Source organism: Rutidosis leptorrhynchoides, chromosome 5 (assembly GCF_046630445.1).
Source record: "Rutidosis leptorrhynchoides isolate AG116_Rl617_1_P2 chromosome 5, CSIRO_AGI_Rlap_v1, whole genome shotgun sequence".
NCBI classification, from domain to species: domain Eukaryota; kingdom Viridiplantae; phylum Streptophyta; class Magnoliopsida; order Asterales; family Asteraceae; genus Rutidosis; species Rutidosis leptorrhynchoides.
Window position 1 is genome coordinate 42707227 of NC_092337.1, and position 138405 is coordinate 42845631.

At 33.4% G+C, this 138405-nt stretch overlaps 1 protein-coding gene and 1 pseudogene across 1 annotated transcript; one reads left to right on the forward strand and one right to left on the reverse strand.

The window, feature by feature from the left end:
* Nucleotides 1-4529: 4529 nt before the first annotated feature.
* Nucleotides 4530-82198, forward strand: LOC139850455 (stemmadenine O-acetyltransferase-like; annotated as a pseudogene).
* LOC139850456 (small ribosomal subunit protein bS21c-like) lies at nt 82109-83565 on the reverse strand. The gene is made up of 2 exons (XM_071840029.1): nt 83132-83565; nt 82109-82440 (listed from the first exon to the last, which is right to left on the reverse strand). Exons 1-2 carry the CDS (start codon nt 83563-83565, stop codon nt 82332-82334), a joined length of 543 nt encoding a protein of 180 aa, XP_071696130.1. The 3' UTR covers nt 82109-82331.
* Between the last annotated feature and the right edge of the window lie 54840 nt (nt 83566-138405).

The following is a 138405-nucleotide window of genomic DNA, read 5'->3' on the forward strand; positions in this document are numbered from 1 at the left end:
GACCACAATCCTAGGAGTAAAGTAACACATCTGCAGGTCTGAGGGCCCTGTCGTTTCCTCCAGACAACCCAATGTCAACCTCCTTTCTCGCTGAAATCCCAGATCGATAACAAACATCAACAAGGGAATCCCGGACAATATTATGTCGATGCTTAATGCCCACCATACCAGCACAAGACACCGCGTGATCCCCGAAAATATCCCCAGTAAAAACCCGTGAACAGGCAGAGCATGCCGTCGAGATAGAGAACAATGGAACACCTAACCGGTAGCACAACACACATCGGTAAGTCTTTGCGTTCATCGTCTGACCCAACCCCAAAATAGGGACTGCCCTTAGCCAAGCAGAGGTGTGATCACTCTGCTGTGATTTCCATAAGGCCGATTGTCGGGGAGATAACGAAAAAGTGGATTCTGCAGAAGCGGTAACCTTTGTGAAATAAACATCTGCCAATTTCTTCATGAGTATTGGGGCAGCGACCTCACTCGGATTACCTAAAATATCAAACCCAACCGTTTCATTAAACAGACCCAATGCATCTTCAAAAGCACGACCAAGACCAACAATACCCGCATGACGTAGGAGCTTGGTCTGCAATCCAGCAGACTGTAATCGAGAAGCCAGAAAAGCATAATGACGAACATCTCCCGCAGAATAAACACCAAGCCCTCCAAATGCAAATGGCAAGGTGGCAAGCCGCCACTGCCAATCACCAAACCCAGGCCCTGAAGCAGTAACAATACGCTCCAAGGAAGATCGAAGGGCTCCATCGAAAGCGCGTTGAGCCGCCTCAAATATACTAGGAGGACAAGTACGCAAGGAAAAGTAGAGTTTAGAAACTCCCGTACATGCCCTAAGCAACAACAACTCACACTGAGGATCATCAAGCTTAGCAACCTTATCCATAAGCGCAATGGACTTGGTCACCCTTTGCATCACCAGTTCACTACTAAAACCAGGATCGGAACTTGCGGGGGCCCCAAGCAACTTAACACCATTTAAAGGCCGAGCAATATTAGGAGGAAAGACACCTACTTGCCTGCTGCGAGGGTCCTCCGTAGGCCAGAAAATTTCTGTTTTTTCAACGTTGAGATGCAGCCCAAAACGAGGCCCATCCTCCATAATCAAATGCAAAACCTTTCCCACCACCAAAGTGTCCCCAATAATAGTACCATCATCCAAATACCACGCCTGAAGACAAACCTCAAAATTATCTCTGATTTTAGAAACCAAGGGTTGTAGGACCAAAGCAAAAAGCAGCGGACCAAGGGGATCACCCTGTTGCACCCCCTGAGAAGACCATAATGTGTGGTTCCCATAATACAATCTGGCTGGATTAGAGTAGCAAAATTCAACCCACCGAGAAATGCTCGGACAAATGCGGCGAACTTCACGTAACATGACCGTACGATCAACTAGATTGAAGGCATTTTGAAAATCAACTAATAACATAGAGAGGCCAACATCAGAGCCACAATCCTCAATCAGCCGATTCACAGCATGAAGAATAGCCTCACCACCTGAAGAAACACCAACACCAAACTGAAGACCATCGAAGTAACTTCCCAAAGACTGGCCAACCATAGCAGCGCCAACCTTCGAAACAAGACGTCGCCAAACAGTACCCACAGCTATAGGACGAAGACCACCGCCGGGCTTGACAAGCGGTGTGAGGGGAGCACTAGCATTATTATTATTATTATTATTATTATTATTATTATTATTATTATTATTATTATTATTATTATTATTATTATTATTCTTAATTTGATCACTCAAAATATGAATTTGCATTTTAGATCTCTTATCATGCTTGGCTATCCAATAATTCCAATAATTATTAAATAAATTATGGATATAAGTATTATAACATGCATTCATGTGCAAAACAACGGCTAAATCTTAACTCGATTAAATATTTGTTATTTAATACGTACAATGTTATTCTTCCAATCCAAATGAAAAGGTTGGTAAACATGCATCAATTATTATATAACGTTTTGAGATCCAAAAATTCTGTAGCAGAACTATTATTTCTTTGGAATAGAGATTAAATTAAAGGGTTTAGATGGTGTTGCCTAAATAAAAGGAGCACATATATGACAGTTCCTCATTATATATATAAATCCTAAAATCTCCTTCTATCAACTCTAAAACACACACACAAAACCACATCTTCTCTCTTTTTTTCTTCAAGGAATCTGAAAAAATGGTTTCGAAAGTGGTGGAATCAATGAAGATGAAGAAGAATAAACATCGATCGATTATACAATGTAACAAAGAGAATTCGACCAAGTTCAAGAGAAGCACTTCTCGTCTTCTAGATGATGGTGTTTCGTCCGCTATTCTGTTATTAGCATGCATCGCCTGTTCCCCCAAGGTTCAACCGCTTATAGGACAATCTTAATTTCATGAGTAAATGTATCGATATCATACTCATTTAATATGTAACTTTAAATTAAATGTATGTTTAAGTAAATTATATGTTATAATAAAGACACCGGCCCTCTTCGTCACTCTGTCCTTGAAATAGCTAAAGAATCATTAAGTTTAATGTATACAAGATTACGAACTTATATGTTTCTCTCAACGTATATAAATTGTACGGAGTAATATGAAAAGATGACAGTACAACAGTTTATTTAGGAATTAACTTGGAAGTAAAGGTTTTAAAGTGAAGTGAATTAACTTGGAAGTAAATATAGAATGACTTTTACTCATTGATGAATTAGATGACTGTTATTATTTATTAACTTATTATTCGTTCCTGCTCCGGCAGGAGTAGTACTCGTGACTTCATGGACGTGATAATGAATTTGATACTTTGCTTGCAATAGAAGCCGTTATTATGTTTTTTAGCGGTATCACACACCCAACACAAATTTATTCACGAATATGCACATGACAAGACTTGAACTCTTAATCTCTTTGGTTCATAGGTTTCTCAAATACCGCTAAGCTATAAGACATTTGGTAGTTGTTATGATATTTTGACTCGTAACCAATTTGACGTCGGATACATTAATAACATGCAAGATGCTGAGTCCACTACCTTTGGAAATGCTAATTACAAATTGCAAATTAAAAAGTTATTTCATTTTGACTTTAACAATAAATATTCAAAACGCAGCCTTCAATAAATGAAACGACCAAAATGTTTGCAACATTTAGTAGATATAATAAATGAAACGACCAAAATGTTTGCAACATTTAGTAGATATGGAATATAAAATGTTGTATACAATACAATAATATAGACCATCAGATTATAAATTGCATTTTAATAGAATATATTTTTATTGATTGCTCATGTAATAACATTGGTTCAACACATCAATCAATTACAGTATATAATATTATTCAGATCGAAACCCATGGAAATTTTGATTCTACCATTTTCATGGCGTCTATTATTATTTTTATTTTGTATTTTTAATTTATTTTTTTTAAAAAATACTTTTTCCTACTTAAAGGCCGAAGGTCCTCTCGAAAGCAATCTCTTTATCCGTCGAATAAAGAGAGGGATGACTTTCTCTACTCTTGAGAGTGTTTCACTGGGTAGATAAATGTCTTGTCTTTATTCTCGGATAGGGAAAAGATTGTCTACATCTCACCTCCCCCATACACCACTCATGTGGTATTGGGTTTTGTTGTTGTTGTTGTTGTTGTAATATTATTCAGATTGAAGGTTTGTAGCTCAGCCCAATTGTATGTCTTCTGACCCAAACCTATTTTCCGATTAATGCCTTAGTTTAGTTTGGGTGAATGAAAAAGGCTCAAGTAAACAAACAAGAATAATGACCGAATAAGCATTTCATCCCATTAATCTCAAAAAGTCGTAAGTAAACAGGCCCTATGTCTATTATGTTCTTGTAATAGAAGCCATTATGAGATTGGGTTAATACTGCTAATTTTGTAATGAAAATTCTGTAGTTGTTACGGATTCAAGAAAGGATGATGGTAATGAAGCATGGGTTTTCATGAATGAACATAATATGCAAAAGTTTAAGCAGTATACAGAGCTTCAAGATCTTCATCTTATATCTTACAAGGCTTATCGACAAATCTCTGTTTCATCTTATATCTTCGTCGATAGATCTGTTCTTCACGATCACAGTTCTTTGTAAAGGGAAAGCTTAAGCTTTTAAGGGTAAAACAATTATAGCCCAGAACATTATCAGTTCTTGGTTGTTAATTATAAATCTCTTAATTCATAAAACCAGAAATTTACGCCTTTTCATCATGTTACCAGATTTGATCATATATATCAATTTTTTATGTTTCTTTTTCAAGAAAATAGAGTAGTAATTTAAGAAAGTCAATCACAAAGCAGCAAGTATAGACCACATATATAAATTTTAAACCGCAAACAAAATATATTATAATCATGTGGCCATCATCTACCATTAATAGCCTAGTTGATAAAGCATCTAAGCTTTGCTTCTTTGTTTATCCCCCAACTCTTTGCTTCATAATATTTTCATGTGTGTGGTTGGTGTGTATCACTTTTTCATTTCAAAACCTTAAAATGAAGTTGACTTTAGTGTCAAAAGAGGTTATTGTACCATCTTCTCCAACCCCTTTTGAACTAAAGACCTACAAACTCTCATACATAGATCAACAAATTCGTCCTCATTATATATCAAGCATTTATTACTATTTATACGATGAATCTAGCACCATATCACAATCCCAAATGACCATCAACCTGAAACGCTCTCTAAAACCTTGACTCATTTTTACCCTTCGGCTGGAAGGCTGTCCAATGACCAAAACACCGTTAACTGCAACGATCAAGGGGTTCGGTGCTTGGTAGCCCAAGTCCACTCCAACCTTTTAGACATAATAAAAAATCCAATAATCAAAGAATTGGATCAACTTATGATGGTCGAATCATCATACGTTGATGAACAGTTAGCCATTCAAGTTAACTTGTTTCATTGTGGTGGCATAGCGGTTGGTGTATCCATGTCTCATTGAATAATGGACGCTTACTGAAAGGACCCGTTCATATACATTATAAACGATTCTCAATAGTTGCTTACATCGCGAGGTATTTGACCTCTATATGATACATTTTTCAGACATTGCATTCGTTTTTAAAAAAATAAACTTTCTTTACATCGAAAATTGACAGACATGCATACCATTTCATAATATCCAACTATAAATGACCTAATCTGTCATTTACTTAATAATAATCTCTATTGAACTCAACGACTTGAATCAACGTCTTTTGAAATATGCCATGAATGACTCCAAGTAATATCCTTAAAATGAGCAAATGCACAGCGGAAGATTTCTTTAACACCTGAGAATAAACATGCTTTAAAGTGTCAACTAAAAGGTTGGTGAGTTCATTAGTTTATCATAATCATTCATTTTCATCATTTTAATAGACCACAAGAATTTCATTTCCAGTTCTCATAAATATACGTCCCATGCATAGAGACAAAAATCATTCATATGGTGAACACCTGGTAACCGACATTAACAAGATGCATAAAAGAATATCCCCTATCATTCTGGAAAATCCTTCGGACATGATAAAAACTACATCGAAGTACTAAAGCATCCGGTACTTTGGATGTGGTTCGTTAGGCCCAATAGATCTATCTTTAGAATTCGCGTTAATTAGTAGATCGGTTTACTAATTCTTAGGTTACCAAGCAAAAGGGGCATATTCGGCTTCGATCATTCACTCATATAATGTAGTTTCAATTACTTGTGTCTATTTCGTAAAACATTTATAAAAATTGCGCATGTATTCTCAGCCCAAAAATATAAAGGATAAAAAGGCAAATGAAACTCACCATACTGTATTTCATAGTAAAAATACATATAACATCATTGAACGAGTGCAAGGTTGGCCTCGGATTCACGAACCTAAATTAATTATATATATTTATATGTTGGTCAAAATTTGTCTTAACAAATTAGGTCAAGTCATAGTGTACCACAATCCTAATGCTCGAGACTAATATGCAAAAGTCAACAAAAGCCAAATTGACTCAAAATGATTTCCAAAATTTATACATAATTATAGTATATTTTAAATATCGTCGTTTTATATTTTTAAATATAATTCATTTATTAATAAATAAAATTTCATATTAAAATTTATATAATAAAATATACTTTTATATATATCAAGTAATAAAATTTATAGAGTTCATTTAATATCATAAAAATAATATGATAGGTATTATTAAAGTAATTTATTACACGTAGTAAAATATGTTTATATCACATATTTATTTGATAAAATAATATCTATAATAATAGTAAGTAAAAGTTGTATTATTTTGTAATAATGATTATTATTATAAAAATACCAATATTTATAATTACTACGATGACATTATGAATAAACGATAATTCTAATTATGATAACATTAATATTTACGATACTTTTTAATATTATCTTTAAAAAAATAATTCTATTTAAAATGGTAATAATAATGATATTTTATAGTAACCATGATATTTCTATTAGAATGATAATTTTTGTTAAAATGATAGTTTTAACACCAACGATACTTTTAATAATAATAGTAATGACAAAAATAATAAGAACGATAACTTTATCTAAATCAATATCTTATAATATTTTAATTTCCTTATGATGCTCTTACACATTATTTCCTAATCGATTTGTTAGTAACTTTTAAATCGTCTTTCATATCGCGTTCATTTTGATGATAAAAATAGTAGTTATAATAATTAAGTGTTACTTAATATTATAATACTAATAATAATAAATGCTATGCTAATGATATTACTAATAACTATTTTAATGATTAATAATAATAATAATAATACTAATTATAACTTTAAAAATAGTAATAATAATAAAAATATCAATTTTTAATGATAATACTTTTTATTGATAATAATAATAATAATAATAATAATAATAATAATAATAATAATAATAATAATAATAATAATAATAATAATAATAATAATAATAATAATAATAATAATAATAATGATGATGATGATGATGATGATAATAATTTGATAAAATCTAGAATGATGTTAATAACGACGATGAAAATAATCATTTTTAATAATAATATCAAAAATTCAATTGACTATAACTTCTAATCCGTTCATCGAATCTATTCGACATCTAAATGAAAAGTTCTTAATTTTTTGCTAGCTTTCCAACTACATGCATATCTTATACCTTATCTCAATCGCAGGTGTAACTAATTCGAGATTCAACATAACCTAACTAAGGGCAATATCAAAAGTTCAAGCATGCATAATCCTATATTCTCGAGCACTAGTCAGGGATACATTATTAGTATGTAAAAATTAATTTACGAGTACTCACGTATCAATATTGAGATTCTATATTGCAGGAAAAATACGTAGACGCAACGGAGACGATAACTACCAAATTGACCTCACGAGCATACCCATGAACCATACACATCACCTCCATAGCCATAACTCATAATTTCCTTAGCTCTATCCCACTCATAAAATTCGTTTTGAAATTAATGCACTCATGACCTCGTCGTAGTATTTTATGTATATACTAATAATATCACTCTTAATAATACTAATACTAATACTAATAATAGTGTTTACTGTAGCAAATAGTGTTTACTGTAGCAAATCACTGTATCAAAATACGGTTTTAATGTAGCAAATAGTGTTTTACTGTAGCAAATAGTGTTTACTGTAGCAAATAGTGTTTTACTGTAGCAAAGTCATTTTTACAGTAGCAATTAGTGTTTTACTTGTACATCTTATAATATATATATATATATATATATATATATATATATATATATATATATATATATATATATATATATATATATATATGTGTGTGTGTGTGTGTGTATGTGTGTGTGTGTGTGTATGTGTGTATGTGTGTGCATGTGTGTATATTTATATAATATTAAATCATATAGAGAATTGGTTTAAATTAGTCGAAATTTTCCGGGTCATCACATAACCTCCCCGTTAAAGAAAATTTCGTCCCGAAATTTTGAGTAGTACCTGTTTTATGAACGATATCAGTGAACAAATGTGGATACTTTTGCTTTATTTGATCCTCACGTTCCTAAGTAAACTCAGGTCCTCGTCTAGCGTTCCAACGAACCCTAACTATCGGTATTTTGATTTGTTTTAATTGTTTGACCTCACGGTCCATGATTTCAACAGGTTCTTCGATAAAATGGAGTTTATCATTGATTCGTATTTCGTCAAGAGGAATTACGACATCCTCTTCAGCTAAACATTTTGTAACAACCCGGAAATTTTTGACCAAATTTAAACTTTATCTTTAAATAATTTAACGTTTCCGACACGATAAGCAAAGTCTGTAAAACTGAATCTCAAAATTTTTGAACTATTCAAGTACCCTTCGGTTGTTCTCAACGATTCGCGAACCATTATATGTAAATAGATATATATATATATATATACTATAACTTGAAAACGTAACAAAGTTTTAATTGTTTAATACCATACATTAAACTTATTGGTTTAAATATTTATTTGAATATATATGATAAGTTGGAATATTAATTGTATGAATAACTTGCGACGTATATTTAAAACGTTATTATGATGTTGAAAATATATATTAACTTGGTCATAAAACAATTTGCTATTATATATATATCAACAAATAGCGAGGCAATGATTTATAGAAGTAAATGACCAAAATACTCGAAAGTTTATGATATACTTTGAGTGGTATAGTTTAGGGATAATTTAAGGCTATATTTTGACAAAGGTACGAGTCACAAAACGTAAAATACAAGTTTTCTCAGCGTACGAAAGGACATTTGAAAAACCGGAACCGGGACATAAGTCGAGTGATGACGTACGACTTATCGGAACAAAAATTACAAGTCAACTAAGCATGTGAATTTAATATAATATATAATTAATTATATAAATTAAATATATTATATATATAATATAAAATTATGTCGACAAACAAGAAGTTAAAAATTTGTGAGCTGTCCCAGGGTGCTATGCGATCGCATGGCCTTGAAGCACAAATCCCATGCGATCGCATGGGGTACTTTTTTTGAAAAGGTTCTATAAATTGCGCGATTTTTGGCTTAGCTGAATCTATCTCTCTTTCTCTAGTATTATTACTCCGTAATATTTATTTAATTTATTTTATTATTATTATTATTATTATTATTATTATTATTATTATTATTATTATTATTATTATTATTATTATTATTATTATTATTAAGATTAATATTATTATTAATCTTATTATTATTAGTATTATTAATGATGTATTATACATAAAATACTACGATGAGGTCATGAGTGGGTTACTTTCAAAATGGGTTTTCAAGCGGGATAGAGCTAAGGAAATTATGGGTAATGTTCGGTGGTATATTTATGAATCAAACCTAGTGTTTATCATCTCCGTTACGTCTACGTACTTTTCTTAAATATTGAATCACAATATTGATACGTAAGCATTTATATTTTATCTTTTATATACTAATAGTGTATCCATGTCTAGTGCTCGAGTATATATATTTATACAAGCTTGTATGCTAAATTTCGACGTTAAACAGTTTATGATGAATCACAAATTAAATACATATATTACTGGTAAAAGGTATATGATATACATGTTTTTGAAAAGCTGGCGAAAAATTAATAATTTTTCATTTAGACACCGAATAGTTTCGATGAACGGATTAAAAGATATGATCAACTGAATTATGATTGACGTTAATTGAAATTGCTTTTGAATCTGCAATTAAGATTTAAACAACTTGTTTACGAGATTGATAAAATGGATTTTTTGAATATTACCAACCGAGTAAATGAATCTTTATATAAGGTACATCTAGCTTTGTTGAACTTTTGTCAAAATTGACTTTTTGAAATGACTTTTGATAACTTTTGTATGTCGATCTCGAGCATTAGGATTATGATACACTATAACCAGACCTAGCTTGATAAACATTTATTGACCAACATATGTTCTCTAGGTTGAGATCTACGATTAATTGGTAATCCGAGTTTCGGTCACATTTTGGTGAACAACTTTATATGCTGCTAAGGTGAGTTTCATTTGCTCCCTTTTTAATTGCTTTTGCAATCTATATTTTTGGGCTGAGAATACATGCAATTTATTTTAAACGCAATGGATACAAGTACATAATAAATTCTACACTGAGTTTAAACCGAAAATCCCTTAGCTTTGGTAACTAGTAACTGCCAGTTATAAGAACTGGTGAGCGCGAGTAGTAGTATATGGATCCATAGGGCTTGATATCCCCGTCCGAGCTAGATCGCTAGCCTTTTAACGGACGAATGCTATTTGAGAAGCGTACACGTTGGTTTGCGTGTATTATTAAGATGATTATACAAAGGGTACAGATTATATATACGTTAAGTTTAGTTACCAGGGTGCTCAATCTTGTAGAATATTTTGATAAACGTTTCTAGATGAAACAACTGAAATCTTGTGATCCACTTTTATATACAGATTATGCGAAACACTAAAACTATGAACTCACCAACCTTTGTGTTGACACTTGTTAGCATGTTTATTCTCAGGTTCCCTAGAAGTCTTCCGCTGTTTGCTTATATGTTAGACAAGCTATGTGCATGGAGTCTTACATGGCATATTTTTCAAGGAAACGTTGCATTCACCAAATCATCACCATGTATATTATTTTGACTGCATTGTCAACGGAAGTACTGTTGTAAACTATTATTTATGGTGATTGTCTATATGTAGAAATCATCAGATGTCGAAAACCTTTGATTTAAATATTCATTTATGGTGTGCCTTTTCAAAAGAATGCAATGTTTACAAAACGTATCATATAGAGGTCAAATACCTCGCAATGAAATCGATGAATGATGTGTTCGTCCATATGGATTTGGAGCGATCGTCACAGTTGGTATCAGAGCGTTGGTCCTAGTGAACCAGGTCTTGCATTAGTGTGTCTAACTGATAGTTGTTAGGATGCATTAGTAAGTCTGGACTTCGACCGTGTCTGCATGTCAAAAGTTTTGCTTATCATTTTTTGTCGGAAATTACCTGCTTATCATTCCTAGTCTAGACACGTTTTACTGCATTGATTGCATGAATAGTGTAAAGACAAAATTCATATCTTAGCATACCTGTTACTGTAAACTTTTCCTGACATCTTCCGAAAATTTCTCCGTGATTTATGGAATTTGGTATTATATATACATATGTAAATTATGTATTGAAGAATACCAAACTAAATTCTATAATCTAATTCATATCAAAAATCATCTCCCTAATTATACAAGATGGATCCCGTATCTAGTTCAAATTCCTTAAACTCTGACAGCTATTCCGATATGGATATTCTCCTGAATTCCGAAGACAGTGTAACCGGAATGGAGCAACCAATTAGCTATCATCTATTTTGGATGAATTGGGGATGGGTTTGTAATCTACTTAATTAGTGGAGACAGGAAGAAGGTGAAATGTCCCGTTCTTATTGATTAAAAACGTTCCATATTAATTGATTTCGTTGCGAGGTTTTGACCTCTATATGAGACGTTTTTCAAAGACTGCATTCATTTTAAAACAAACCATAACCTTTATTTCATCAATAAAGGTTTAAAAAGCTTTACGTAGATTATCAAATAATGATAATCTAAAATATCCTGTTTACACACGACCATTACATAATGGTTTACTCTACAAATATGTTACAACAAAATAAGTTTCTTGAATGCAGTTTTTACACAATATCATACAAGCATGGACTCCAAATCTCGTCCTTATTTAAGTATGCGACAGCGGAAGCTCTTAGTATTCACCTGAGAATAAACATGCTTTAAACGTCAACAAAAATGTTGGTGAGTTATAGGTTTAACCTATATATATCAAATCGTAACAATAGACCACAAGATTTCATATTTCAATACACATCCCATACATAGAGATAAAAATCATTCATATGGTGAACACCTGGTAACCGACATTAACAAAATGCATATATAAGAATATCCCCATCATTCCGGGACACCCTTCGGATATGATATAAATTTCGAAGTACTAAAGCATCCGGTACTTTGGATGGGGCTTGTTGGGCCCGATAGATCTATCTTTAGGATTCGCGTCAATTAGGGTGTCTGTTCCCTAATTCTTAGATTACCAGACTTAATAAAAAGGGGCATATTCGATTTCGATAATTCAACCATAGAATGTAGTTTCACGTACTTGTGTCTATTTTGTAAATCATTTATAAAACCTGCATGTATTCTCATCCCAAAAATATTAGATTTTAAAAGTGGGACTATAACTCACTTTCACAGATTTTTACTTCGTCGGGAAGTAAGACTTGGCCACTGGTTGATTCACGAACCTATAACAATATATACATATATATCAAAGTATGTTCAAAATATATTTACAACACTTTTAATATATTTTGATGTTTTAAGTTTATTAAGTCAGCTGTCCTCGTTAGTAACCTACAACTAGTTGTCCACAGTTAGATGTACAGAAATAAATCGATAAATATTATCTTGAATCAATCCACGACCCAGTGTATACGTATCTCAGTATTGATCACAACTCAAACTATATATATTTTGGAATCAACCTCAACCCTGTATAGCTAACTCCAACATTCACATATAGAGTGTCTATGGTTGTTCCGAAATATATATAGATGTGTCGACATGATAGGTCGAAACATTGTATACGTGTCTATGGTATCTCAAGATTACATAATATACAATACAAGTTGATTAAGTTATGGTTGGAATAGATTTGTTACCAATTTTCACGTAGCTAAAATGAGAAAAATTATCCAATCTTGTTTTACCCATAACTTCTTCATTTTAAATCCGTTTTGAGTGAATCAAATTGCTATGGTTTCATATTGAACTCTATTTTATGAATCTAAACAGAAAAAGTATAGGTTTATAGTCAGAAAAATAAGTTACAAGTCGTTTTTGTAAAGGTAGTCATTTCAGTCGAAAGAACGACGTCTAGATGACCATTTTAGAAAACATACTTCCACTTTGAGTTTAACCATAATTTTTTGGATATAGTTTCATGTTCATAATAAAAATCATTTTCTCAGAATAACAACTTTTAAATCAAAGTTTATCATAGTTTTTAATTAACTAACCCAAAACAGCCCGCGGTGTTACTACGACGGCGTAAATCCGGTTTTACGGTGTTTTTCGTGTTTCCAGGTTTTAAATCATTAAGTTAGCATATCATATAGATATAGAACATGTGTTTAGTTGATTTTAAAAGTCAAGTTAGAAGGATTAACTTTTGTTTGCGAACAAGTTTAGAATTAACTAAACTATGTTCTAGTGATTACAAGTTTAAACCTTCGAATAAGATAGCTTTATATGTATGAATCGAATGATGTTATGAACATCATTACTACCTTAAGTTCCTTGGATGAACCTACTGGAAAAGAGAAAAATGGATTTAGCTTCAACGGATCCTTGGATGGCTCGAAGTTCTTGAAGCAGAATCATGACACGAAAACAAGTTCAAGTAAGATCATCACTTGAAATAAGATTGTTATAGTTATAGAAATTGAACCAAAGTTTGAATATGATTATTACCTTGTATTAGAATGATAACCTACTGTAAGAAACAAAGATTTCTTGAGGTTGGATGATCACCTTACAAGATTGGAAGTGAGCTAGCAAACTTGAAAGTATTCTTGATTTTATGTAACTAGAACTTGTAAAATATATGAAGAACACTTAGAACTTGAAGATAGAACTTGAGAGAGATCAATTAGATGAAGAAAATTGAAGAATGAAAGTGTTTGTAGGTGTTTTTGGTCGTTGGTGTATGGATTAGATATAAAGGATATGTAATTTTGTTTTCATGTAAATAAGTCATGAATAATTACTCATATTTTTGTAATTTTATGAGATATTTCATGCTAGTTGCAAAATGATGGTTCCCACATGTGTTAGGTGACTCAAATGGGCTGCTAAGAGCTGATAATTGGAGTGTATATACCAATAGTACATACATCTAAAAGCTGTGTATTGTACGAGTACGAATACGGGTGCATACGAGTAGAATTGTTGATGAAACTGAACGAGGATGTAATTGTAAGCATTTTTGTTAAGTAGAAGTATTTTGATAAGTGTCTTGAAGTCTTTCAAAAGTGTATGAATACATATTAAAACACTACATGTATATACATTTTAACTGAGTCGTTAAGTCATCGTTAGTCGTTACATGTAAATGTTGTTTTGAAACCTTTAGGTTAACGATCTTGTTAAATGTTGTTAACCCAATGTTTATAATATCAAAAGAGATTTTAAATTATTATATTATCATGATATTATGATGTACGAATATCTCTTAATATGATATATATACATTAAATGTCGTTACAACGATAATCGTTACATATATGTCTCGTTTCAAAATCATTAAGTTAGTAGTCTTGTTTTTACATATGTAGTTCATTGTTAATATACTTAATGATATGTTTACATATCATAATATCATGTTAACTATATATATAATCATATATATGCCATCATATAGTTTTTACAAGTTTTAACGTTCGTGAATCACCGGTCAACTTGGGTGGTCAATTGTCTATATGAAACCTATTTCAATTAATCAAGTCTTAACAAGTTTGATTGCTTAACATGTTGTAAACATTTAATCATGTAAATATCAATCTCAATTAATATATATAAACATGGAAAAGTTCGGGTCACTATAGTACCTACCCGTTAAATAAATTTCGTCCCGAAATTTTAAGCTGTTGAAGGTGTTGACGAATCTTCTGGAAATAGATGCGGGTATTTCTTCTTCATCTGATCTTCACGCTCCCAGGTGAACTCGGGTCCTCTACGAGCATTCCATCGAACCTTAACAATTGGTATCTTGTTTTGCTTAAGTCTTTTAACCTCACGATCCATTATTTCGACGGGTTCTTCGATGAATTGAAGTTTTTCGTTGATTTGGATTTCATCTAACGGAATAGTGAGATCTTCTTTAGTAAAACATTTCTTTAAATTCGAGACGTGGAAAGTGTTATGTACAGCCGCGAGTTGTTGAGGTAACTCAAGTCGGTAAGCTACTGGTCCGACACGATCAATAATCTTGAATGGTCCAATATACCTTGGATTTAATTTCCCTCGTTTATCAAATCGAACAACGCCTTTCCAAGGTGCAACTTTAAGCATGACCATCTCTCCAATTTCAAATTCTATATCTTTTCTTTTAATGTCAGCGTAGCTCTTTTGTCGACTTTGGGCGGTTTTCAACCGTTGTTGAATTTGGATGATCTTCTCGGTAGTTTCTTGTATAATCTCCGGACCCGTAATCTGTCTATCCCCCACTTCACTCCAACAAATCGGAGACCTGCACTTTCTACCATAAAGTGCTTCAAACGGCGCCATCTCAATGCTTGAATGGTAGCTGTTGTTGTAGGAAAATTCTGCTAATGGTAGATGTCGATCCCAACTGTTTCCGAAATCAATAACACATGCTTGTAGCATGTCTTCAAGCATTTGTATCGTCCTTTCGCTCTGCCCATCAGTTTGTGGATGATAGGCAGTACTCATGTCTAGACGAGTTCCTAATGCTTGCTGTAATGTCTGCCAGAATCTTGAAATAAATCTGCCATCCCTATCAGAGATAATAGAGATTGGTATTCCATGTCTGGAGACGACTTCCTTCAAATACAGTCGTGCTAACTTCTCCATCTTGTCATCTTCTCTTATTGGCAGGAAGTGTGCTGATTTGGTGAGACGATCAACTATTACCCAAATAGTATCAAAACCACTTGCAGTCCTTGGCAATTTAGTGATGAAATCCATGGTAATGTTTTCCCATTTCCATTCTGGGATTTCGGGTTGTTGAAGTAGACCTGATGGTTTCTGATGCTCAGCTTTGACCTTAGAACACGTCAAACATTCTCCTACGTATTTAGCAACATCGGCTTTCATACCCGGCCACCAAAAATGTTTCTTGAGATCCTTGTACATCTTCCCCGTTCCAGGATGTATTGAGTATCTGGTTTTATGAGCTTCTCTAAGTACCATTTCTCTCATATCTCCAAATTTTGGTACCCAAATCCTTTCAGCCCTATACCGGGTTCCGTCTTCCCGAATATTAAGATGCTTCTCCGATCCTTTGGGTATTTCATCCTTTAAATTTCCCTCTTTTAAAACTTCTTGTTGCGCCTCCTTTATTTGAGTAGTAAGGTTATTATGAATCATTATATTCATAGATTTTACTCGAATGGGTTCTCTGTCCTTCCTGCTCAAGGCATCGGCTACCACATTTGCCTTCCCCGGGTGGTAACGAATCTCAAAGTCGTAATCATTCAATAATTCAATCCACCTACGCTGCCTCATATTCAGTTGTTTCTGATTAAATATGTGTTGAAGACTTTTGTGGTCGGTATATATAATACTTTTGACCCCATATAAGTAGTGCCTCCAAGTCTTTAATGTAAAAACAACCGCGCCTAATTCCAAATCATGCGTCGTATAATTTTGTTCGTGAATCTTCAATTGTCTAGACGCATAAGCAATCACCTTCATTCGTTGCATTAATACACAACCGAGACCTTGCTTTGATGCGTCACAATAAATCACAAAATCATCATTCCCTTCAGGCAATGACAATATAGGTGCCGTAGTTAGCTTTTTCTTCAATAACTGAAACGCTTTCTCTTGTTCATCATTCCATTCAAATTTCTTCCCTTTATGCGTTAATGCAGTCAAGGGTTTTGCTATTCTGGAAAAGTCTTGGATGAACCTTCTGTAGTAACCAGCTAGTCCTAAAAACTGGCGTATGTGTTTCGGAGTTTTCGGGGTTTCCCACTTTTCAACAGTTTCTATCTTTGCCGGATCCACCTTAATACCTTCTTTGTTCACTATGTGACCGAGGAATTGAACTTCTTCCAACCAAAATGCACACTTTGAAAACTTAGCGTACAATTCTTCCTTCCTCAATACTTCTAACACCTTTCTCAAATGTTCACCGTGTTCTTGGTCATTCTTTGAGTAAATAAGTATGTCATCAATGAAAACAATGACAAACTTGTCAAGGTATGGTCCACACACTCGGTTCATAAGGTCCATGAACACAGCTGGTGCATTAGTTAAACCAAACGGCATGACCATAAACTTATAATGACCGTAACGTGTTCTGAAAGCAGTCTTTGGAATATCATCTTCTTTCACCCGCATTTGATGATACCCGGAACGTAAGTCAATCTTTGAATAAACAGACGAGCCTTGTAGTTGATCAAATAAGTCGTCGATTCTCGGTAGTGGGTAGCGGTTCTTGATGGTAAGTTTGTTCAACTCTCGGTAGTCGATACACAACCTGAATGTACCATCTTTCTTCTTGACAAACAAAACAGGAGCTCCCCACGGTGATGTGCTTGGTCGAATGAAACCACGCTCTAAAAGTTCTTGTAATTGGCTTTGCAGTTCTTTCATCTCACTGGGTGCGAGTCTGTAAGGAGCACGAGCTATTGGTGCAGCTCCTGGTACAAGATCTATTTGAAATTCAACGGATCGATGTGGGGGTAGTCCCGGTAATTCTTTCGGAAATACATCGGGAAATTCTTTTGCGACGGGAACATCATTGATGCTCTTTTCTTCAGTTTGTACTTTCTCGACGTGTGCTAGAACAGCATAGCAACCTTTTCTTATTAGTTTTTGTGCCTTCAAATTACTAATAAGATGTAGCTTCGTGTTGCCCCTTTCTCCGTACACCATTAAGGGTTTTCCTTTTTCTCGTATAATGCAAATTGCATTTTTGTAACAAACGATCTCTGCTTTCACTTCTTTCAACCAGTCCATACCGATTATCACATCAAAACTCCCTAACTCTACTGGTATCAAGTCAATCTTAAATGTTTCGCTAACCAGTTTAATTTCTCGATTCCGACATATATTATCTGCTGAAATTAATTTACCATTTGCTAATTCGAGTAAAAATTTACTATCCAAAGGCGTCAATGGACAACTTAATTTAGCACAAAAATCTCTACTCATATAGCTTCTATCCGCACCCGAATCAAATAAAACGTAAGCAGATTTATTGTCAATAAGAAACGTACCCGTAACAAGCTCCGGGTCTTCTTGTACCTCTGCCGCATTAATATTGAAAACTCTTCCGCGGCCTTGTCCATTCGTGTTCTCCTGGTTCGGGCAATTTCTAATAATGTGGCCCGGTTTTCCACATTTATAACAAACTACATTGGCATAACTTGCTCCGACACTACTTGCTCCGCCATTACTCATTCCGACACCATTTGTTCCTTTCGTTCTATTAACCCCTGGTCCGTAGACCTCACACTTCGCCGTGCTATGACCATTTCTTTTACACTTGTTGCAAAATTTGGTGCAGAACCCCGAGTGATTCTTTTCACACCTTTGGCATAGCTGCTTCTGATTGTTGTTGTTGTTGCGGTTATTATTGTTGTTGGGATGATTGTTGTAGTTGCTGTTGTTGTTGTTGTTGTTGTTGTTGGGCCGTTTGTTGTAGTTGCGATTGATGTTGCGATTGTTGGGATAATTGTTGCGATTATTGTTGTAATTGCTGTTGTTGTTGTATTGGTGATTCTTATCACCGTTTTCCTCCCACTTTCTTTTGACTTGCTTCACATTGGCCTCTTCAGCAGTCTGTTCTTTAATTCTTTCTTCAATCTGGTTCACTAGTTTGTGAGCCATTCTACATGCCTGTTGTATGGAGGCTGGCTCGTGTGAACTTATATCTTCTTGGATTCTTTCCGGTAATCCTTTCACAAACGCATCGATCTTCTCTTCCTCATCTTCGAACGCTCCCGGACACAATAGGCACAATTCTGTGAATCGTCTTTCATACGTGGTAATATCAAATCCTTGGGTTCGTAACCCTCTAAGTTCTGTCTTGAGCTTATTGACCTCGGTTCTGGGACGGTACTTCTCGTTCATCAAGTGCTTGAATGCTGACCACGGTAGTGCGTACGCATCGTCTTGTCCCACCTGCTCTAGATAGGTATTCCACCATGTTAACGCAGAACCTGTGAAGGTATGCGTAGCATACTTCACTTTGTCCTCTTCAGTACACTTACTTATGGCAAACACCGATTCGACCTTCTCGGTCCACCGTTTCAATCCGATCGGTCCTTCGGTTCCATCAAATTCCAAAGGTTTGCAGGCAGTGAATTCTTTGTAGGTGCATCCTACACGATTTCCTGTACTGCTAGATCCAAGGTTATTGTTGGTATGTAGCGCAGCCTGTACTGCGGCTATGTTTGAAGCTAGAAAAGTACGGAATTCCTCTTCATTCATATTCACGGTGTGTCGAGTAGTCGGTGCCATTTCCTTCAAAATAGTCAAATGGAACAAGTTAATCATACAGAATATTAAGAGTAGTTAATAGTATTTCGTAGCATAATATGAACTCATTTATAAAAGCTTTTTCTTCATATTAGCGTTTTATAAGTTTAAATTCGGGTAGTACCTACCCGTTAAGTTCATACTTAGTAGCTAATATACAATTCAACTACTACAATTCTATATGAAAAACTGATTATAATAATATTTCGCGTTCAAACTTTTATACAATATTTTACAAACTTACAATACAGCTTATTTTACATAAAGCATGAAATATAGCACACAATAACTTTGATACAAGATAGTTGTGAAGATAATTCTAGCTAGTACACAAGTCGTTCAGCAAAGGCAATAAAGACACGTAATTCATACGTCCAGAAACAAGTCATGCATTCTGGTTTTACTAGGACTACTTCCCATCCTTGGTCTTGTGCAACATAACCGTTATGGCCGTTTATAAGACAGCGTGTTGTAACGTCGTCAAAGGGACGAGGGTTACGTAATGTCCAACAGTCCCGTAATAATCTAAAAACCTCATTTCTTACCCCAATTACCGACTCCGTCACTTGTGGAAACGTTTTGTTTAATAGTTGTAGCCCGATGTTCTTGTTCTCACTTTGGTGAGAAGCGAACATTACTAATCCGTAAGCATAACATGCTTCTTTATGTTGCATGTTAGCCGCTTTTTCTAAATCACGAAGTCCAATATTCGGATATATTGAGTCAAAATAATTTCTTAACCCGTTGCGTAAAATAGCATTTGGGTTCCCCGCAATATATGCGTCAAAGTAAACACATCGTAACTTATGGGTTTCCCAATGTGATATCCCCCATCTTTCAAACGAAAGTCTCTTATAAACCAATACATTCTTGGAACGTTCTTCGATTGTCTTACAAACTGATCTCGCCTTAAATAGTTGTGCCGAGGAATTCTGGCCGACTCTAGACAAGATTTCATCAATCATGTCTCCGGGTAGGTCTCTTAAAATATTGGGTTGTCTATCCATTTTGTGTTTTTAAACTGTAAAATAGACAAGAGTTAGATTCATAAAAAAAATACTTATTAATACAAGCAATTTTTACATATATCATAAAGCATAAGAACACTATATTACATATATTACACCACACGAATACAACTATCTTATTCCGACTCGCTCGTTTCTTCTTCTTCGGTTTTGGTTCGTTTTGCCAAGTTTCTAGGGATATATGATGTTCCCCTAATACGAGCCGTCGTTGTCCACATTGGTTTAGAAAAACCTGGTGGTTTAGAGGTTCCCGGGTCATTGTTACAACTTAAGGACTTCGGGCGTTGACAATACATATAAAGTTCATCGGGGTTGGAATTAGATTTCTCTATTTTTATGCCCTTTCCCTTATTATTTTCTTTTGCCTTTTTAAATTCAGTTGGGGTAATTTCTATAACATCATCGGAATTCTCGTCGGAATCCGATTCATCGGAGAATTGGTAATCCTCCCAATATTTTGCTTCCTTGGCGGAAACACCATTGACCATAATTAACCTTGGTCGGTTGGTTGAGGATTTTCTTTTACTTAACCATTTTATTATTTCTCCCACCGGTTCTATTTCTTCATCCGGTTCCGATTCTTCTTCCGGTTCCGATTCTTCTTCCGGTTCCGACTCTTCTTCCGGTTCCTCTTCGGGAACTTGTGAATCAGTCCACGAATCATTCCAATTTACATTTGACTCTTCATTATTATTAGGTGAGTCAATGGGACTTGTTCTAGAGGTAGACATCTATCACATAATATCAAACGCGTTAAGAGATTAATATATCACATAATATTCACATGTTAAAAATATATAGTTTCCAACAAAATTTGTTAAGCAATCATTTTTCAACTAAACACGGTCGAAGTCCAGACTCACTAATGCATCCTAACAAACTCGATAAGACACACTAATGCAAAATTCTGGTTCTCTAAGACCAACGCTCGGATACCAACTGAAATGTCCCGTTCTTATTGATTAAAAACGTTCCATATTAATTGATTTCGTTGCGAGGTTTTGACCTCTATATGAGACGTTTTTCAAAGACTGCATTCATTTTAAAACAAACCATAACCTTTATTTCATCAATAAAGGTTTAAAAAGCTTTACGTAGATTATCAAATAATGATAATCTAAAATATCCTGTTTACACACGACCATTACATAATGGTTTACAATACAAATATGTTACAACAAAATAAGTTTCTTGAATGCAGTTTTTACACAATATCATACAAGCATGGACTCCAAATCTCGTCCTTATTTAAGTATGCGACAGCGGAAGCTCTTAGTATTCACCTGAGAATAAACATGCTTTAAACATCAACAAAAATGTTGGTGAGTTATAGGTTTAACTTATATATATCAAATCGTAACAATAGACCACAAGATTTCATATTTCAATACACATCCCATACATAGAGATAAAAATCATTCATATGGTGAACACCTGGTAACCGACATTAACAAAATGCATATATAAGAATATCCCCATCATTCCGGGACACCCTTCGGATATGATATAAATTTCGAAGTACTAAAGCATCCGGTACTTTGGATGGGGCTTGTTGGGCCCGATAGATCTATCTTTAGGATTCGCGTCAATTAGGGTGTCTGTTCCCTAATTCTTAGATTACCAGACTTAATAAAAAGGGGCATATTCGATTTTGATAATTCAACCATAGAATGTAGTTTCACGTACTTGTGTCTATTTTGTAAATCATTTATAAAACCTGCATGTATTCTCATCCCAAAAATATTAGATTTTAAAAGTGGGACTATAACTCACTTTCACAGATTTTTACTTCGTCGGGAAGTAAGACTTGGCCACTGGTTGATTCACGAACCTATAACAATATATACATATATATCAAAGTATGTTCAAAATATATTTACAACACTTTTAATATATTTTGATGTTTTAAGTTTATTAAGTCAGCTGTCCTCGTTAGTAACCTACAACTAGTTGTCCACAGTTAGATGTACAGAAATAAATCGATAAATATTATCTTGAATCAATCCACGACCCAGTGTATACGTATCTCAGTATTGATCACAACTCAAACTATATATATTTTGGAATCAACCTCAACCCTGTATAGCTAACTCCAACATTCACATATAGAGTGTCTATGGTTGTTCCGAAATATATATAGATGTGTCGACATGATAGGTCGAAACATTGTATACGTGTCTATGGTATCTCAAGATTACATAATATACAATACAAGTTGATTAAGTTATGGTTGGAATAGATTTGTTACCAATTTTCACGTAGCTAAAATGAGAAAAATTATCCAATCTTGTTTTACCCATAACTTCTTCATTTTAAATCCGTTTTGAGTGAATCAAATTGCTATGGTTTCATATTGAACTCTATTTTATGAATCTAAACAGAAAAAGTATAGGTTTATAGTCGGAAAAATAAGTTACAAGTCGTTTTTGTAAAGGTAGTCATTTCAGTCGAAAGAACGACGTCTAGATGACCATTTTAGAAAACATACTTCCACTTTGAGTTTAACCATAATTTTTTGGATATAGTTTCATGTTCATAATAAAAATCATTTTCTCAGAATAACAACTTTTAAATCAAAGTTTATCATAGTTTTTAATTAACTAACCCAAAACAGCCCGCGGTGTTACTACGACGGCGTAAATCCGGTTTTACGGTGTTTTTCGTGTTTCCAGGTTTTAAATCATTAAGTTAGCATATCATATAGATATAGAACATGTGTTTAGTTGATTTTAAAAGTCAAGTTAGAAGGATTAACTTTTGTTTGCGAACAAGTTTAGAATTAACTAAACTATGTTCTAGTGATTACAAGTTTAAACCTTCGAATAAGATAGCTTTATATGTATGAATCGAATGATGTTATGAACATCATTACTACCTTAAGTTCCTTGGATGAACCTACTGGAAAAGAGAAAAATGGATTTAGCTTCAACGGATCCTTGGATGGCTCGAAGTTCTTGAAGCAGAATCATGACACGAAAACAAGTTCAAGTAAGATCATCACTTGAAATAAGATTGTTATAGTTATAGAAATTGAACCAAAGTTTGAATATGATTATTACCTTGTATTAGAATGATAACCTACTGTAAGAAACAAAGATTTCTTGAGGTTGGATGATCACCTTACAAGATTGGAAGTGAGCTAGCAAACTTGAAAGTATTCTTGATTTTATGTAACTAGAACTTGTAAAATATATGAAGAACACTTAGAACTTGAAGATAGAACTTGAGAGAGATCAATTAGATGAAGAAAATTGAAGAATGAAAGTGTTTGTAGGTGTTTTTGGTCGTTGGTGTATGGATTAGATATAAAGGATATGTAATTTTGTTTTCATGTAAATAAGTCATGAATGATTACTCATATTTTTGTAATTTTATGAGATATTTCATGCTAGTTGCCAAATGATGGTTCCCACTTGTGTTAGGTGACTCACATGGGCTGCTAAGAGCTGATAATTGGAGTGTATATACCAATAGTACATACATCTAAAAGCTGTGTATTGTACGAGTACGAATACGGGTGCATACGAGTAGAATTGTTGATGAAACTGAACGAGGATGTAATTGTAAGCATTTTTGTTAAGTAGAAGTATTTTGATAAGTGTCTTGAAGTCTTTCAAAAGTGTATGAATACATATTAAAACACTACATGTATATACATTTTAACTGAGTCGTTAAGTCATCGTTAGTCGTTACATGTAAATGTTGTTTTGAAACCTTTAGGTTAACGATCTTGTTAAATGTTGTTAACCCAATGTTTATAATATCAAAAGAGATTTTAAATTATTATATTATCATGATATTATGATGTACGAATATCTCTTAATATGATATATATACATTAAATGTCGTTACAACGATAATCGTTACATATATGTCTCGTTTCAAAATCATTAAGTTAGTAGTCTTGTTTTTACATATGTAGTTCATTGTTAATATACTTAATGATATGTTTACATATCATAATATCATGTTAACTATATATATAATCATATATATGTCATCATATAGTTTTTACAAGTTTTAACGTTCGTGAATCACCGGTCAACTTGGGTGGTCAATTGTCTATATGAAACCTATTTCAATTAATCAAGTCTTAACAAGTTTGATTGCTTAACATGTTGGAAATATTTAATCATGTAAATATCAATCTCAATTAATATATATAAACATGGAAAAGTTCGGGTCACTACAGAAGGCGATCCCTTCCATCCACCACATTGCCCTCTTGGCGAAGAACCTGAAGCACTTACCGGCGAACCTATTTGAGACACCATTTTCTCTCTCATTTTCAGAGTATCTCGTCACGATAATATACTATCTCAAATTCTGGATCTTATTCATCCGCTCGTCTGAACCGCCAATCATCCCGGTGTAGTAGAAGAAGTCAACGAGCTTCGCGCTCGGGTAGTGGCTTTGGAGAATGTGGTGCTGATGTTTTAGCAGAGTAGTATATAAAATAGCTTATATTTTTACAGGAAATACTATTAAATACGATACAATTTTACACAAGATATTTATTTATTTAGAGAATGGATATACTTAAACCTTGCTACAACACTTATAGGCAGTGTACCTAATCGTACAGTAGTGTAGTTTTTAGTAAGTCCGGTTCATTCCACAGGGAATCTTTTTAAACAAAGCTTAACGCTATATTTGTTTACTTTTATAAAAATACAAATATATATATAAGTAATATTATTATTATAAAGAGGGGTTTTTACCGTTTAATGACCGGTTTGTCGATTTTAAAACTTTAGTCGCAGTTAAAACCAAATGTAAAATAATAAATACAAGACTTAATTTAAAGCGTAAAGTAAATAACGATAATGAAATTGCGAATAATAAAAGTGCGATAAAATAAACTTGCGATAATTAAAAAGTACAATAATTAAAAGTGCAATTAAATACAATAACAATAAAAATGCGATAATTAGAAGTGCAATTAAATATAAAATAAAGGAAATTAAATATGAAATAAAAGAATTATGCTTATTTAAACTTCCGTAATCATGATGTTTGACGTGTTGATTTTAGTTTTATGCCCATGGGTTAATTGTCCTTTGTCCTGGATTATTTAATATGTCCATACGGATTTGTCCATAATAGTCCATCAGTCATAAATATAAAGAGCGAAAGCCTTCGTCAAATTATTCTTATTCCCGAAGTCAAATATTCCAACTAATTGGGGATTCGAATTGTAACAAGGTTTTAATACTTTGTTTAATGAATACACCAGGTTATCGACTGCGTGTAAACCAAGGTTTTACTACTTTGTTAACAATTACACCAATTACCCTTGAATGTAATTCACCCCTATTTCAACAAGTCTATTAACTATTAATCCAGTTCCGTGTCCGGTAAAATGAATAATTATTGGTATTTATAGATATCCCGCCCACCGTACCCAGTCAAGCGTATGTGGTTATATATAAATACGTCGAATTATAAGTTTGTATATTAAATTAACAAGGTATTGTTTAGTTAATATAAAACCCATTAATAGCCCATAGTCTAATTTCTACAAGTGTCGTTCTTTTGTCCAAACCCCAATTATGGTACAAAGCCCAATTACCCAATTTAGGTAATTAGCCCAACATCATGATTATTTCGGATTAAATAAGCATAATAATAACTTAGCTACGAGACATTAAATTAAAAAGGTTGAACATAACTTACAATGATTAAAAATAGCGTAGCGTTACACGGACAGAATTTCGACTTACACCCTTACAACATTCGCTAACATACCCTTATTATTAGAATTAAAATTAAAATTAAAATTAAAATTATAATATATATATATAATACGTTTTATGAGAGAAGAAGAAAAAGGATGTTTTTTTACGATCAGAATGCGCGAGCTTTATAGGGACTTTCAGAATTTGGGCCTCCACAACTCGCGGCCCATTTTGCCTTCAAACTCCGCGAGTCGCGGAGTTTGCTTTTACAGCTCACACAAGTTTGGCTCTTTGTTTACCGACGGTTTTATAAATAAATATAATATATTAAATAATTATAAGAATTATTTAAATATTATATTATATTTATGTGCATAGTTGACTTGTAATTTTTAGTCCGTTGCGTCGAGCGTTGAGAGTTGACTCTGGTCCCGGTTCCGGATTTTCGAACGTCCTTGCGTACAATTTTATATTTTGTACTTTGCGTTTTGAATCTTGTACTCTTGTAATTTCGAGACGTTTCTTATCAATAATTGGAACCTCTTTGATTGTATTTTGTACTTTTGAGCTTTTTGGTCGTTTGCGTCTTCAATTCGTCGAATCTGTCTTTTGTCTTCACCTTTTATTATTTAAACGAATATCACTTTTAAATAGAACAATTGCAACTAAAAGCTTGTTGTAACGACCCGCACTTTTTCGATCGTTCTATACTTATAAGATTAATATTTACATAAATTAAACCTTACCAACATGATAAGCAATCCAAATTGTCGAGACTTATGTTTTTCGAAAAGAGTTTTACACAACGTTTGACCGTCTAGTTTGACCGATGATATCACGAACTATACAATATATGATAATTATACGTTTGTGTATATATATGTATATATACATATTTAACATGACCTAAGAATGTTTTAATATCTCATTTTGTATTAATAACAATAAGTTATAAGTATATTTTGAAACTACTAACTTAAGTTTTCAAAACGATAACCATACGTAACGTTATTTGACTTAAATACTTATGACCTATAATGTTTATACATATATCGTATAAGTAATGTATTTAATCACTTTTAAAGACTTAAATACATAAAACAATATAAGTATATTTACAAAAGATAACTATATTTGAATCCTCGTTCCGTTTTCTCAAAGATTTCTATACGTATACCTAGGGTATATGTACCCGTATCATACGCAGCTTCTAGATGTATTTACTATTGGTATATACCAATAAAAATCTGCTCCTTAGCAGCCTTAAATGATTAAGAAACATGTGGAACCAACCATTTGTCAAGTAGCATGAATTATTTAGCAAGAAAACAAAGTTAGGTATCTTTTTTTTCCTTTATAACCTAAAAACGTTTTTATGCATGCACACCATTTCTTCACCCCATTTTCTCATACTTACACTTCCATTTCTCTCTCAAAATACTCTTAACTTCATACTTGATCATCTCCAAGCATTTTCCCCATCATTTAGCTTCAAAAACAACACTTAAACCTCATAAGAAAACCTTACAAAAACACTTCAAGAAATCCTTCCAAGAACACCAACTTACTTCCAATCTTTCATCCACTTCCATCACCCTTTTGGTTCTAGGTTCTTACTCCTCTTTTACAACAACCTTGTCCAAGGAACTTGAGGTAGAATCTATGTTCATAACCTTATTCGATTCATATATATATAGCTATCTTATTTTGTGGTATAAAATTTTAACAACAAGAACATAGTTTGAATGTTTTCAAACTTGTTTGCAAACTAAATAGATCCTTCTAACTTAAATTTTAAAATACTCCAAGACCTGTAATATAACTTAAATATATGCTAATTTAACAAGGTATAACTTGGTTTTTCAAAGATTATCTTAAAAACTGTTTTTACGACGTCGGAGTGCCACCGGGGGCTGTTTTGGGTTGGATAATTAAAAACCATCTTAAACTTTGAATTGGAGGTTTATTTTCTGGAAAAATGATTTTTACTATGAATATGATAACACATAAAAATTTCATGATTTAACTCAAAGTATAAGTATTTTTAGAAAAATAATCATTTAAGGTTGTTTACATGATGGAAAATGATTAACTTCATAAGTTTCACTAAAGTTTGACCTATGCCGTGTGATTTTGAATACAAACTAAGGTATTTACAGTTCATACTTTTAAAGAGGGACTCGATCCAAGGAGATGTCAAGTTGAATCAATGAAAACGGAGTTGTAACGAAGAAACTATGACCGAAACAAAATCGGATATCCAAGACTAGTTTAGCCACGAAAATAATTGGGAAAAATTAAATAAATCACATCTTTTTAAGTTAACATGATATTTTATATATATGTACTTATAATTCAATTTTATATGGTTCAGGATCACCCGTAAACAACACGAGAAGATTAATCATAAGATCCCATGATTGTACGCAACACGTCATTTGACAACACCGGTACTTTATGTACGCAACACGTCATTTGACAACACCGGTACCGTGGGTCAAGATTAATCTCGACCAATACATATACGATGGGGTTTTATTTATTTCGTTGGGGGTTTTATTTATTTCATTGCGGGTATATTAAACATCTAAAAATGAACCATTAAAATTGAATTACTAACAACGAACTGCTAACTACGGACTAAGGAATTATTCAAAGTATTAAAAGTATAACAAGTATATATATGTGACGTTTGTTTAAAAAGAAAAGGTATTGATATATTATATATGGATAGGTTCGTGATATCAACCGGAGACCAAGTCAAATTATATATATATCTTCATGACGAAAGTGAGTATATAGTCCCACTTTTAAACTCTAAATATTTCGGGATGAGAATACATGTATTTTATATTTTACGTTATGGACACAAGTAACTGAAAAATATATTCTACGTTGAGTTGTACCACTGGCATACTTCCCTGTAGCTTGGTAACTGTTATTTACAGCGGTATTGTAAACGCGAATCCTGTTGATAGATCTATCGGGCCTGACAACCCCAACCGGACTGGACGACCAGTATTCAACGGTTGCACAGTACTTCGTTTCGTGACTACACTTGGTACGGTGTAGTAAGATTTCATAATAAAGGGAATATGCGACGTGATTAAATGTTAAGTATGGTTACCAAGTGCTCAACCACTTAGAATATTTTTATTAAACTGTTTATATACGAAATCTTGTGGTCTATATATATATATATTGCTGCCGGCATTAAACCTATATCTCACCAACTTTATGTTGACCTTTTAAAACATGTCTATTCTCAGGTGATTACTAAAGCTTCCGCTGCATTATGTTGAATTTGAGCAGGATCTTGCGTACGCATATTTGTGTCAAAAATAAAACTGCATACCCAAGGATTTGTGTTGTAAAATATGCTCGAAATCGTGTTGTTATCATTATATATAAAGTTTGTAAGTCGAAGATTATCGCTAAACGATAATCATCTTTTTATTGTCTAAAGCTTGTAACAAAAATAATGGTTATGGTTTGTAATGTATAATATATGCAGTTTCTCTTTTAAAAATGTCGCATATAGAGGTCAATACCTCGCAATGAAATCATATGTTATCTAACACGTTCTTATGGTTAAGGACGGGTTATGACATGTGGTATCAGAGCGGTGGTCTTAGCGAACCAGGTTTGCATTAGTGTGTCTAACTGATAAGTCGTTAGGATACATTAGTAAGTCTGGACTTTGACCGGGTCTGATTTAAAAACCATTGCTTATCATTGTTGGTTAAAATTTATATGTAAATATTATGTAGTACTAATGGGTTAGTTGTTGTGTGATAGATGTCGGGCTCAAAACTTGTCATCACGTTCAGCGACTCCGAACCAGAATCTTCAGATGGTGTTCCAGTCATTAACCTATCCGATGACGAAAATAATATCTTTGGGGAAGACTCACAAATTCCGGATGAACCGACTATAGAGAACCCGGAAAGTGAACCCGAGGAGGAAAGTGAACCCGAGGAGGAAAGTGAACCCGAGGAGGAAAGTGAACCCGAGGAAGAAATACAGGAAATTACAAAAGACGAGTTCGAACTAGGAAAGAAACGAAAGGCTAATGAATTAGAAAATTCAAATCCCGAGTTTAGTAAGGATGATGTGGCACCAACTCCACTAGACACTACCACCCCTATTCCCGCTATTCCTATTCGTTCTATCCCGGCATCCAGTTCTTCAGTCCCACAGCCAAAATATAGGCAGACAGCCAGGATAAGCGTTAAGCGATTCTTTGAACCTAAACGTCCTAGAAAATAGACCAAACGATGCGCTGCCGTATTAAACCATGGGATCATATAATGTTTTGTATAATATTATTAGTGTGGTTTGCTTAATGTTCGATGTAAGATAAGCATATGTAAAATAGTGAAGTGTGAAATGCAATAATTTTCCATGGTTAAGTATTATTTAGATGGTAGTAATTGATTCTGTACTAAGCTATTAAGTATGGACATTAACGGGTAGGTACTACCCTAGATATAATTATAAAATGCTAATAAGAAGAAAAGGCTTTTATAATAATACCTGGTTCATATTATTAACAAGCTATAATGTACTATAAATACACACTACATCTATAATAATCCATGTGAATAATTATTTTCTTTCATTAGGAAATGGCGCGATTGAATCGAATGACGGAACAAGAAATCCAGGAACTCATCAATCAGCGAGTGAACGACAGAATGTTATGGGTCGAGGCTGCAAGAGGTGCTGCAGTTAACCCAAATCCTCGTGTGGGGTGCACTTACAAAACTTTTCAAGCTTGCAAGCCCTCATCATTCAGTGGAACAGAAGGACCAATCGGTTTAACCCGGTGAATAGAAAAGATGGAGACTGTGTTTAAAATCAGTGGTTGTGTTGAAAAGGACATGACCAAGTATGCATCGTGCACTTTACAAGATAGTGCACTCACGTGGTGGAAAAATTATGTGAAGGCTGTAGGAGGAGATGTAGCTTATGATACTCCGTGGGAAGAATTCAAAACAATGTTAATCAACGAATATTGTCCAAGGAACGAGGTTAGGAAGTTGGAAGATGAGTTACGAAGTCTGAAGGTTATTGGTACTGAAATCACCAACTACAATCAGCGATTCATGGAATTAGTTTTGCTATGTCCTGAATTGGTTCCAACCGAAGAACGGAAGATTGAAATGTACAAAGATGGTTTGCCCAAAAAGGTCAAGGCAAATGTTACAGCATCGAAACCTAAGACAATTCATGAAGCTATAACCATGGCAAACGAGCTAATGGATCAGGTCATCATGGATAAGAAAGTATCCAATACTGATGTGAAGGTATCAGGTAACAAAAGAAAGTGGAATGGAAATTATGATCGAGGTAACCAACAACAATCTTTTAAGAAACAAGAAAACACGCAAGGTGCGGGTAGTGGTTTAAGCTTTGGTTATAAAGGACAAAATCCTTTATGTAACCGATGCCACAAACATCACTCTGGTTACTGTAATGTGGTATGCAACAAATGTAATCGAAAGGGTCATCTTGCTGAAGATTGTAGGGCTCTCGTTACAAATACAAATGGTACCAAGACTCTTGCCACCAATGCAAATAGAACTACTTTGGCTACCATTACTTGTTTTGGGTGTGGAAAACAAGGTCACTATAAGAGCCAGTGCCCGAATCCAGAGAAGAATATCGGACCTGCACGTGGGAGAGCATTTGTTATTAATGCTAGAGAGGCATGTGAAGACCCGGAGCTTGTTACGGGTACGTTTACCATTAATAACTTATCCGCATCTATTATATTTGATACTGGTGCTGATAGAAGTTACGTGTGTAGAGACTTTCACGCTAAATTGAATTGTTCATCATTACCTCTAGATGCTAAGTACATGATTGAGTTAGCTAATGGTAAACTAATTAAAGCCGATAAAATTTGCCGTGATTGTAAAATAAATTTAGCCGGAGAAACATTTAAGATTGATTTGATACCCGTAGAATTAGGAAGTTTTGATGTAATAGTCGGCATGGACTGGATGTCCAAAATAGGAGCTGAAGTTGTGTGCGCCAAGAAGGCAATTCGCATTCCTCGTAAGAATAAAACGCCAGTAATGATTTATGGAGAGAAGGGTAACTCAAAGCTAAAACTCATTAGTTATTTGAAAGCTCAAAAGTGCTTGAAGAAAGGGTGCTATGCTATCTTAGCACATGTTAATAAAGTCGAAAAGAAAGAAAAAGAGAAGTGCATCAATGACGTGCCTGTGGCAAGAGATTTTCCTGAAGTATTTCCGGAAGAGTTGCCGGGATTACCTCCATTTAGATCTGTAGAATTTCAAATAGATCTTGTACCAGGAGCTGCACCGGTTGCCCGTGCTCCATATAGACTTGCACCGTCCGAGTTAAAAGAACTTCAGAGTCAGTTAAAAGAATTACTGGATCGTGGATTCATACGACCAAGTACTTCACCGTGGGGAGCTCCAATTTTATTCGTCAAGAAGAAAGACGGATCTTTCCGAATGTGTATAGATTATCGTGAATTAAATAAGTTAACTATCAAGAATCGGTATCCACTACCGAGAATTGACGACTTATTTGATCAACTCCAAGGATCATGTGTGTACTCGAAAATTGACCTAAGATCGGGCTATCATCAATTACGTGTCAAAGAAGAAGATATACCGAAAACTGCTTTTCGGACACGTTATGGTCATTACGAATTTTTGGTCATGCCGTTTGGGTTGACAAATGCGCCAGCTGTATTCATGGACCTCATGAATCGAGTTTGTAGTCCATATTTAGATAAGTTTGTTATCGTTTTCATTGATGATATTCTTATCTATTCCAAGAGTGAGCAAGAGCATGAGCAGCATTTAAGGTTGATATTAGAGTTGTTAAGAAAAGAACAGCTATATGCTAAATTTTCTAAATGTGCTTTCTGGTTGAAAGAAGTGCAATTTCTTGGCCACGTTGTTAGTAGCAAAGGAATTCAGGTTGATCCAGCAAAAATTGAAGCCATTGAAAAATGGGAGACTCCTAAGACACCAACGCAGATACGCCAATTTTTGGGTTTAGCCGGTTATTATAGAAGGTTTATTCAAGATTTTTCCCGAATAGCTAAGCCGTTGACAGCGTTAACGCAAAAAGGGAAGAAATATGAATGGACCTCTGAGTAGGAGAATGCATTTCAAATACTAAAGAAGGAGTTAACTACGGCGCCTATTTTATCGTTACCAGAAGGGAACGATGATTTTGAAATATATTGTGACGCTTCACGACAAGGTTTTGGTTGCGTTCTTATGCAACGGAAGAGAGTTATTGCATACGCATCCCGACAATTGAAGATTCACGAGCGGAATTATACGACGCATGATCTAGAATTGGGAGCAGTTGTGTTTGAATTGAAGATGTGGAGACACTACTTGTATGGGGTTAAATTCACTGTGTTTACTGATCATAAAAGCCTTCAACATATTTTTGATCAGAAACAATTGAACATGAGGCAACGTAGGTGGGTCGAGTTAATAAACGACTATGATTGTGAAATTCGCTATCATCCCGGGAAAGCAAACGTAGTGGCCGATGCTCTAAGCAGAAAGGAACGAGAACCAATCCGAGTTCGAGCAATGAACATAAAAATTCGCATGAATCTCAACTCACAAATCAAAGAGGTTCAACAAGAAGCACTCAATAAAGAAAACATAAGAAATGAAATAATGAAGAAGTATGAGAAGCAACTCGTTATACGGGAAGACGGAATTCGATATTTTGCAAATCGTATTTGGGTACCGAAGTTGGGTGGATTAAGGAAGTTGATATTGAACGAGGCACATAAGACAAGATACTCGATACATCCTGGAGTTGGAAAGATGTATCAAGATCTTAAGACACGTTATTGGTGGCCTAATTTAAAGACAGACGTAGCAACATATGTTGGGGAGTGTTTAACTTGTTCCAAGGTCAAAGCAGAACACCAGAAGCCGTCAGGGTTACTTCAAAAACCAGAAATCCCAGAATGGAAATGGGATGGTATTACCATGGATTTCATCACGAAGTTACCAAAGACTGCCTGGGGTTACGACACCATTTGGGTGATTGTTGATCGTCTCACCAAGTCTGCACATTTCTTGCCTATAAAGGAAACGGATAGAATGGAGAAACTATTACGATTGTATATAAAGGAAGTTGTTTCAAGGCATGGAATACCTATTTCCATTATATCTTATCGTGATAGTAGATTTACCTCAAAGTTCTGGCAATCACTACAGGAGGCACTAGGAACTCGTCTGGATATGAGTACCGCATATCATCCGCAAACCGACGGGCAGAGTGAAAGAACAATTCAGACTCTTGAAGACATGCTCAGGGCATGTGTGATCGATTTTGGAAACGGATGGGATAAGTATTTACCGTTAGCAGAATTCTCGTATAATAATAGTTATCATGCGAGCATTAAAGCTGCACCATTCGAAGCATTGTATGGAAGGAAGTGTAGATCTCCTATCTGTTGGAATGAAGTAGGAGATCGACATTTAACTGGTCCCGAGATCATACACGAAATGACTGAGAAGATAGTACAAATCAAGGAGAGATTGAAAACAGCCCGTAGTCGCCAAAAGAGCTACGCCGATGTCCGAAGGAAACCATTAGAGTTTCAGATCGGTGACATGGTTATGCTAAAGGTGTCACCTTGGAAAGGTGTGATACGTTTTGGAAAAAGGGGTAAACTGAACCCAAGATATGTAGGCCCGTTCAAGATCATCGAACGCATTGGACCGGTAGCTTATCGACTCGAGTTACCGCAACAACTCGCCGGAGTACATAATACCTTTCATGTCTTGAACCTTAAGAAGTGTCTTGCAAAGGAAGACCTCACCATTCCTCTTGAAGAAATCCATGTCGACGAGAAACTACAATTCGTCGAAGAACCAATCGAAATCATGGACCGTGAAGTTAAACAGCTCAAGCAGAGCAACATACCGATCGTTAAGGTTCGTTGGAATGCTCGAAGAGGTCCCGAGTTTATGTGGGAACGGGAGGATCAGATGAAACAAAAGTATCCACACTTGTTTCTCGATGACGCAAAATAGGTACAATTTTAAAATTTCGGGACGAAATTTATTTAACGGGGAGGTAATGTAACGACCCGCACTTTTTCGATCGTTCTATACTTATAAGATTAATATTTACATAAATTAAACCTTACCAACATGATAAGCAATCCAAATTGTCGAGACTTATGTTTTTCGAAAAGAGTTTTACACAACGTTTGACCGTCTAGTTTGACCGATGATATCACGAACTATACAATATATGATAATTATACGTTTGTGTATATATATGTATATATACATATTTAACATGACCTAAGAATGTTTTAATATCTCATTTTGTAATAATAACAATAAGTTATAAGTATATTTTGAAACTACTAACTTAAGTTTTCAAAACGATAACCATACGTAACGTTATTTGACTTAAATACTTATGACCTATAATGTTTATACATATATCGTATAAGTAATGTATTTAATCACTTTTAAAGACTTAAATACATAAAACAATATAAGTATATTTACAAAAGATAACTATATTTGAATCCTCGTTCCGTTTTCTCAAAGATTTCTATACGTATACCTAGGGTATATGTACCCGTATCATACGCAGCTTCTAGATGTATTTACTATTGGTATATACCAATAAAAATCTGCTCCTTAGCAGCCTTAAATGATTAAGAAACATGTGGAACCAACCATTTGTCAAGTAGCATGAATTATTTAGCAAGAAAACAAAGTTAGGTATCTTTTTTTCCTTTATAACCTAAAAACGTTTTTATGCATGCACACCATTTCTTCACCCCATTTTCTCATACTTACACTTCCATTTCTCTCTCAAAATACTCTTAACTTCATACTTGATCATCTCCAAGCATTTTCCCCATCATTTAGCTTCAAAAACAACACTTAAACCTCATAAGAAAACCTTACAAAAACACTTCAAGAAATCCTTCCAAGAACACCAACTTACTTCCAATCTTTCATCCACTTCCATCACCCTTTTGGTTCTAGGTTCTTACTCCTCTTTTACAACAACCTTGTCCAAGGAACTTGAGGTAGAATCTATGTTCATAACCTTATTCGATTCATATATATATAGCTATCTTATTTTGTGGTATAAAATTTTAACAACAAGAACATAGTTTGAATGTTTTCAAACTTGTTTGCAAACTAAATAGATCCTTCTAACTTAACTTTTAAAATACTCCAAGACCTGTAATATAACTTAAATATATGCTAATTTAACAAGGTATAACTTGGTTTTTCAAAGATTATCTTAAAAACTGTTTTTACGACGTCGGAGTGCCACCGGGGGCTGTTTTGGGTTGGATAATTAAAAACCATCTTAAACTTTGAATTGGAGGTTTATTTTCTGGAAAAATGATTTTTACTATGAGTATGATAACACATAAAAATTTCATGATTTAACTCAAAGTATAAGTATTTTTAGAAAAATAATCATTTAAGGTTGTTTACATGATGGAAAATGATTAGCTTCATAAGTTTCACTAAAGTTTGACCTATGCCGTGTGATTTTGAATACAAACTAAGGTATTTACAGTTCATAGTCTTAAAGAGGGACTCGGTCCAAGGAGATGGCAAGTTGAATCAACGAAAACGGAGTTGTAACGAAGAAACTATGACCGAAACAAAATCGGATATCCAAGACTAGTTTAGCCACGAAAATAATTGGGAAAAATTAAATAAATCACATCTTTTTAAGTTAACATGATATTTTATATATATGTACTTATAATTCAATTTTATATGGTTCAGGATCACCCGTAAACAACACGAGAAGATTAATCATAAGATCCCATGATTGTACGCAACACGTCATTTGACAACACCGGTACTTTATGTACGCAACACGTCATTTGACAACACCGGTACCGTGGGTCAAGATTAATCTCGACCAATACATATACGATGGGGTTTTATTTATTTCGTTGGGGGTTTTATTTATTTCATTGCGGGTATATTAAACATCTAAAAATGAACCATTAAAATTGAATTACTAACAACGAACTGCTAACTACGGACTAAGGAATTATTCAAAGTATTAAAAGTATAACAAGTATATATATGTGACGTTTGTTTAAAAAGAAAAGGTATTGATATATTATATATGGATAGGTTCGTGATATCAACCGGAGACCAAGTCAAATTATATATATATCTTCAAGACGAAAGTGAGTATATAGTCCCACTTTTAAACTCTAAATATTTCGGGATGAGAATACATGTATTTTATGTTTTACGTTATGGACACAAGTAACTGAAAAATATATTCTACGTTGAGTTGTACCACTGGCATACTTCCCTGTAGCTTGGTAACTGTTATTTACAGCGGTATTGTAAACGCGAATCCTGTTGATAGATCTATCGGGCCTGACAACCCCAACCGGACTGGACGACCAGTATTCAACGGTTGCACAGTACTTCGTTTCGTGACTACACTTGGTACGGTGTAGTAAGATTTCATAATAAAGGGAATATGCGACGTGATTAAATGTTAAGTATGGTTACCAAGTGCTCAACCACTTAGAATATTTTTATTAAACTGTTTATATACGAAATCTTGTGGTCTATATATATATATTGCTGCCGGCATTAAACCTATATCTCACCAACTTTATGTTGACCTTTTAAAACATGTCTATTCTCAGGTGATTACTAAAGCTTCCGCTGCATTATGTTGAATTTGAGCAGGATCTTGCGTACGCATATTTGTGTCAAAAATAAAACTGCATACCCAAGGATTTGTGTTGTAAAATATGCTCGAAATCGTGTTGTTATCATTATATGTAAAGTTTGTAAGTCGAAGATTATCGCTAAACGATAATCATCTTTTTATTGTCTAAAGCTTGTAACAAAAATAATGGTTATGGTTTGTAATGTATAATATATGCAGTTTCTCTTTTAAAAATGTCGCATATAGAGGTCAATACCTCGCAATGAAATCATACGTTATCTAACACGTTCTTATGGTTAAGGACGGGTTATGACACTTGTCTTTCTTGAGGAATAATGCTATGAAATATATGTTCGTTTTTAGCATTATCAAATATTCCCACACTTGAACGTTGCTTGTCCTCAAGCAATATCGTCTTGAAATACTAGAATCACTTCTTTATTCTTCACACTTTGTACATCAGTGATTTCTATACGGCGGTATAAACAATGGTAGTAACGATATGGTTTACAGTCCCACATGACTATAAAAATTTAGATCCATTAAGGAAATTGGATCTTTATGAAAATATTTGATCTTTTGAAAATTAAATCTAGTTTTTACCCTAGATAAGTTTTCCGGAATAACCCTTTACCGGTGTTTGCAAAATATTTTTGTGGGTTTGGTGGGTTTCAGATTTGAAAATTTTAGCTCAAAACTTGCGGTTTTGTGTCACCCACTTGCTAACCTTGTATTTGGAAAGCAACACGTCCAGTTTACTTGTCCTGTATATTACCTTTCGATAAACTACCGTCCGGTTGTAAAGGAAAGCGTTGAACAAGCAACTGTTAAGGCAATGTCCCCTGACATGCTTTTAATTATGGTCTATAACGTGTCGGACGCAATTACTATCCTTGGTAGGAGCAATAGTAAAGCTCACCCTTATAATTTTTCGGTCTGGCACAAGGTCCTGTCTTTGACCACTATGCAACCACCGTTCTTACGGTTGACACCCGATTTAGTTCAGGTGACCTAATGTAACAGACTGAAACCGGGATTAGAAGTAAGATTTCTTAATTGCCTTAGGTTTATATTTGAGTTTAAAATATGCTTTTATTTTAATTATTTTATTAGTATTTTATTATAATTGTGTTGTGACCAGTTTGTGACAAGGGTCCCAGAACAGGTTGGTTTATTTAATTTGGACTCCGTTAGGACCGCCTAAGGAGATATGAAAGGTTATCAGATAAGATAACTGGTAAATACCTGTGTGATATGGGGTATGAGTTTATAACTCATTTAAGTGTATGTATCTGGATAGTTCTATCCATTTCTCATTTCATCAATAAAACACACACGAACCATACACAAACACATACTTAAACCCTAATTTTATTTGGTGAGCCTTTGGATTAATTGAAGCTAGAGATATATTCCTTGTGATTTCGTGATCAATATAAGGTATGCATATCATAGATTCATGCTTTGATTCTTGCTCTAATTGGGTTTTTGTATTAAATGAGTTTTTGATAGAAATTAGCTCAAATTTAGTTGTTTGATGTTTGTTATGCTCAATTGATGTTAGAAATAGGTTGTATATATGTTTAGTAGCTTCCATGTGCTTAAAATTTGATCAAAATCGCTCAAAAATCGAGTTTTGGGCGAAAAATGTTCGAAATCAGCGTAAGTGTTCGAACCAGTTGCTACAGTGTTTGCTACAGTATTTTGCTACAGTATCACTATTTGCTACAGTATCACTATTTGCTACAGTGTTCGGGATTGCTATAGTACCACTATTGCTACAGTCCCCCGAGTTGCTACATTACCGTGTTGCTACAGTACCGAGTTGCTACAGTGTTCGGAAATCACTATTTGCTACAGTACCTTTTATGAAATTGAAACGGGCGTAACTTTCAAACCGTAACTCCGTTTTTGATGAATCAAATATCGTTGGAATCGTATTGAAGAGTACTTTTCAATGATAAACTTTTAAGAAACTAGATCAAACTGTTTTTAGGTCGAAAAAGAAGTTTTAGTGTGTATGTCGTGTTTTGCACGCACCTGTATGCCATTATTGAATGGAGTCATAATGTAGACTCATAAAATTATGAATATATGGTGTTATGACCTATTTAATCATATGAAATGATTATATTATTTATTGGATATGTATATTAACTTTGTTTGTGTTGTTCTCAGGTTATAAGGACAAGGAGGAAGCTCAGAAATAATAACTGAGCAGTTGCTGGTAATTGGTGAGTGGGTCTATCTCCGGATAGAGTTTAAGTAGCATATCATGCTACTGTGGTTGACTCTTTTACCATGCATAGTGTAGAAATTGCCATGTTAGAATGATATAGTATGCCTGATGTTGTATGTGATTTATGTGTACACTGTGTGAATGACACCAGTCGGGCCTAGGGAGACTGGGGACTCGAAACCGTGCCTAGGAGAGGTTAGAGTCCGTATGAGGTCAACCGTTCCTAGGGGAGGTTGGGTCCATAGGCTACTGATTGTAGAGTATAGTGTGAACGATGCATCCCCTGCATCTGGATAACTATACTGTGAATTGAGTAGCAGGGACTATCGGTAGACTCAAGTCCGATCAGCTAGGAGTCGTGTGCTCGTACAAGCCGCCGATCCTCGTATTGTCTTATTGTATGCTAGTTGGTAGTTAGCATGTGTTGTTGTTAGTATATAGCTTGTGTGTGACTTAAGCTATATCTGTTAGATAGATTTCATTCACTTAGCGGTGCGCTAATCCCCCACATGTTTCCCCCTTTTGCAGGTTTAGGTACTGCTAGTCGGGATGGGTATTGATGCAGATGACATGTTTGACAACCCAACTCTGATGTGAACTTTTGTATAAATAATGTTTTGTGATAACGTAACACTGTGGTGTAAACTTAAACTTAATTACTCAGATTAATGTAATGACATGACTAATAGTGTGTTTGTTAATAAAGTCTTCCGCTGTGTTTAAAAAAAAAATTGCCGGTGTTACAAGTTGGTATCAGAGCATGGTTTGGCAGCAAATACGTGCGCGTATTTTGTTCTCAAACCCTGAGGCAAGTCAAACATGTCTGTGGGAGTGGGGGCTAAGTGAAATTAGGATATACGTGTGTTAGTTGTGATTGAACTAACTGTTATCCACTAAGCTTTTGTGTGAGCTGTTTTGTAGCACAGGTATGGCTGATAGAAACGCAACTGGCCCATCTAACCCCGGAACATTCAGAGCACCAGAAGAAGGTGTTGAGTCAGATGATGATCAGAGTAGTTACATCCTTCAGTTAGAAAGCAAGCTAAAAGAGGCCGAGGACAAAATTAATGAGCTTAAATTGGCGAGGCATTCTGGAAATGATGATACACCACCTGGATTCCCAACCGCGCAATCCCAAACGATACCTAATGTGCCCCAGAACCAGTTTCAGAATCAAATACCTAACCAATATTATATGCCACCACAAAACACCTTTACTTACCAAAATCCCATGATGATGAATCCATACCAAATGCAAATGTTCCATCAACCTTACATGCAACCACCCAAAAGATGTACGTATAAGAACTTCCGTGATTGCAAACCCTCCGAGTTCTCTGGAAGTACTTATCCGACTGTAACTCTCAATTGGTTGCGAGAAGTTGAAAGGGTATTTGAAGCGTGTCAGTGTGAACCCGAGCTGAAGGTAACATATGCTAGTAGACTGTTGAAAGGTAGGGCTATGATTTGGTGGGATTCTTTGATTTCTAGTATACCAAAAGAGCAAGTGAGTATGATCACATGGGAGCAGTTTCATGGGAAGGTGTGTGAACAATATTGTAATCCATTTTATATGAACCGAATCAAGACTGAGTTTCTTGAAATGAAGATGACACCTCAAATGACGATCGATGAGGTAGTAGAGAAGTTTATGGATAAACTGAGGTTTGTACAACAATGGGTGCCAGACGAAGCGTCTCATATCCAGCATTTTGTTAATATCATTCTGCCTGAGTACAGAACTTTTGTTAGAACATCTACATCATTGTCTCAAGCTGTTGTGATGGCTAAGATGGTAGAAAGTGATGTTCAGGCTGCCAGAAACAGAATGTTTGGTAATGTGCTACAACAAGGTGGACAAGTATCTGGTCAATCAAGATCTAAATTTAAGAAGTCTAGTGGGTTTAAATCGAAGGGTAAAAGTGGTCAGAGTAGTACTGGATCTGGATTAGGTAAAGGGAATTGGTGTCACACGTGTCGATCTTCTCACAGTGGTCAGTGTTCTGAGGCTACAAGAAGATGCTTAAATTGTGGTGTTGTTGGGCATGAGTCTTCAGCATGCCCGTATCCGAATAGTGTATGTTGGAGTTGTCACAAACCAGGGCATCGTGCAATTAGTTGTCCGTCGAAGAGTGGTAATTCCGGGGCAGGGTCAGGGGCGCGTTCGGCATCAGCCGTAGGGTCAACTGCCTCGAGTGGGCAGAAGAGGAAGAACCCTCCAACAGCAGAGGCTAGAGCTTTTCAAATGTCGGTGGAGAATGATGTGGCAACCGACGAAGTGATCACCGGTATGTTTCTAATCAACTCAATACCTGCTCGCGTATTGTTTGATTGTGGTGCCAATAGGTGTTTTATGTCCTTAGATTTCTGTGCTAAGTTGAATTTACCAGCTACTGTGTTACCCAAGCCGGTTAGTGTAGAAGTAGCCGATGGTAAGACCACACCCATCACAACATATGTGTCTGGGGTTTGTATAGAGATCGAAAGGAAGTCTTTCCCGGTGACTTGTTTAGTGTTACCTATTCCTAGCTTTGATGTAGTACTAGGAATGGATTGGTTGAGCTCGCTTAGGGCTAATATTAAGTGTGATAGGAAAATGATTACCTTTCGTTCGACCGATGGAACCCGTGTTGTGGCCCGAGGGGAGCGGGGAGGGTATAATTTTCTGTTGATAACCATGATGAAAGCGAAAAAGTCGATGGCAAAGGGTTGTGAATCATTTCTTGCATATGTGATTGATGCGAAGAAAGAAAAGAAAACAGTGGCCGATATTCCGATAGTATCAAAATTTCCCGATGTGTTCCCAGATGAGTTACCAGGTCTGCCGCCGGTAAGGGAAGTTGAATATAAGATTGAATTAGTTCCTAGAACAACTCCAGTTGCAAAAGCTCCATACCAATTAGCGCCGTCTGAAATCAGTGAAATGATGTCACAGATTCAAGAGTTATTAGATCGTGGTTTTATTCGACCGAGTTCTTCACCGTGGGGTGCTCCGGTATTGTTTGTTAAAAAGAAAGATGGGTCAATGCGTATGTGTATTGATTATCGTGAATTGAACAAAAGAACAGTGAAGAATAAGTATCCATTACCTCGAATAGATGATTTGTTCGATCAGTTACAGGGTGCTTCATTCTTTTCTAAGATAGACTTACGATCCGGATATCATCAGGTTCGTGTTGCTGAATCAGATATACCGAAAACAGCGTTCAGAACAAGGTATGGTCATTATGAATTTCTTGTCATGCCGTTTGGGTTGACGAATGCGCCAGCAATCTTCATGGATCTAATGAATAGAGTGTGTCGTCCGTTCTTAGATAAGTTTGTGATTGTGTTTATAGACGATATACTAGTGTATTCAAAGACCGAAAGTGAACATGCTGAACATCTGAGACAGGTTTTGAACATGTTGAAACGTGAACAACTATTTGCAAAATTTTCAAAGTGTGAATTTTGGTTACGTGAAGTGCAGTTTTTGAGTCATGTGATTTGTGCCGAGGGTATAAAAGTTGATCCGACAAAGATAGAAGCAGTAATGAATTGGAATTCTCCGAAGACTCCGACTGAGATTAAGAGTTTTCTGGGATTAGCCGGTTATTATCACAGATTTATCAAGGATTTCTCGAAAATAGTGGGTCCGTTGACTAAGTTGACTCGTAAAGATGTAGCCTTTCGATGGACTGATGAACAGGAAAAGGCTTTTCAGAATTTGAAACAGCTACTGTGTCAGGCGCCAGTATTAGCTTTACCAGAAGGTTCAGACGACTTCGTGGTATACTGTGATGCGTCATTTGCTGGGTTGGGTTGTGTATTAATGCAAAGAGATAAAGTAATCGCTTACGCCTCACGACAGTTGAAAGTTCATGAGAAGAATTATCCAGTGCATGATCTTGAAATGGCTGCAGTAGTGTTTGCTTTGAAACTGTGGAGACACTATTTGTATGGAACCCATTGTGTTATATGTACAGATCACAAGAGTATGCAGTATATATTCTCACAGAAAGAATTGAATATGTGTCAGAGACGATGGCAAGAGTTGATCAAAGATTACGATTGTGAAATTAAATACCATCCGGGTAAGGCAAATGTGGTTGCAGATGCGCTAAGTCGTAAAAAGTCAAGTGAAAATGTGAAATTTCTTCGTTTGAATATAACTTCAGATTTGATTAATAGCTTAAGAACCATTCAGGCCTGTGCTTTAGAGGACGAACATATTAAATCTGAACAAATGACCAAACGAAAAGTGAACTTAATTGATGACTCACGTGGACTAAAGACCTTAAACAATCGTGTTTGGGTGCCTAAGCTTGGAGATTTGAGGGATTTAATCATGACAGAAGCTCACAAATCCAGATTGACAGTACATCCGGGTAGTAATAAGATGTATCATGATTTGAAAACAGTGTATTGGTGGCCAACAATGAAATCGGATATCGCCCGTTATGTCAAAAAGTGTCATATATGTGCTCAAGTGAAGGCAGAATATCAGAAACCTTATGGTTCGTTACGTCAGTTACAGATTCCAGAGTGGAAATGGGAACATATAATGATGGATTTTGTGACCAAATTACCTCGAACTCAGAAAAGACATGATATGATTTGGGTAATAGTGGATCGTCTAACTAAAAGTGCTCATTTTCTTGCTACTCGTGAGACAACTTCGTTAAGTGAGTTAGCTGAATTGTATGTGAAAGACATAGTTAGTCGTCATGGTGTGCCGTTATCGATCGTTTCAGACAGAGATTCCAGATTTGTGTCAAATTTTTGGAATAGTCTTCAACAGAATCTGGGTACACGTGTGAATTTAAGTACAGCTTATCATCCTCAGACAGATGGACAGAGTGAAAGAACGATACAGACTTTGGAGGATATGTTAAGGGCTTGTGTGTTAGAATACGGTGATTCGTGGGATACACATTTGCCGTTGGTCGAATTCGCGTATAATAATTCATATCATTCGAGTATAGGGATGCCGCCCTATGAAATGTTATACGGTCGTCGTTGCAGAACTCCGACTTGTTGGTTAGAAGCCGGGGAGAAACAGTTTGCAGGTCCCGAAATTGTTCAAATGACAGCCGAAAAAGTTGCAATTGCGAGAGAAAAGTTGAAAGCTGCTAGAGATAGGAAGAAAATGTATGCTGATCCGCGTAGACGTCCAGTAACCTTTAATGTGGGTGAACGAGTGTATCTGAAAGTTTCGCCGTGGAAAGGGGTTATCAGATTCGGTAAACGTGGTAAGTTAGCACCGAGATTTATTGGTCCGTTTCCGATCAGTGAAGTGTTGAATGATCAGACTGTGGTGTTAGATCTTCCGTCAGAGTTAGCCGGTATTCATAATACATTCAACGTGTGTTATTTGCGTAAGTGTAAAATCGATGACGAGACACAAATCGTACCACTGGTAGATTTGAAAGTTGATTTGAGTAACAAGTTGGTTGAGGAACCTATTCGAGTGGTCGACAGAAAGGTTACTGAGTTAAGAAAGAAAAAGATCCCGATGGTTTTAGTAGAATGGAAACACAGCTTAGGGTCTAACTTGACGTGGGAGACAGAAGAGTTGATGAAGACCCGTTACCCTCATCTGTTTGAGCAAGACCAGATTCCGAGGACGAAATCTCTTTAAGGGGGGTGGATTTGTAACAGACTGAAACCGGGATTAGAAGTAAGATTTCTTAATTGCCTTAGGTTTATATTTGAGTTTAAAATATGCTTTTATTTTAATTATTTTATTAGTGTTTTATTATAATTGTGTTGTGACCAGTTTGTGACAAGGGTCCCAGAACAGGTTGGTTTATTTAATTTGGACTCCGTTAGGACCGCCTAAGGAGATACGAAAGGTTATCAGATAAGATAACTGGTAAATACCTGTGTGATATGGGGTATGAGTTTATAACTCATTTAAGTGTATGTATCTGGATAGTTCTATCCATTTCTCATTTCATCAATAAAACACACACGAACCATACACAAACACATACTTAAACCCTAATTTTATTTGGTGAGCCTTTGGATTAATTGAAGCTAGAGATATATTCCTTGTGATTTCGTGATCAATATAAGGTATGCATATCATAGATTCATGCTTTGATTCTTGCTCTAATTGGGTTTTTGTGTTAAATGAGTTTTTGATAGAAATTAGCTCAAATTTAGTTGTTTGATGTTTGTTATGCTCAATTGATGTTAGAAATAGGTTGTATATATGTTTAGTAGCTTCCATGTGCTTAAAATTTGATCAAAATCGCTCAAAAATCGAGTTTTGGGCGAAAAATGTTCGAAATCAGCGTAAGTGTTCGAACCAGTTGCTACAGTGTTTGCTACAGTACCCGAACTGCTACAGTATCACTATTTGCTACAGTATCACTATTTGCTACAGTGTCACTATTTGCTACAGTTTTCGGGATTGCTACAGTACCACTATTTGCTACAGTTCCCCGAGTTGCTACAGTGCCGTGTTGCTACAGTACCGAGTTGCTACAGTGTTCGGAAATCACTATTTGCTACAGTACCTTTTATGAAATTGAAACGGGCGTAACTTTCAAACCGTAACTCCGTTTTTGATGAATCAAATATCGTTGGAATCGTATTGAAGAGTACTTTTCAATGATAAACTTTTAAGAAACTAGATCAAACTATTTTTAGGTCGAAAAAGAAGTTTTAGTGTGTATGTCGTGTTTTGCACGCACCTGTATGCCATTATTGAATGGAGTCATAATGTAGACTCATAAAATTATGAATATATGGTGTTATGACCTAGTTAATCAAATGAAATGATTATATTATTTATTGGATATGTATATTAACTTTGTTTGTGTTGTTCTCAGGTTATAAGGACAAGGAGGAAGCTCAGAAATAATAACTGAGCAGTTGCTGGTAATTGGTGAGTGGGTCTATCTCCGGATAGAGTTTAAGTAGCATATCATGCTGCTGTGGTTGACTCTTTTACCATGCATAGTGTAGAAATTGCCATGTTAGAATGATATAGTATGCCTAATGTTGTATGTGATTTATGTGTACACTGTGTGAATGACACCAGTCGGGCCTAGGGAGACTGGGGACTCTAAACCGTGCCTAGGAGAGGTTAGAGTCCGTATAAGGTCAACCGTGCCTAGGGGAGGTTGGGTCCATAGGCTACTTATTGTAGAGTATAGTGTGAACGATGCATCCCCTGCATCTGGATAACTATACTGTGAATTGAGTAGCAGGGACTATCGGTAGACTCAAGTTCGATCAGCTAGGAGTCGTGTGCTCGTACAAGCCGCCGATCCTCGTATTGTCTTATTGTATGCTAATTGGTAGTTAGCATGTGTTTTTGTTAGTATATAGCTTGTGTGTGACTTAAGCTATATCTGTTAGATAGATTTCATTCACTTAGCGGTGCGCTAATCCCCCACATGTTTCCCCCTTTTGCAGGTTTAGGTACTGCTAGTCGGGATGGGTATTGATGCAGATGACATGTTTGACAACTCAACTCTGATGTGAACTTTTGTATAAATAATGTTTTGTGATAACGTAACACTGTGGTGTAAACTTAAACTTAATTACTCAGATTAATGTAATGACATGACTAATAGTGTGTTTGTTAATAAAGTCTTCCGCTGTGTTTAAAAAAAAAAAATGCCGGTGTTACACCTAATGAATTCCAGGTGAATTCCTAGGATTTTACGTTCAATGGTAATGAACGCATTGAAAATAGGGTTTTCAGAAAACAAATCGGTTTGTAATTTTGATCAAAATATTTTCTCGTTCAAGCTCGAGTTTAGATATCATTGAATTCCATGAGTTTGTAATTCTCAATCTTTAAGGTCAATCTCAAGGATTGAGTAATATCAGGCTTAAAAGCTGATTTTTAATCTTTAAGGAGATTATCCTTTCTGGGGATCTGATTCATTAGTCTTATCCAGCTAATTTCCATGGTGCCCCCCATTGTACGAGATAAATCCTTCTCATGGTTAGGATAAATCTGACCACTTGGCGACCCTGTTTAATGCTGAGGTCCGTGGATTTCCTGCTGATTTTAGTGATGACTTTTCTAGATTTTTCGTCAACCTACAGCTGGTCTGGACGACAACTTCATGACCTAAATCAAGAAGCGCGTGTCTTTTTCGGAAGACTTTACTTCCTTTTAATGATGGAATTGATTCATCGTGTAGATCCAACTTTCTTACAGTAAATCAGGTAAAACTTTTTAGTTTAGTCCAAAGCAAAAGTATTTTCAGTTATTTGTACAAAAATATGTGATAAATGTTTAAGATAACTTGGTAAATTTTCCCACACTTGGCTTTTATTTTCCTTTTTATCGTCCTCTATTCCATTTTAAATGAATTTTAACATTTTGGTTTGTTTCTCAATTTATGTCCTTTCTGAGGTAACAATAATTTCGGTGTTAAAACCTAGTTTTATCGTTCATAAATATGTATAAACATGATTTTGAGTTCATTTAATTGAAAATTTTGAAAATTTTTACTAGAATTGGGTAGTCAGTATATAAGACTAGGGCTGTTCTTTATTATCAGAGAGCACTAGATTCTAATACAACTACTGCTTTACTAGTATTTTTAATGGTAACCAAGTGTATAAAGTAAAAATTTTAAAATCCGAAAGAATTTAACCCCTTCCCACACTTAAGATCTTGCAATGCCCTCATTTGCAAGAAATCAGTAACAATTTAAATTATTGAGGGTGATTTGTGTGAAAATGATTAAATTTTACCAAAGTTTCCAAATATATTGTCGTTTATTTGCTGAATGATAAATGGTGCACATCATTTGTTCATTCCGTCTTGTTGTTATTTCACATATATTTTGCATCTTGTCGTCAAAATTAGTTGCTTTTGCTGAACTTAATGCCAGTCTTTGAAAATGCGTTGTTTTACCCTGTTGTGTACATAAGATAAACTACAAACATATATACATATTTTTGAAGTTTGGTATATTACCCCACATTCAAAAATTATTAAAATCTAAGAATAAAAGTTAGAAAATTATAAAAACTATTACAATATTAACATAAGTATTAAATGTATCAACATTACAAATTACAAAATAAATAAAACTAAGTAGACTAGGGATGATATTGATACCAATAGGGGTTCCAAGCATAACCATAGGTGCTATAGAATGCTTCGGCAGGGTTATACGTAGGATACGGTGGTTGCATCTCTATAGACCAGGGAGGGAAGATGGGTTTTGGTGTAGGAATATAGTTTCTACCTATATGTTGGCAATGAGCTATGATTTGGTTTTAATGAACTTGCCAATCTTCAAATGCTCTCTGTCTAGCATTTTCGTACTCCTGTGAAGCTATAAACCTTTGCATTTCTTGCATTTCATTTCCCCCTCCTACATTACCTTGCTGTTGGTTTCTCTCAACCTGTGGATGTCTACCATGGTATTGTACTGCGGCGTTATTTCGCCTCTTCAAAACTTTCGCACCATGGTATACATTTAAACCTATCGTATCGCGGGGTTCTGGTTCTTCGACTAATAATCCCCCCCGACTTATATCCACACCGAGATATTCAACAATCAAAGTAATAAAAATACCACCTCCTATTATGCTATGCGGTCTCATCCCCCTAACCATAGCTGATAAATAATAACCCACACAATACGGTATACTTACAGCGCTTTGTGGGTCTCGAATACACATATGGTAAAACAAATCCTGTTCATTTACCTTTTCCTTGTTCTTACCTCTTTATGTAATCGAATTAGCTAAAAACCTATGAATCACTCTTAATTCAGCTCTATCTATATCCAAATAAGAGTAATTTCCCCCTTTGAATCGGTGATGGCTTGTCATTTGACTCCATACACCGTGTGTATCAAAATTTTCATCTATCTTTCTACCATTTAGTATCAACCCTCTACAATCGGCAGATGCTAACTCCTCAGGCGTATATATACGTAAAGCCTGAGCCATGTCTAGTAAAGACATGTGGCGCATCGAACCTCCTAACAAAAATCTAATAAAAGATTGATCGGTTAAACTAGCTACCCGATCATTTAATTCTATACTACACAACAATTCTTCACACCATATTTATATACAGGTCTACGCATGGTGAATAAACGTACCCAGTCATTAAAAGTAGAATTACCATACCTCTGTACAAGTAATTCCCTAATTGGCCCGGCCAATTCTACAGCTTCTAATGGTCCCCATTCTATGACCCTAGGTACCTCAACAACCTTAGAATGAAGAGTATGCAAACCCCTTTGGTATTTTGGATAATCTATCCAAAGTCTGTCAAATCTTAGGTTCGGGTGTAAATCTTCCAAGTGCATATCAGAAAAGGTCATGACTGGATGAGGTATATCTTGCTTGTAGTAGTTATCCACCTCCTGTTGTTCCGCATTCTCAGCAGGAGCATTGCGAGCTTGGGATGAAGATTCACCCCTTTCAGTCTGCAAAACACATCAAACACAATTTTTGTGCATCCAAATATGCATTAGTGTCAGCAAAATCATCAATCAAAATAATTACAATGACATGATCAATTTATATCAAACTTAAGCTCATTTTCATATTTTTATCAAATCTACACTTTTTCAAATAAGCATATACGAAAATGTTCACTAAGTTCATAAGCATTCAACTCAAATAACATGTCAAAATAATCATTACTAACAATTAAACAAGTTTCAAATGGCATTATCTCTCAAAAATCAAGTTCATGAATTTTAGACTTGAAAAAGTCCACTTTAATTCTCAAAATCATGTTTAGGCTCAAAGTTTGGATCATTTAACTACCTAAACATGTTACACTACTTAATTTAGCAACAATTCATGACAAAAATCGGCCATAACCTGTTTATATCAAAAAGCCCCAAATTTGCTCAAGAACACAAACCCTAGATTACTCAAAATTTGAAGTTTAAGGCTTCTAATCATGTTAAACAGCATCAATCTAGGTTATACAAGCATAATACATAAACAATTTAAACCTAATTACACTAAAAAGCATCAAAATTAAATTGGGGAAAAAATTGCTCAAGAACACTAATTTTCGGATTAAATGGTGTTTAGGTGTAGAAATTTACCATTTTTCTTGAGTAATTCCTTGATAGCATCCTTCTCAACATGATTTTAGTAAAAGATTTGGTGATTAACGGTTAAAAATTGTGATTTTGGGGGTTTTTTTCGTGTATTTTCGGGTTTTTTCGCTGTGTTCTTCGCAGTATTTGGTGTGGGGAGTGAACTGAGCTGTTCCAGCTCTTATATTTTTTTCTGTAATTCGATCCCTCTGCGAGTCGCGGTGTTTGAAACTTCAAACTCCGCGAGTCGCGGAGTTTGGGTTTTTTTTTTTTTTTTTGAACATCTTATACTAATTAAAACAATTAAGTAATTAATTTTAAAATTTTGTTTCCCTTGTTATTTAGGACGAGGTCGTTTCGGATCGATGTCCTAGTCCGTCCCTCGACAAAATTTTAAAATTTGTCTTTTTGTAGCGATTGTTTTAAAAGCTAAGATTTTTGAGTTTTTTTTAATGTTTTTGGCATACTTTAATTTAATAAGATTAAAAATAATGATAATAAAAGTTCTCGTCCCTCCCTTGGGTAAAGCAATTTCGGTTCAAAGACCTAGTCTTCAACTTACGACGAATTTTAAAAATCATATTTTTAACTTAATGAGATAAAGTAAATTTTTGTTTTTAAAATTCACACAATTTAAATATAAAATTCAAAATTAATATTAAAAATTCACACCAAACTTAAAATTTGAAATGCATAAAATTAAAAATTCATATTTTAAAAATTAAAAATTCACACCAAACTTAATTTAAAAATTCATATTATAAATTCACAATAAACTTATATTAATTTTTTAAATATTTACAATTTTAAATATATTGTTTTTACAAAGTTTACAATATTAATTTAAGATTTAAATATTAATTTTAAAAACATGGTAAAAATAAAATTAAAAATCTTTTTGGCTTTTTATCCCACTTTAATCAATCAAATATTATCAAAAATATGCGCCCCTCTTTTCGGTAAAGTAATTTCGGTTCCAAGACCTAATTTAACTCATGACGAATTTTTGAAATATTTTGGGTTGATTGATTAAAGATATTTATACCTTAAGAATAAACGTTAAATTTCGCAGTGATGTAATAAATTTTTGAATGATATCAATAATTTCGGTCGCCAAACCTAATTTTATTCAATACCAATTTAATACTTTTTAGCGAACAAATTAGCGTTTATTATCAAAATGTTAAAAATAAAAATAAAATAAAAAACTGTACAGACTTACCTGTGAGATAGTATTCTTAGTTATATGATCTATCCCATTCATAAGATAGTCGGTTTAATTGGTTTTCCATAGCTACATAGGCGTAACCTCGAGCATTCAGTGTCTTTTCTTCTAAACATATGAACGGTCCGTCTCTGCATAAAGTAACAAATTCGGTATTTGAATAGGTTTGATTATTTGAACATTTACCTCCATGTGACCATTTTACGCATTTGTGACATCTTTCTAGGTGTCGTGCTCTTCTTTTCGCTGCGGATTTTAATTTTCCTTTACCAAATTGTAACTTATTATCTTCGCATCTGGATTCTTTTCTAACTCCGTCCATTCTTTCTCTGATTACTGATACTATTTCACTCGAAAGTGTGTCATTATTACGTTTAGTGATCAAAGCGTGTAGCATTAGACCATGGTTTAGTTCACAGGCAGTCTTCATTTTGTAAAAACCTAAAAAAAATAAAAATTCAGAATGGGGGGAGAAGACTAGTTCTTTAGGGTCTGCTAGGGAAAGACCATTCGGGTTCCATTTTTGAGAACTACACGAAAACAGACAATCTAACTCTAACAGAAATACATAAACCCCTTGATTCTCCCCATACTTAGTCAGCTGTGGTGTCAAAATTGTGATTAACTTCGTTGTCGACTTTCATCGAACCATGTATGTAGTGTTTAACTCTGTGACCATTAACTTTAAATTCAATCCCATTTGAATTTATCAATTCTATCGTTCCGTATGGGAAAACTCTTTTGACTATGAATGGTCCAGACCATCTTGATTTCAATTTTCCAGGAAATAGCTTGAATCGTGAATTGAAAAGAAGAACTCTGTCTCCTTCTTTAAATTCTTTTGAACTTCTGATTCTTTTATCATGCCATTTCTTCGTTCTTTCTTTATAGATTAACGAATTATCGTATGCTTCATGTCTTAATTCTTCTAATTCGTTTAGTTGACTTAACCGTAGACGTCCGGCTTCATGTAAATCAAGATTACATGTCTTCAAAGCCCAAAATGCTTTGTGTTCAATTTCTACTGGAAGATGACATGCTTTTCCATAAACAAGTCTAAAAGGTGTGGTTTCAATTGGAGTTTTGTAGGCTGTTCTAAAAGCCCAGAGTGCATCCTCCAATTTAATGGACCATTCCTTCGGATTTGATCCTACGGTTTTCTCTAGAATACGTTTTAAAGCTCGGTTGGTATTTTCAACTTGTCCACTTGTTTGTGGATGATATGCGGTGGAGATTTTATGAGTTACTCCATATCTTTTAAGAACTTTCTCAAGTTGATTATTACAGAAATGAGTACCCCGATCACTTATTAAAGCTTTCGGTGTTCCAAACCTTGCAAAAAGATGTTTTAAAAAGTTGACTACAACTCGTGCATCGTTAGTTGGGAGAGCTTGTGCTTCCGCCCATTTAGATACATAATCAATGGCTACGAGTATATATAGATTATTATGAGATTTTGGAAATGGACCCATAAAGTCAATACCCCAAATGTCAAATACTTCACATACTTGGATGACATTTTGTGGCATTTCATCACGTTGACTTATTTTTTCGGCCCTTTGACAAGCATCACAGGATTTGCAAAGAAGGTGTGCGTCTTTGTAAATTGTAGGCCAATAGAATCCAGCATCATAAACTTTTCTTGCTGTTAGTTGAGGCCCATAATGCCCTCCTGTTAGTCCTGTGTGACAATGGTTTAAAATTTTACTAGCTTCATCTCCAAATACACATCGGCGTATTATTCCATCGGGACAACTTTTAAACAAATGTGGATCTTCCCAAAAATAGTGTTTTATATCACTGAAGAATTTCTTTCATCTTTGGTACGATAATCCTTTTTCAAGGAATCCACAAACTAAGTAGTTTGCATAGTCTGCAAACCATGGAATTTCTTTATAATCTATCTTCAATAGATATTCATCAGGAAAGTTGTCTTGTATGGCCGATTCATTTAGAACTTCTAATTCAGGATTTTCAAGACGAGAAAGATGATCAGCGGCGAGATTTTCTGCTCCTCTTTTATCTCGGATTTCAATATCAAACTCTTGTAAGAGTAAGATCCAACGGATTAATCTTGGTTTAGCATCTTGTTTCGAAAATAGGTATCTAAGAGCAGAATGGTCGGTATAGACCACCGTTTTTGCTAGAACGAGATATGATCGAAATTTGTCAAAAGCAAAGACAATAGCAAGGAGTTCTTTTTCAGTAGTTGTATAGTTCGTTTGTGCTCCTTGTAACGTCTTACTAGCATAATATATAGGTTGAAATCGTTTTTCAATCCTTTGTCCTAAAACGGCTCCCATTGCAAAATCACTTGCATCGCACATTAGTTCAAATGGTAGATTCCAATTTGGTGTTATCATGATCGGCGCATTAGTTAGTTTCTCTTTAAGAATATTAAAAGATTTGATACACTCATCGGAAAAGATGAATGGAGCATCTTTTTCTAGGAGTTTATTCATAGGAGTGGCAATTTTAGAAAAATCTTTTATGAAACGTCGGTAAAAACCGACATGCCCTAGAAAACTCCTAACTCCTCTAACATTAGTGGGATGTGGAAGTTTAGCAATTACATCTACTTTAGCTCTATCCACTTCAATTCCTTCTTTTGAAATTTTATATCCAAGAACGATGCCTTCTTTAACCATGAAATGGCATTTCTCCCAATTAAGAACTAGATTTGATTGTTCGCATCTAATAAGCATTCGTTCCAGATTAACTAGACATGATTCAAATTTATCACCGAAGACTGAAAAGTCATCCATGAAAACTTCCATGCATTCTTCTATCATGTCGTGAAAAATCGCCATCATACACCTTTGAAAGGTTGCAGGGACGTTGCAAAGTCCAAATGGCATGCGTTTGTAAGCAAAAGTACCATAAGGGCACGTGAATGTGGTTTTCTCTTGATCTTCGGGTGCTATTGGAATTTGAAAATATCCGGAAAATCCATCTAGAAAACAATAGTAAGTATTTCCGGCTAATCTTTCCAACATTTGATCAATGAAAGGTAAGGGAAAGTGATCTTTTCTGGTGGCGTCATTTAATTTTCTATAATCAATACATACACGCCATCCTGTTACAGTCCTAGTAGGAATAAGCTCATTTTTCTCATTTGTAATGACAGTCATGCCACCCTTCTTAGGCACGCATTGAACTGGGCTTACCCATGGACTATCAGAGATTGGATAAATTAGACCTGCGTCTAGCAGTTTAATAATCTCTTTCTTAACTACATCTTGCATATTAGGATTTAGTCTTCGTTGGCGTTGCACATACGTTTTATGACCTTCTTCCATAAGGATTTTATGTGTGCAATACGAAGGACTTATTCCTTTAATATCATGAATCTTCCATGCAATGGCTGGTTTATGAGCTTTCAACACAGAAATGAGTTGTGATTTCTCATTTTCAGTAAGAGAAGACGATATTATTACAGGTAATTCAGATTCACCATGTAAATAAGCGTATTCCAAATGGTTTGGAAGTGGCTTTAACTCTAATTTTGGAGGTTCTTCTATCGATGATTTATATCGATATCTGTCTTCTTCTTTTAGCATTTGAATTTCTTCTGTTGTTGGTTCATATCCATTAGCTATAAGTGTAGCTAACATTTCAGTTTCATCAATTGGTTCATTACCTTCTCCTAAAGAACATTCTCATGTTCCTTGTAATTCTGGAAATTCTTCTAATAATTCTGCATGTGCATCTATAGTTTGAATATAATAACATGTATCATCTACAGATTGCGGTTGTTGCATTGCTCTATCAACTGAAAAGGTAACACTCTCATCCTCTATACTTAGGGTCAGTTTCTTACCGAACACGTCTATCATTGCTTTAGCCGTATTTAAGAATGGTCTTCCTAATATGAGAGGAACTTGAGAATCTTCTTCCATGTACAGAGCAACAAAATCTACTGGAAATACTAAAGTACCAACTTTAACTAGCATGTTCTCCATTATCCCTCTAGGATATTTTATTGATCTATCGGCTAGTTGTATGCTTATTCTGGTTGGTTTCAATTCTCCAAGGTCTAGTTTAGCGTATAGTGAATACGGCATTAGATTTATACTAGCACCTAAGTCTGCCAATGCTTCTATTGAACTAAGACTACCCAGAAAACATGGAATTGTGAAACTTCCTGGATCAGATAGTTTTTCTGGTATCTTATTCAACAGCACTGCTGAACAATTAGCATTCATAGTAACAGCCGAGAGTTCTTCCATTTTCTTTCTATTTGAGATTAGATCTTTCAAGAATTTAGCATATCTAGGCATTCCTGAAATCACATCAATGAAAGGAAGATTTACATTTATCTGTTTAAACATATCCAAGAATTTGGATTGCTCGGCTTCAAGTTTCTCTTTCTTCATTTTACTCGGGTAAGGAAGTGGTGGTTGGTATGGTTTAACATAAGGTTTAGCCTTAACTGTGTTATCTTCATTAACCTTTTCAACTACCGGTTCTTTTTCCTTATCTTGATCAGGTTGTGGTTCTTGTAGAGTAGGAATAGCTTCATCAGAAGTTACAGGTATTTCCGGTGGTTTAAGTGTTGTACCACTTCTTGTGGTAATAGCTTTAGCTGTTTCATTCCGGGGGTTAGCATTTGTATCACTAGGTAGACTTCCCAGTTTTCTTTCACCTATTAACCTTGCTAGGTTACTTACTTCTTGTTCCAGATTTTGAATAGAAGCTTGTTGATTTCTAAATGCTTGAGCATTTTGTTCATTAGTTTGTTTCTGAGATGTGAAAAACTGCGTTTGAGTTTCAACTAGCTTCGTCATCATATCTTCTAAATTCGGCTTTTTATCATCGGTTTGTTGTGGTGGTTTGTTTTGAAAATTAGGTCTTTGCTGATTGTAATTATTATTGGATACTTGTTGATTGCTAGGACCTTGTTGGTTGTTGTATGGAATATTTCTGTTATAATTCTGGTTTTGATTGTAAATAGGTCTTGGCGGTTGATAATTATTTCCAGGCCTTTGGTTTATGTATGAAATATTCTCTCTTTGTTCCATTGTTAATTCAATACTGAGATAATCTTTTGTCAAATGTGGTCCTCCACACTGCTCACAACTAATTCGTATTGAGTGAATATCTTTAGTCATCTTTTCCATTCGTCTCTCGACAGCATCTATCTTTGCGGAAATGGAATCTAAGTCATGGCTAGAATCGGCTCTAGCTGCTTTAGATGATCTAATGATATCTTTTTCTTGGTGCCACTCATGTGAGTGGGAAGCAGTGTTATCAATAATTTTGTAAGCATCAGTTTCGGTTTTCTTCATAATAGAACCACCAGCTGCTATATCTATGTCTTTCCTTGTAGTGATGTCGCATCCTAGGTAGAATATTTGTACTATTTGACAGGTGTGTAAACCATGTTGCGGACATCCTCTTAATAACTTTCCATATCTTGTCCACGCCTCATATAGAGTTTCATTTGGCTTCTGTGTAAACGTAACAATTTCTGCTTGAAGTCTTACGGCTTTAGATGCAGGAAAGAATTGTTTAAGAAATTTGTCAACTAAAACATCCCATGTATCAATCGCCCCTTCAGGTAACGATTCCAACCAATCTTTGGCTTCTCCCTTTAAAGTCCAGGGAAATAACATGAGATATATCTGTTCATCCTCCACTTCTCGGATTTTAAATAGTGTGCAGATCCTATTAAAGGTACGTAAATGTTCATTTGGATCTTCCTTCGGCGCACCACTAAATTAGCATTGATTAGTCACCATGTGTAGAATTTGTCCTTTGATTTCATAATCTGGCGCATTAATGTCTGGATGAGTAATTGCGTGACCTTGGCCAGTGCGTTTAGCTCTCATTCGGTCTTCCATACTTAAAGGTTCCAGATTCTCCATAATTGAATTTGTTGAATCGGAATCACTAGAGGATTCTGATTTAATGGTACGTTCCTCAACAATCTCTGTTTGAATGATTGGTGGTTCCGGAGGAAAGTTTAGTGGTTCAGGATCTACGAATCGTTCCTGAATATTCTCCGGATTCTCAATTGTGAGGTCGGGTTCAAAAAATGGATTATCGGAAATTTGAACTGAAGTACTTGGTCGACTGGATGACGATTCTAAAGAAAAATCAACGGCAGTAATATTTGCTAAATGTCTTGATCTAGTTACAGGTGGTGAACGTACAAAAGGTGGTGAACGTCTTGCTCGGTGCATTCACTGAATATCCTATTAGTTTTTAAAAGGAAAGAAAAATTATAATAAGTTATCCAATCAATAGACTTTTCTGATTTTGCCCACGTTTTGAATAGCCAAAAGATGCAGCAGAGGGGCAGGATTCGTTTGGTCTCAATATAATTGAGGACTGTTTGGCTCCAATAACCCGGTCCACGTACAAATCCAACTATTACTACGAACCAGAAAATTTTGATGTCTATTAATTTAACCACTTAAAATAAAATTTCGTAATTTTAAGAAATTTAGATAAGAAGTAGAATAAAAATCTATGTCCTAAAACTAGAATAGCGAGAAATAAGAAAGAAAAAGAGCTCGTCGAAAAAGGTCGAAAAAGAAAAATGGTTGAAAAATAAAAGGTGACGGAAAAATAAAAGAAACTTATAAAACTTAAAAACACTTGACTAACCTAACCTTATTACTACAACTAACTTAAAATTATAATCGCAAATTGAGATTACTAATTGGAATGATAATTGATACATAGGAAAAAGTCGTCTAAAAATATTAAAGCTTACAGGAAAAACTAAATCCCAAATGGAAATAACTTAAAAAGAAACTAAAACTTAAAAAGGCGTCGCAAAATTCTAAAGCACCTAAATCTTAGTCTAAAGAAAAAACACTTAAGGAATTCTACGGCAAAGCCTAAAAATCTAGAAGTAAAAATAACTATGGCAAAAACTAAGTTTAAAACTAAATATGAGCGAAAAATACAAATATTACGCTAAAACGATTAAAAAGGGACAAAATATAAAGATATACTAAAAGTTGTAAAAAGTACAATTTTTATAAAAATATTATTTTTATATTATTTCATAAAAGCATTAATTTAAATACATAAATAAAACTAATTAAAACTTAATATAACTAAATAATTAAAATTAATTATTAATTTAATTAAAACCTAAATCTTAATTAATTAATAATAATAATTATTACACCGTATTAAATGCGATTAGGGTTTCTGTGGGTGATAAGCGGTGCTCATATCTAGTCGAGTTCCCAATGCTTTTTGTAATGACTGCCAAAAACGTGATGTGAATCGGGTGTCACGATCAGATATGATGGAGATGGGTACACCATGCCTGGAAACTACTTCCTTCAAATATAGGCGTGCTAATTTCTCCATACTGTCTGTCTCCTTTATTGGTAGAAAGTGAGCTGATTTAGTTAGACGATCAACTATCACTCAAATAGTATCATGACTACTTGCAGTCCTTGGCAATTTCGTAATGAAATCCATGGTTATTCTTTCCCATTTCCACTGCGGAATTTCCGGTTGTTGCAGTAATCCTGATGGCTTTTGGTGCTCAGCTTTGACCTTTGCACACGTCAAACATTTGCTTACATAAGTAGCAATTTCTGTCTTCATATTAGGCCACCAATAGAACTTCTTGAGATCGTGGTACATTTTCCCATTTCCCGGGTGAATTGAGTACCTCGTTTTGTTCGCTTCATCCAGTACTAGTTGCCTTAGGTTACCATGTTTTGGTACCCATATCCTACCAGCAAAATACAGGGTTCCATCGGCTTTTACTTCAAGTTGTTTTTCTAACCCTTTGCTCATTTCGCCTTTTTCATTTTCTTCTTTTAAAGCTTCTAAATGTGCTGCTTGAATTTGCTTTGTGAGATCGGTACGAATTGTAATGTTCAAAGCTCGGACCCTAAGAGGTTTTACTCTTTCTTTTCGACTTAGGGCATCAGCTACAACATTAGCCTTTCCGGGGTGGTAACGGATTTCACAATCGTAATCGTTCAACAACTCTATCCAGCGACGTTGCCTCATATTGAGTTGTTTTTGATCAAAAATATGCTGAAGACTCTTATGATCGGTGTACACTGTACACTTGGTGCCATATAGATAGTGTCTCCATATTTTGAGTGCAAAAACTACTGCTCCAAGTTCTAAATCATGCGTCGTATAGTTCTTTTCATGAATTTTTAGTTGTCGTGAGGCATATGCGATAACTTTTGTGCGTTGCATTAATACACATCCTAAACCTTGGCACGAAGCGTCACAATAGATCACGAAATCATCATTTCCTTCTGGTAATGACAAAATGGGTGCAGACGTTAACTTTGAAAGGACCCGTTCATATACATTATAAACGATTCACAATAGTTGATTACATTGCGAGGTATTTGACCTCTATATGATACATTTTACAAACATTGCATTCGTTTTTAAAAGACAACTTTCTTTACATCGAAAATTGACAGGCATGCATACCATTTCATAGTATCCACTATCCAACTATAAATTGATTTAATAATAATCTTTGATGAACTCAATGACTCGAATGCAACGTTCTTCGAAATATGCTATGAAAGACTCCAGGTAATATCTTTAAAATGAGCAAATGCACAGTGGAAGATTTCTTTAACACCTGAGAATAAACATGCTTTAAAGTGTCAACCAAAAGGTTGGTGAGTTCATTAGTTTATCATAATCATTTATTTCCATCATTTTAATAGACCACAAGGATTTCATTTTCAGTTCTTATAAATATACGTCCCATGCATAGAGACAAAAAAAATCATTCATATGGCGAACACCTGGTAACCGACATTAACTAGATACATATAAGAATATCCCCTATCATTCTGGGATCCTCCTTCGGACATGATATAAATTTCGAAGTACTAAAGCATCTGGTACTTTGGATGGGGTTTGTTAGGCCCAATAGATCTATCTTTAGGATTCGCGTCAATTAGGGTGTCTGTTCCCTAATTCTTAGATTACCAGACTTTAATAAAAAGGGGCATATTCGATTTCGATAATTCAACCATAGAATGTAGTTTCAATTATTTGTGTCTATTTTGTCAAACATTTATAAAAGCAGCGCATGTATTCTCAGTTCCAAAAATATAAAGGGTAAAAAGGCAAATGAAACTCACCATACTGTATTTCGTAGTAAAAATACATATAACGTCATTGAACAAGTGCAAGGTTGGCCTCGGATTCACGAACCTAAATTAATTATATATATTTATGTGTTGGTCAATATTTGTCTAACAAATTAGGTTAAGTCATAGTGTACCACAATCCTAATGCTCGAGACTAATATGCAAAAGTCAACAAAAGTAAATTTGACTCAAAATAATTTCCAAAAATCTATACATGATTAATATATAGTTTAAATATCGTCGTTTTATATTTTTAAATATTTTTAAAAGATTTATTAGAGTAAATAATATAATTTATTTATTAATAAATAAAATTTTATATTAAATTTATATAATAAAATATACTTTTATATATATTAAGTAATAAAATTTATAGGGTTCATTTAATATCATAAAGATAATATGATAGGTATTATTAAAGTAAGTTATTACACGTAGTAAAATATGTTTGTATCACATATTTATTTGATAAAATAATATCTATAATGATAGTAAGTAAAAGTTGTATTATTTTGTAATAATAATTATTATTATAAAAATATCAATATTTATAATTACTAAGATGACATTATGATAAAACGATAATTCTAATTATGATAACTTTAATATTTACGATAATTTTTAATATTATCTTTAAAATAATAATTCAATTTAAAATAATAATAATAATGATATTTTATAGTAACAATGACATTTCTATTAAAATGATAATTTTTGTTAAAATGCTAGTTTTAATACTAACGATACTTTTAATAATAATAGTAATGATAAAAATAATAAGAACAATAATTTTATCTAAATCAATATCTTATAATATTTTAATTTCATCATGATACTCTTACTCATTATTTCCTAATCGTTTCGTTTAATAGCTTTTAATCGTCTTTTATATCGTGTTCATAATAATGATAATAATAGTAATCAAAATAATTAGGTGTTACAAATATTTGTTTTAATTACACTAATATTAATAATGATAGTTACTATAACATTATTAACGATAATACTAATAATTATCTTAATGATAATATAGTAATAATAATAATAACAATAACAATAACCATTTTTAAATAATGATATATATATATATATTAATAATGATAATAATAATAATAATTGGATAATAATAATAATACTAATTATAACTTTAACGATAGTAATAATAAAAAAAATAATAATTTTTAATGATAAATCCCTTTTATTGATAAAGATAATAATAATGATAATAATAAGATAAAACTAGAACGACGATAAAAACGACGATAATAATAATCATTTTTAATAAAAATATCGAAAATTCAATTGATTATAACTTCTAATCCATTCATCGAAACCATTCGATATCTAAAGGAAAAGTTCTTAATTTTTCGCTAGCTTTCCAAGGACATGCATATCTTATACCTTATCTCAACCGCAAGTGTAACTAATTCAAGATTCAACCTAACCTGTCTAAGGGCAATATCAAAAGTACAAGCATGCATAATCCTAAATACTCTAGCACTAGTCAGGGATACACTATTAGTATGTAAAAGTTAAATTATGAGTACTCACGTATCAATATTGAGATTCAATATTGCAGGAAAGGTACGTAGATGCAACAGAAATGATAAACACTATATTGACCTCACGAGCATACCCATGAACCATACTCAATCACCTCCATAGCTATAACCCATAATTTCCTTAATCCTATCCTACTCGTAAAACAATTTCGAAATCACTCGGACAGCACTCCGTCGTAATATTTTATGTATACTAATAATATCTTGAAATAATACGGAGTAAATATATATATGTAAATCGATTGAGAGAGTTTAGAGAAAAATATTTTCAAGTTTCTATGAAATAATGAAACATATTGAATTCTATTTATAATAGATTTTTGAATTATTAAAGTGAATTATTAAAGTATGAATTATTAAAGTGAATTATTAAAGTATGAATTATTAAAGTGAATTATTAAAGTATGAATTATTAAAGTGAATTATTAAAGTATGAATTATTAAAGTGAATTATTAAAGTTAAAGTAAAGTAAAAATAAAGTAAAGGTAAAGTTTAAGTATAGTAAAAGTATAAAACTATGTACGTATAATACGCGTATAAATATATATAATATTAATTTAAATCGTTATATATTTTTAATAAAATAAAATATAAATATCGTTATCTTTATCATACTAGTTAAGTAATGAGTTGTCAAAAGTGGTTCTAGATATTTATAAAAGTTATATACGTTTTAATAATAAAGTTCTTTTTAAACTGAAAACGTTTTTGTACGTTTGAAACTAAATAGATCAATCGAGTCTTTATGAGATTCAATCTTCCACTATCCTTTGTCTAGTTCTCAATGATTGACAATTTGTTCTTATTTATAAATCACTTTACCATTTTTCGAATATTGTTAAAATGGAAAGATTTCTCAAATCAACGTGGGCCTTTCAACAGAGACTTGTAATCATAATTCAATATATCTGATAATTCAATCATTTGATCTTATCTTCTAATTCCATTGATAAATATTTTGAAACAGATACAATCATATAAAGTATTTAATATAATATTTTATTTACGTTTCAAGTTATAATATATATACACATATACATATATAATCATATTCGTTTAATGGTTCGTGAATCGTTGGAACTTGGTCGAGGTTGAATGAATGTATGAACATAGTTTAAAATTCTTGAAATTTAACTTAACAAATATTGCTTATCGTGTTGGAAACATATAAAGATTAAAGTTTAAATTTGGTTGGAAATTTTCGGGTTGTCACAGTACCTACCCGTTAAAGAAATTTCGTCCCGAAATTTGAGTGGAAAGGTCATGAATGATAATAAGTATGTTTTCATGATGCATACGGGCTGAAAATTAGAGTTTTATCATCAGCGAATAATTTGGATAAACAATCCATTTATATGAAGAGTACGAATGAAGCTAACATAGAAGAGTGAAATGAGTAAGTGTAGATTCATCTTATCATTTGACGTAGATATGATTGATTCCCAGATTTTAAGGGATTTGAAGAAAATCTTCTTAATAAGATTTGACTCTCCGGTAATCAAGGGAATTAGGATCCGCTTTAAATGCGATCGTCCATTTTAATTGTTCTGTCGGAGATTTTCTTATAAATTCACCTCCTTCGTTTCTTTACAACTCACACCTTCTGTTGATGCATTTTATGCAAGTCCCTAGACATCTACCCACGTCTATTGCAGGTACAACAGTTTACAGGCCACCATGATTGCTCGTTATTATCCTATCCGTGTTTGTATGTGGTTACAGGAATTGCAGGAATGAGATTTAGATGTTTGACTATGTTAGACTTAGTCAGACGTACGAGTGAAGCCTCACTAGCACAGCTGACAGGAACATACGCACGGTTGATGCTGAGCTAGGTCACAATTACAATCTAAATGAGAAGACACGAGTGAGTGATCACCCGTACGGCTGATGAAGCCAACTCGTACGTGTGATGAATGAATCATATGGGTGAGTCAACAGCAGGGGCATATAAAGTCTTATGTTCTTCATTTTAGGTTAAGCCTCTCATTTGTTACACACACTCAGATCTAGTGAGCTCCTCCGAATCTCTCTCAGTCCAAATTTCCCAGGTGGTGAATAATAGCTCTAGGTGTTGATCTAATCACACTTGATTTACTTATGGTTTGACTAAATTAATAAAAAAAACTTAACCTATTCACTAGAGGGTTTGATTCACTTATTTCGCCATTGTGTGAGTTAAATCTATTGATTTCTAAGTTCCTAGTCATGTTTCATCACCTTCTATTCTTTCCCCCGCAACTCATATTTTAAAGTATTCATCAATATGCTCCATCCACTTCTGATTCTCGATATACTTCTAACTTTCATATCGGTCATTCTTCTTTTTCATCTACCGCCGGAAGAATCTATTTACTTCTACTATACTCTTGGGTTTATAGTGTTTCTAGTTCTCCCATGTCTTTATATTGCTATATGCATCGATATATATGGTTTATAATTTATGGTTTGTTGTTGGGCTTTATATGTTCCCTTATATTTCAAAGTCTCTGCTTCTGTCTTCTATAATCATTATCATTCACAGTTAATGCTCTTTTTTATTTGCTGCAATTTATACCCCAATTTCTATTTCGGAGTTTTGTCCTTTCGTTTCTTCTTCTTGCTATTAAGCACCGCTTGTAATGGTCCAGAATTCACAGATATGAATTTCGGAATGAACATTGTTAATGTTCTAGGAAGAAAATTGTGATGGCACGATCTTGACTTGTCAAATTACTAGAATACCTTGGAAAAGGCCGAATCATCAAGAAATATTTTCTTGATATTTTAGAGGTTAAATAGAATACAAGGGTCGTATAACATGGCACATGATGATGTTATGATCTGTGAATCATCACGTTCTATTTAGAAACTCAGCATGACTTACTGTAATATAATCACATTGATCAAGTGTCATTATATTATACTAATTCATGCTTCAGTTCCCAACACTACTTCAAAATATTCCTATTTTAAACTTGAATGTTTCAGAATTTAGAAACTAAAATAGTTTCTTTTATGATGTAATACAGATAGCGCGAAGAGGTAAATGATTTCAAATAAGAAAAATTAAGAAAATATCTTCAGAAATATGGAGGATATTTATAATGAAAGATATGATGATATTTTAGAATTTCTAATATTAGAGGATGATGAAGAATATTGTCCGCAGGGGTTTAGAGTCTGGAGCAAGGTATTCGTTAATGACTTCAGCAGGTACTGAATCATTTGGATCCTTTGAAGTCAGGTTCAGTCTTTGTAATTTGTCCACAGCCTCCTTCCTACTTTGCTCAATCCGTTTTCCAGTTCCAAAACTTCTCTTTTTCTGCGCTTTGCCAGTACACTTCATCATTATCATCCAGCTTTTACCGTTTAAAGTCGTTTATAGTTTTTGCTGCTTCATCAGCATTTTTTTTTTCCATTTTCGGAGAACCAATTCGTAGTTCGGAGTGTTTTTTTTCCATTTTCGGAGAACCAATTCGTAGTTCGGAGTGTTTTTCAGAAACTTCACATTCAAATTAAGTCCAGAAGATAGACGTTATATATACACATATAACTGTTGGCGTAGACATGCTGCGAGATTTCAAAATACTGATTGCTAATTTCTAATGATTCGTATGGTAATTCTCATTACAAGATGCGAATGAGTAAATGATGGGGTTTCAATGAATAATTATAATGACTTCTTGGAGAGGCTAAAGTCAAAGGGTAATGAAGTTGTTGGTACATCTGCTAATAATGTGGTGGAATGTAAAAGGTTCCCTGGTAACGTTGGTGTATATCTCAAGGTTATAATAAGGTTAGTCTGACTGAAAAGTCGAAGTTGATTTGCTGGAGCTGTGACAAAACTGGCTACTTTGAATAGGAGTCGCAAAGTTATTTTTGCTAATAAATGCCAGAGAATCTGACGTGGATACGTTGTTTAAACTTTTACTTTGGTTTCAAGAGTTTTTCGGGTACATAACTGTGGGTAACATGTGGTTGGATCATCATCTCGATTGCTCATCATTCGAAGTGTCTTCAGAAATTTTCGAAGGGTTTGAACACAGATTGTAATCGTTAACATACATTTGATATTCTAACACAGTTTTGAAGTCAAAATATAGCTTGTGAAAGATGTAAGGATCTAAGAGTGATGATTCTGGTCATATCTCAAGTTGAATTTTGAGATTTCAAAATCAGAATATGTAATTAAATTTTGAATGAGTATGGTTGTTTTGATTTCTATAAAATAATATATATTGTTGTGAAAGTAGGGAGTATAATGGATGATTTGCTGAATCAGATTCGAAGAATGTAACATATTAATTGTGAATTTATATATATCTCTCGGGTATTACCTACCCGTTAAGAAAAATTTCACAATTAATATTTTCTACAAAAGAATTTTATTACAGTCTTTATGAAAATATATATATGTATATTTTCTTCAGATGTAACATAAATTTAATGAGTTAATGTTAAATTAAACTCATTTGATTTACGGTTGAAACTAGAATTGAATATTCCCTAAAGGCTTTAAAAAGTACATAACTTTTACGCAGTATTTCTTTAATGACATTGAAATTATGAATCAATACTTCGTTATTTGTTGATGTATGATGTTCGGTTCGTGGAATTCTTGTGAATTTCGCAAAGTACGAATGATGTTATCTGAAAAGTTTCGGGTACATCGATGATGAAAGTGTAAAATCAAATATATACTTGATTTATTATGAATTGGAATTTGTTGAATTGCGACAGAGATTGTAGTTAACGCTGGTTAAGTTGCGGCCGAAGGACGTACATTATTGCATATTTGTAATATGAATTAACCGAGTAGTTAAGATTCACACACAATAGCTTAGCACGTAAAGATTTATTTCAATATATATATATATATATATATATATATATATATATATATATATATATATATATATATATATATATATATATATATATATATATATATATATATATAATATACACATAATTTCTTCAGAGGGAATGAGTTAATTCTTCATAACTCGTTGATACAATATACACGTTATTGATTCGTAATGATGTCCACAGTGATTCTTGAACTGACGGAGTTTGTGATGTTATCGGTGTTGTTGATTCGGATGTTGACTGTACTGACGATGCTGGTAACGCTGACGGTACTGTTGATGCTGTTGGTAAAGCAAGTTTAGCTTGTTAATCACACACCATTTTTGTCAGGGTTTCTACTCTTCCTTCTATCATTTTTGGTTCGCATAACTGATTTATGGTTAGGGCTAGATTAGATAATCTCTGAGACTTTAGAGATTACATAATCGCCGCGGAATGTTTCTCCAATGAAGTTATGAATTAATACTTCGTCAGTTATTGTTGTTGGTACTCATTGGTATCTATGGTGCGTATGACGTTGATGCTCGTGGGACAGATTGTGAAGTTGAGGTTTACGATGCGGTTGTGGTTGGAGGTGGTAATGGTACTGTTGGCGTTGATGATGGTGGTACTGGTTATGCTGCTGATGCTGCTGCTGGTGTTTGTAATCTCTGCACCATATTCTCCAAAGCCACTACCCGAATCTCGTTGACTTCTTCTATTACACCGGGGTGATTGTCGTTTCGGACGAGCTGATAAATAAAATCTAAAATTTGATGTAATATATAATCGTGACGAGATACTCTGGAAATGAGCGAAAAAATGGTGATTCAGACAGGTTTGCCGGTAAGTGCTTCAGGTTCTTCGTTAAGAGGGCAATGTGGTGGATGGAAGGGATCACCTTCTTCTTGTCTCCAATGATAGAGGAGGCTACGAACCCATCCCCAATTCATCCAGAATAGGTGATGACTGATTGGTTGATCTATTCCGGTCACACTGCTTTCGGAGCTTGAATGGGATTCCATTTCGGAATCTGAGTGACTTGAACTGATGACGAATTCCATTTCGTACGATTGGATAAAGGATTTTTTTTTTTCGATATGAAATGATTTTGGCTAACGGATGGTATTCTAATTACATAGAATATATATATATATATATATATATATATATATATATATATATATATATATATATATACATATATATATATATATATATATACATATATATATATATATATATATATATACATATATATATATATATACATATATATATATATATATATATATATATATATATATATATATATATATATATATATATATATATATATATATATATATATATATATATATATATCAAAAGATTTCGTAGATTACGGAGGACTTTGCGAGATATGTCAGGCAAAGTTTAAAGTAACAGATACGATAAGATATGATTTAGCAGATATGCTAAGATATGAATTTTTTGGTCTATACACTATTCATGCAATCAATGCAGCAAGACGTGTCTTAGACTAAAAATGATAAGCAGGTAATTTCCTGAGGATGATAAGTAGTTAATTTTTGACACAAAATGATAAGCAAAACTTTTGACATGCAGACACGGTCGAAGTCCAGACTCACTAATGCATCCTATCGACTTATCAGTTAGACACACTAATGCAGACCTGGTTCGCTAAGACCACCGCTCTGATACCAACTGAAAGGACCCGTTCATATACATTATAAACGATTCACAATAGTTGATTACATTGCGAGGTATTTGACCTCTATATGATACATTTTACAAACATTGCATTCGTTTTTAAAAGACAACTTTCTTTACATCGAAAATTGACAGGCATGCATACCATTTCATAGTATCCACTATCCAACTATAAATTGATTTAATAATAATCTTTGATGAACTCAATGACTCGAATGCAACGTTCTTCGAAATATGCTATGAAAGACTCCAAGTAATATCTTTAAAATGAGCAAATGCACAGCGGAAGATTTCTTTAACACCTGAGAATAAACATGCTTTAAAGTGTCAACCAAAAGGTTGGTGAGTTCATTAGTTTATCATAATCATTTATTTCCATCATTTTAATAGACCACAAGAATTTCATTTTCAGTTCTCATAAATATACGTCCCATGCATAGAGACAAAAATAATCATTCATATGGCGAACACCTGGTAACCGACATTAACTAGATACATATAAGAATATCCCCTATCATTCCGGGATCCTCCTTCGGACATGATATAAATTTCAAAGTACTAAAGCATCCGGTACTTTGGATGGGGTTTGTTAGGCCCAATAGATCTATGTTTAGGATTCGCGTCAATTAGGGTGTCTGTTCCCTAATTCTTAGATTACCAGACTTTAATAAAAAGGGGCATATTCGATTTCGATAATTCAACCATAGAATGTAGTTTCAATTACTTGTGTCTATTTCGTCAAACATTTATAAAAGCAGCGCATGTATTCTCAGTCCCAAAAATATATATTGCAAAATCATTTAAAAAGGGAGCAAATGAAACTCACCATACTGTATTTCGTAGTAAAAATACATATAACGTCATTGAACACGTGCAAGGTTGGCCTCGGATTCACGAACCTAAATTAATTATATATATTTATGTGTTGGTCAATATTTGTCTAACAAATTAGGTCAAGTCATAGTGTACCACAATCCTAATGCTCGAGACTAATATGCAAAAGTCAACAAAAGTAAATTTGACTCAAAATAATTTCCAAAAATCTATACATGATTAATATATAGTTTAAATATCGTCGTTTTATATTTTTAAATATTTTTTAAAAGATTTATTAGAGTAAATAATATAATTTATTTATTAATTAATAAAATTTTATATTAAATTTATATAATAAAATATACTTTTATATATATTAAGTAATAAAATTTATAGGGTTCATTTAATATCATAAAGATAATATGATAGGTATTATTAAAGTAAGTTATTACACGTAGTAAAATATGTTTGTATCACATATTTATTTGATAAAATAATATCTATAATGATAGTAAGTAAAAGTTGTATTATTTTGTAATAATAATTATTATTATAAAAATATCAATATTTATAATTACTAAGATAACATTATGATAAAACGATAATTCTAATTATGATAACTTTAATATTTACGATAATTTTTAATATTATCTTTAAAATAATAATTCTATTTAAAATAATAATAATAATAATATTTTATAGTAACAATGACATTTCTATTAAAATGATAATTTTTGTTAAAATGATAGTTTTAATACTAACGATACTTTTAATAATAATAATAATGATAAAAATAATAAGAACGATAATTTTATTTAAATCAATATCTTATAATATTTTAATTTCATCAAGATACTCTTACTCATTATTTCCTAATCGTTTCGTTTAATAGCTTTTAATCGTCTTTTATATCGTGTTCATAATAATGATAATAATAGTAATCAAAATAATTAGGTGTTACAAATATTTGTTTTAATTACACTAATATTAATAATGATAGTTACTATAACATTATTAACGATAATACTAATAATTATCTTAATGATAATATAGTAATAATAATAATAACAATAACAATAACCATTTTTAAATAATGATATATATATTAATAATGATAATAATAATAATAATAATAATAATAATAATAATAATAATAATAATAATAATAATAATTGGATAATAATAATAATACTAATTATAACTTTAACGATAATAACGATAGTAATAATAAAAAAAATAACAATTTTTAATGATAAATCCCTTTTATTGATAAAGATAATAATAATCATAATAATAAGATAAAACTAGAACGACGATAAAAACGACGATAATAATAATCATTTTTAATAAAAATATCGAAAATTCAATTGATTATAACTTCTAATCCGTTCATCGAAACCATTCGATATCTAAAGGAAAAGTTCTTAATTTTTCGCTAGCTTTCCAAGGACATGCATATCTTATACCTTATCTCAACCGCAAGTGTAACTAATTCAAGATTCAACCTAACCTGTCTAAGGGCAATATCAAAAGTACAAGCATGCATAATCCTAAATACTCGAGCACTAGTCAGGGATACGCTATTAGTATGTAAAAGTTAAATTATGAGTACTCACGTATCAATATTGAGATTCAATATTGCAGGAAAGGTACGTAGACGCAACGGAAATGATAAACACTATATTGACCTCACGAGCATACCCATGAACCATACTCAATCACCTCCATAGCTATAACCCATAATTTCCTTAATCCTATCCTACTCGAAAAACAATTTCAAAACCACTCGAACAGCACTCCGTCGTAATATTTTATGTATACTAATAATATCTTGAAATAATACGGAGTAAATATATATATGTAAATCGATTGAGAGAGTTTAGAGAAAAATATTTTCAAGTTTCTATGAAATAATGAAACCTATTGAATTCTATTTATAATAGATTTTTGAGATAAGGTATTATTAAAGTAAGTTATTACACGTAGTAAAATATGTTTGTATCACATATTTATTTGATAAAATAATATCAATAATGATAATAAGTAAAAGTTGTATTATATTGTAATAATAATTATTATTATAAAAATATCAATATTTATAATTACTAAGATGACATTATGATAAAACGATAATTCTAATTATGATAACTTTAATATTTACGATAATTTTTAATATTATCTTTAAAATAATAATTCAATTTAAAATAATAATAATAATGATATTTTATAGTAACAATGACATTTCTATTAAAATGATAATTTTTGTTAAAATGATAGTTTTAATTTTAACGATACTTTTAATAATAATAGTAATGATAAAAATAATAAGAACAATAATTTTATCTAAATCAATATCTTATAATATTTTAATTTCATCATGATACTCTTACTCATTATTTCCTAATCGTTTCATTTAATAGCTTTTAATCGTCTTTTATATCGTGTTCATAATAATGATAATAATAGTAATCAAAATAATTAGGTGTTACAAATATTTGTTTTAATTACACTAATATTAATAATGATAGTTACTATAACATTATTAACGATAATACTAATAATTATCTTAATGATAATATAGTAATAATAATAATAACAATAACAATAACCATTTTTAAATAATGATATATATATTAATAATGATAATAATAATAATAATTGGATAATAATAATAATACTAATTATAACTTTAATGATAATAACGATAGTAATAATAAAAAAAATAATAATTTTTAATGATAAATCCCTTTTATTGATAAAGATAATAATAATGATAATAATAAGATAAAACTAGAACGACGATAAAAACGACGATAATAATAATCATTTTTAATAAAAATATCGAAAATTCAATTGATTATAACTTCTAATCCGTTCATCGTAACCATTCGATATCTAAAGGAAAAGTTCTTAATTTTTCGCTAGCTTTCCAAGAACATGCATATCTTATACCTTATCTCAACCGCAAGTGTAACTAATTCAAGATTCAACCTAACCTGTCTAAGGGCAATATCAAAAGTACAAGCATGCATAATCCTAAATACTCGAGCACTAGTCAGGGATATACTATTAGTATGTAAAAGTTAAATTATGAGTACTCACGTATCAATATTGAGATTCAATATTGCAGGAAAGGTACGTAGATGCAACGGAAATGATAAACACTATATTGACCTCACGAGCATACCCATGAACCATACTCAATCACCTCCATAGCTATAACCCATAATTTCCTTAATCCTATCCTACTCGAAAAACAATTTCGAAATCACTCGGACAGCACTACGTCGTAATATTTTATGTATACTAATAATATCTTGAAATAATACGGAATAAATATATATATGTAAATCGATTGAGAGAGTTTAGAGAAAAATATTTTCAAGTTTCTATGAAATAATGAAACATATTGAATTCTATTTATAATAGATTTTTGAATTATTAAAGTGAATTATTAAAGTATGAATTATTAAGTGAATTATTAAAGTATGAATTATTAAAGTGAATTATTAAAGTATGAATTATTAAAGTGAATTATTAAAGTTAAAGTAAAGTAAAAATAAAGTAAATGTAAAGTTTAAATATAGTAAAAGTATAAAACTATGTACGTATAATACGCGTATAAATATATATAATATTAATTTAAATCGTTATATATTTTTAATAAAATAAAATATAAATATCATTATCTTTATCATACTAGTTAAGTAATGAGTTGTCAAAAGTGGTTCTAGATATTTATAAAAGTTATATACGTTTTAATAATAAAGTTTCTTTTTAAACTGAAAATGTTTTTGTATGTTTGAAACTAAATAGATCAATCGAGTCTTTATGAGATTCAATCTTCCACTATCCTTTGTCTAGTTCTCAATGATTGACAATTTGTTCTTATTTATAAATCACTTTACCATTTTCCGAATATTGTTAAAATGGAAAGATTTCTCAAATCAACGTGGGCCTTTCAACAGAGACTTGTAATCATAATTCAATATATCTGATAATTCAATCATTTGATCTTATCTTCTAATTCCATTGATAAACATTTTGAAACAGATACAATCATATAAAGTATTTAATATAATATTTTGTTTACGTTTCAAGTTATAATATATATACACATATACATATATAATCATATTCGTTTAATGGTTCGTGAATCGTTGGAACTTGGTCGAGGTTGAATGAATGTATGAACATAGTTTAAAATTCTTGAAATTTAACTTAACAAATATTGCTTATCGTGTTGGAAACATATAAAGATTAAAGTTTAAATTTGGTTAGAAATTTCCGGGTTGTCACAAACTTCTTCTTTAATAACTGGAATGAGGATTCCTGTTCCTTGGACCAATCATACTTCTTTCCCTTTTGAGTCAATGCAGTTAAGGGTTTGGCAATTCTAGAGAAATCTTGAATGAATCTTCGGTAGTAACCAGCAAGACCTAAAAATTGACGGATTTGTGTTGGAGTCTTCGGTGTTTCCCATTTACTAATGGCTTCGATCTTGGCAGGGTCAACTTTAATTCCATGTTTACTGACAACATGGCCCAAAAATTGTACTTCTTGTAACCAGATGTCACACTTCGAAAATTTTGCGTACAATTCTTCTTTCTTGAGTATCTCTAGTACCAGTCTTAAGTGTTGCTCATGTTCTTCCTTGTTCTTCGAGTAAATCAATATGTCGTCGATAAAAACAATGACAAATTTATCTAAATACGGTCTATAGATGCGATTCATTAGATCCATGAATACTGCTGGAGCATTAGTCAATCCAAAAGGCATGACTAAAAATTCATAGTGACCGTAACGGGTTCTGAACGCGGTTTTAGGAACATCTTCTTCCTTCACTCTCAGCTGATGATATCCGGAGCATAGATCAATCTTAGAATAAACACTTGATCCTTGCAATTTATCAAACAAATCATCAATCCTCGGTAATGGGTACCGATTCTTGATCGTTAATTTGTTTAATTCTCGGTAATCTATGCACATTCTCATAGATCCATCCTTCTTCTTGACGAACAGAATATGAGCACCCCAAGGTGAAAAACTGGGACGAATAAATCCACGGTCTGATAATTCTTGCAACTGGTCTTGTAATTCTTGCATTTCTGAAGGTGCAAGTCTATATGGGGATCGGGCTACAGGTGCGGCTCCTGGCACGAGATCAATCTGGAATTCTACACATCTGTGTGGAGGTAGCCCCGGTAATTCTTCTTGAAATACTCCGGGATATTCTCTTACAACCGGCATGTCATCAATGCTTCTTTCTTTAGTATCGATCTTCTTTACGTGTGCGAGAATAGCATAACAACCTTTTCTTATAAGTTTCCGGGCCTTCATACAGCTGATAAGGTTTAGCTTCGAGTTGCTCTTCTCCCCATAAATCATTAATGACGTTTCATCCTTACGAGGGATGCGGATTGCTTTCTCAGCGCAAACAACTTCCGCTCTTGTTTTGGACATCCAGTCCATGCCAACGATTACGTCAAAACTTCCTAATTCTACGGGTATCAAATCGATTTTGAAGGTTTCACCAGCGAGATTTATTTCGCAACCATGGCAAATTTTATCGACTTTTATCAGTTTACCATTAGCTAATTCAATAGTATATTTATCGTCTAGAGGCAATGATGCACATTTTAGTTTAGAACTAAAGTCTTTACACATATAACTTCTATCAGCACCCGTATCAAACATAATAGAAGCTAGTTGATTATTAACGGTAAACGTACCCGTGACAAGATTAGGATCCTCACGCGCTTCACTGGTACTAACATTAAATGCCCTCCCACGTGCGGGTTCTTTGTTCTTCTCCTTATCAGGGAATTGATTTATAAAGTGACCAGACTTCCCGCATCCAAAACATTTCTTGACATCGGTCGGTTTTGTCTTTACTTCAGAAACGGTAGCATAACAATCTTTCGCCACATGTCCTTTCTTTTTGCACTTATCACAGACCACTTGGCAATAACCTGCATGATGTGTGTAACATCTTTTGCAGAACGGATGGGGTCCCTTATAGTTTGGACTTGCAGTTGCCCATCTTGTTTACCTTTAAAAGTTTCTTGTTTCTTCAGGTGAGTACTTTTGCCCTTATAGTCTTCCCATTTCCTCTTTTCTTCAGTTGTCTTGACTTCGGTAATTGGTGCCTTAATCGAACTCTCTGTGATCTGGTCCATGAGTTGGTGTGCCATTGTCATAGCTTCCTGCATCGTATTCGGTTTGGACGATGTAACATTTCCTTTGATATTGATCGATAAACCGTCAATATACATTTCTATCTTTCGTTTCTTGTTTGGCACCAATTCGGGACACAACAAGGCTAGTTCCATGAAACGCTTTTCATAGTTATTGAGATTCGCGCCGAAAACCTTCAGATTACGTAACTCAGATTCCATTTTTCTGATCTCGTTTCGAGGACAGTACTCCTCGATTGGCATCTTTTTCAGTTCTTCCCAAGAGATATCATATGCCGTATCTATTCCTTCTGCTTTAGCATAATGTTCCACCAAGTAAGTGCACCGTCTTGCAACGTGCACGAAGAATACTTTGACTTGTCTCCGTTCGCTCAATTACTGATTTTGAAAACGGACTCCATCTTTTCAAACCATCGGGTTAGACCAACTGGTCCCTCGGTTCCACTAAACGTATGTGGTTTGCATCCTTGAAAAGTTTTGTATGAGCATCCGTTTCGTGAGTTTGTGTTCACAGCTGCTGCTTTGGCTGCTGCTTCGTTTGTTGCTTTTGCTGCCTCAGCTGCAGCAATTCTTTCATTCACACGTTTCTCGACTAGTTCCTCAAACTCAGCATCCGACATTTGAGACATGTTTCTTCAATAAACACAACAGATATAATTTAATCATATAGAATATTATAGGTAAAATGAGTTGTCAATAGTTAATCGTAGCATATTAATAATATGAACCATCTATTATAAAAGTTTTTTTTCTTATTAGCATTTTATAATTATTTTTAGGGTATTACCTACCCGTTAAGTTCATACATAATAGCTAGTACAAGGAATTAACTACTAAAACCCTAATAATATTCCACTATGAAAAATTATAGCGAGTTACTACATTATTATGTAATAATAATAATAAGAAGTAGTAATAATACAAATAATCATTCCATGCATTTATTATTAATAAACCAAAATAATACAATACCATACAATACCGATATTTTACATATGCTTATTTTACATAACAAGATAGAGTAGCACACATAAGCAATAGAATAGCGCATGGAAGATTTATGATTGTGAGGTCGTTTATTCAGAACTATCAGAAATTTCTTCCCATTTGGTTCTCTCTGCCAATTGTTTGTGTGCACATGGTCCGACAGACATTCTGACAGTGTATTTAATTTTTGGTTGGGGTTTTGAGGCACCCGTTGCCTCAGTGGGTTTAATACAATAAGGGTGGTTACGGATCGAATGGTCCTGTTCTTTTTTAATAATTAAGGTCTTTTTATTACTGTGGTTGTTTTTATTATCTATAGCAAGTTGGAATTTCTCCTTAGTGACTTCTTTTATTTCATTAGCGAAATCCTCCTCCTCACTGATCTCGTCTGATGACGAACTATCTGAGTCATGTGTAGGAGAATATGATGACGAACTATCTGCATCATGTGTACGAGAATATGTACCGGTGGTCATGAACCGAAATCTGCCAGGCAATATATTCACAACCCGCCCGTCGGCGGTGTATCTGGCCCAATGTCCATGTTCGTTTAGAAATGGACGATCCTCGTTTACTCCAGGGATCATGGGTCCATGCCAACGATACTGTGGCTCCGGAAAACTAGAGCTAGGTGGATCTGGAACCTCCTCTGGGTTTACCGGGAGTTGAGATTCCCCGGCTAACACAATTTCTTCTTTAATAGGTATTGGAACGCCCTTTTCAGTTGTGGATATAATAGATTCAGTGTCCGATTCTGAATCGTACAAAATGATAGGATTAGAAGAAGTCATCTATCACATAATTGAAACAACAATTACGTTAGCATATAAATATATCACATATAATGTTTTTGACCAAATGATAAGCAAAAATCAGTAAAAATAGATATGGTCATAGTCCAGACTCACTAATGCATCCTAACAATTACCAGTTAAACACACTAATGTAATTTCTGGTTCCCTATGACCTCAAGCTCTGATACCAACTGTAACGACCCGTCAAAATCGCTATTGACGCGGCACGTTAATCATTGATTTCACAGTGAGGTTTTGACCTCTATATGATACGTTTTGATAAAATATTGCATTCATTAAAATAAGTGACTTTCTAAACATAGAAAGTTATAAACATATGGGCGAGTGCTTAGGTATAAGCAAAATCCCAAAATACATAAGTCTTTAATTTACAGGTTGACATCACAGTCCAATTATTTATTACACAATGCAGTTTTATTTTGAATGCAATAAACTTTGTACAAAGCATGAGAGACTCCATGCAGGCAACAAGCACATCACAGCGGAAGCATTCTAAGGACCTGAGAATAAAACATGCTAAAAAGTCAACACGAATGTTGGTGAGTTATAGGTTTAATTGCTAGAGTCATAAGCATATATAAAGATAGACCACAAGATTTCATCAAAAGTTTATCAATAGATTCTACGTAACAGAGCACCATGGTAACTAAACTTAACGCTATAGTGATAATTACCCCATTCGTTTTAATACACGCAAACCAACGTGTCATAAACTCAAATAACATACGTCCGTTAAAAGGCTAGCGCTCTAGCTCGGACGGGGATGTCAAGCCCTATGGATCCATATACAATTATTCGCGCCCACCAGTCCATATCCTATGTACTGGCAGCTACTAGTTACCAAAGCTTAAGGGATTTTCGGTTTAACTCAGTGTAGAATTTAGTATGTACTTGTGTCTTATTGCGTTTAAAATAAATTGCATGTATTCTCAACCCAAAAATATTTAAAGTATTTAAAAAGGGATCTATAAACTCACAGTTCAATATTGCGATTCAATATTGTAGGCAAATTGCGTAGACGTAATGTTGGTAGACGACTGTATGGTTGGCCTTGGATTCAAGAACAATACCTCGAACAATACCCAATATTTCCTTAGCTTAAAGCGGTTTGAAACCCGAATTAAAAACACCCTCGTATATACCTTATTATTATTAAACTTAAATTTAAAATTATAATTATAATATAAATATAAATAAATTACAGAATAAAAATAAAGTGTGAAGTATATCGTCGAACAAACTGGCCTTTTATAGTACTTTTCGATTTACTGTAGCTCATGCGATCGCATGAGTTTTCAGTGTTTTTGCCATGCGATCGCATGGCCGCCTTTTCCGTTTTTGTTTACTAGTTCGTCGACATCAAATAGTGATTCACTGTAGCAAATAGTGGTATTGTAGCAAATAGTGTTTACTGTAGCAAATAGTATTTACTGTAGCAAATCAATGTAGCAAAGTCGTTTTCACTGTAGCAAATAGTGTTTTACTGTAGCAAATAGTGTTTTACTGTAGCAAAGTCATTTTTACAGTAGCAATTAGTGTTTTACTTGTACATCTTATAATATATATATATATATATATATATATATATATATATATATATATATATATATATATATATATATATATATATATATATATATATATTTATATAATATTAAATCATATAGAGAATTGGTTTAAATTAGTCGAAATTTTCCGGGTTATCACATCCATGCGATCGCATGAGGCCCTTTTACAGCTCACTTTGACTAATCAAACTTGCCGACACCCTATCTTTTACATATAATACATATAACACGTTTTATTTATATATTAATTAATATATAATATATTTAATCTTTAGAATTAATTAAATATTATATTATATTTACGCTCATGGTAAAAATATAATTTTTACAAAAATGACACGGTCGTGGTCTCACGACCCATGAACCACTTTCGGTTTTTCGAGCGCACTTTCGTAAGTTTAGAAAACTAGCCTTTTACGTTACGCGACGTGTACCTTTAGTAATAGTTTGATTTATTCATCAATAAATTACTTTGTAAAAATGTATCTTATAAAATTTGAGCGTCGTGGTCATTTGCTTCTATAAATCAGTGACTCACTGTTTACCAAAATATTTTATTTTAAATTAAGACGTTTTATGACGAGATCAATATATATATATATATATATATATATATATATATATATATATATATATATATATATATATATATTTAGAAATATAAATTTTGTATCCAAAATCTTTCATCTAACTATATAACATTTAGTTTTTCAAAACTATTTATTTTTCAAAGTTTATTTTCATTTCATTTAGGAAAATAGTTTAGCGCGTAACGTTTTTCTTTTTAAGAATTTAAATGGATACATGTACTAATCGTTTTTAAATATCAATTACGTCACTAGGCGGGTGTTACTACCGTATACTTAATTTGAAAACATATATATTTAATGAACACGTTTCAAATACACGTTACAACCAATATTTCAACTTACGTTTATTTATTTAAAGGCAGTTTAGATAGACAAGTCCCGTTATATGAAAAAGTGTTTTCGTACAGTTGAAAACTACATCAATTGATTACTATGGAATTCCATCGACAAACATATGGAACCAAATACTATATTGTAAAGTATTTATACTTAATATTTCGTTAACGTTATCAAGTTATAATATATACACATATACATATATAATCATATTCGTTCGTATAATAGTTCGTGAATCTTTGGAATTTGGTTGAGGTTAAATGAATGTATGAAGACAGTTTGAAATTCTTTAGATTCAACTTACAAACTTTGCTTATCGTGTCGGAATAACATAAAGATAAAGATTAAAGTTTAAATTTGGTCGGAAATTTCCGGGTTGTCACACTTGTAGCCTTTCGTCCTTTGTGAACCAATGGTTCACAATGACGAAAGGAGTCCAGACTCCATTAACCGGTCCCATTCTCGACTCATCAGTTCTATTCCCTCCAGTTGAGTCACATAAATACACTAGAAAACCGAAGGGTGTTAATGTTTTGTTAACAAATCTTGTAACAAAGAGGTTTGTGTTTAACTCATTAGCCATTAACAAACTGAAACGTGAGGTGGTTAAGAAGGATCACAACCTATTGAACCCCACAAGGGTCGAGGTTGTGACCGCTTTGATCTGGAAGTGTGCAACAGCTACAGTAGCTAACTGTACAACCTCGGTGGCTCTTCATGTCGTAAATATTAGGAGGAAGATGGAACCATTGTTAAAAGATGAACAATTTGGAAACCTTTTTCAAATAGCAAACGCAGTAACTGATGTACAAACAGAACAAGACATTGCTAGTCTTGTGGTGAAGTTGAAAAGTTCGTTTAAAAAGATTGATACCGAGTATTTGAAGAGTCTGACTGGACCAAACAGGTTTGAAATAGCGAAATGTAATTTTACAGAGATGAGGAAGTTTATGAGTCGGGAAGGGGTAGTTGTATTCAGGTTCAGCAGTTGGTGTAACTATTTATTAAGTGAAGCTGATTGTGGGTGGGGAAAGCCAGTTTGGGTTAGCATGGCAAATCTTGAAAATGAAAATGCCATTGTTCTTATGGATTCAAAAAATGATGATGGGATTGAAGCATGGGTTGTGATGAATTAAGTTAATATGCATAAGTTTGAGCAGAATGTTGAGCTTCAAGCATTTGTTGGTTCGACCCGTTACCTAACCCTACCAGGCAACCAACCCGTCCAAATTGAAGACTCTAGTGGAGACAAGTAGCAGGACTCGGGATCAAATACTAATTACCAAGACCTGTTATTGTGTGAACTTTATAGTTAAAACTGTGTAACAACTTCATTTGAGCACAAATTGTATAATCAAATTGTCTAGTGATGTTATAAATCACTAATAGAAATAGAAATGCATGTCATATATCATAATCCAAATCATTAGTTGTCAAAACGCATACAAAATGCACATCAGTAAATCAGAGTTTTCAGGGTGCAGATCAACCCTACCTACGTCAGCCAAAAGTATAATTACCGTCTCCCTCATCGACAATAGGGGACTTCAACATCAATTAGATCCCAGTTGTCATGGTCATCATCAACCACCTTCTTTTTTGAGACTTCTTCCTTTTTGGCCTCTGGTCGTGGACGCCTAGAAGTATAAAGCAAAATTAAATAAGTTTTTATGATGAATTGCATATCTCCTATGTTCATATAATTAGACATCTAACTGCTACCAATAGTAGAATACCATTATCTTGAATATATAGAAAAAAAGGAAACCCATCGTCAAGTCAAACAAAACTTGTAAAAATCTAGACCAATGCTCTATAAGCTTATATACCCTGAAAGTATTTGGAATCTGGTAGTGGTGAACACTAGTGTAATTGGGCAATAAAAAGTAGGATAATAAAAAAAGTATATAGTTATTTTCTAAACAAAATAAACCCTAAATTCAGCCTTGCTTGACTATCATATCTTTAACCGAAGAATTTACTTAATCAATGGATTCATCTTCTATATATTTGAAGCTAAATAATCACTTTAAAATCATGCATTCCCCTTCTATAACCATATCAAGTTATAACTTACTCTTCTTCATTTGCCCTTCAATGATTTTAGCTCCTAACATTTCTATAAGATCAAATCGCTTTAATCTCTAATTAAATTAAATTAAATCCTAACTCCTAATTCTAGAATCTCAATAACATCCCTTCATTCCATCCTATCAATCAAAACCTAATTTCAGAACTCCTAATTTTACAATCACATAATCTGTACATCACAAATACATTAATGAAATTATTTAATATTAAATTATTAATAAACAAATAAATCGCAACTTTCTAGATCGGCGTCTAGCAGCATCACGAATCTTCCGTTTTCGCTTCTCCTGATTCGTCTCGAAAAACCTCCTGCGTTTACATTCCTGTATAATATTTGCTCTAAAAACCTCACGACGAAACCTACCAATCAAGCTCTCTTCAGGTTCATCAGGACTCACGATCACCTGAACGTTGTACGGCCTTTTGAAGAATAATGTGTTTGAATACGCAAGTGATGGAAACAGAACTGATTGTAAATCAGGACTGATTTCACGGATCAACGGAGTTAGATGATGTGGTTTGATCGTTAGGGTTTTCGACGACGCTGAGGTGACGGCGGAAGAGAGGGATACGGTGGTTAGTGGTGGTTGGTGGGGTGAAGAAGAGAGAGAAAGTGAGGAGAGAGAGTGTAAGAGCGATGATGCTGATGAAGAAGAAGGTGACGTTGCCATCGATGAGGGTTTTACCGGGGTTTCTCTATGACTAATGAAGGGTAAGAATATCTGAAAGCATTTTCAAACCATCGTATATAGGAATTCCAATTCAACTTTGGCTCACGAAATCCAATAAGATTAAGCTAGAATTGAAATAATCTAGACATAATGTGTGTCTAGATTCAATTCTAATTCCACCAAAATTCTGTTAGGTAGCGTTTGGTTGGAGGATTTGAAATCTCAGGATTTGAAATCTTTTGGGATTTGAAATCTCTTGAGATTCCGAATCCTGGGATTTTAAATCCTATGGTCTGTTTGGTTCGAGTTTTGTTTGTAAGAATTTCAAAGAACTGCAAGACTGATTGCTAATGATTCAAAAAACTGCACTTAACAAGACTTGACGCTTAACAAATAAATGAAGCTCTAATTAGTAATTTGGCACTTAATAAGACTTGAATAAATATTCAGTTATTCATATCATATCATCACATTTATTCTACAAATAAAGGACCAAATTAGAAATTCTTCAACTAGAAAATAAAAAGGCTTAATAAGATAACACATACGAATGGGCAGCAAATGGGCTTCCGTAATAGTTGTTTGGTGGTGGTGCAACACCGTATGTAATGCATACCTTTTATCAGATTAATTAATAAATACATGCTCAAAATTTCTAATCAAAACACTAAATCGCAAGCAAATTGAGAAACTGGAGCTAGTTGAGACTGGAGCTAGTTGAGAAATTAGAAGAGGTTTTAGCTCATTTACCACCGTTATGGTTGACGGGACCGTTGTCAGTTGACGCAAGCAACTCCGGCGAATAATCCAACGAGATAACATCATCATTTGGATGATCCGACGCTAATACTTGATTTGGGTAATTACGAATGGGTAGTTCTACCAGCTTTTTTTTTTTTCAATTTCAAATGAGTAATCACAAGTTCTTATTTTTTCTAAATAAAATGGGGAGTGATATTTCCAAATCACTTTTTGATAAATCCACATAAATGTACCCTTAAATTATGTATTATACAAATTTTTTGATAGAATACAGTGAAGGGTATTTTTGGAAGATAACATAAAATATGTGTGGATCTATCAAAATTTAATTTGAAAATATCACCTCCTAAATAAAATGTGCTAGGTGGTGTTGGTGTACGGAGAAGAAGAGAGAGATGTGTAGGGCCGTAGGGGTGAAGGGTAATCAACATGGGCCACATGACTTTCATGTGTACTGGGATTTCAAATCCCTCACGGATAGAGAAGATTTTAAAATCCTTTATTCATGGGATTTTAAATTCTCATGGTATTTAAAAAACTCCAAACAAACATGGTATTTTGAAGGATTTAAAAAACAAATCCCACCAAATCCCATCAAATCTCATGAACCAAACACCACCTTAAAGTCCGTGAGCCAAACGGGGTATACGTTCTCTTGATAATTCCAATCCAACTTATTCTAAGTTCTCTTCATCAAGAACACCCCGACGACGACAGAGGAAGCAAACCGCCCGTGGTCTCCTCTGAAGATGACATATACATCCATTAAATTGAATCTTGTTAAACACCTTAATAATCAAGAGGATCTTACTATGAACAAAGTAATAAGAAGCGAGCGTCTTAAGCGCATCTTGGTATCTTGGTGAATTATATTCTTGAAAGCGTTAGCAAGACTAAGGGGACCACTGCTTTGTTCCACGAGTGAAGTAGCTGCTTCGAGTTGGACGTTCATGACTAGTACCTCGATATGTAGTCTTTACTTGGTTAACGGAACCCAGGATTACTTGAATCTGCTGCTTCAACTCGGTCAAATGTGAGAGGATAGGCGTGTCACACCCCCAAATAGGGTATGGGGTATTTGTGACTAATTATATCAAATCACAGTTGTATAAACGAGAACGACTCTATATGAGACGTTTTATTGAGTTTTGCAGCGGAAGATAAATAGATTACATTGTATTTAGAGCATTAAATGTCTTTAATTGATATGATATGTAATGAAGACTCCAAGCATAGCAAGCAATCATCATCAAAGCAGCAGATATACAGCGGAAGCAACATTTAAGTACCTGAGAATAAACATGCTTTAAAAAGTCAACATGAGGTTGAGTGAGTTCATAGGTTTATCATAAATTAATAGTTCAGTATAGCATTAGACCACAAGATTTCAGTTTAAAGTTGATTAATACCAAATATATTAATCGAAAGAGTTGCTGTTTGTAATATCGCGATTAAACAAAGTTACCCCGTGACACCTTGTACTGTCAGTGTCGTTGAATCATTATTATGTATCCAAAGACCAACGGTCAAATGGACAGAGACGTCACTCTCAGTAGCGCTACTCACAATAACTAAGCTTGCATCTTATACCTCAGCAATTAACGATATTACGGCAGGGATTTAGCATGCCAAAGCACGTATATAGCATAAAAGTTTGAGTACTTGTGTCTAACGTGTAAAATAGTTATAAAAGTTGCGTATGTATTCTCAGCCCAAAAATATATATAAAAAGGGAGCAGATGAACTCACGATACGATACGATAGTTTGTAGTAAATATGCACATCACTGCATTGAACAAATGTAGAGTTGACCTCGGATTCACGAACCTATATCAAGTTTATATATTAAAATCTATAATTGTAATTGAACAACTATATTATTAATGGTGTCATTGTTATTTCAATAAATTATATGTCTTATTAAACTATTTTAATTAACTGATTTATTGATATTTGATATATATGATAAGTATAATACATATGACTTAATACTTATTTAGTAAAATAATGATAATAGTAAATAATAATAACAATAAAGATAATACTATTAGTAATACAAATATTGATAATATTAATAAAAATGTTAAAAATAATAATTTTAATGTTATTAATAATGATGTTTATAAAAATAATAATAATAATAATAATAATAATAATAATAATAATAATAATAATAATAATAATAATAATGATAGTAATAATATTAAAATAAAAGTTTTATTATTATTGTTAAGATAAAAATGTTAGTATTAAAATAATACTTTTGTTAATTTTGATAACAATAATAGTAATGAAGATAGTATTAGTAATAACACTAATAATAATCATAATCATAATTGTAATTATAATTATGAAAATAATAATAAATGATAACTAATACTTTTATTAGTAATAACAATAACACTAACTATAATACTAGTAATACTAGTAATAATAACAAGAACTAATAGTAACAATAATAATAGTAATAACAATAATAACAATAATAATAATAAAAATAATAACAATAATAATAATTAATGAGAACTACCTTACAAGCCTTTTCTATTTTTTTTTTTGCCCAAGACGGGACTCGAACCCGTGACCTCTCGCTCACCCCGCTAACACCCTTAACCATGCTTCCAAGTCTGTTTTTCTGTTATAATTCGGATTCATTTTTATATAACCCGTATTTATGTTCTTTCTTCTTTCTTCTTTATTTTCAAGTCGAACCAGCGATCAAATTAGGTAATAACGAATCAAGGGTTGTATTAAGACTTGAAACTTAATCATAAATGACCTGTAACAATCCTTTTGTGCAATTAATAAAAAAAAATAAAGATTGAAAATGGGAAACCTACTGTCCGTCGCAAAAGAAAAATTCGATTTTTGATTTTTCGAATGTTTTATCTCATTATTCTTACATGAAAAAGTTTCTAAATCATACCTATAAGCTTTCTCAATCATCAATTTAACTGGAAACATCACAATGACTTCGAATTTTACCAAAAACGAAACAGTTGACTTTTTTAAAATAAACTTTGACTCCAAAATTTGAATTCGTTAGAAAGATTTGGGACTTGAAAGTTTGCATATTGATTGAGTGGATGATTCCTAACAAAACCACATTTAAGGATTTTCAAATGGATTTCAAATTCGAATTTTTGCAAAAAAAGTTGAAGAACAGTGGTATACGTATTTATGTTTTCTCTCAATTTATGTTTTTAATTCCATTAGACCAAGCTTGTTGTGGTTTTAAATTGATAATAGTAATGGAGGATGATTCATGATCGATTATATAATTAGATGTGGGTGTCGACTCCTAATTCCAACAGACAGAAATATATAAAATAAAATAAAGCAGATAAAATAAATGAAAAAATTGGAAAGCAGATCTCAATGGATACGATCGGGAAAGGGAACAAAAATATACAGATCGTGATAGATAAAAAAATTAAAAAAACAGATAATGATATACCTAAATTAGGTATCTGTCTCTTTTCCTTTTTATTTAATTAATAATTATAATAATAATAATAATAATAATAATATTAATATACTAATTATATTAATAATGATTTTTAATAATAATAATAATAATGATAATAAAAATGATAATAATAGTATTATTAATGATAATGATAAAAGATTGTATTATTTGTATAATGATAATAATATTGATATTAATGATAATGATATTTTATTATATTAATGTTCATGTTAAGTATTAACAATAATACTAATAATAATGTTAATGATATATTATGTTAATGATATTACTAACCATCATAATAGATGATAAATAATGATAATAATAATTTTGATAATAATAATAACAATATTAATAATAGTATTGTTTTTGACAATACTGATAATGATAATTGTAAATGATAATGATAATATTGTTAAAAGTAACAATATAACAGCAATATTATCTTGTATAAAGTTTTACATTTTTAATTATAACAATTAAGTCGTATTATATTTCAAGTTTATATATAATCATTTAAAATTATTTGTTCGTGAATCGTCGGAATTGGTCAAAGATAATTGAAACATCTCAAAAAATTGTTTAAATTTTATCGAAAATTTTCGGGTTGTTATAAGGCGGGAGATCACCATCTAAATTTTACATCCACCAAACGTATATAATATTTAATTATACAGTACATGAATATATTAATGCAAAATTTATGATGAATGGAGTAATTTGGATGCTAGAAAAATCAACTCTGCTTGCTACAATGACATTTTTACAGTTCTCTACTACAACGACTATTTATATTTATATTTTGTTTTTTTACATTATTTTACAATATCTTTCATATTCATATTTTATTTTATTTTACTAGTACATTATTTTATTTAGTTTTTGAGTTTTTAGTTTTTGATTATACATATATACATAATATATTATATTAATTAAATCACTACAAATAAAATGACATTTAGTGGCAGACATTTTTAATGGCACTTTATATATGTGCCATTATATATAGTTAATAATGGCACTTCACGTATGCCACTAGTTCACTTATGACCTTTAGTGACACTTCACACCATCTACCATTGATGTACACGTATATTTAGTGACACATTATCATATATGCCATTAATTCACTTATATATTAATGGCATATTATTATATATGCCATTAAAGCACCTATATGTTAGTGGCACAAATATTATATGCCATTAATGTACGTACATATCGGTGTCACAAATTCATATATGCCACTAACATACATTCATAATAGTGGCACAAAGATTGTATGTCATTAATGTACACTCTCTCCTAATAGTGGCACAACTTCTCGTATGCCAATAATTTATATCCATATTTTTTGGCGCGAAAACGAAATAAGTTTTGTAACAAAAGAAAGTTCATCTAAAAAAGGAAACCTCCTAGCATATACAAACCGAACTACCGAGCTAACCTATAACAAACTAACAAACCAATCTCTCAACATAATACGAAAAAGTGAAACCGAGACTATAAAACTAAATAAACGACACAAACTATCACATAAAGAGGTGCAATCCAAACTAAACGAAAAAATGAAATATTATAATCCATCTACTTCTCAAGTCACCGTAACCAATATTGTATCCATATTAGTGGCACAAATATTATGTCGTTATTGCACACTCATAATAGTGGCACAATTTCTTGTATATTGGTCAAGAATAAGAATCAACAAAAGCGAAAGAAAACATAATCGTAGCGTACTTTTGGCTTCATGGATCATTTATTTTTGTTTGGTTTTGTTGGTTTAATTAGTTTTTCGATTTAGGTAAAATTAGAGTCGGTATAGATAGTTCGTATGATAGTCGCGTTCGACATATGAGTCTCATCTTAGTTCTCTCTTATATCTCTTGTTAATTTCGTTCTCTTTTCTAAAACGTTTTTCATTTTTTATAAAAATCGTCGTTATTTTTGCCAAAAGAGAAAATTTACATTTTAGGCATAAAGAAAAACAAACCACTATTAACATGATACACATCTTATTTAAATTCATACAAGATGGTTTAAAAAGAACAAACGAGTATTAACATGATAATCAACCTATGAAAGGTATAATTTTAAGAATCAATTTTTTGGATTAAACATTTTCATAATTGTTGGTTCCAAAATTATAAGAGTAGGTCCAGAGAATTATGAAAATTATTTTATCTTACTTTATGATAATTTGGTCATTCAACAAATAAGTAAAATTCGGCACTAGAATTATACCCCATGGTTTACGGTTAAAAAAAAAAAAAAAAAAAAAAAAAAAAAAAAAAAAAGAAAGAAATGTTGAAAAAGAGCGCCTAGAATTTTTATTGTTCCCTCCATACTTTTCCTAAAAAAATTTAAATTCCCTTATTTTTCTCTAAGTCTTTAAATCCGTATATATCCCATCATTATTATCTCCTAATCCCCTCCATCATTTCCTATCTACACATTATATGAACCATAAAAATAATTCAAAAGCACCTCCGTATTCAATTCCATATTCTGAAGTTTGTCTTTCAAATATAATTTTGTTTGTTTAATTGCTTGAGCAATATTGATAGTTGAATATTTGACTTCATTTTTCTTAATATTAGTTTTATTAAATCCATCAATAAATAATGATCTATCGATTGTTGAATGTTAGATTATGGTTGCTACTGCTTTCTTGATAGATAAAAATTTGATTTAGAATTTTCATAGTGCTCTGTTAATACTTGATGATGAATCCTTTTCATTTGTAAAGTGAAGTGATGAATATTTTAGATGATCATTTATCACATGAATCGCTGAGAGCGCCTATTGTAGGTGAAGTGGGTAATTTTTTATATTTATAAACCTGAGTAATAATGGTTGTTTTTTTTTTTTTTAATTATTTCAGATGCTGGATAGTCTTCTCTTATTTCAATCGATTAATCTTCCTCGAGGTCACTATGATCTTCGCTTATTTCAAGCGATTCATCTTCCTTTAGGTCACTATGATCATGGTAATATTTTTTTATCTTTTAGTTCCATTTTGTAATTTAATATATTGTTAGTTAGTTTTTTTTTTCTTAAATTATTTGCTTATTTAATCATATCTTTTGTTGCTTTTACAGGGACTGTCAAGTTTACTTCTCTATTAAAGAGCTAATACTGGGTGGACCTAAGATGGATCATAAGCCATGTATAAAGCAATATAGTTTGAAGTTTCTATTTCTACTAGTTAAGGTTTATTTCTTTGTTTTGAGGGTTTTTAGCTCGTTAGACATTCAGATCAATGTAAGATTGCCTTGTATTATGTATTACGAGTGATGAAAATATTTATGTAATATATTTGAGTTTTTACGGTAAACAAATGTTTAGTTTTACATTCTTTTATTAATAATTTCATTTTCATTGTCAAGATATAATATGCCAAAAAGCAGATTTCTTCCAAATGGGAATAGCTTACCGGTTCTGATGGAACTTGATAAACGAGGAATCAACATTCACTCTATTCGTTGTGCGTTGTGTGATGATGATCTTGAATCCGTTGAACATTCTTTAATTTTTTGTAAGCATGCCTTGGAAGTTTGGAATCGTGTGAGCGGATGGTGGGGTATCGGCAACTTTCCCAACCTAAGCCTCGGTGAGATACTTCGTGGAAATATCCCGGTTCACTCTTCGTGCCTTGGAAATCAAATTTGGCAAGGGGTGGAGTGGGTTTGCGCTTACTACATTTGGAAAAACCGTAATAACAAAGTCTTTCGTGGCACCTCGTGGACGGCCCCAATGGTTCTAAATGAAATTCAACTCAAATCTTTCGAGTGGATTGCGTCTAGAATTAAAGGGGTTAAGATCGATTGGCTTATTTGGCTTACCAATCCTAAAGTGTATTTGAACTACTAATCGTGCAGAAATTGTATTTTTAACTTGTTTGCCCACTTCGCAAACATTATACTTCGGTCTTGTATTTCCAAATTTTTTGTTTGTCTTGTTGGTAGCTATGAGCATGTTCTAGCCCAACATTATGTGTACTCTTTCGTGTTTTAATAAAATGCTTGCCTTTCAAAAAAAAAATAAAAAATTGCAACACAAAATATTTATCATGGTATTACCAAAAAGTGCCATATAAGTCCACAAACAGTATAGTGTCACAATTAAAAGTACCACTAACTAGTTAAAAGACCCGCGAATTCACGGGTTTATTTAAAAGACATTAATCCATGAATCATAGCGCACCAGTTTGACCCAAAAATACGGGCAACTCGTTGGACTGACAGTTTGTTGAGAAGCACCATCACAAGTTTGGTAAGGGTCAAAACGGGTAGGTCAATCCGACATACCTTTTGTCGAAAATTATCTTTATACTTCTATAAAGGACGGTACCTGAAAATGTACATCAAAATCAAATGTTATTTACATTCACAAAGCCCTCAATGTGTCAATATGTATAGAATGTGTGTTCACACACTGTTCAAATTTGGTACATGTGTATATGAAGTTTGGTTCACCGTGAATACAACTTTATTATCAAGGCAAGATTGCCAATCTGATTTCATGTCTTTTAGACAGACATGGTCATGAAATTTGCCAAATAAATATTAAATAATATGTTGATAAACATTGTATAGAACAACACTAATGCATGGCCTGTTGAACATGGATAGTAAAACCCGTAACATACTAAAGCATATATATCACTAATATTAGTTCTTTGTATTCTGTCTATATAAATGAAACTTAAAGTACTGATTTTTCCTATCGTTTTACTTATACCAAATTGAACACATCAACCAATTACATATATGTGATACTTGAATCTAGGGAATTTTGTCACCTATGATAGTAAAAAATTGCTACTCCTAAACATCAAACAAATATGGGCAAATCGACTTTATCATCAAAAGTATAGGATAACTGGTTATGCAAGAACTAATTGGTTTGCTTATAAACACTCATCAAATGTTATGTGATCAAATCTTCTAAGTTGACTTAATATAAATTACATTACTAACAAAATGTATCTACAAATGGGTCAAATTAACTGAAAACTAAAATCAAAATTTGTTACATACCTCATCTTTTGATGAAAGGCTATAGAACCATTAGAATGTAAAAAATATAAAAAAAAATAAAGCATTAAAATGATTAAAAATATAACATTAGAAGTCACTTAAGAAAAAAAAATTTATTAATCCTCACACACAAATACATCATGAATATGAGCAAAAAGGAAAGGCTAAAACCTTGAATAGATTATAATGGTGCCAATCGATCTTGAGATGTATGTTTATCATCAACAACAAACGTGAACATTTTTCCCCAATTCATTAGCCACAACCTGTACATGACCAGAATTTACATATGATCAATTGACAAAAAGAAAAATTTTGTTTGTAAAAAACTTACTTGAAGATCGGTAACTTCTCTTGTCTTGTAACAAATAAAAGTACTTTTCATGGGTACAAAAATAAGAGAGAGAGAGTAAGAATAACTTCTCTTGTCTTCAGGTTGTCGTCTCCTGAAAAAAAAACTTATTCCATGAAAGTAATGCAAGTTGAAACACATTCAGAAGCACACTACTCAATATATCAAACAAAGAATTCAAAAAAAGACACGTGTAATTTATGGGTTCTTTGATTTAATGGTAATAGGATATTAAAAAGCTCATACCAATTTCTAACTCATGCCATTTGTATTGGTATGCATCGCCCAAATTGCACCTGTGCTACTTCGATTTAGTGTGGATACTACCTTCCATAGTCTCTCCAGCTAAACATTGAGATTCTGCAACTGAACTTGAGATTAATACTGAACAATCATCTATTTCTAAGCAAGAAAAACGGCAGGGGGTATCATCGTCTACATATGAATCACTTTAAATAAGCATATATAGTTATAAAAAAAAACATAATCAACGGTTTTTCCAATGAGCTGTGATTTTTTTTAAACCTACATAATTCTGCAATGATCTCTCGTTCTTCAAATCTGCAAAAAACTACATATCAACCAAAATTAATAAACTTAAACATACCCACTGAATTTATTCTTACAATGTATCAAACTTTATTTATCCAACAACTGTATACGAACCGAATCAAGTTACACAACTGACAACACCTAAGAAATTGTATACTTATATAACATAATATTAATATATTTATGTTAAATTGTGCAAAATAGTAAGCAAATAACAATCAAATTCTATCATAAAAAGGGTAACAATTTCTTAATCATATTTATGATTATCAATAAAAGTTTTCAAATGGGGGGGGGGGGGGGGGGCGGGGGGCGGTGGAGGCTTCGATTGGCAGGTCGCTCTCCATCCAGAGGAAAGGGAGGAAAACCAACCAAACTTCCAAAACCCCCTATTTAAAGAAGACATTGTCAACGAACCTTCGATAGAACAAATAAAGGACGAGATACGTACGAGGAGGTCAATACATCGTAACCTAGGATCTAAGAATTATCTTATACATGAGGCAGAAGTACAAGACATCGTAGATTTAAAGTCCGCTATTGTTAGGAGGATGGCCGAGTTGAACGACGACCCATTCTGGGAGGAACATAGACTCCACGTCGTACGGTACTCGCTACAACCGTCCAGTGGCGCGGAATTTAGTAGAAGAACCTTGCACGCCAAGTTGTTGAGTCTGTCTGGGCAGAACCCACAGGGTTCACCAGTGTATAAATCCCTCATTAACTTTAGAGAGGAGTTCGGTCTCAGGTATAACAATCTGCGATAGAAGTCTGTTCCAGTCAAAGGCATATCCCTCTCCTTTGTTCTCAGTTACTCATCAAGTGGCACTCAGTTCATATCTTTAATTTAAGTTCGATCATTGACAAGGTTCAAAGAAAGGGTGCCCATTGGGTAGTCACTCTAAACAAGATTCTCTTTTTTCTTTTTTAGTTTTGTGACAGTGCATCAAAAGAATTATCCAAGATTGCTAGATCGAGCACGCGACGCGCATAGTCTTAAGTCCAAGAGCGGATTGTATCCTCTTCGACATTTCTATTCTTTGCCTCCCTCGTCTCTTTTCAGAGATCTCCTTGTTCTCTTCCCATATTTTCCTACCTACCTTCGCTGCCTTCTTCATCATCTTGTTCCATCCTTCAGTGATAGACGCAATTATACTACTCTATTCCTACACTACTCTATTCCTACGAAGGAGCCAATAGAGAGTGGGGGAAGGGACGGATTTTAGAATACCGACATCTCTAGCGCTGTTGAGCTAGGGTTTTTTTCATGGTTTTGTGAACATTAACTGAACCATTACCTGATTCAGCTAGAGAAGGAATTCCCTGTGTTAGGGGAACTGGGTTAGCCCTTCCTATTGATGAGATCAAGCCAAAAACAAGCAACCCAAAGGACAAGAGTCACCCGGCATGTAGCACGACCGTTAGAACTTTGGCTATGCCTTTCTAGCTGAATCAGCTGATCCTGTGTTGTATTGCATCCACTGCCTTTGTTCCTTCTTCAGCAGCCTCTCTTGGTTCGTTGAGTTTGATTCACCTTCTCAATCGGTCTCGATGCCCCTATTCTATTCTGATACCGCATCGTGCCTATCCTCGGGACAGGTTTGGGATAAGAAATTGTTACTTAGTCGAGTGAACGAAGCGTGGGCGTAAAGCATCAAGTGGAGGCGTCGAATCCTTGCAAGAGGGGGGCAGACCGGTCAAAGCCAAGTCCAGACGAGCTGGCCAAAAGGCATAGGGCCAAGGCGGAGCTGGCAGGCTCATCTCACTTATTGTGTGCTTTGTTGGAATAGACTGACATCAAGGGAAAGTGCACTCAATCCTGTCTGATTGAGAAAGTCTTTAGGTTCCAGAGTTCCGACCTATAAAGGAGTGAAACCGCTTCCAAAGACTCAGCGATAGGGTAGGGCGTAGTGACTACTCGGATGAAAGCTTCGGAGGAAGCATGGTGTTAAACGAGGTCGGTGAAGCATACCTTCCATCTAGTGCTATGTTTGCAAGAGAAGGTGTGATCGTAGGAGCTTAACCTGTTGCCGGTGGTTTGAGACATAACCCTAGGGGAATAAAAGGTTTGGTCCTATCCGCTTTTAGAGTGATCGTAGACTTAAGTAGGTCCCTGAGAGTCCTCGCATCACATCCTGCTCTTATACAATTCCAAAGCATTCTTTTTATAGGCTGACTAACTACTGGATACAAGATAGGGTATACTGGTTCTAAGCCTACCTTTTCCTTAATCGCTGACAACCTTGCTTACTTTGAACTTTTCTTAAGCTTGGCAGACTAGCTCCTAACTTCCTTGATAGAGCGATGAGCTTACTTAAATAGAGTGCTATCCTCAGTAATTACTTAAAAGAGAACCTTGCACCAGAACGAGGCTTACTCAGACTCTTACTTCGGGATAGCTGTTTTAGAACCTAACCTTATTTTGACTTCTAGGGTTTGCTGGTTCTAAAACCTGTCTCCCTTTTTTTTAGGAAGTAAGGAAATGGATAAACCTTAGAACCCTGTAGGAGTAGGAGCCAGCTAATCCCTCTATCAGTCTAACCCCGCGAGCAAGGCGAAGAGTACCTTAGGGTCCATCCCGGGATGCTCACTACGACCTGCTGATACTCCCCCGCAGTAGGAGCGGACTGAGTCGGTACTCGTCTACGAGAGGTGCACTCGTATGCCTTTCGAGGCTTCTCCCTTGGAAATATAAGTCTTAAAGCAATTACCTGGCATACAATAATCAACATAAAAAAGTATTTGACGAATGTGTGTAAACATTTACAATTTTTTTTACGCTTTTCTCTTTGACATTTCAACAAACACATAGTGGGCATCACATATTATCATATAGTTAGCCAATGGTAGAACCTGCAATATAAGTGCCATCACATATCCAAGTCAATGTTAACAATTTGAGCAGCAAATTTCTGTTACCACAATTACAATTTACAACAATTACATCAGAATTGCGAATATATAAAAAAAGCCTTTAAGGATGGACAATAAAAGATGCGGAATCGATAAAGGGTCAAGATGAGTTTACCTTGTGATTGCTTTATGAATCAACTTGATTCGGTTCCTTGTTTGCACTGTTTTCGTTTGCTCTATCAAATTTCAACAACTCAAAATTAGTAGAAACAATAACAACAACACATTTGCCCATCAGCATCGACACATCAACACAAAATTAGTAGGAAAATGAAATATTATAGTTCAGTTAAAAAAAACTGTACAATGAGGAAATTAACAAAACCCTAATGAATCAAGATACTTCTCTTCAGTTTCTTCTTCATACCGTTTGGTTAAAAAAAATACCAGATTTACAATTTAGATCTACTAACCTAAAAGGAAGAAGAAGTAATAATCGAGTAACATAAACCCTAACCAAAAAGGAAGAAGAAGAAGCTGCTGAGGATTCGTTAGGAAATGTGTAAGGCTGAAAGAGAAACCCTAACCTGAAAGGAAGAAGAAGAAGAAGAAGCTGCTGTATCTTCTAGGGTTTATCTCGAGTGGAAACAGATCCAATGGATGGCGTTAGGACTTCTATTTGGAACACAGTACATATATTGATTATTGATTGATATTTGATTCTATTTGATTTTGAATTTTGAATTCAAATTCGAGTGGATTTGAAGCTTGAAAGTTTTATCAGAGAAAAAGGCTGAAGGTGAATAAGAAGAGGAAGAAGAGAGGCGTGTTTTAGAAGAAAAAAAAGATGTGGCGTGTTTTTTTAGAGATTGAATTGAATGGTGCATGATGTACAGAATCCCTTTACAGTGTTTTTTTTTTTTCAATATCTGATTAATTTTCAAAATATATTTGAGTTGCTTAAAAAAATGAAAAAGAAAATGATTTATGATGTCACCTTGATGGTCTTTCCTTTTCCTTTTTTGTTTTGATTTTTATTTAAAGAAGAGTTGGACATTTTAATGACATCATCTTCTTAGTCTAATATAAGATTAGAATAGAAGTGCCACTAAAGTCTCAAACATCTGCAGCTGCACAACCTGAAGATGCCACAAAAAGGCTTTAGTGGTAGCGCTTCTAGTGGCACTTTTTGTGTGTGCCACCCATTCCCAAACCGTGTTTTAGTGGCACTTTTCTGACTTTTTGCGGCACTTATTGTTTGCCATTAAACGTAATTTTATTTGTAGTGAATAGATCAACATAGTATGAATCAATACAACTAGAAACCGATACATTATTGCTGTATGAGTTAACGGGTAACCTGTTTTTTATATTGATTGCGTGTTTAAAAAAATATAGATGTGCATATTTATAAGCACTTCCAACCAATGATTGTCAAATTGAAAAAACAACTACCACGTCTAACATTATGTTCTCACATAAGTTATCATCCAACGACGAAAGAACTTAACTTTGTTGAACTATACATTTACCAATACTAATTTTATTATACACATAAAACAAAAAACATTAAAAATAAAGATGCCCGCCAAAGTATGCACTCCTTTACGCACTCCTTACGTCTTTACATGAATGCTTCTTTACAAAGACTAAATAAAGACAAGTATGTGTCATCCTTAACAAGCCGCTACATTAGTGGCGCATAAACTATGTTCGTCAATCAAGTTTGTTCAGTGGTCATACCGTAATTAGCTAGTGGGAAAAAAGCATGTCGGGATTCAAAAGAATTAGACGAAGTGTTTGTTTCTGAGCGACATAAGTGGAAAGACACTAAAGGTGAGGGAATACATAAACTAACCTAGTACTAATCCAAATGATAACAATCACAATTATACACATACCGCTTTCAAACTCATCGTATCCTTGTCCATTCGTCCGGCTGTGGAAAAAACGCTAACTCTTTTTCTTTTCTATTTGCCCTCACTTTTTTCTGTTGCACGTATATTTATAGGTATAGGATTTATCTAATTTGATTGATTTAATTAAATATTAAAGAAATAAATAAATTAAATTAATAAAACGAAAAGAAAATTAGGGAAAAGAAAAGGTGTTTTGATTAGGTTGGAAAGTTAAGGTTTGCCCAATAATTTAGTCCATGTTTGTATTTAATTTTGTTCTTCTTATAACAACAGAATAAATAAAGCTTAGTAGAATTTTTTTAACTCAAACACGAGTTAATTATATAATTGGTCCATTTGGTTTATCCAAAACTATACCAATAATTTTTTTCTTTTTATTATTATATCGGTAGTCTCTATGATTTGATACATGTATGCCAATTTAATAGTTCCGTTAAATAAGTACATATGCTAAACATATGAAGGACAATTAAATAATATCATCTGACGAAAAGATATAATAAATACTCAAAATCGCACGAATCTTGTATCTGCCATTCATCTTTCAAATTTTAGACTTTTAGCCGAGGAAATTAAAAGAAGTAAGAAACCATACGCGGCTGCTGCTGACAGTATTAATATTTCTTCTACAATCTCCTCTGCATTTTGAACACAAAATACATAAGACCAATTTGAATGGGGCATCACCAATTTCCATCAGATGACATGGAATCCCATTTGGCACACATTTGACGCCCCTGACGCCCCTAATGGGGCGTCACCCCTGATGCTTAAGGGGCATTAGTCAAGAATCCGACGGAAAAAAAGTAGGCGTCAGGGATGTATGGACCAATCAGATTTCAGCATTAATATTTATATATTATTAATTAATATATTTTATACCCAACTACCAATAATATTTTACCACATCACTCATCACAAATTTAACACTCAAACTTAACATTCCCCATTATTTAATATTCACTTCATGACATTGCCACGTCATCAAAAAGTACATCATCTGACTTTGACATCAAAGTCAGGGTTATAATTGGTCTAAGTTCCTAGTGAAAGGCGTGCTTCTATTTAGTTTAGTTTAAACAGACTATAGAAGTAGTAAAGTTCGATTGAGCACAAGATATTTGAAAGAAAACTTGTCAAAAAAATATAATAAAACTTAAATCCTAACATTTACAATTCAGACACAACTTAATTATAGTAGATCATTTCAAGAGTTGGGATTGTAAAGCTCGACTATTAGATGAGCCAATAAGTTAATCGTTTCAAATCTCTGATTGTTTAATCTCACTCATTGCTTCAGGTTAATATGTCTAGTCGATAATATATATTTTATATGTATATAATGGATAAAACATGACATACCAATTAGCAGGTATATAATTACATAGAGCTTAATTATATCAACAATAGACAGGCATATAATTACTTAGAGCTTCAACCTGATACTTTTGCAAGTAAATTTTTTTGTAAAGATTTGTAGACAAAATGGGCAAAAGTAACAGCCATTTTGCGGTTACTACCAATTGAAGAAGAAAGATCCTTTTGCATATTCATAAACTTTAACAAAAAAACGCCCACTTCTCTTAACCATTTCTGACTCATTTGACTCGTGACCCATTTTAACCTAAAATCGTTTTGATTCTTTACCCAAATTGACCAAACCTGGCCCGTTTCCCATGTATTAGTACCATATGGTGTATGTTCCCAAATTGATAAAAAAAAACCTTTGTTTTGATTCTGTATAACTACTAACTTAACTATTTTTTTTCCTTATTTAAACTATCTAGCTTTTGGTTAAGTTTGATGTCAACTCATCAAAATAAGCATGGAGAAAAGGTTAATATCAATGTATCAAAGTTCAATTTTGTTAGAGATGGAGCCATCTGATATATCAAAGAGCAGAACTCGACTGTTACTTTACTGTACATGATCAGTATCCCAAATTCACTATGAACACCCCAATTAACATATGACAATATTGCTAAAAATGATATGGGATTTTCAACAAACGTTTTATTGCACATCTGGATGGGTTATATGTCAAATATGGAATGGTTGGTGGATGTTGATCAGTAAGTGGATGGCTTTCCTCATTAGTCAAAGTTGGCAAAACATACCTAACACTTTTGGTAGGCAACCTACCATTTGTTTTGACCACATGGTTTATCTACATATACATGCGTATGAATGCATGAATGGGTAGGTAGAATGCATGGTTCATTTCAAGTATAAATAGAACCATAAGCATGCTCATTTATGCATCCCAAATCAATTCATTCTCCTTGTACTAAAACTTAAATAGAGAGTTTGTGAGTAATCTCCTAACTACAAGAGATATAAAGATTAGTGTTTATCCTTGTAATTAGAGAGAAGTGTAATTCCTATTATTCTTATTAGTGAAGCGTTTCTTTTCTTGCCCGTGGTTTTTACCCTTTTGGGGTTTTCCACGTTAAATCTTGTTGTTCCTTTATTGTCATTATTTCGAGTATTATTAGCCGTTTGCTATAATTCGGTGTCGCTTTTCACAACAAGTGGTATCAAGAGCTAAGGTTCTAATATCTAGTGTGTATTAATCTACTTATCGTATGCTCTGTGGTTGCCACTGGAGTGGATCGTCCACATCAGAAAATAAGTAAGATTAATTTCACTCGATAAAAGTTCCCGGGTACTATTTCTCAGAAAAATAGTATTGTCGAAAAGAAGATAGTGATTATAGCAATGTCTACGAAATTCGAAATTGAAAAGTTCAACGGGAGTAACTTCTCGTTATGGAAACTAAAGATGAAAGCTATCCTGAGAAAGGATAAGTGTTTGGCTGCCATCAGTAGACGTTCAGTCGAAGTCACTGATGAAAAATGGGAAGAGATGGACGGACAGGCTATCACAAATCTTCATCTGGCACTAGCAGATGGCGTTTTGTCTAGCATTGAAGAAAAGAATACGTCGAAAGAGATTTGGGATCACCTCGTAAAATTGTACGAGACCAAATCACTCCACAACAAGATATTCCTTAAGAGGAAACTTTATGCGCTACGCATGTGATGTTTTCGCTAGGGGTATATAAAATAGCTTATATTTTACAAGGAAATACTATTAAATACGATATAATTTTACTCAAGATATTTATTTATTTATTGAATGGATATACTTAAACCTTGCTACAACACTTATAGGCAGTGTACCTAATCGTACAGTAGTGTAGTTTTTAGTAAGTCCGGTTCGGTCCACAGGGAAAATCTTTTAAACAAAGCTTAACGCTATATTAGTTTTATTTTATAAAAATACAAATATATATATAAGTAATATTATTATTATAAAGGGGGGTTTTTACCGTTTAATGACCGGTTTGTCGATTTTAAAACTTTAGTCGCAGTTAAAACAAAATGTAAAATATTAAATAAATAAAAGACTTAATTTAAAGCGTAAAGTAAATAACGATAATGAAATTGCGATAAATAAAAGTGCGATAAAATAAACTTGCGATTAAAAAGTACGATAATTAAAAGTGCAATTAAATACAATAACAATAAATAAAAGTGCTATAATTAGAAGTGCAATTAAATATAAAATAAAGGAAATTAAATATGAAATAAAAGAATTATGCTTATTTAAACTTCCGTAATCATGATGTTTGACGTGTTGATTTTAGTTTTATGTCCATGGGTTAATTGTCATTTGTCTTGGATTATTTAATATGTCCGTCTGGTTTTTGTCCATAACAGTCCATCAGTCATAAATATAAAGTGCGAGTGTCCTCGTCAAATTATCCTTATACCCGAAGTTAAATATTCCAACTAATTGGGGACTTAAACTGTAACAAGATTTTAATACTTTGTTTAATAATTACACCAGGTTATCGACTGCGTGTAACCCAAGGTTTTAATACTTTGTTAACAATTATGCCAAGTGTCCTTGTACATAATTTCACCCCTGTTTTAATAATTCTAGTGGCTATTAATCCATTCCCGTGTCCGGTTAAATGAACGATTACTCGTACTTATAAATATCCCGCCCATCGTGTCCGATTGAGTGTATATGGTTATTTATAGGGACGTCCAATTGTAAATCTTTATATTAAAATTAACAAACTATCATTTAGTTAAACAAATATAAAGCCCATTAATAGCCCATAGTCTAATTTCTACAAGTGTCGTTCTTTTGTCCAAACCCCAATTATGGTACAAAACCTAATTACCCAATTTTAGTAATTAGCCCAACATCATGATTACTTCGGATTAAATAAGCATAATAATAACTTAGCTACGAGACATTAATGTAAAAAGGTTGAACATAACTTACAATGATTAAAAATAGCGTAGCGTTACACGGACAGAATTTCGACTTACACCCTTACAACATTCGCTAACATACCCTTATTATTAGAATTATAATTAAAATTAAAATTAAAATTAAAATATATATATATATATATATATATATATATATATATATATATATATATATATATATATATATATATATATATATATATATATATATATATATATATATATATATATATATATTACGTTTACATATAGAGAAAGAGAGATTTTAGGATATATTTTTCGTCGAACTGCGTTGGCTTTTATAGGAATTTGAGTCCAGGTGAACTCCGCGAGTCGCGTAATTTTTTGCCTTCAAACTCCGCAACTCGCGGAGTTTGAAATTACAGCTCACCCAGCTTTGGCTCTTTGTTTGCCGACGATTTATAAATATATTATAATATATATATTAATTTTAAGAATTAATTATATATTATATTATATTTATATACATAGTTAACTTGTAATTTTTAGTTCGTTGCGTCGAGTGTTGAGAGTTGACTCTGGTCCCGGTTCCGGATTTTCGAACGTCCTTGCGTACAATTTAATATCTTGTACTTTGCGTTTTGAATCTTGTACTCTTGCAATTTTGAGACGTTTCTTATCAATAATTGGAACCTCTTTGATTGTATTTTGTACTTTTGAGCTTTTTGGTCGTTTGCGTCTTCAATTCGTCGAATCTGTCTTTTGTCTTCACCTTTTATTATTTAAACGAATATCACTTTTAAATAGAACAATTGCAACTAAAAGCTTGTCTTTCTTGAGGAATAATGCTATGAAATATATGTTCGTTTTTAGCATTATCAAATATTCCCACACTTGAGCGTTGCTTGTCCTCAAGCAATATAGTCTTGAAATACTAGAATCACTTCTTTATTCTTCACACTTTGTACATCAGTGATTTCTATACGGCGGTATAAACAATGGTAGTAGCGATATGGTTTACAGTCCCACATGACTATAAAATTTAGATCCATTAAGGAAATTGGATCTTTATGAAAACATTTGATCTTTTGAAAATTAAATCTAGTTTTTTACCCTAGATAAGTTTTCCGGAATAACCCTTCACCGGTGTTTGCAAAATATTTTTATGGGTTGTGTGGGTTTCAGATTTGAAAATTTTAGCTCAACACTTGTGGTTTTGTGTTACCCACTTGCTAACCTTGTATTAGGAAAGCAACACGTCCAGTTCACTTGTCCCGTATATTACCTTTCGATAAACTACCGTCCGGTTGTAAAGGAAAGCGTTGAATAAGCAACTGTTAAGGCAATGTCCCCTGACATGCTTTTAATTATGGTCTATAACGTGTCGGACGCAATTACTATTCTTGGTAGGAGCAATAGTAAAGCTCACCCTTATAATTTTTTCGGTCTGGCACAAGGTCTTGTCTTTGACCATTGATGTCAAAGCTAAGGGGTATAAAATACTATTAAATTTTACAAGGAAATACTATTAAATACAATACAATTTTACACAAGATATTTATTTATTTATAGAATGGATATACTTAAACCTTGCTACAACACTTATAGGCAGTGTACCTAATCGTACAGTAGTGTAGTTTTTAGTAAGTCCGGTTCGTTCCACAGAAAAAATCTTTAAACAAAGCTTAACGCTATATTAGTTTACTTTTATAAAAATACAAATATATATATAAGTAATATTATTATTATAAAGGGGGGTTTTTACCGTTTAATGACCGGTTTGTCGATTTTAAAACTTTAGTTGCAGTTAAAACAAAATGTAAAATATTAAATAAAAGACTTAATTTAAAGCGTAAAGTAAATAACGATAATGAAATTGCGATAAATAAAAGTGCGATAAAATAAACTTGCGATTAAAAAGTACGATAATTAAAAGTGCAATTAAATACAATAACAATAAATAAAAGTGCTATAATTAGAAGTGCAATTAAATATAAAATAAAGGAAATTAAATATGAAATAAAAGAATTATGCTTATTTAAACTTCCGTAATCATGTTGTTTGACGTGTTAATTTTAGTTTTATGCCCATGGGTTAATTGTCCTTTGTCCTGGATTATTTAATATGTGCGTCTGGTTTTTGTCCATAACAGTCCATCAGTCATAAATATAAAGTGCGAGTGTCCTCGTCAAATTATCCTTATACCCGAAGTTAAATATTCCAACTAATTGGGGACTTAAACTGTAACAAGATTTTAATACTTTGTTTAATAATTACACCAGGTTATCGACTGCGTGTAACCCAAGGTTTTAATACTTTGTTAACAATTATGCCAAGTGTCCTTGTACATAATTTCACCCCTGTTTTAATAATTCTAGTGGCTATTAATCCATTCCCGTGTCTGGTTAAATGAACGATTACTCGTACTTATAAATATCCCGCCCGTCGTGTCCGATTGAGTGTATATGGTTATTTATAGGGACGTCCAATTGTAAATCTTTATATTAAAATAAACAAACTATCATTTAGTTAAACAAATATAAAGCCCATTAATAGCCCATAGTCTAATTTCCACAAGTGTCGTTCTTTTGTCCAAACCCCAATTATGGTACAAAGCCTAATTACCCAATTTTAGTAATTAGCCCAACATCATGATTACTTGGGATTAAATAAGCATAATAATAACTTAGCTACGAGACATTAATGTAAAAAGGTTGAACATAACTTACAATGATTAAAAATAGCGTAGCGTTACACGGACAGAATTTTGACTTACACCCTTACAACATTCGCTAACATACCCTTATTATTAGAATTATAATTAAAATTAAAATTAAAATATATATATATATATATATATATATATATATATATATATATATATATATATATATATATATTGCGTTTACATATAGAGAAAGAGAGATTTTAGGATATATTTTTCGTCGAACTGCGTTGGCTTTTATAGGAATTTGAGTCCAGGTGAACTCCGCGAGTCGCGTAATTTTTTGCCTTCAAACTCCACAACTCGCGGAGTTTGAAATTACAGCTCACCCAGCTTTGGCTCTTTGTTTGCCGACGATTTATAAATATATTATAATATATATATTAATTTTAAGAATTAATTATATATTATATTATATTTATATACATAGTTAACTTGTAATTTTTAGTCCGTTGCGTCGAGTGTTGAGAGTTGACTCTGGTCCCGGTTCCGGATTTTCGAACGTCCTTGCGTACAATTTAATATCTTGTACTTTGCGTTTTGAATCTTGTACTCTTGCAATTTTGAGACGTTTCTTATCAATAATTGGAACCTCTTTGATTGTATTTTGTACTTTTGAGCTTTTTGGTCGTTTGCGTCTTCAATTCGTCGAATCTGTCTTTTGTCTTCACCTTTTGTTATTTAAACGAATATCACTTTTAAATAGAACAATTGCAACTAAAAGCTTGTCTTTCTTGAGGAATAATGCTATAAAATATATGTTCGTTTTTAGCATTATCAAATATTCCCACACTTGAGCGTTGCTTGTCCTCAAGCAATATAGTCTTGAAATACTAGAATCACTTCTTTATTCTTCACACTTTGTACATCAGTGATTTCTATACGGCGGTATAAACAATGTTAGTAGCGATATGGTTTACAGTCCCACATGACTATAAAATTTAGATCCATTAAGGAAATTGGATCTTTATGAAAACATTTGATCTTTTGAAAATTAAATCTAGTTTTTTACCCTAGATAAGTTTTCCGGAATAACCCTTCACCGGTGTTTGCAAAATATTTTTATGGGTTGTGTGGGTTTCAGATTTGAAAATTTTAGCTCAACACTTGTGGTTTTGTGTTACCCACTTGCTAACCTTGTATTAGGAAAGCAACACGTCCAGTTCACTTGTCCCGTATATTACCTTTCGATAAACTACCGTCCGGTTGTAAAGGAAAGCGTTGAACAAGCAACTGTTAAGGCAATGTCCCCTGACATGCTTTTAATTATGGTCTATAACGTGTCGGACGCAATTACTATCCTTGGTAGGAGCAATAGTAAAGCTCACCCTTATAATTTTTTCGGTCTGGCACAAGATCTTGTCTTTGACCATTGATGTCAAAGCTAAGGGGTATAAAATACTATTAAATTTTACAAGGAAATACTATTAAATACGATACAATTTTACACAAGATATTTATTTATTTATAGAATGGATATACTTAAACCTTGTTACAACACTTATAGGCAGTGTACCTAATCGTACAGTAGTGTAGTTTTTAGTAAGTCCGGTTCGTTCCACAGGAAAAATCTTTAAACAAAGCTTAACGCTATATTAGTTTACTTTTATAAAAATACAAATATATATATAAGTAATATTATTATTATAAAGGGGGGTTTTTACCGTTTAATGACCGGTTTGTCGATTTTAAAACTTTAGTTGCAGTTAAAACAAAATGTAAAATATTAAATAAAAGACTTAATTTAAAGCGTAAAGTAAATAACGATAATGAAATTGCGATAAATAAAAGTGCGATAAAATAAACTTGCGATTAAAAAGTACGATAATTAAAAGTGCAATTAAATACAATAACAATAAATAAAAGTGCTATAATTAGAAGTGCAATTAAATATAAAATAAAGGAAATTAAATATGAAATAAAAGAATTATGCTTATTTAAACTTCCGTAATCATGATGTTTGACGTGTTGATTTTAGTTTTATGCCCATGGGTTAATTGTCCTTTGTCCTGGATTATTTAATATGTCCGTCTGGTTTTTGTCCATAACAGTCCATCAGTCATAAATATAAAGTGCGAGTGTCCTCGTCAAATTATCCTTATACCCGAAGTTAAATATTCTAACTAATTGGGGACTTAAACTGTAACAAGATTTTAATACTTTGTTTAATAATTACACCAGGTTATCGACTGCATGTAACCCAAGGTTTTAATACTTTGTTAACAATTATGCCAAGTGTCCTTGTACATAATTTCACCCCTGTTTTAATAATTCTAGTGGCTATTAATCCATTCCCGTGTCCGGTTAAATGAACGATTATTCGTACATATAAATATCCCGCCCATCGTGTCCGATTGAGTGTATATGGTTATTTATAGGGACGTCCAATTGTAAATCTTTATATTAACATTAACAAACTATCATTTAGTTAAACAAATATAAAGCCCATTAATAGCCCATAGTCTAATTTCCACAAGTGTCGTTCTTTTATCCAAACTCCAATTATGGTACAAAGCCCAATTACCCAATTTTAATATTTTTAGCCCAACATCATGATTACTTCGGATTAAATAAGCATAATAATAACTTAGCTACGAGACATTAATGTAAAAAGGTTGAACATAACTTACAATGATTAAAAATAGCGTAGCGTTACACGGACAGAATTTCGACTTACACCCTTACAACATTCGCTAACACACCCTTATTATTAGGATTTAAAATTAAAATTAAAATTAAAATATAAATATAAATACTTTACGTATGATGAAGAGAAGAAAAGATGTTTTTATTTTGGCCAAAACGCGTTGAATTTATAGGACCTGGGCTGGATTTCAGAGCCATGCGATCGCATGGATTTTGTGCCTTCAGGCCATGCGATCGCATGGCCAGCTGGGAGAAGTCACATATCTTTGTTTTCTTTCTTGCCGACGTTTATAAATAATAATATAATATATAAATAATTATAAGAATTATTTAAATATTATATTTTATTTATGTGCATAGTCAACTTGTAATTTTTAGTCCGTTGCGTCAAACGTTGAGAGTTGTCTCTGGTCCCGGTTCCGGATTTTCGAACGTCCTTGCGTACAATTTAATATCTTGTACTTTGCGTTTTGAATCTTGTACTCTTGTAATTTTGAGACGTTTCTTATCAATAATTGGAACCTCATTGATTGTATTTTGTACTTTTGAGCTTTTTGGTCGTTTGCGTCTTCAATTTGTCGAATCTGTCTTTTGTCTTCACCTTTTATTATTTAAACGAATATCACTTGTAAATAGAACAGTTGCAACTAAAAGCTTGTCTTTCTTGAGGAATAATGCTATGAAATATATGTTCGTTTTTAGGATTATCAAATATTCCCACACTTGAGCGTTGCTTGTCCTCAAGCAATATAGTCTTGAAATACTAGAATCACTTCTTTATTCTTCACACTTTGTACATCAGTGATTTCAATACGGCGGTATAAACAATGATAGTAACGATGTGGTTTACAGTCCCACATGACTATAAAATTTAGATCCATTAAGGAAATTGGATCTTTATGAAAACATTTGATTTTTTTTTAAAAAATTAAATCTAGTTTTTACCCTAGATAAGTTTTCCGGAATAACCCTTCACCGGTGTTTGCAAAATATTTTTGTGGGCTTGGTGGGTTTCAGATTTAAAAATTTTAGCTCAAAACTTACGGTTTTGTGTCACCCACTTGCTAACCTTGTATTAGGAAAGCAACACGTCCAGTTTACTTGTCCCGTATATTACCTTTCGGTAAACTACCGTCCGGTTTGTAAAGGAAAGCGTTGAACAAGCAACTGTTAAGGCAATGTCCCCTGACATGCTTTTAATTATGGTCTATAACGTGTCGGACGCAATTACTATCCTTTGTAGGAGCAATAGTAAAGCTCACCCTTATAATTTTTCGGTCTGGCACAAGGTCCTGTCTTTGACCATGTTATGCAACCACCGTTCTTACGGTTGACACCCGATTTGGTTCAGATGACCTAATGAATTCCAGGTGAATTCCTAGGATTTTACGTTCAATGGTAATGAACGCATTGAAAATGGGTTTTCAGAAAACAAATCGGTTTATAATTTGATCAAAATATTTTCTCGTTCAAGCTCGAGTTTAGATATCATTGAATTCCATGAGTTTGAATTCTCAATCTTTAAGGTCAATCTCTAGAATTGAGTAATATCAGGCTTAAAAGCTGATTTTTAATCTTTAAGGAGATTATCCTTTCTGGGGATCTGATTCATTAGTATTATCCAGCTAATTTGCACGGTGTCCCCCCATTTTACGAGATAAATCCTTCTCATGGTTAGGATAAATCTGACCACTTGGCGACCCTGTTTAATGCTGAGGTCCGTGGATTTCCTGCTGATTTTAGTGATGACTTTTCTAGGTTTTTCGTCATCCTACAGCTGGTCTGGACGACAACTTCATGACCTAAATCAAGAAGCGCGTTTCTTTTTCGGAAGACTTTACTTCCTTTTAATGATGGAATTGATTCATCGTGTAGATCCATCTCTTCTTTTCTTTCATCGGGTAAAATAGTTTAGTTTAGTCCAAAGCAAAAGTATTTTCAGTTATTTGTTACAGAAATATGTGACATATGTTTAAGATAACTTGGTAATTTTTCCCACACTTGGCTTTTATTTTCCTTTTATTGTCCTCTATTCCATTTTAAATGAATTTTAACATTTTGGTTTGTTTCTCAATTTATGTCCTTTCTGAGGTAACAATAATTTCGGTGTTAACACCTAGTTTTATCGTTCATAAATATGTATAAACATGATTTTGAGTTCATTTAATTGAAAATTTTGAAAATTTTTACTAGAATTGGGTAGTCAGTATATAAGACTAGGGCTGTTCTTTATCATCAGAGAGCACTAGATTCTAATACAACTACTACGTTACTAGTATTTTTAATGGTAACCAAGTGTTTAAGATAAAAATTTTAAAAATCCAAAAGAATTTAACCCCTTCCCACACTTAAGATCTTGCAATGCCCTCATTTGCAAGAAATCAGTAACAATTTAAATTATTGAGGGTGATTAGCGTAAAAATGATTAAATTTTACCAAAGTTTCCAAACATATTGGCGTTTGGTTGCTGAATGATAAATGATGCATATCATTTGTTCATTTCGTCTGTTGTTACATCACATTTATTTGTCATCTTGTCGTCAAAATTAGTAGCTTTTGCTGAACTTAATGCCAGTCTTTGAAAATACGCTGTTTTACCCTGTTTTGTACAATTTACAATATACATACATACAAATATAAACATGCATGGCAATTTGAAATGAGACTTAATATCCCACTTTCAAATCCTAAATGTGAAATATTAGTACACAATAATAATAAAAATGATAAAGATTACATAAGTATATTCAATAACATAAGTTTAAACATGAATAAGTAAAAAGATAAAAACATAAAAATCATATAAATAACCAAATGGAACTAAATCAGTCTGGATATGGGTTCCAGTTCATCTCGTCAGGTGGGTTCCATTGTTGGTTATAGGTGTTTTGATAGGCTTAGTTATAGTCATACCGGTTAAAGGGTGGTCGGATATCGGGGCTATGTGGCGGAAAATGAGCAGGTCGAGTCGGTACGTAATTATTTGGTACCTGATATGATAGCTGGCTCATGATTTGGAGCTGATGAAATAACCAGCTATCGTGTTGGCGTCGCCTATAATCCTCGTATACTCGCTCGGAGTTCCACTGCTCATACATACTATGTCTGGTCGCGTTCGTCATTGCTTCCTCATCTATACGAACGTGGACGTCAAGAATAGCATCTCGAAAGACATCCCTAATGTCTTCCGCCTCCTCCATTTCCTCGTCTGAGCCTCTCTCTACCTGAGGATGAGATCCCTCATGTAGTGACCCGAACTTTTCCATGTTTATATATATTAATTGAGATTGATATTTACATGATTAAATGTTTCCAACATGTTAAGCAATCAAACTTGTTAAGACTTGATTAATTGAAATATGTTTCATATAGACAATTGACCACCCAAGTTGACCGGTGATTCACGAACGTTAAAACTTGTAAAAACTATATGATGACATATATATGGATATATATATATAGTTAACATGATACTATGATAAGTAAACATATCATTAAGTATATTAACAATGAACTACATATGTAAAAACAAGACTACTAACTTAATGATTTTTAAACGAGACATATATGTAACGATTATCGTTGTAAAGACATTTAATGTATATATATCATATTAAGAGATATTCATACATGATAATATCATGATAATATAATAATTTAAAATCTCATTTGATATTATAAACATTGGGTTAACAACATTTAACAAGATCGTTAACCTAAAGGTTTCAAAACAACACTTACATGTAACGACTAACGATGACTTAACGACTCAGTTAAAATGTATATACATGTAGTGTTTTAATATGTATTTATACACTTTTGAAAGACTTCAATACACTTATCAAAATACTTCTACTTAACAAAAATGCTTACAATTACATCCTCGTTCAGTTTCATCAACAATTCTACTCGTATGCACCCGTATTCGTACTCGTACAATACACAGCTTTTAGATGTATGTACTATTGGTATATACACTCCAATGATCAGCTCTTAGCAGCCCATGTGAGTCACCTAACACATGTGGGAACCATCATTTGGCAACTAGCATGAAATATCTCATAAAATTACAAAAATATGAGTAATCATTCATGACTTATTTACATGAAAATAAAATTACATATCCTTTATATCTAATCCATACACCAACGATCAAAAACACCTACAAACACTTTCATTCTTCAATTTTCTTCATCTAATTGATCTCTCTCAAGTTCTATCTTCAAGTTCTAAGTGTTCTTCATATATTCTACAAGTTCTAGTTACATAAAATCAAGAATACTTTCAAGTTTGCTAGCTCACTTCCAATCTTGTAAGGTGATCATCCAACCTCAAGAAATCTTTGTTTCTTACAGTAGGTTATCATTCTAATACAAGGTAATAATCATATTCAAATTTTGGTTCAATTTTTATAACTATAACAATCTTATTTCAAGTGATGATCTTACTTGAACTTGTTTTCGTGTCATGATTCTGCTTCAAGAACTTCGAGCCATCCAAGGATCCGTTGAAGCTAGATCCATTTTTCTCTTTTCCAGTAGGTTTATCCAAGGAACTTAAGGTAGTAATGATGTTCATAACATCATTCGATTCATACATATAAAGCTATCTTATTCGAAGGTTTAAACTTGTAATCACTAGAACATAGTTTAGTTAATTCTAAACTTGTTTGCAAACAAAAGTTAATTCTTCTAAATTGACTTTTAAAATCAACTAAACACATGTTCTATATCTATATGATATGCTAACTTAATGATTTAAAACCTGGAAACACGAAAAACACCGTAAAACCGGATTTACGCCGTTGTAGTAACACCGCTGGCTGTTTTGGGTTAGTTAATTAAAAACTATGATAAACTTTGATTTAAAAGTTGTTATTCTGAGAAAATGATTTTTATTATGAACATGAAACTATATCCAAAAATTATGGTTAAACTCAAAGTGGAAGTATGTTTTCTAAAATGGTCATCTAGACGTCGTTCTTTCGACTGAAATGACTACCTTTACAAAAATGACTTGTAACTTATTTTTCCGACTATAAACCTATACTTTTTCTGTTTAGATTCATAAAATAGAGTTCAATATAAAACCATAGCAATTTGATTCACTCAAAACGGATTTAAAATGAAGAAGTTATGGGTAAAACAAGATTGGATAATTTTTCTCATTTTAGCTACGTGAAAATTGGTAACAAATCTATTCCAACCATAACTTAATCAACTTGTATTATATATTATGTAATCTTGAGATACCATAGACACATATACAATGTTTCGACCTATCATGTCAACACATCTATATATATTTCGGAACAACCATAGACACTCTATATGTGAATGTTGGAGTTAGCTATACAGGGTTGAGGTTGATTCCAAAATATATATAGTTTGAGTTGTGATCAATACTGAGATACGTATACACTGGGTCGTGGATTGATTCAAGATAATATTTATCGATTTATTTCTGTACATCTAACTGTGGACAACTAGTTGTAGGTTACTAACGAGGACATCTGACTTAATAAACTTAAAACATCAAAATATATTAAAAGTGTTGTAAATATATTTTGAACATACTTTGATATATATGTATATATTGTTATAGGTTCGTGAATCAACCAGTGGCCAAGTCTTACTTCCCGACGAAGTAAAAATCTGTGAAAGTGAGTTATAGTCCCACTTTTAAAATCTAATATTTTTGGGATGAGAATACATGCAGGTTTTATAAATGATTTACAAAATAGACACAAGTACGTGAAACTACATTCTATGGTTGAATTATCGAAATCAAATATGCCCCTTTTTATTAAGTCTGGTAATCTAAGAATTAGGGAACAGACACCCTAATTGACGCGAATCCTAAAGATAGATCTATTGGGCCTAACAAACCCCATCCAAAGTACCGGATGCTTTAGTACTTCGAAATTTATATCATATCCGAAGGGTGTCCCGGAATGATGGGGATATTCTTATATATGCATCTTGTTAATGTCGGTTACCAGGTGTTCACCATATGAATGATTTTTATCTCTATGTATGGGATGTGTATTGAAATATGAAATCTTGTGGTCTATTATTATGATTTGATATATATAGGTTAAACCTATAACTCACCAACATTTTTGTTGACGTTTTAAGCATGTTTATTCTCAGGTGATTATTAAGAGCTTCCGCTATCGCATACTTAAATAAGGACGAGATTTGAAGTCCATGCTTGTATGATATTGTGTAAAAACTGCATTCAAGAAACTTATTTTGTTGTAACATATTTGTATTGTAAACCATTATGTAATGGTCGTGTGTAAACGGGATATTTTAGATTATCATTATTTGATAATCTACGTAAAGCTTTTTAAAACCTTTATCTATGAAATAAAGGTTATGGTTTGTTTTAAAAATGAATGCAGTCTTTGAAAAACGTCTCATATAGAGGTCAAAACCTCGCAACGAAATCAATTAATATGGAACGTTTTTAATCAATAAGAACGGGACATTTCAGTTGGTATCAGAGCCAGGCCCCGGACCAACGTGCACAGCGGGGACGCTGTGTCCCATTAGGGGGGAGGATTGCAACATCCGTCCCACATCGGTTGGAGAGGGGAACGAAGCATGCCTTATAAGGGTGTGGAGACCTTTCCTAGCATGACGCATTTTGGGGCCACAAGCGCAGCAGATCTCATGAGAACTCTGCAATTAAGCATGCTCAGATGAGTGCACTACCAGGATGGGTGACCTCCTGGGAAAGTGTTCGTCGTCTTTGGTCGCCAAGAAAAATCCTTGCGCCTACGGGCAAAACGGACAATATCATGCTACGGGGAACGTGTTACCTGGTATGTTACACCTCATAGGGTACTGCCTGGTTACGTCTACTTTTCAATACCTTAGCACCCACATAAACTTTCAATCCTAAGGGCTCAACCTGTTCTCTACAAAGCTGTAATGGACCCCCTTGGTTCCTATCAACACCTAAATACTCTCCAATTAGAGTAACAAAAATACCTCCTCCTATTATACTCTCGTCCTGCATTCCCTCTACCATTTTAGATAAATAAAAAGCAACACAGTAAGGGATATTGACAAAGCTTCTAGGATCCCGAATACACTTTAGGTAGAATAAATCATGTAAGGTAATTTTTTCTTTATTATGACCTCTCTGTGTAATCGAGTTAGCCAAAAATCTATGAATAATACGAAGCTCGGCTCTGTCAATATGTGTATAGGAGTATCCTCCTGCTCGTGTAAAAACATCAAAATGTGACATACTCCTCCAAATGGCGTCAGCGTCAAAGTTACTATCTACCCTTTCACCATAATGAATCAAATTTGTACAATCGGGTAATAGCAACTCACCAGGAGTATATATCTGTAAGGCCCTGGCCATGTCCAGCATGGACATTCTGTACATCCTACCGCCAAGGATAAACCTAAGAAATCTTCTATCATCTATTCTAACTATATTTGTATCAAGTGATACATTACTCATCAACTCAACACACCATTCCTTATATACAGGTCTACGAATGGTGAAAAGACGTTCCCAATCTGTAAAAGAAGAACTACCATACCTTTGAACTAAAAGCTGTCTAACACGGTCAGCTAGATGGACCGTTTCCAAAGGGGCCCAATCGATTATCCTTGGCACCTCTACATTTTTTGTTACCAATTTGAATTTGTTCCTTTGATATGTCTCGTAATCTCTCCATCTCCTATCAAATCTCAGATTAGGATGCAGAGTGTGCTCAGGAATCGTTGGGAATTCTACTGGCGGCCTCATTGGGAATACTATGAATTCATCAACAAACTGTACCGGATCATAATAAGGTATGTGCTGATCAGGCTGTTGTTGTGGTTCTTGTTGTGGTTCTTGTTCGTGTTGCATTTCTGGTTCTAGTTCTGGTGCTGGTGCTGGTCGTCTAGATGATGATGCTCCTGAACCTTCAGTATCGACTTTCTGCAAAACACATTAAACACAAAATTTATGCATCCAAATATGCATTAATGTTAGCAAAATAAAAACTTAAAACAATCACTATAACATGTTAAATCAAAATTAAACTTATACACATTTTCACAATTTTTCACAATTCTACACTTTTCAAATAAGCACAAATGAAAATGTATACAAAGTTCATAAGCATTTAATTCAAATAACATGTCAAAATAGTCATTACTAATAATTAAATAAGTCTCAAATGGTAATTACATCAAATTAATCAAGTTCATGAATTTTGGACTTAAAAAGTCCACTTTAATCTCCAAAAATCATGTTTAGGATCAATGTTTGGATCATTTAACTATCTAAACATGTTACACTACTCAATTTAGCAATAATTCATGACAAAAATCGGCCATAACCTGTTTATATCAAAAAGGCCCAAATTGCTCAAGAACAAAAACCCTAGATTTCTAAAATTTTTGAAGTTTTTGGCTTCAAATCATGTTAAATAGCATCAATCTAGGTTATACATGCATAAAATACTAACAATTTAACACTAATTACACTAGAAATTAACAAAATTGCATTAGGTAAAAAATTGGTAATTATCACAAAAACTAGGAATTTATAGAGTTTAGGGGTCTAATTTTTACCATTTTGCTGAAGAATGAGAATCTAGGCATGATTAGAGCAAGAAAAATGACGAATTACGGTGAAAAATGGCGAATTTTAGAGGTGATTTGGGAGTATTTTCGTATGTTTTGTGTGTGTGTTGGTGTGAGGCAGAACAGATAGGCTGTATGTATCAGGCCTGCATTTGGTCCCCATGCGATCGCATGGGTTCCAAGTGCAAACCCCATGCGATCGCATGGGGTGCCGGCTACAGTAGTTTCAGGTTATATATATATATATATATATATATATATATATATATATATATATATATATATATATATATATATATATATATATATATATATATATATATATATATATATATATATATATATATATATATATATATATATCTTATACTAATTAAAACAATTAAGTAATTAATTTTAAAATTTTGTTTCCCTTGTTATTTAGGACGAGGTCGTTTCGGATCGATGTCCTAGTCCGTCCTTTGACAAAATTTTAAAATTTGTCTTTTTGTAGCGAATGTTTTAAAAGCTAAGATTTTTAGGTTTTTTTTTTTTTTTTTTTTATGTTTTTGGCATACTTTAATTCAATAAGATTAATAATAATGATAATAAAAGTTCTCGTCCCTCCCTCGGGTAAAGCAATTTCGGTTCAAAGACCTAGTCTTCAACTTACGACGAATTTTAAAAATCATATTTTTAACTTAGCGACATAAAGTAAATTTTTATTTTTAAATTCACACAACTTAAATATAAAATTCAAAATTAATTTTAAAAATTCACACCAAACTTAAAATTTAAAATGCATAAAAATAAAATTCATATTTTAAAAATTAAAAAATTCACACCAAACTTAATTTAAAAATTCATATTATAAATTCACACCAAACTTATATTAATTTTTCAAATATTTACAATTTTAAATATATTGATTTTACAAAGTTTACAATATTAATTTAAGATTTATATATTAATTTTAAAAACATGGTAAAAATAAAATCAAAAATCTTTTTGGCTTTTTATCCCACTTTAATCAATCAAATATTATCAAAAATATGCGCCCCTCTTTTCGGTAAAGTAATTTCGGTTCCAAGACCAAATTTAACTCATGACGAATTTTTGAAATATTTTAGGTTGATTGATTAAAGAAATAAAGATATTTATACCTTAAGAATAAACGTTAAATTTCGCAGTGATGTAATAAATTTTTGAATGATATCAATAATTTCGGTCGCCAAACCTAATTTTATTTAATACCAATTTAATACTTTATAGCGAACAAATTAGCGTTTATTATCAAAAGGTTAAAAAAATAAAAATAAAAATAAAAACTGTACAGAATTACTTGTGAGATAGTATTCTTAGTTATATGATCTATTCCATTCATAAGATAGTCAGTTTAATTGGTATTTCATGGCTACATAGGTGTAACCTCGAGCATTCAGTGTTTTTTCTTCTAAACATATGAACGGTCCGTCTCTGCATAAAGTAACAAATTCGGTATTTGAATAGGTTTGATTATTTGAACATTTACCTCCATGTGACCATTTTCCGCATTTGTGACATCTTTCAAGGTGTCGTGCTCTTCTTTTCGCTGCGGATTTTGATTTTCCTCTACCAAATTGTGACTTATTATCTTCGCATCTGGATTCTTTTCTTACTCCGTCCAATCTTTCTCTGATTATTGATACTATTTCACTCGGAATGTGTCATTATTACGTTTAGTGATCAAAGCGTGTAGCATTAGACCATGGTTTAGTTCACAGGCAGTCTTCATTTCGTAAAAACCTAAAAAAAATAAAAATTCAGAATGGGGGGAGAAGACTAGTTCTTTAGGGTCTGCTAGGGAAAGACCATTCGGGTTCCATTTTCGAGAACTACACGAAAACAGACAATCTAACTCTAACAGAAATACATATTATCCTTTAAAGACTTGATTCTCCCCACACTTAGTTAGCTGTGGTATCGAAATTGTGATTAACTTCATTGTCGAATTCCATCGGACTATCTATGTAGTGTTTAACTCTGTGACCATTAACTTTAAATTCAATTCTATTTGAATTTATTAATTCTACTGTTCCGTATGGGAAAACTCTTTTGACTATGAATGGTCCAGACCATCTTGATTTCAATTTTCCAGGAAATAGCTTGAATCGTGAATTGAAAAGAAGAACTCTGTCTCCTTCTTTAAATTCTTTTAAACTTCTGATTCTTTTATCATGCCATTTCTTCGTTATTTCTTTATAGATTAACAAATTTTCGTATGCTTCATGTCTTAATTCTTCTAATTCGTTTAGTTGACTTAATCGTAGACGTCCAGCTTCATGTAAATCAAGATTACATGTCTTCAAAGCCCAAAATGCTTTGTGTTCAATTTCTACTGGAAGATGACATGCTTTTCCGTAAACAAGTCTAAAAGGTGTGGTTCCAATTGGAGTTTTGTAGGCTGTTCTAAAAGCCCAGAGTGCATCCTCCAATTTAATGGACCATTCCTTCGGATTTGATCCTACAGTTTTCTCTAGAATACGTTTTAAAGATCGGTTGGTATTTTCAACTTGTCCACTTGTTTGTGGATGATATGCGGTGGAGATTTTATGAGTTACTCCATATCTTTTGAGAACTTTCTCAAGTTGATTATTACAGAAATGAGTACCCCGATCACTTATTAAAGCTTTCGGTGTTCCAAACCTTGCAAAAAGACGTTTTAAAAAGTTGATTATGTAACGACCCGGATTTTTCCGATCGTTTTATACTTATGAGATTAATATTTACATAAATTAAACCTTACCAACATGATAAGTATTCTAAATTGTTGAGACTTATGTTTTTGAAAAGAGTTTTACACAACGTTTGACCGTCCAAATTGACCGATGATATCACGAACTATATAACATACGATAATTATACGTTTGTGTATATATATGTATTTATATATATTTAACATGATCTAAGGATGTTTTAACATCTCATTGTGTACTAATAACAATGAGTTATAAGTATATTTTGAAACTACTAACTTAAGTTTTCAAAACGATAACTATACGTAACGTTCTTCGACATAAATACTTAAAACTTATAATGCTTATACATGTATCGTATAGATATGTATTTAATCACTTTTAAAGGGCTTACATACATAAAACAATATAAGTATATTTACAAAAGATAGCTATTTTTGAATCCTCGTTCCGTTTTCTCAAGATTTCTATACGTACATCTAGGGTATATGTACCCGTATCATACCCAGCTTCTATACGTATTTACTATTGGTATATACACATCAAATCAACATTCTAATCAACACCTAATCATCCCTTGTTCATGCCCTCAAGGAGAGGTAATTAGAATTGGAAGCTAGCATAGATTTTTATACAAAATAACAAAAATAGGAATCTTTTCTTTCTTTATAAACTAAAAACGTTTTTATGAATGAACACCATTTATTCACCCCATTTTCTCATACTTACACTCCCATTTCTCTCTCAAAATACTCTTAACTTCATACTTGATCATCTCCAAGCATTTTCCCCATCATTTAGCTTCAAAAACAACCCTTAATCATTATAAGAAAAACCATACAAGAACACTTCAATAATCCTTCCAAAAATACAAGTTTACTTCTAACCTTTCAATCTCACTCCACCACTCTTTTGATTCCAAGATTTTTCTCATCTTTTCCAATAGCTTTATCCAAGTAACTTGAGGTTCGTGATATCTATCGGAGACCAAGTCGAGTTAAATACCTTCAAGGAAAAGGTGAGTATATAGTCTCACTTTTAAACTCTAAATATTTCGGGATGAGAATACATGCATTTTATGATTTACGTTATGGACACAAGTGATTAAAATTATATATTCTACGTTGAGTTGTACCACTGGCATACTTCCCTGTAACTTGGTAACTATTATTTACATGAGGTATTGTAAACGCGAATCCTGTTGATAGATCTATCGGGCCTGACAACCCCAACCGGACTGGACGACCAGTATTTAACGGTTGCACAGTACTTCGTTTCGGTGACTACACTTGGTACGGTGTAGTAAGATTTCATAATAAAGGGAATATGCGACGTTGATTAAATGTTAAGTATGGTTATCAAGTGCTCAACAACTTAGAATATTTTTTTATTAAAACGTTTATATATGAAATCTTGTGGTCTATATTTATAACGCTGCCGGCATTAAACCTATATCTCACCAACTTTATGTTGACGTTTTAAGCATGTTTATTCTCAGGTGATAACTAAAAGCTTCCGCTGCAACATGTTGAATTTAAGCAAGATCTTGAGTATGCATATTTGTGTCAAAAATAAAACTGCATATCGGAGGATTTGTAATGTAAAATATGTTGGAGGTCGTATTGTTATTATCACATGTAAAGTTTGTAAGTCTAAGATTATCGCTAAATGATAATCATTATTAAGTTGTTTAAACCTTGTATTTGTAATAAAAGCTATGGTTTGTATTGTAAAAACGAATGCAGTTTTTGAAAAATGTCGCATATAGAGGTCAATACCTCGCGATGAAATCATATGTTATTGTATTCGTCCTTATGGTTAAGGTCGGGTTATGACATGTAGTATCAGAGCATTGGTCTTAGAGAACCAGAGAATTTGCATTAGTGTGTCTTATCGAGTTTGTTAGGATGCATTAGTGAGTCTGGACTTTGACCGTGTTTGATTTCGAAAACTATTGCTTATCCTTGTTGGTTAAAAATTAATATGTAAATATTATGTAGTATTAACGTGCTAGTTGTTATGTGATAGATGTCTGGCTTAGAACTTATTATCACATTCAGCGACTCCGAACCAGACTCTTCAGATGGTGTTCCAGTCATTAATCTATCCGATGATGAAAACGACACCTTTGGGGAAGACTCACAAGTTCCGGATGAATCAATTGAAGAGGAACCAGAAAGTGATCCTGAGGAGGAAGAAATACAGGAAATTACGAAAGACAAGTTCGAACGAGGAAAGAAACGAAAGGCTACTGAAATGGAAAATCTAAATCCCGAGTCTAGAGAGGATGTTGTGGCACCAACTCCACCAGATACATCCACACCTATTCCCGCTATTCCTATTAGTTCTACCCCGACATCCAGTTCTTCGGTTCCTCAGCCAAAACGCAGGGAGACAACCAGGATAACCTTTAAGCGATTTCTTTGAACACAAATGCTTTGGGGTTAAATGATGCGCTGTTGTTTTAAACCATGGGATTATATAATGTTTTGTATAATATTACTAGTGTGGTTTGCTTAATGTTTGATGTAAGATAAGCATATGTAAAATAGTGAAGTGTGAAATGCAATAATTTTCCATGGTTAAGTATTATTTGGGTGGTAGTAATTGATTTTCGTACTAAGCTATTAAGTATGAACTTTAACGGGTAGGTACTACCCTAGATATAATTATAAAACGCAAAATAGATTATGGCGCGATTGAACCGAATGACGGAACAAGAAATCCAGGAACTCATCAATCAGCGAGTGAACGACAGAATGTTATGGGTCGAGGCTGCAAGAGGTGCTGCAGTTAACCCAAATCCTCGTGTGGGGTGCACTTACAAAACTTTTCAAGGTTGCAAGCCCTCATCATTCAGTGGAACAGAAGGACCGGTCGGTTTAACCCGGTGGATCGAAAAGATTGAGTCTGTGTTTAAAATCAGTGGTTGTATTGAGAAGGACATGACCAAGTATGCATCGTGCACCCTACAAGATAGTGCACTCACGTGGTGGAAAAACTATGTGAAGGCCGTAGGAGGAGATGTAGCTTATGATACTCCTTGGGAAGAATTCAAAACAATGCTAATCAACGAATATTGTCCAAGGAACGAGGTTAGGAAGTTGAAAGCTGAATTATGAAGCCTGAAAGCTGTTGGTACTGAACTCACCAACTACAATCAGCGATTCATGGAATTAGCTTTGCTATGTCCCGAATTGGTACCAACCGAAGAACGGAAGATTGAACTGTACAAAGACGGTTTGCCTAAAAAGGTCAAGGCAAATGTTACAGCATCCAAACCCAAGACTATTCATGAAGCTATCACCATGGTGAATGAATTGATGGACCAGATTATTCTGGATAAGAACACCGATGTCAAGACATCGGGAAACAAAAGAAAGTGGGAAGGTAATCATCAACAATCCAACAAGAAACAAGAAAACACGCAAGGTGCGGGTAGCGGTTCAAACTCAGGTTACAAAGGACGAAATCCTTTATGTAACAGATGCCACAAACATCACTCTGGTTATTGTAATGTGGTGTGCAACAATTGTAATCGAAAAGGTCATCTTGCTGAAGATTGTAGGGTTCCTGCTACAAATACAAACGGTACCAAGACTCCTGCCACCAATGCAAATAGAACTGCCTTGGCCACTGTTACTTATTATGGGTGTGGGAAACAGGGTCATTATAAGAGCCAGTGTCCGAATCCAGAGAAGAATAATGGATCTGCACGTGGAAGAGCATTTGTTATTAATGCTAGAGAGGCGTGTGAAGACCCGGAGCTTGTTACGAGTACGTTTACCATTAATAACTTATCCACATCTATTATATTTGACACTGGTGCCGATAGAAGTTACGTGTGTAGAGACTTTTACGCTAAATTGAATTGTTCATCATTACCTCTAGATGCTAAGTACATGATTGAGTTAGCTAATGGTAAACTAATTAAAGCCGATAAAATTTGCCGTGATTGTAAAATAAATTTAGCCGGAGAAACATTTAAGATTGATTTGATACCCGTAGAATTAGGAAGTTTTGATGTAATAGTCGGCATGGACTGGATGTCTAAAATAGGAGCTGAAGTTGTGTGTGCCAATAAGGCAATTCGCATTCCTCGTAAGGATAAAACTCCAGTAATGATTTATGGAGAGAAGGGTAACTCAAAGCTAAAACTCATTAGTTGTTTGAAAGCTCAAAAGTGCTTGAAGAAAGGGTGCTATGCTATCTTAGCACATGTTAATAAAGTTGAAACGAAGGAGAAAGTGAAGAGCATCAATGATGTGCCTGTGGCAAGAGATTTTCCTGAAGTCTTTCCGGAAGAGTTGCCGGATTACCTCCATTTAGATCTGTAGAATTTCAAATAGATCTAGTACCAGGAGCTGCACCAGTGGCTCATGCTCCATATAGACTTGCACCATCTGAGATGAAAGAGTTACAAAGCCAGTTACAAGAATTACTGGACCGTGGTTTCATTCGACCGAGCACTTCACCGTGGGGAGCTCCGATTTTATTCGTCAAGAAGAAAGATGGATCTTTTCGAATGTGTATAGATTATCGTGAATTAAATAAGTTAACTATCAAGAATCGGTATCCACTACCGAGAATTGATGATTTATTTGATCAATTGCAAGGATCATGTGTTTACTCGAAAATCGACCTAAGGTCGGGCTATCATCAACTACGCGTCAAAGAAGAAGATATTCCGAAAACTGCTTTTCGGACACGCTACGGTCATTATGAATTTTTGGTCATGCCGTTTGGATTAACGAATGCGCCAGCTGTATTCATGGACCTCATGAATCGAGTTTGTAGTCCGTATTTAGATAAGTTTGTTATCGTTTTCATTGACGATATTCTTATCTATTCCAAGAGTGAGCAAGAGCATGAACAACATTTAAGATTGGTATTAGAATTGTTAAGAAAAGAACAATTATACGCCAAATTTTCTAAGTGTGCGTTTTGGTTAAAAGAAGTGCAATTTCTTGGTCATGTTGTTAGTAGCAAAGGAATTCAGGTTGACCCAGCTAAAATTGAGGCCATTGAAAAATGGGAGACTCCTAAGACACCAACGCAGATACGCCAATTTTTAGGTTTAGCCGGTTATTATAGAAGGTTTATTCAAGATTTTTCCCGAATAGCTAAACCATTGACATCGTTAACACAAAAAGGGAAGAAGTACGAATGGACCTTTGAGCAGACGAGTGCATTTCAATTACTCAAGAAGAAGTTGACCACGGCACCTATTTTATCGTTACATGAAGGGAACGATGATTTTGAGATATATTGTGACGCTTCGCGATAAGGTTTTGGTTGCGTCCTTATGCAACGAAAGAAAGTTATTGCATACGCATCCCGACAATTGAAGATTCACGAGCGGAATTATACGACGCATGATCTAGAATTGGGGGCAGTAGTGTTTGCATTGAAGATATGGAGACACTATTTATATGGGGTTAAATGCACTGTGTTTACCGATCATAAAAGCCTTCAACATATCTTCGATCAGAAACAGCTGAACATGAGGCAACGTAGGTGGGTCGAGCTGATAAACGACTATGATTGTGAGATTCGCTATCATCCTGGGAAAGCGAATGTAGTGGCCGACGCTCTAAGCAGAAAGGAACGGGAACCAATTCGAGTACGAGCAATGAACATAAAAATTCGCATGAATCTCAACTCACAAATCAAAGAGGCTCAACGAGAAGCTCTTACTAAAGAAAACATAGGAAATGAAATAATGAAGAAGTATGGGAAACAACTCGTTATACGGGAAGATGGAATTCGATATTTTGCAAACCGTATTTGGGTACCAAAGTTGGGTGGATTAAGGAAGTTGATATTGAATGAGGCACATAAGACAAGATACTCGATACATCCTGGAGTTGGAAAGATGTATCAAGATCTTAAGACGCATTATTGGTGGCCTAATTTGAAGACAGACGTTGCAACATATGTTGGGGAATGTTTAACTTTTTCCAAAGTCAAAGCAGAACACCAGAAACCGTCAGGATTACTTCAACAACCAGAAATCTCAGAATGGAAATGGGACGGTATTACTATGGATTTCATCACAAAATTACCTAAGACTGCCTGGGGTTATGACACCATTTGGGTAATAGTTGATCGTCTCACCAAATCTGCACATTTCTTGCCTATAAAGGAAACGGATAGAATGGAGAAACTATTACGATTATACATAAAGGAAATTATTTCAAGGCATGGAATACCTATTTCCATTATATCCGATCGTGATAGTAGATTTACATCAAAGTTTTGGCAATCACTACAGGAGGCCCTGGGAACTCGTTTGGATATGAGCACCGCATATCATCCACAAACTGACGGGCAGAGTGAAAGAACAATTCAGACTCTTGAAGACATACTCAGGGCATGTGTGATCGATTTTGGAAACGGATGGGATAAATATCTACCATTAGCAGAATTCTCGTATAATAACAGTTATCATGCGAGCATTAAAGCTGCACCATTTGAAGCACTGTATGGAAGGAAGTGTAGATCCCCTATCTGTTGGAATGAAGTAGGAGATCGACAATTAACTGGTCCCGAGATCATACACGAAACGACTGAGAAGATAGTACAAATCAAGGAGAGATTGAAAACAGCCCGTAGTCGCCAAAAGAGCTACGCCGATGTCCGAAGGAAACCATTAGAGTTTCAGATCGGTGACATGGTTATGTTAAAGGTGTCACCTTGGAAAGGTGTAATACGTTTTGGAAAAAGAGGTAAACTGAACCCAAGGTATGTAGGCCCGTTCAAGATCATCGAACGCATTGGACCGGTAGCTTATCGACTTGAATTACCACAACAACTCGCCGGAGTACATAATACATTTCACGTCTCAAATCTTAAGAAGTGTCTTGCAAAGGAAGACCTCACCATTCCTCTTGAAGAAATCCAAGTCGACGAGAAACTACAATTCATAGAAGAACCAGTCGAAATCATGGACCGTAAAGTTAAACAACTCAAGCAGAGCAACATACCAATCGTTAAGGTTCGTTGGAATGCTCGAAGGGGTCCCGAGTTTACTTGGGAACGAGAGGATCAGATGAAACAAAAGTACCCACATTTGTTTCCCGAGAACGCAAAATAGGTACAATTTTAAAATTTCGGGACGAAATTTATTTAACGGGTAGGTACTGTAACGACCCGGATTTTTCCGATCATTTTATACTTATGAGATTAATATTTACATAAATTAAACCTTACCAACATGATAAGTATTCTAAATTGTTGAGACTTATGTTTTTGAAAAGAGTTTTACACAACGTTTGACCGTCCAAATTGACCGATGATATCACGAACTATATAACATACGATAATTATACGTTTGTGTATATATATGTATTTATATATATTTAACATGATCTAAGGATGTTTTAACATCTCATTGTGTACTAATAACAATGAGTTATAAGTATATTTTGAAACTACTAACTTAAGTTTTCAAAACGATAACTATACGTAACGTTCTTCGACATAAATACTTAAAACTTATAATGCTTATACATGTATCGTATAGATATGTATTTAATCACTTTTAAAGGGCTTACATACATAAAACAATATAAGTATATTTACAAAAGATAGCTATTTTTGAATCCTCGTTCCGTTTTCTCAAGATTTCTATACGTACATCTAGGGTATATGTACCCGTATCATACCCAGCTTCTATACGTATTTACTATTGGTATATACACATCAAATCAACATTCTAATCAACACCTAATCAGCCCTTGTTCATGCCCTCAAGGAGAGGTAATTAGAATTGGAAGCTAGCATAGATTTTTATACAAAATAACAAAATTAGGAATCTTTTCTTTCTTTATAAACTAAAAACGTTTTTATGAATGAACACCATTTCTTCACCCCATTTTCTCATACTTACACTCCCATTTCTCTCTCAAAATACTCTTAACTTCATACTTGATCATCTCCAAGCATTTTCCCCATCATTTAGCTTCAAAAACAACCCTTAATCATCATAAGAAAAACCATACAAGAACACTTCAATAATCCTTCCAAAAATACAAGTTTACTTCTAACCTTTCAATCCCACTCCACCACTCTTTTGATTCCAAGATTTTTATCATCTTTTCCAGTAGCTTTTTCCAAGTAACTTGAGGTTCGTGATATCTATCGGAGACCAAGTCGAGTTAAATACCTTCAAGGAAAAGGTGAGTATATAGTCTCACTTTTAAACTCTAAATATTTCGGGATGAGAATACATGCATTTTATGATTTACGTTATGGACACAAGTGATTAAAATTATATATTCTACGTTGAGTTGTACCACTGGCATACTTCCCTGTAACTTGGTAACTATTATTTACATGAGGTATTGTAAACGCGAATCCTGTTGATAGATCTATCGGGCCTGACAACCCCAACCGGACTGGACGACCAGTATTTAACGGTTGCACAGTACTTCGTTTCGGTGACTACACTTGGTACGGTGTAGTAAGATTTCATAATAAAGGGAATATGCGACGTTGATTAAATGTTAAGTATGGTTATCAAGTGCTCAACAACTTAGAATATTTTTTTATTAAAACGTTTATATATGAAATCTTGTGGTCTATATTTATAACGCTGCCGGCATTAAACCTATATCTCACCAACTTTATGTTGACGTTTTAAGCATGTTTATTCTCAGGTGATAACTAAAAGCTTCCGTTGCAACATGTTGAATTTAAGCAAGATCTTGAGTATGCATATTTGTGTCAAAAATAAAACTGCATATCGGAGGATTTGTAATGTAAAATATGTTGGAGGTCGTATTGTTATTATCACATGTAAAGTTTGTAAGTCTAAGATTATCGCTAAACGATAATCATTATTAAGTTGTTTAAACCTTGTATTTGTAATAAAAGCTATGGTTTGTATTGTAAAAACGAATGCAGTTTTTGAAAAATGTCGCATATAGAGGTCAATACCTCGCGATGAAATCATATGTTATTGTATTCGTCCTTATGGTTAAGGTCGGGTTATGACATATTATAACTCGTGCATCGTTAGTTGGTAGAGCTTGTGCTTCCACCCATTTAGATACATAATCAATGGCAACGAGAATGTAGAGATTATTATGAGATTTTGGAAATGGACCCATAAAGTCAATACCCCAAATGTCAAATACTTCACATACTTGTATGACATTTTGTGGCATTTCATCACGTTGACTTATTTTTCCGGCCCTTTGACATGCATCACAGGATTTGCAAAGAAGGTGTGCGTCTTTGTAAATTGTAGGCCAATAGAATCCAGCATCGTAAACTTTTCTTGCTGTTAGTTGAGGCCCATAATGCCCTCCTGTTGGTCCTGTGTGACAATGGTTTAAAATTTTACTAGCTTCATCTCCAAATACACATCGGCGTATTATTCCATCGGGACAACTTTTAAACAGATGTGGATCTTCCCAAAAATAGTGTTTTATATCACTGAAGAATTTCTTTCGTTTTTGGTACGATAATCCTTTTTCAAGGAATCCACAAACTAAGTAGTTTGCATAGTCTGCAAACCATGGAATTTCATTATAATCTATCTTCAATAGATATTCATCAGGAAAGTTGTCTTGTATGGCTGATTCATTTAGAACTTCTAATTCGGGATTTTCAAGACGAGAAAGATGATCAGTGGCGAGATTTTCTGCTCCTCTTTTATCTCGAATTTCAATATTGAATTCTTGTAAGAGTAATATCCAGCGGATTAATCTTGGTTTAGCATCTTGTTTCGAAATCAGGTATCTAAGAGCAGAATGGTCGGTATAGACCACCGTTTTTGCTAGAACGAGATATGAACGAAATTTATCAAAAGCAAAAACAATAGCAAGGAGTTCTTTTTCAGTAGTTGTATAATTTGTTTGTGCTCCTTGTAACGTCTTACTAGCATAATATATAGGTTGAAATCGTTTTTCAATCCTTTGTCCTAAAACGGCTCCCATTGCAAAATCACTTGCATCGCACATTAATTCAAACGGTAGATTCCAATTTGGTGTTATCATGATTGGCGCATTAGTGAGTTTCTCTTTAAAAATATTAAAAGATTTGATACATTCATCTGAAAAGATGAATGGAGCATCCTTTTCTAGGAGTTTATTCATAGGAGTGGCAATTTTAGAAAAATCTTTTATGAAACGTCGGTAAAAACCGGCATGCCCTAGGAAACTCCTAACTCCTCTAACATTGGTGGGATGTGGAAGTTTAGCAATTACATCTACTTTAGCTCTATCCACTTCAATTCCTTCCTTTGAGATTTTATGTCCAAGAACGGTGCCTTCTTTAACCATGAAATGGCATTTCTCCCAATTAAGTACTAGATTTGATTGTTCGCATCTAATAAGCATTCGTTCCAGATTAACTAGACATGATTCAAATGTATCACCGAAGACTGAAAAGTCATCCATGAAAACTTCCATGCATTCTTCTATCATGTCGTGAAAAATCGCCATCATACACCTTTGAAAGGTTGCAGGGGCGTTGCAAAGTCCAAATGGCATGCGTTTGTAAGCAAAATTACCATAAGGGCACGTGAATGTGGTTTTCTCTTGATCTTCGGGTGCTATTGGAATTTGAAAATATCCGGAAAATCCATCAAGAAAGCAATAGTAACTATTTCCGGCTAATCTTTCCAACATTTGATCAATGAAAGGTAAGGGAAAGTGATCTTTTCTGGTGGCGTCATTTAATTTTCTATAATCAATACATACACGCCATCCTGTTACAGTTCTAGTAGGAATAAGCTCATTTTTTTCATTTGTAATGACAGTCATGCCACCCTTCTTAGGTACGCATTGAACTGGGCTAACCCATGGACTATCAGAAATTGGATATATCAAACCTGCATCTAGCAGTTTAATAATCTCTTTCTTAACTACATCTTGCATATTAGGATTTAGTCTTCGTTGGTGTTGCACATACGTTTTATGACCTTCTTCCATAAGGATTTTATGTGTGCAATACGAAGGACTTATTCCTTTAATATCATGAATCTTCCATGCAATGGCTGGTTTATGAGCTTTCAACACAGAAATGAGTTGTGATTTCTCATTTTTAGTAAGAGAAGACGATATTATTACAGGTAATTCAGATTCACCATGTAAATAAGCGTATTCCAAATGGTTTGGAAGTGGCTTTAACTCTAATTTCGGAGGTTCTTCTATCGATGATTTATATCGATATCTGTCTTCTTCTTTTAGCATTTGAATTTCTTCTATTGTTGGTTCATATCCATTAGCTATAAGTGTAGCTAACATTTCAGCTTCATTAATTTGTTCTGTTCCTTCTCCTAAAGAACATTCTCCTGTTCCTTGTAATTCTGGAAATTCTTCTAATAATTATGCATGTGAATCTATAGTTTGAATATAATAACATGTATCATCTGTAGATTGAGGTTGTTGCATTGCTCTATCAACTGAAAAGGTAACACTCTCGTCCTCTATACTTAGGGTCAATTTCTTACCGAACACGTCTATCATTGCTTTAGCCGTGTTTAAGAATGGTCTTCCTAATATGAGAGGAACTTGAGAATCTTCTTCCATGTCCAGAACAACAAAATCTACTGGAAATAATAAAGTACCAACTTTAACTAGCATGTTATCCATTATCCCTCTAGGATATTTTATTGATCGATCGGCTAGTTGTATACTTATTCTTGTTGGTTTCAATTCTCCAAGGTCTAGTTTAGTGTATAGTGAATACGGCATTAGATTTATACTAGCACCTAAGTCTGCCAATGCTTCTATTGAACTAAGACTACCCAGAAAACATGGAATTGTGAAACTTCCTGGATCAGATAATTTTTATGGTATCTTATTCAACAGCACTGCTGAACAATTAGCATTTATAGTAACAACCGAGAGTTCTTCCATTTTCTTTCTATTCGATATTAGATCTTTCAGAAATTTAGCATATCTAGACATTCCTGAAATTACATCAATGAAAGGAAGATTTACATTTATCTGTTTAAACATATCCAAGAATTTGGATTGCTCGGCTTCAAGTTTCTCTTTCTTCATTTTACTCGGGTAAGGAAGTGGTGGTTGGTATGGTTTAACATAAGGTTTAGCCTTAACTGTGTTATCTTCATTAACCTTCTCAACTACCGGTTCTTTTTCCTTATCTTGTTCAGGTTGTGGTTCTTGTGGAGTAGGAATAGCTTCATCAGAAGTTACAGGTATTTCAGGTGGTTTAAGTGTTGTACCATTTCTTGTGGTAATGGCTTTAGCTGTTTCATTCCGGGGGTTAGCATTTGTATCACTAGGTAGACTTCCCGGTTTTCTTTCACCTATTAACCTTGCTAGGTTACTTACTTCTTGTTCCAGATTTTGAATAGAAGCTTGTTGATTTCTAAATGCTTGAGCATTTTGTTCATTGGTTTGTTTTTGAGATGTGAAAAACTGCGTTTGAGTTTCAACTAGCTTCGTCATCATATCTTCTAAATTCGGCTTTTTATCATCGGGTTGTGGTGGTTTGTTTTGAAAATTAGGTCTTTGCTGATTGTAAGTATTGTTGGATACTTGTTGATTGCTAGGATCTTGTTGGTTGTTGTATAGAATATTTCAGTTATAATTCTGATTTTGATTGTAAATCGGTCTTGGCGGTTGATAATTATTCTGATAATTATTTCCAGGCCTTTGGTTTATGTATGAAATATTCTCTCTTTGTTCAATTGTTAGTTCAATACTGAGACAATCTTTTGTCAAATGTGGTCCTCCACACTGCTCACAACTAATTCGTATTGAGTGAATATCCTTTGTCATCTTTTCCATTCGTCTCTCCACAACATCTATCTTTGCGGAAATGGAATCTAAGTCATGGCTAGAATCGGCTCTAGCTGCTTTAGATGATCTAACGATATCTTTTTCTTGGTGCCACTCATGTGAGTGGGAAGCAGTGTTATCAATAATTTTATAAGCATCAGTTTTGGTTTTCTTCATAATGGAACCACCAGCTGCTATATCTATGTCTTTTCTTGTAGTGATGTCGCATCCTTGGTAGAATATTTGTACTATTTGACAGGTGTCTAAACCATGTTGCGGACATCCTCTTAATAACTTTCCAAATCTTGTCCACGCCTCATATAGAGTTTCATTTGGCTTCTGTGTGAACGTAACAATTTCTCCTTGAAGTCTTACGGCTTTAGATGCAGGAAAGAATTGTTTAAGAAATTTTTCAACTAAAACATCCCATGTATCAATCGCCCCTTCAGGTAACGATTCCAACCAATCTTTGGCTTCTCCCTTTAAAGTTCAGGGAAATAACATGAGATATATCTGTTCATCCTCCACTTCTCGGATTTTAAATAGTGTGCAGATCCTATTAAAGGTACGAAGATGTTCATTTGGATCTTCCTTTGGCGCACCACTAAATTGGCATTGATTAGTCACCATGTGTAGAATTTGTCCTTTGATTTCATAATCTGGCGCATTAATGTCTGGATGAGTAATTGCGTGACCTTGGCCAGTGCATTTAGCTCTCATTCGGTCTTCCATACTTAAAGGTTCCAGATTCTCCATAATTGAATTTGTTGAATCGGAATCACTAGAGGATTCTGATTTAATGGTTCGTTCCTCAACAATCTCTGTTTGAATGATTGGTGGTTCCGGAGGAAAATTTAATGGTTCAGGATCTATGAATCGTCCCTGAATATTCTCAGGATTCTCAATTGTGAGGTCGGGTTCAAAAAATGGATTATCGGAAATTTGAACTGGAGTACTTGGTCGACTGGATGACGATTCTAAAGAAAAATCAATGGCGGTAATATTTGCTAAATGTCTTGATCTAGTTACAGGTGGTGAACGTACAAAAGGTGGTGAACGTCTTGCTCGGTGCATTCACTGAAAACCTATTAGTTTTTAAAAAGGAAAGAAAAATTATATAAGTTATCCAATCAATAGACTTTTCTGATTTTGCCCACGTTTCGAATAGCCAAAAGATGCAGCAGAGGGGCAGGATTCGTTTGGTCTCAATATAATTGAGGACTGTTTGGCTCCAATAACCCGGTCCACGTACAAATCCAACTATTACTACGAACCAGAAAATTTTGATGTCTATCAATTTAACCACTTAAAATAAATTTTCGTAATTTTAAGAAATTTAGATAAGAAGTAGAATAAAAATCTATGTCCTAAAACTAGAATGACGAGAAATAAGAAAGAAAAAGAGTGCGTCGGAAAAAGAAAAAGAAAAGGGTTGAAAAATAAAAGGCGTCGGAAAATAAGAAATAAAAAGAAATGACTTATAGAACTTAAAAACACTCGAGTAACCCAACCTTATTACTATCACTAACTTAAAATTATAATCGCAAATTGAGATTAATAATTGGAATGATAATTGATACATAGGTAAAAGGCGTCTAAAAATATTAAAGCTTACAAGTAAAACTATATCCCAAATGGAAATAACTTAAAAAGGTACTAAAACTTAAAAAGGCGTCGCAAAATTCTAAAGCACCTAAATCTTAGTCTAAAGAAAAAGCACTTAAGAAATTTTACGGCAAAGTCTAAAATTCTAGATATAAAAATAACTATGGCAAAAATTATATCTTAAAACTAAATACGAGCGAAAAATACAAAAATTACGCTAAAACTATTAAAAAGGGACAAAATATAAAAATATACTAAAAGTTGTAAAAAGTACAATTTTTATAAAAATATTATTTTTATATTATTTATTTTATAAAACTATTAATTTTATAATTTAATTATACTAATTAAACTAAACAAACAAAATAATAAAAAAAAACTAATAACTAATTAAATAATAAACCCTAATTAGGGTTTTAAATTAAATAATAAATAAACTTCGTAGCAGGCCCGAGAGTTTATTATTTTTTTTTTCTGTTTTGCTGTTTTAATAAAATTATGTAATATATTTAAATAAAACTTATATTTTTATAAAATAAAGATAAAGAAACTTTTATATAACTTACAAACTCTTAAAAATATTTATATTTTTGTTTTTCTTTTTCTATTTTCGAATATTTAAAACGTATTCTTACAAAAGCGTACTAAAAATAATTTTTTTTTATATAGCGTTGCGCTTCCGGCTTTTAAGCTAGATTGTTCCCCGGCAGCGGCTCCAAAAATACTTGATGTCAAAGCTAAGGGGTATAAAATACTATTAAATTTTACAAGGAAATACTATTAAATACGATACAATTTTACACAAGATATTTATTTATTTATAGAATGGATATACGTAAACCTTGCTACAACACTTATAGGCAGTGTACCTAATCGTACAGTAGTGTAGTTTTTAGTAAGTCTGGTTCGTTCCACAGGGAAAATCTTTAAACAAAGCTTAACGCTATATTAGTTTACTTTTATAAAAATACAAATATATATATAAGTAATATTATTATTATAAAGGGGGGTTTTTACCGTTTAATGACCGGTTTGTCGATTTTAAAACTTTAGTTGCAGTTAAAACAAAATGTAAAATATTAAATAAAAGACTTAATTTAAAGCGTAAAGTAAATAACGATAATGAAATTGTGAATAATAAAAGTGCGATAAAATAAACTTGCGATAATTAAAAAGTACGATAATTAAAAATGCAATTAAATACAATAAAAAATGCGATAATTAGAAGTGCAATTAAATATAAAATAAAGGAAATTAAATATGAAATAAAAGAATTATGCTTATTTGAACTTCCGTAATCATGATGTTTGACGTGTTGATTTTAGTTTTATGCCCATGGGTTAATTGTCCTTTGTCCTGAATTATTTAATATGTCCGTCTGGTTTTTGTCCATAACAGTCCATCAGTCATAAATATAAAGTGCGAGTGTCCTCGTCAAATTATCCTTATACCCGAAGTTTAAATATTCCAACTAATTGGGGACTTAAACTATAACAAGATTTTAATACTTTGTTTAATAATTACACCAGGATGTCGACTGAGTGTAACCCAAGATTTTAATACTTTGTTAACAATTATGCCAAGTGTCCTTGTACATAATTTCACCCCTGTTTTAATAATTCTAGTGGCTATTAATCCATTCTCTTGTCCGGTTAAATGAACGATTATTCATACATATAAATATCCCGCCCATCGTGTCTGATTGAGTGTATATGGTTATTTATAGGGACGTCCAATTGTAAATCTTTATATTAACATTAACAAACTATCATTTAGTTAAACAAATATAAAGCCCATTAATAGCCCATAGTCTAATTTCCACAAGTGTCGTTCTTTTATCCAAACCCCAATTATGGTACAAAGCCCAATTACCCAATTTTAATATTTTTAGCCCAACATCATGATTACTTCGGATTAAATAAGCATAATAATAACTTAGTTACGAGACATTAATGTAAAAAGGTTGAACATAACTTACAATGATTAAAAATAGCGTAGCGTTACACGGACAGAATTTCGACTTACACCCTTACAACATTCGCTAACACACCCTTATTATTAGGATTTAAAATTAAAATTAAAATATAAATATAAATACTTTACGTATGATGAAGAGAAGAAAAGATGTTTTTATTTTGGCCAAAACGCGTTGAATTTATAGGACCTGGGCTGGATTTCAGAGCCATGCGATCGCATGGATTTTGTGCCTCCAGGCCATGCGATCGCATGGCCAGCTGGGAGAAGTCACATATCTTTGTTTTCTTTCTTGCCGACGTTTATAAATAATAATATAATATATAAATAATTATAAGAATTATTTAAATATTATATTTTATTTATGTGCATAGTTAACTTGTAATTTTTAGTCCGTTGCGTCGAGCGTTGAGAGTTGTCTCTGGTCCCGATTCCGGATTTTCGAACGTCCTTGCGTACAATTTAATATCTTGTACTTTGCGTTTTGAATCTTGTACTCTTGTAATTTTGAGACGTTTCTTATCAATAATTGGAACCTCATTGATTGTATTTTGTACTTTTGAGCTTTTTGGTCGTTTGCGTCTTCAATTCGTCGAATCTGTCTTTTGTCTTCACCTTTTATTATTTAAACGAATATCACTTGTAAATAGAACAGTTGCAACTAAAAGCTTGTCTTTCTTGAGGAATAATGCTATGAAATATATGTTCGTTTTTAGCATTATCAACCATGCTATGCAACCACCGTTCTTACGGTTGACACCCGATTTGGTTCAGATGACCTAATGAATTCCAGGTGAATTCCTAGAATTTTACGTTCAATGGTAATGAACTCATTGAAAATAGGGTTTTCAGAAAACAAATCGGTTTGTAATTTTATCAAAATATTTTCTCGTTCAAGCTCGAGTTTAGATATCATTGAATTCCATGAGTTTGAATTCTCAATCTTTAAGGTCAATCTCAAGGATTGAGTAATATCAGTCTTAAAAGCTGATTTTTAATTTTTAAGGAGATTATCCTTTCTGGGGATCTGATTCATTAGTCTTATCAAGCTAATTTGCACGGTGCCCCCCATTGTACGAGATAAATCCTTCTCATAGTTAGGATAAATCTGACCACTTGACGACCCTGTTTTATGCTGAGGTCCGTGGATTTTCTGCTGATTTTAGTGATGACTTTTCTAGATTTTTCGTCAACCTACAGCTGGTCTGGACGACAACTTTCTGACCTAAATCAAGAAGCGCGTTTCTTTTTCGGAAGACTTTACTTCCTTTTAATTATGGAATTGATTCATCGTGTAGATCCATCTCTTCTCTTCTTTCATCGGGTAAAACAGTTTAGTTTAGTCCAAAGCAAAAGTATTTTCAGTTATTTGTTACAGAAATATGTGACATATGTTTAAAATATCTTGGTAAATTTTCCCACACTTGGCTTTTATTTTCCTTTTTATTGTCCTCTATTCCATTTTAAATGAATTTTAACATTTTGGTTTGTTTCTCAATTTATGTCCTTTCCGAGGTAACAATAATTTCGGTGTTAAAACCTAGTTTTATCGTTCATAAATATGTATAAACATGATTTTGAGTTCATTTAATTGAAAATTTTGAAAAATTTTACAAGAATTGGGTAGTCAGTATATAAGACTAGGGCTGTTCTTTATTATCAGAGAGCACTAGATTCTAATACAACTACTACTTTACTAGTATTTCTAATGGTAACCAAGTGTATAAAGTAAAAATTTTAAAATCCGAAAGAATTTAACCCCTTCCCACACTTAAGATCTTGCAATGCCCTCATTTGCAAGAAATCAGTAACAATTTAAATTATTGAGGGTGATTAGTGTGAAAATGATTAAATTTTACCAAAGTTTCCAAACATATTGGCGTTTGTTTGCTGAATGATAAATGGTGCATATCATTTGTTCATTCCGTCTTGTTGTTATATCACATTTATTTTGCATCTTGTCGTCAAAATTAGTTGCTTTTGCTGAACTTAATGCCAGTCTTTGAAAATGCGTTGTTTTACCCTGTTGTGTACATAAGATAAACTGCAAACATATATACATATTTTTGAAGTTTGGTATATTACCCCACATTCAAACATTATTAAAATCTAAAAATAAAAATTTGTAAATTATAAAAACTAATACAATTCCAACATAAGTATTAAATGTATCAACATTACAAATTATAAAATAAATAAAACTAAGTAGACTAGGGATGATACTGATACCAGTAGGGGTTCCATGCATAACCATATGTGTTATAAAATGCTTCAGCTAGGTTATACGTAGGATACGGTGGTTGGATCTCTATAGACCAGGGAGGAAATACGGGCGATGGAGTAGGAATATAGTTTCTACCTACATGTTGGCAATGAGCTATGATTTGGTTTTGATGAACTTTCCAATCTTCAAATGCTCGATGTCTAGCATTTTCATACTCTTGTGAAGCTATAAACCTTTGCATTTCTGTCATTTCATTTCCTCCTCCCACATTACCTGGCTGTTGGTTTCTCTCAACCTGTGGATGTCTACCATGGTATTGTACTGCGGCGTTATTTCACCTCTTCAAAACTTTCGCACCATGGTATACATTTAAACCTATTGTATCGCGGGGT

Excerpts from the sequence above, each read along its gene's own strand:
- LOC139850456 (XM_071840029.1), bottom strand. The coding sequence starts at position 83,565 with ATGGCAACGTCACCTTCTTCTTCATCAGCATCATCGCTCTTACACTCT. Across the intron at positions 82,441-83,131 it reads GCTAGACGCCGATCTAGAAA|GCGTCCACGACCAGAGGCCA; the intron begins GTTGCGATTTAT and ends TTATACTTCTAG.